The sequence below is a fragment of the Echiichthys vipera genome (genome assembly GCF_963691815.1).
Source record: "Echiichthys vipera genome assembly, chromosome: 17".
NCBI lineage: Eukaryota > Metazoa > Chordata > Actinopteri > Perciformes > Trachinidae > Echiichthys > Echiichthys vipera.
The window spans coordinates 22,824,790-22,953,346 of record NC_139842.1 but is presented as its reverse complement, the minus strand read 5'-3'; the positions used below and the strand labels follow the sequence as shown (position 1 = coordinate 22,953,346).

The 128,557-nt window shown below is 42.7% G+C and overlaps 4 protein-coding genes across 7 annotated transcripts; 3 read left to right on the top strand and 1 right to left on the bottom strand.

Annotated features, from left to right (window-relative positions):
- Positions 1-19,297: 19,297 nt before the first annotated feature.
- On the top strand, positions 19,298-19,644 carry pde6hb (phosphodiesterase 6H, cGMP-specific, cone, gamma, paralog b; the record flags this gene model as incomplete). The annotated part of the gene is made up of 2 exons (XM_083930734.1): positions 19,298-19,440; positions 19,527-19,644. The coding sequence occupies 2 exons, from the start codon at positions 19,298-19,300 to the stop codon at positions 19,642-19,644; spliced, it is 261 nt and encodes an 86-aa protein (XP_083786860.1).
- A 3,237-nt stretch (positions 19,645-22,881) lies between these two features.
- On the top strand, positions 22,882-28,404 carry LOC310959420 (retinoic acid-induced protein 3). Its single transcript, XM_083930754.1, has 4 exons — positions 22,882-23,149; positions 23,986-25,190; positions 26,717-26,772; positions 26,958-28,404. The coding sequence occupies exons 2-4, from the start codon at positions 24,053-24,055 to the stop codon at positions 27,033-27,035; spliced, it is 1,272 nt and encodes a 423-aa protein (XP_083786880.1). The 5' UTR covers positions 22,882-23,149; positions 23,986-24,052; the 3' UTR covers positions 27,036-28,404.
- A 1,987-nt stretch (positions 28,405-30,391) lies between these two features.
- On the bottom strand, positions 30,392-80,549 carry LOC310959560 (RNA binding protein fox-1 homolog 2-like). 3 transcript variants are annotated; one of them, XM_083930945.1, is made up of 13 exons: positions 79,716-80,549; positions 68,283-68,333; positions 52,768-52,971; positions 52,159-52,332; positions 51,666-51,719; positions 51,314-51,406; positions 40,967-41,054; positions 39,405-39,461; positions 38,969-39,116; positions 37,806-37,848; positions 35,609-35,712; positions 33,277-33,352; positions 30,392-32,973 (listed from the first exon to the last, which is right to left on the bottom strand). In XM_083930945.1, exons 1-13 carry the CDS (start codon positions 79,959-79,961, stop codon positions 32,929-32,931), a joined length of 1,383 nt encoding a protein of 460 aa, XP_083787071.1. In that variant the 5' UTR covers positions 79,962-80,549; the 3' UTR covers positions 30,392-32,928. The 3 variants fall into 3 exon arrangements, with proteins under 3 accessions (XP_083787071.1, XP_083787072.1, XP_083787073.1); XM_083930946.1 differs by lacking the exon at positions 37,806-37,848 and adding an exon at positions 37,392-37,434; XM_083930947.1 differs by lacking the exons at positions 68,283-68,333; positions 79,716-80,549 and adding an exon at positions 63,207-63,558.
- A 6,977-nt stretch (positions 80,550-87,526) lies between these two features.
- cd9r (CD9 molecule related) lies at positions 87,527-100,785 on the top strand. 2 transcript variants are annotated; one of them, XM_083931163.1, is made up of 9 exons: positions 87,527-87,636; positions 87,889-87,994; positions 89,333-89,438; positions 89,552-89,649; positions 93,986-94,060; positions 94,177-94,281; positions 95,042-95,137; positions 95,382-95,465; positions 99,367-100,785. In XM_083931163.1, the coding sequence occupies exons 2-9, from the start codon at positions 87,929-87,931 to the stop codon at positions 99,454-99,456; spliced, it is 720 nt and encodes a 239-aa protein (XP_083787289.1). In that variant the 5' UTR covers positions 87,527-87,636; positions 87,889-87,928; the 3' UTR covers positions 99,457-100,785. The 2 variants fall into 2 exon arrangements, with proteins under 2 accessions (XP_083787289.1, XP_083787288.1); XM_083931162.1 differs by having other exon boundaries at positions 97,332-100,785.
- The last annotated feature ends 27,772 nt before the right edge of the window (positions 100,786-128,557 follow it).

Genomic DNA, 128,557 nt, shown 5'->3' with positions numbered 1-128,557 from the left:
CTAAAGCCCACATAATATTGTGCAAAGGATTAGAAGTCCACACTCTGAGAGCACTACCCACAAAACACATACTTTATTCATAGCTGACTCTGGTATGCATGAAGTGTGTGTGATGCTGAGCTGTGGTCAGATATACAGCAGTGTGAAACCATAGTAATCTGTCCTCTTTCACCCTCTCTGCCACAGTGACTGAAATCTAAAGTAGAGGTTTTCATCTGCAGGATGCTCTGCTGAGTGAGACTCATCTGCCCCCTGTAGGCGGAAAAGAGTGAGTACAGTACCAGTGGTCATGACATTGTGGAACAGAAATGCTGCAACAAACCCTACTGTTTGCACCATGGACTGCACTATGTAAAAAGCGTACACAATACATCGCAATCAAATATATTTAAAAAGATACAGCCCAAACGAGTGAGTTCACACTTTGCCACTCCTTTATTTTGATTTTTGGGCTTTTTTGTTCGTCCCTTTCACCTGCCTGTGGTCTAAGATCTGCTGACAATGCTGTAATCCTTCACTTAAAGCTTCATGTCCTGTGAACCCCTCTCCCCTCCACTCCTTCCTCTCCTCTCTTCTCCTCCACTCTCCTCTCCTTTCCTCTCCTCTCCTCTCCTCTCCTTTCCTCTCCTCTCCCCTCCTTCCTCTCCTCTCCTCTCCTCTCCTCTCTTCTCCTCCACTCTCCTCTCCTTTCCTCTCCTCTCCTCTCCTTTCCTCTCCTCTCCCCTCCTTCCTCTCCTCTCCTCTCCTCTCCTCTCTTCTCCTCCACTCTCCTCTCCTTTCCTCTCCTCTCCTCTCCTTTCCTCTCCTCTCTTCTCCTCCACTCTCCTCTCCTTTCCTCTCCCCTCCTTCCTCTCCTCTCCTCTCCTCTCCTCTCCTCTCCTCTCCTCTCCTGCCAAAACCAATGAAATACTCTGAAATGCCAAACATTTCCCTTAAAATAACACAGACACAAATGAGCATGAGAAGTTTACATTTTTGACATATTTTTGCTCCCCCACTCATTCTAAATCTACACATGAATGGGTATATTGATGCGAGCGATGCATATACTTCAGCCCCCACAGTTAGCTATATGAAAGCATCTCCTCATGAATCCTCTTTTGAGACCTTCTTTCCTTCGGAGTCTTTCCATGTCTCTGGACTTTTATGCTATTAAGCTCACTGAGAGCCTCACTGTTAACCTGTCCCTCTGGAGCTCTCCTGACCTCTCCCTGACTGCCTGGGAGCCGCCAGCCAAGACTAGTAATGAGATATTAGCCCTGACAGTGGTAACAGGGGAGAGGTGGAAAGTGCTATTCTCTTCTCTCTTCCCCACTTCTATCTCTCCTCTCCGAGCACCGTCTGAAGATTTACCTCCCTTCAACCATCCAGGGAGCTGTAGCATCCCTTCTTCATTCCCATCACTCTTTCTTGTTGTTCTCTCTGTCTCTCATAGCTCGCCTCTTCTTTCTCCCTGGTTTCCTGTGGGACGTCTTTGTCACACCATCTTTCGTTGCTGCTGTGTGTCTGCACATGCAGCAGTGTGAGTGGGTGAGGGACTAAAGTGAGAAGTCCACCTTGGCTCGACATGCCCACAGCTGGAATCTGAGCTCAGAGTTCACTGTTGTGTATATAGGAAACAAAATTATACCGTGGCAAAGCTGTGTCTGAGCCATTTAACCAACTATGCAACTGAATCTCCATAGACACATTGTTCGCAAATTCTTGCTGCTATTTTGATTTAAAAAAATTAAAATAAAAAAACTAACACTGCGTTTTTGAAGTTGTATTTTTCTGTTGGGTTCTTTTGTGTTTCTTTAGGGTCATTTTGCGTCTGTGGTTATTTTGTCTTTGTCTTGTCTGTTTTGTGTCTCTTTGTAGTTGTTTTGTGTGTCTTTGTTGCAATTGTGTGTCTCTTTGTAGTTGTTTTGTGTGTCATTGTTGTAATTTTGTGTGTCTTTGTTGTAATTTTGTGTCTCTTTGTAGTTGTTGTGTGTGTCTTTGTTGTAATTTTGTGTGTATCTTTGTAGTTGTTTTGTGTGTCTTTGTTGTAATTTTGTGTCTCTTTGTAGTGGTTTTGTGTCTATTTGTTGCAATTTTGTGTCTCTTTGTAGTTCTTTTGTGTCTTTGTTGTCATTTTGTGTCTATTTGTTATAATTGTGTTTCTCTTGGTCATTTTTTGTTTCTCTTTGTAGTTTTTGGATTCTCTTTGTAGTTGTTTTGTTTGTCTGTTGTAATTTTTTTGTCTCTTTGTAGTTGCTTTGTGTCTTTGTTGTCATTTTGTGTCTATTTGTTATAATTTTGTTTCTCTGTAGTTGTTTTGTGTCATTGTTGTCATTTTGTGTCTATTTGTTATAATTTTGTTTCTCTTTGAAGTTTTTGTTTCTCTTTGTAGTTGTTTTGTGTCTCTTTGTATTTGTTTTGTGTGTCTGTTATAATTTGGTTTCTCTTTGCAGTTGTTTTGTGTCTCTTTCTAGTTGTTTTGTGTGACTTTCAGTGATATTTTGCAGGTGAAGCAGACCTCACAAGTTCGATAAAAGGCAAGATCTTCAGAAGGTGATGAAGAAAGATTCTGTGACTCCGAAACTCCCACAGATCCACACATACACTCCTCTGTTTAAATATTATACTACATACTATAGGACATTGTACAAAAGGTTATTTGAAACCGTCAAAGAAAGACTGGAGGTTCTATTTTCATAAAGCAGTGCTATTCTGCTGTTCTGATTAAAATGATTAATTTTACTGTATTTAAATACAACTGTATTGTAGCATTAGCATGCTGTGCAGCTGTAACATTAAAAAAGAACAGAGACTCAGACTCTTCATATCAAGCCTTGGGTTTCTACTAGGGAGAGCTTTTCTCTGAGTTAGAGAGACTCCATTAAGTGTCCAAGAGTGCTTTACGAGGTCACAGGGGTTGGTTTGCTGTTTTAAAATGCCTTGCACGGTGTCGGTTTTATTATCTCACAGCCTCTCACAACATATAGGATATATAATGTGTATTCCTTGGCTTCCCGGGTTTTAATGACTGCCTAAAAGCTGCAATCACAGCATTGCATTGTAATAGACTCTGTTAACTATTAATGAGTACATTACTACACTGTGGGCTGGGAATGGGATGTTTAGTTAGCTAAGGGCGTATCCTGCCTTGTACACACATGGGGCTGAATAATGAAGTTGAACAGATTGTGAATTTATGGGCTGCGACGAACAACATAAACATATAAATTAGCATTAATCTTATTCGATAACAGAATATCAAATGTTTCGTCAAAACAGGCACAGTGAGACATCCAAACTTGTGTGTGTGTGTGTGTGTGTGTGTGTGTGTGTGTGTGTGTGTGTGTGTGTGTGTGTGTGTGTGTGTGTGTGTGTGTGTGTGTGTGTGTGTGTGTGTGTGTGTGTGTGTGTGTGTGTGTGTGTGTGTGTGTGTGTGTGTGTGTGTGTGTGTGTGTGTGTGAGTCTGTGAATATGTATTTGTGACACCCTGCATTGAAATATGTGTTTTCCATGCTGAACACTAGCTCAGACAGATGTTCCTATTAAAAACCTTCATGATGTTTATAGCAGTAAGAAAAAAAAGTAATTAGTGCATTTATTGTTAAAGTTAAACATAAAAGGCATTGAAGGCTTAGTGATGAAACAGACCGGAACATGCAGCTTACTCATTAATTTTTTCCTATCTTTTTTTAATGCAATAAATATGTGGCTGCTAGGGGAAAAAAACATTCATAAATACGCTTCTCCTTTTCATGTACCATTCCTTTTCATTTGAATCCAGAAACCAATGCAGCATTTATCAGGTCTGCAGGCAAACGCAGGAAACGTGCACAATGTACAATTAAAGGGAACAGAGACGCAGAGAGCTATAAGCCTGCAACATAACTGTGTGACACCGCAGAATGTAAAATCACATCCCATCAACTCAAAGGACTCATTTCCCCCTGGCGTGCAAAGCCTGAGAGGGATGCCTCTGAGCACTTGCTACACTCAATAGCCTTTTGCTGACTTATTTCTCTTCAATTCAACCTGCTTTCTTTAAGCTTTTATTGCTCCTCTTTGCATTCAGACTAAATCCATTCTCTATCTGTTCTGACCTTTTGCTCCGACCCTTTTTTCCCCACTGGTTGCCTCGTGGCTTTTGTAGCGGTATAATGGGTTGATTTGCAGATGTGTGTGATGTGCAGGGATCTAATTACAGTGTTCATTCCCCTGATGTGTTACTCATGCCAACAAAGAGAGGCCATTAATCCCTGAACATGTTCTTCATACTTCTCCCCCCCGAGAATATTGCGTACATAAAATCATGTTGTGTGCATGTGAGCTTGGTGGAAGCATACACAATAGCGTGTCGCATGTGTGCGTGCACGTTAGCGTAGGTATATTTCTGTCGTGCTCCCTCAGCCTTTTAGCTGGTTATGAATGCTGTTTCCATCACTTTGGAGCCTGTGTGAGTGTCATCCACCTCCTCTATCCTGTCCTGTGTCATGACAACGTCAGCCTCTCTGAAGTGATATCCAATTAGTCTCTAAGAGAACGCTCACTGCTCCAATCTAATAAACGTCCTGCCTTAATACAGATGGAAGCCTTAAAACCCAGATTACAGCCTCGCTCAATCTACCCGCCCCTCTGCTTTCAAACCACTATTCACTCTTTTGACCTCCTGTCTGTCTGAACCTCTCTCTGTTGCTCTACTTCCACTCTGAGCGGTTGGCTCGACTACTATCACAATATCAGGTTTATTCTCAGTGATTACCTCTCTTATCTCTGAACACATTTTCGTCCCTTTTGAGTCTCACACCTCATGCGTGTGATGCTCAGCATTTTGTGTGACTGGGTTTTTATGTTTCTCACTGCAGTGACAGTCCGCCTTGCCTTCAGGGAGTAATCAGTTCAAATGTAAGTAATGAGGCAAGCAGATGAAATATCATTCATGTGTGATGGGGTAAAGTAATGAAAAATGCATAGGAGGGTGGAAGCTTTTGAGGAAGCCAGATGAAACAGGCTTTACTCGTATATAACAATGATTTGGATGTTTGCTAAGCTGTGTTGTTGAGCCTGTATAACTGTTTACAATCTGGTATACTTGAAAAGAGCCCTCCATCATTTAGCATCTGACATTTTAAAAGGGAACAAAATCGAGAACAACAGCAGAACCAGAGCTTTTGATCTATTCTTCATACATACCTCTTTCTTATCAAAACCCTCATTACTCACAATGCAATTCGAGTGGTGCCAGTTCGCTCAGGGATACAGGTGTGTTAAGAGAGGCAGCTAATGAAGCCCGGAGCCTCCAGCAGAGATGAGGAGCCGCAACAGAGGTCCGCTTAACCCACTTGTGAGAACTCCTCAGTCGCAGATTTGTTCCACTTTCAAACATGTATTCTTCAGCTGAGTCAGGGGATGCTTCAGGACATTTCTCAGATTTCATGTAGGAGCCACGGCTTTCAACATCTTTTTCACATATGTGTCATTATGGAGATTTCTGGACTTCTTAGTGTGCATCTTCGTATGACAGCCATGTATGTTATCTGGACTGGGGGCTTTATAAATGCACTCATTCAGAAATATAGGCCTATTCAATTGGAAATGTACTATAAAAACTCTACCATATTTTAGTTATCTTGTCTATCATTTCCTGTCTATTTTTTCTTTTTTAGATTTTTTCTTTTCCAGTTTTCAACCCTTTCAGGAAATAGGGTGAGAGAAAGAGGGGGAGACATGCAGCAAAGGGCTGCAGGTCGGAGTCAAACCAGCAGCCGCTGCTGCAGGGCCCTTCAGCCTCTTCATATGGGGGCGACTGCTCTAACCACTGTTCCACTGGCCACCCCTTGTCTATTATGTCTGATTCATCTAACATCAGAGCCAAGGTCACGTCAGCACCCGTTTCCTCTGCTGTGCCCCCTTCACTGTGCTCAATTTCACACAATAACATTCTTTCTTTAAATAATTTCCCCCCTGGAATTGTTAGAGCATTTCTGATTCTTTCCTCTCACCAAGATTGAAACCAATCCTCCTTCATGTCACATCTCGCATCGGTCCGGCCTGCACATACAGGAAATCTTTACATCTTTCTACAAACAGTCACTGATGCAACACTGTACAACCAGTGATGTGAAGAAATACTCTTTTTGTCCTTGCTTTCATTTCTCATTCATATAACATCAAAGCCAAGGTTGGGGCTCAACACATATTATTCAGCATATACTGTGCAACGTGAATCTGAAATTTCTCCTGTTTTATATTCTGACTTTGCAATAATGGCTGCAGGATAGAGAAGTCGTCCACTGCCTGCTTTTCTTTGCTTTTGTACAATGTTTTTATTTCTGCCTCAGATTAAATATGGCATATTAATAATTGCACACCCACATACTTGCTTCTGAACATGTAGCTCACAGCTCGCCTCAGTCTGTGAGGTGAAACATAACAGGATTTTATGGCAGAGGGGCCCTCGCTGTGACTCTTCTGTGAAAAGTTCTGCGTTTCTGCAGCGTAATCTCAATTTCTAGAGGCTCCCCGGGGAGTTTCAAAAGAAAAGGGGGCTGGTTAGCTCACTTAAAAAGTCTTGCTATAGGTTCAATGCATGGGCAAATCAAAAGGTAAGATTGATTTATTCCACAAGTGGATAGGAGTGCATCTAATTCTTAAAGGAATAATTCACGTCAGCCTCCATGCTGAGTAAAGAATCCTCGTTTGCATAAAGTTGAGGTCTAGGCGACTTTATGCAAATCAGGGGCATCCAGTGTGACACGTCGCTTTTTAGAACTTCTAAAAATAAAATCAGTTAAACAGATTCAGCCACTACATGGTTTGTTTCTGACAGAGGCACATTTCAGTGAACTATTTTCTAGGGCTGCCCCTGACCAAGGAATTTCATGGTATGCGTCGATTAGCCAACTACTCCCCGGCCACTTTATTAGGCACACCTGCTGCTTAAGAAAGTGTCAGTGTGGTCTTCTGCTGCTGTTCCCTCTCTGTAGAAAGTAGGTGGTGTTGTGTGTTCACAGATGTTGGAACCAGTGGAGATTTGAGTTCCTTTTGCCTTTCTGTCAGCTCCAACCAGTCTGGCCATTCTCCTCTGACCTCTGGCTAAAACAAGGCATCTGTGCTCACAGAACTGCTGCTCACTGGATCTTTTCTCTTTTTGGGTCCATTCTCTGTAAACCCTAGAGATGGTTGTATATATATACTGTATACATATACTGTATATCGCCCCCATGTATAGCCTCAGCGACTGAATAACATATTTCAACATAATTAATAACCATTATTTTACGCACAGCCGCTCGCTAGAAGTCTGCCGCCTGTTAATGACACCACCATCATGTTTATGGTGGGAGGTCATGTTCGTCATGGATGAGCGATGGGCAAAGTTTTTCTTGTAAAGTTTGCATGTGACCTTCTTGAGGTCATCCTTGTTCTTTACAAAGCGTTCCCATATTTTAGTTTCCAAACAAGCCGCCATATTGGTTTGGATTAAATCCAAGTTAAAGCATGATCTTTTTGAGGGTGAAGTATTCCTAAGGTTTCTTACATATTCTTACATACATTTGTGTGTTAACATGACACAATATCACACAAACACAACAGCAGAAATTCTCACTCGGATAAATAACTTTATAATATTTTTTAGATATTATTTCACTGACAGAAATGATAAAAGCATAAAAATGAGAAACGCAATTTTCACCAAGTATATACGCACTGCAAAGGAGGAAGACAAGACTTAAACAGTTCCTGAAAATGTTTTGAGAAATGCCTCATGACGACAAAGGGCATAAGCCTATGAAATGAGATTCAGGTCAATCTGCCCTCAGGAGAAATCTTCCAATTAGTTTAGCACACTAGCTTCTTAAAGCCTTACATAACGCTGACACACAAAGGAAAATTCCCAGCATCCCTGGGAAGATACAAAACCAGAAGTAGATATTTGCGTTAATAAAATGAAAAGGACCAGCCATATATTTATGACTGCAATGAAAATGTGTCTATTTTTTGAAACCTTATAAAATCAGGGAACACCAGTGTGTCCTTTAAATGCTCATTCAACCGCAGAGTTACACAAAGAAAGTGCAACGCTTTTGAAAGGAAACATTACGTTTATGAAAATTCCTATTAATCAAATTGAAAATGAATATATTTACCTCAGGCAAATCCATATATGAAATAAATGTGCTGGTTGCCATGCAAGTAAAAGATTTAGGCTCAAACTGAAGGGATTTTGCACTTCAAAGCTCAAAGAAGCGTGGCAGATAGGAAATGGAAATGCATAATGTGTTTGCATGAATGAGAAAAATCATTAGTCCCATTTGAAGTGAATATCTCTCAGCCCTGCCGTGGAATTTCAATCAAGAGGGAGAGGAGAGGCCCGTGAATACTGACAGAACTGGAATTAAAATGACTTAAAGCTAAATACAAAGCAGTGTTATGATTTGAATATTTACTATTAATTTAACAACGTTACATTTACAAAGTAGCTCCTTTTTAATCAAGAGGTATTAAAGAGGTGGCAGATGACGCATATCTGGAGGATAATCGGTACACGATACAACAATATCAAAGAATAGAGAAACCACTACTGCATCAAGACCATAACATAGGAAAAACATCACAGATCTGGTGGATCAAACAGAATAAGAAACTTCACAGGAGTAGAGTTTAACACGAGATTGAACAGAGTGATAGTGACATTTGAGTCTGGAGGATGACACAGTTAACCCGTCCGTCAGAGGAGGCGGGCACAGCGGTGTCTCATGAGGGAGGAGTCTGAAAGCTTTGTTACTGACATCACTTTGACCATTAAAGAGCAAAGAGTATGCAAGTAACTATGCACTTTACCTTATTTGCTTGTGTAGTGTCACTCAGCACAATGATTCCCAACCACGAGGTGGTTGCTAACCTGCTGTTACCAGGAGCAGAGCTGACCCAACCCGTGCAATATTAGCAGTAGCTCAGGGCATCCTAGAAAATATTTTTTAAGTACAAAAAAGTTGTTGTTAAATAAATTAAAATAAATCAAAGAAAAACATTAAATATGAAATACATAGGCTGGTTTACTGTTTTTGTTCTTATTGAAATGTTTATATTTTGCCTGTTAGTAGAAGTTCTGCCCTTTTCGTGGGCAATTGTATGTTAACGTGAAGGCTAAATGGTTTAAGTTGTAAGTTAAATTAAAAGTAATATGACTGGGTGAAATAAAGCTAAAAGTAGTATTGGATAAAGGGATGAAATACTGTTTTAGCTGAAAGTAATAGATAACTGGTTGAAATAAAGCAAAAGTAGTATTGGTTAAAGGGATGAAATACTGTTTAAGTCATAGATAACTGGTTTAAATACATGACTGACGATCTGCCAAAGCAGAGAGATCGTAGTATCGTCTGTAGGGCACATTCTATCTACTGCTTTTCTATGCTCTTGTACACATGCATCAGGGGTTTTTTCCTCAGCCAAATCACACTATTGACTAGTCCGCTTCATGCACCGCCCTGATGACACGCCGATTGACCAATCATAGCGGACTACAGGCAGCGAAGAGGATTTCTCATCCCTACCCTGTGCTATTCAGAGAGTAGAAGAAGAAAACACAAAAGAAATACCGTGTCCTAACAGCACTCGAGCGTCACACTATTGCATCGCATCGAAGCTCTCTCACCACACTTATTTACAGGATGTGTGGAACAAGCTGTAAAATATGTTTTTAAAATAACAGGTGTATGTCCCGTGCAACTGCGTCTCCTAATGTGTTTAACAAGGAGCCGGCGCCATCACTTCACAGAGGCCGCCTTCTGCCCAAACCTGCCCCACACACACAGTCACACAAGGTTTGCACACTGGATGGTAACACAACAAACCTTTTCAACCACCTAAAGAGACAGCATCCTAAACAGTCTGCTAAGAGTGAAGGCGAGGAGACGGGACACACCGCAGCAAGCAGAGGCAACAGGTAGCTTTTTGTTAATGTCCATTGGACTCGACACACCAATTAAAATCTGTTCAGAAAGGTTCTTTGGCCTCAGTGCTCCGTTATATTTTCTCTTTTTGGGCTATGTTTTTACAGAGGGAAAGGATTTGATTGCACTGATCAGTAACAGTAAACAAAAATAGTTTAAAAAATCAATGTAAGAGCAGACTCCGACCTGCGGCCCTTTGCTGCCTTTGTCCCTCTCTCTCTCTCACCTCATTTCCTGTCTGTCCTATCTAATAAAGGCTTGAAAAACTAGCCCTAACCCCTAGTTGAAGGGCTACTCGAGTTCGTCTGACAGGGCTGTAGGGCGTATACGTCTGAAAAAGAAATAGCTTGTGTTCCACTGACTGTAGTACTGTAAGTCCATCCATCAATCCATCTTCAACCGCTTGTCCCTTTCGGGGTCACGAAGGGCTGGAGCCGATCCTAGCTGACATCGGGCGTGAGGCGGGGTCCACCCTGGACAGGACTCCAGTCTATCACAGGGCACATAGAGACGAACAGAGACAGACAACCATTCACACCTACGGGCAATTTAGAGTCATCAATGAACCTAACACATGCATGTCTTTGGACTGTGGGAGGAAGCCGGAGAACCCGGATAGAACCAACGCAGACACAGGGAGAACATCCCTCTCGCTGTGAGGTGAGTGCTAACCACCACACTACCATGCCAGTACTGTAAGTCAGAGGTCAATAATGCTTTCAGTGCCCCGTCAGCCATGTGTTCAAATGGGATTAGGGAGTATCCTGTGTTAAAGTAGGCTGTCTGTGATCTGCTGTACATTGCTCTTTAAACATGCTCTAAAACTGTCATGGCCCACCACCAGCTGACCTCCACCAGCAAGCCAGTCAGTCTGAGCTCTTTGCCCTCATTCATATGGGGCAGATTGGTTGGGGCATTTATGGCATGTTGGGATACATGTGGTTCTTGTACAAGACTATTATTAGTCTAGGTGCTACGTTATGCACACATTTTTCAACAGTCAGCCCATGAAGGCTTGAAAGGCTCCATAATACACTTCTCTGGTGAATTTTCTCCAATACGGCTAAATACATGCAGAAATATGAATCATTAAGACCCCCCCCCCCCCCCCCCCCCCCACACACACACACACACACACACACACACACACACACGCATTACACACTGTAGATAGGGCATTATTTAGCCAAAAAGCTGCTGGGAATACAGCTTAGGTTTCACCCTTAGAAGGTGTAGAGAGGATCAAAGCACAATGAAAGGTTGACTGAGTAAATGTAGGCTGGTGTCTCTTCCCTAATACCCTAAATTATCTCTTTAAAAAAAGACTTTAATCAGTTTGTGCTACTGGTCACGTTTTCCTGTTTTTGTAGAGATGGCTGAGAATTTAAACATATACTTTTTTCTTGGACAGAAAGCATGAGTTCAGAATCTAAGACCAAAGTGAGACTAGAGACTGTGGTTCACTCCTGTCTAGACCCTTTTTGATTTTTTCTCTTTTTTTTTAAGTACACTCAAATGCCGAGAATAGTCACTCATGCTCTCTTTGAGCTTTCTGCGGAGTGGGAAGCAAACCTCCATACATCCAACAGATCATATGTACTGTATACCTGCACTGTATATGGTGCTCCTCAAACCAGAGAGCCACGATGTTAAAAGAGTATGGTTTCCTTTGAACACACACACACACACACACACACACACACACACACACACACACACACACACACACACACACACACACACACACACACACACACACACACACGCGCACACCACACAGGAATCCAGGGGCTTCATGAAAGAACAGATTTGTCAGTTGAAGTCATACTTAGCCGATGTTGGACAAGCTGTAAAATGCTGCCTGTGAAGCTGAGCATGTCACATACACAGTGGCCTTACAGTACTGAACACACTTTTCACAGGGTTGTCTGCAGGTAACAAAGGACACAAACAGACAGAAAACGAAAGCTACCCCACATTTCAGTGAATGTTGCCTCTGAATCTATAATTGCAAAATCACACAAAAAAACGACTTGTCAGGGTTCCAGTAAAGGTAAGGTCACACATGCGTGAATGCAGGTGAGTGACCATCGCCTACCGAGACGATACTGACACGGATAGACACAGCAACAATCAGCTACTCATCCATCTTGGCTCACTTGGAAAACTACAGCAAAGTAGGGTTAACCACGCACTCTGCTCTGCTATTTGTCGAGGCTGCAACTTTCACCAAATTTGAACTCCACGCTAATTTGCTTTGCCATTAGAAGCAAATATTTTTCCATCTCTTGGTGGAATGTGAATGGGAGGTTGATCATTGTTTGAATCTAAATCACTGCCAATCGGCATCCTTTGAGGAGCTACTGGCAGCTACTGGCATGGTTTAGGTGTGTCACAACATGGAGAGGTGACTGTTGGTTCAAAACAACAATGGAGGTTCCTAAAGAGGGTAGCGTAGATGCTGCAATAGCATCAGTTATATCACAACATGGGGGGTATTTCTCTTTCTACATTAAAAGAAGATTAAAGACTGGCACAGAAGGCCATTCTTAACAGAAAATATGTTTTTGCTCTTCGCTTGACTGACTTTGGCAGGAGTTCGATAGACAAATGGTTCGTCCAATCACCTGCTAGGTATTTTCTGAAAGTGCCTGTTCTTTCAGAAGAGTTTCCAAGGATGGCATCTCAGATGGTTCTGTGTAACAAACAAACGGGCGTGTCAGGTTAGTAAAATGGGGAAACCAGCTGACTGTCCCATATGAGGAATAGAAAAGTACTCCTCAAACTCTCACATTTCCAGCATTCCTTGCTTTGACTTAGACCAAGACTTTTAAGTCTGACTGGAGTCCAAAAATATCAATGAATTTGTTGGTGATGTTTGCCCTTACTATTCCTTACTGGCCAACTCGTGTTATGGACAATATTCTCCCAGAGCTCTTGTTCAAGTTCACTGTTCAGGTACATTTGCCATATTATCCTCAGACTCTCAGTCTTACCATACAGAGCATTGGCTGCCATTGTATAAAATACAGGAGATGATTGCTTTGCCAATTAGATCCCAAATTGGGTCTAAGGGTGCACTCACTTGGCCCAGTTGATCCTTGCCATGCCGAACCTTTGTTGTCCCTCCTCCCCTTTTCCCCGCTGACCAGGCCTGACCTGCACTCACACACCTTCAAAAGACCCAGACCACAGCATGACTGATTCTTGATTATATGTCATCACGTCGTAATACCACACACACGTATTGACGTCATCAGAATGCATCACTTTGTTTTTTAAAAGGGGTTCCGTAGACATCGGAGTTAATGTGCATTTTGTCCAACTGCTTTTGAATATTTTCATCTGAGGCATCAGACCAGGGTGAACCCTTCGCCAGGAGCGCCTTCTATGCTTGTGTTCTTTCATGTGTAATCGTGCTGTGCCGAAACTCACCTCTCTTACCTTGGCCACGGCTGGGATGCCTAGGCACGGCGCTGTTGCACCCACACTGGTCAAATGAACTAGACTTTAGCCGTGAATAGTGCATTGGCACCGTATGAATGCTAAGCCTGAGTATGCCCTAATCCTTAGTGTCCAGTGCTTTTTCTCAAATCTGAGTCCATAGTTAATCCGATTAGTAACCTAAGTATTGTATGCAGACAGAAGGAATGGCTGCATATTGACCTACTGACACATTGACCAACACTGTACTGTTGCTGTACAGTTCAGTCTAGTTCATTGTTATTACTGAGGAGTATTTTGTTAAATCTCTGCCTGCAGGTTAGAGAGGCCACAGGTAAGCGCGCTTAGGTTAGCTAACTGTACTTACAGCAGCATTTCTGAAAAGTGTCCAAAAACATTCTTGGCTTACTAGCAAGTAGATCTGTGATGTGATTACGTTGAATAAACAGGCCTGGTGCTCACTGTGGTTCCTGACCTATAACACTGATAATCCAAAGTTCACATTACATAGTGCAGAACAGTCTGTGTCCTTAATGAGGCCAGATCCGTCCTATCTCCAGCCTACATGCTGTTAAAGAGGCTAAGCCATCGTCCTGCATTTCTTTTGGACCAGGTTGCTCTCAAAACCTCAGCAGATCAATGTGCAGCATGTGATCGATCCCAATCCCAAATCAATATATGAAGTGATACATAATCACAAAATAAATGTAGGTTTTCATCCTAAAAGGGTATTCACCTTTGTAAAAAACTTGCTTTCCTTGTTATTTTAAAAACCCAGATAACTCTAATCACCATTTTGTGCTTTTATTTTCAACTGAGTTAATCAGCCGGCGAGATATATGACTTCATAGATATTTAATAACTGTGGTTAGTAATGAAAGCTGTTAAAGGAATACTTCACCCTCAAAATGTCAATTTGTATATCAGTTACTTAGAGTGTTGCTTTGAATTTTTGGAGAAAACTCAGTTCATCAGTTGATCAGTAACATCAGTTCACAAACTCTGCAGTTTAATCCAAGCCTCATTTATTGAGTCGTATGCTCATTACTTCCCAAACATGCGTTTTCACTATACTACTACTATACAACACCCCTTCATACACAGCCCCCCCCTAAGTACGCCTGCGAAATGTTGTCAGACAGTGGCAGTAGAGTAGCGTGTCTTGTAAATAGTCTGGTTTTAACAAAACTGAATGTGTTTGAGAAGTACTGAGCATACAACTGGATAAACAAGATTATTATGCACACATTGTGTGAATGTTTGGTTTGATAAAGTTTTGCAGTTGTTAAAGGCATCTAGACTTTTTTCAGTTTTTTGATTTCTCTTTCACCGAGGCACGCAACAGAAACAAAGTAACACTTTATAATACAGCCCACGATTCATAATGCAATGCTACATACACTTCACAAACCAGAACATATAAATACTTACTGGTTCCTACTGGTACTTAAATGTAGCTACAGCCGAACAAGGGAGTAACAATTGGTACATTTAGCAGAAATGTGAAATGACTTACACTGTAATTATTTAAGTATTTATTAGATATCTACCAAGCCCCAAACACAGTGACTTCAAACAGGAAGTGCCAAAAACTGCAGTTCTTAGAGTGTCCACTAGGGGCATGTTTCATAATAAAGCAGTTTCTCATTGACCCCCATGTTAAACAGGCCGTTTTCACAGCATCATTAAACTTATTTAAGGCCTGGTACAAAAAAACATTCTAGTCTGTAGGTTTAGGTCATATCTCCATGACAACACTGAGGGGGGTGAATTTCTTTGTACCAGGCTAGTTTTTATTTTATTGGAGTTTAAAATGTATGAATAATTAGGGGTGCGGCGTCTTGAGTGACGGCTCGTCCCTGCCCCTCACTTCACCTCTGAGGTATACGTCAGCCTTTTGGACGTATCCCCCTCCCTCCAACGTCCCTCCAAGAATGCGACTCCTGTAGCCGAGGATGATTGGATTTAGTTCAGCGAACCGACCTCGACGGAGAGGCTACAGGGTATTTTAGAGGAAAAAAGAAATGACCTGTTTAACAGTTATGTGATGTGCTACCGTAAAGGTGATATACTGGAAGTAAAAGTTATGACAATAATGCTTTCTGCAGGCAAACTACATCCACCTTCCAGGGATTCATGTCTTCAGTGAAGTCACCACACTCTCTCTCTCTACTCAGAGTACTACAGAGGAATAGCAGGGGATGGGTTGTATGATGAGGTTTTAGTGGTGGTCTTAAGGATTAAAGACGTGAGCTTTTGACCGGAGGCCTGCAGTTCAATCCCCATGTCCTACAGGATAAATCTGTAAAACTGGGAAATAAGTCATTTCTTCTCTCCTTTAAAACATCCTATTAAAGAACCCAGTCCTTAGAAATACTAACAGTGTAACTCATTTTTTATTTATTATAAAATACTCTGTATAAACAGGCCGACTAAAATACTAACCATATAAGTCATTTTCTAATTTCGAAAGCTAAAAATCATAATCATTACTCCCCTGTTCCACTGAACCTACATTTAAGTACCAGTAGGAACCATTCGTTATATGTGCTGATTCATATGACAATATTACACTGTAGGTGTTTGATAATTACACGATGAGTCACAGGCTATATTATGAAGTGTTAACAAGTTTTCCTCATGAATTCAAGACAGCAGTCAGTGAGTAACTGATATACAAACAGTCATTTTGAGGGTGAACTATTCATTTAAAGCTGTAGTTGTAATAATGAGCACAACCTACGCTCTCACCCTTTGGATAGCATTTCATGAAAATAATTGCTAGACAAAATGCTAATGTTACTCTAACTGTAACAGATACAGTTATGGCAATGTTAGTAGTCCTAAAGACTTTGGTGATCTTCTAACGTTTTGATGAGCAAATGTTAGCATGCTAACACACCAAACAAACATCAGCATGTTAGCATTGCCATTGTGACGGGAGCATACCTATGATCTCTCGGTCCTATGTTCCCCGCTTAGTATGTGACCGGGGAACATAGGACCCTTTTTCTTTTTCTTTTTTTAAAAAAAAGGACCGATGTTCCTCACTTTTCACAGAAAGGGTCTGTTATTTTTTTCCACATCAGTGCCGAATTCTCCGGCAAATAGGTTTAGGTAGACCGTAACACTACCCCCGGCTTAACCGTTACCTTTAGCCGTACCAAAATGCTGAATCAAATTTGTGAAGGCAGAGGCTTATGTGATCGGGGAACATAGAACCATTTTGGGGAAGAAAGCGGGGAACATCGGACCCGGGGAACATAGGGATGACCCCATTGTGACCATGTTAGCTTGCTGGGGTTAGCATTTATCTCAAAGCACCGTTGTGCCTAAGTACACCTTATTTAAATCATAAATAGGTCATAGAGTGTGGTCTATACCTAGTCTGTAAAGTGTCCTGAGATAACTTTTGTTATGATTTGGCACTATAATACAATTTAATTGAATTGAATACACCCTCACAGAGCCGCTAGACTTGTCATGTACCATGTAAAGCATGCTTGTAGATGGATGTGATGATGTCACCTTGGCTTCGTCTCCCTTGAAAACATGGAATATATCTAAAAAAAAGTAGCGTCTATATGAGATAAGGATTTAAGATTGAATGCAAAGAGAGAGAGAAGGTAAATGAATTAATTTAAGAAAAAGAAAAGAATGAAACAAGGAACAAAGGCAGCTGAGGCCTTATGTGTGGAGCTTCCCCTCTGCCTGGATGGTTGGATCATTTGAAGAACTTGGATTTAAATGTCTGCTGACATAATTTCCCATCAGCGCTCCGTGGGTGTGTCATGGCTTTTTCTCAGTTCTTGTCCCGGTTCCAAACAAGCCAATCTGTGCTCCTCCCTTTAGATTAACATTTTCCTCTCACAAGGGCCAAATCACTAAGAGAAAACACTCTATCATTATTTCACACCAGTTGCGAGACACATTGTAATATTATGCTACATCTCCAATAAAACCCATTTAATTTGACCTCTCCTTAAATACTGGAAATACGGGTCTCGGAATAGTGTCAGTTACCTCATCTGAGAAGAAGTGACTTGTTTAAAGGTGTTTCTTCAGGACAAAACTCATGTCCAGTGTTTGATTTTGCACTAACGTGAATGGTGTTCATCAGTTTAATCACTACTGCTGGCCCCACCCACATTGGCTTCAGCTCAACTACATGCTGTGAAGCTCCGACACAAATAAGCATACAATTATCTCTAAATTGTAAGAAATATTTCAAAATAATAACAACACTTTCACATGTAGAGATGTCAAGCACTTAAAATGTTCACTATCAAACATGCAACTTCTATTACTATTAGAAAGACGGAGCTACTTGTATTGAGCTTTTTTTTTTAACAAGAAACTGTATTTGTACATATTACAAGTGCACTGTAATAAAAGTTTGGTCACTGTTCACATCCCGCACGTGAAAACAGCATCTCACATGGACCTGCAACACGACTGGCGGGTCGTCTCCTCACAGTAAAGCTGAATGCAGGCGTGCTGAGGTTTAAAGGGATAAGCCTGATAAGATCCTTTCAGATTGATCTTTGACATTGTCTGCTCCGCCTCCCTTCCACGGCAGGTAGGTAGGGCAGCGGCTGGTGGGATGATGGCAACAAGGACAATTAGGTTAGTCAGTGAGGGGAGGAGGGGATTAGAGAGAGGAATATATAAAAGCATGACACGGACAACACTTCACAAATTCAAGAAGATCAAAGAAGAACTCTGTGAGCAGAGCTCGGCTGTGGCCTCTTGGGATATCTGTGATAACAGGTGAGAACTAATGACATGTTTAACTTTAATGGTTCAGCTTTTGTAATGATCACATGGTAATAGTGAAGAATTCAGGTGAGGAAGACTATGTGTGATGATAAGGATGGCTTTAATGCAGATACACATTTGTGCATTGCTAGCTAAATCTGTAGAATGATACAAGAAAACGGTAAGAAGTTTGAACACGGGTGAAGAGAAGAGCAATGACTGAAAATTATTTTCTACTTGTGCTAGCAAAGGGGCACTCTGCTGCACTTTAAATGGATTAAGAGGTGGATAAAGAAAAGTACAAGTAAAGATGTAGTCAAAAAGAAATGCAATGATAAAAAAACAAAAAAGACTCAAGGCATGAGTAGAAACTCAAAGGGGAGAGCAGGTTTGTGTGTGTTTTCTCAAGAGCATTGACTTAAGGGGCAACAATGACAGCAACAGATGGCTGATAACACGTGGGGCGGCTCCGGCGCAGTTTCCTAGAGCTCTTTACTGTCAGAGTAGGGCAACAGTCTGCTCAGGGGAGCCTTTGGAACACTCTCCACAGGCAATCAAGATGCTGTTGCTGATGCAGGTGGTGCATATGTTTGAGCTATATAATGTGCCAAAGAGGGGGGTTTTCCACATCTGTGAAATTGCCTTAAGTCAGGGGAAGGCGGGGTGAAAACTGGAGCTCAGGCTGGATACAGCTTAAGATCAGGTCAGAGATTAAACCAAGAGAGACAGACAGGGATGTTTTATTCGAGAGATTGGCAGGTCAGAGAACAACACTATGACACGTTTTAATCCACTGATGACGTGGTTGGAACAGTTCCTCATTTGGTAGTCAGTATCTTAAGGTTTAATATCTAAAGTACGTACCAACATCAGCAGTCAAAGAGCCAAACTCAAAGTCCGAGTTCCCATTGCACATGACATCCCCGTTGTTCTAGAAGGGCAATTAGTCTGCTGCGGATCAGAGTGGGATTAGAGCTAATCTGGCTGTTTAAACTAATCTGCATAATCTCCACTGATTGGCATTGAAACCCGGGAAGGAAACAGGATTAACAGAGGGCAGCAGAGGATAAAAGAGGAGAAGGCGGACGAAAATGAAACTGCGATCTCTGTGTGATGACACTTTTCCAAAACTGTCTTCCGTCTTTTAGAGGCCCTTAGCAGAAATGAACGCCGCCCCCCCTGCAGGAAGCGCCCTGGCTCCTACTGGAGGAGCTGGCCCCACCACACCCAAGAAGGGACCACCCAAGTTCAAGCAGAGGCAGGCCCGTACATTCAAGAGCAAGGCCCCAAAGCCAGGCCAGAAGGGGTAAGAGAACATTTCCATCTATGCAGATGTATTAAATGTAAACAGTCAGATCAAGGCCACTGACCAATTGGTTTTCTCTCCTCCAGCTTTGGTGACGATATCCCCGGCATGGAGGGTCTTGGCACAGACATCACAGTGGTGTGCCCATGGGAAGCCTTTGGCGACATGGAGCTCAGCGACTTGGCCAAATACGGCATCATCTAAACCTGCTGCCTCCTGCCTTCCTTGCCTGCCTGTACCTCTCCTCTGTCTAATCCTCTCCACCCTGCCCCCCCCTCCCCCAGTCTGGTACACCATGATAAGGTTGCTAGCAAACCCCCTTATACCCTCTCGTCTATCTACCTCATGCTTCACTCCACTAAGTGGATGGAAAGCATAATAATGTTGTTCTTTTTATATTATTATATGATACTGTTTATATAGTATATATACTTGAAATGAGAAGACGAGAAAAAGAACTCCACATACCTTTCTCCCTTTCCCCTGCATCCCTGCATTCGGACTCCCCTCTCCCCCTCCACCACTCCTACCCCACGGCAATGGACGCAAGCAAAACACTAGTTATTACTAGCTTGTATTTGCTTCTAGCTGTCTATTAAAATGTAAATATTTTGCTCTCAGCGTTGAACTTTTTGACCTTGTCTTCCATCCTACCTTTTGTATTTCCTCCCACTTTTATTTTGCTTTGTATTTTCTATGCCTTGTGCACAAGGTCACTGTAAACACCAAGGAGAGTGTGCAATATAATGCTGCAATGGTGAGAACTACAATGTTCTTTCTCGTGGTCACGGAGGATGAACTCCCTTTATCCCATCTCTCTCTCTCCTTGCTGCTATCTGAACCCACGTCCCTCCTTAGAGAAAACTAAGGCATATACATGTTTTGTGTCACATGCACGATACCAACTGAACTGTCCTGATAGCTGCATTAAAATGTGTATATTTTAACTACTCATGTTGTCCATCCTTTTTTTCTGGGATACCTTATAAAAGATGAAAAAAGCATGGCAGGCGTGACATTAATCAAAGGGAAACAATGACTTGATATCAATATTTACGCCCTTGGATGAGAAACAAAATGACAGTCCAACATTTCCCAGCAGTCTTCTATCATGATGATATTTCCTTTGTTGTCTTAACCACAATGTCGTCTGAGTACATCTAATAATAATTACCGCTCATTTAAGACTTCCTGACATCAACACACTCCCACAAGGTTCTTTGTTGGAAGGGGAAAAGGAATCACGGTATTAACAAGAAACTGGTTTCTTTCTCATAAATTATACATGCTAATCTGCTTGAATGAAATATGAATCCAACTCTGACATCAACCCTCTAACAATATTGAATATTAATTTAAAAATATATTATATAATAGATTGTACCATGGTCTGGGTGAATACTTGATTCGGATTGCCTGCAGGGTGCCCATTACAAAGTGTTCATAATAACAGTAACAAGGTCTATCATTGAAAATCTTGATATTGATTTGGGGGACAGTGCCATGGCTGGATAGTTTATCTTGTTGATTAACATATAGCCTAGTAGAAATTGTATTAACTGTTTGTCAACCATACGCAATATTATTGACTTTGAATCTTGCTAGCATAACCGTAACGCTAGCTTGCTGGCTCATAGATAGGGTGTGAATGGGTGAATGTCACAAATAGTGTGAAAGCATCGTAAGTTAGTCAGAAGGCTAGAAAGGCGCTATATAAGTACAAGTCCATTTACCATTTAGCATAAACCCCCCGACTGGAGCCCATCCCAGCTGACATCGGGCGTGAGGTGGGGTCCACCCTGGACAGGACGCCAGTCTATCACAGGACACATAGAGACGAACAGAGACAGACAACCATTCACACCTACGGACAACCATTCACACCTACGGACAATTTATGACCCTAACACCTGCACGTCTTTGGACTGTGGGAGGAAACCGGAGAACCCGGAGAAAACCCACGCAGACACGGGGAGAACATGCAAACTCCACACAGAAGGGCCCCAGTCGGGATTTGAACCAGCAACCCTCTTGCTGTGAGGTGACAGTGCTAACCACCACGTTGGTCATGAACCAAAGTAATCAACAAATGGGAAATTTGACCTGATGATAGCGCTATATCACGGATGTCAAACATTCAGTCCTAGGGCTAGAACCGACCCGCCAAAGGGTCAAATCCGGCAAACTGGGTGATTTTGCAAAGTTTGAAAATAGCAGAGAAGTCATTCATTTCTTTTTTTTTCATTCATTTCTTCCTACTCGTCCACTTGGGTCACACTGTCCTAATAAGAGTAGAAGGCCCTATGGATACGCAATTATAAATCCCACATACTTAACGGTGAAAAAGGTATTACAAAACCCCAAAAAGTGGACACAAAGTTTCAGGTGTTCTAAGAAAAATGAACCAATAGATCCAACCTGTCAAGAATGCAGTTGAAAACCGAGTCATATTGTTGAAATTGCTCTTGTTTTTCTACAGCTTTTCCCAGAAACTTGGGTTGCTATGGTTTGACTATCAAAGTGATGACATGCTATCAGCACGGAGTAACTGAGAATCCACACAAATTCATTTTTTCCATTTCCACAGTGACAGGGAACTGCGTGGGGTACTTAAAATAAATTACGTCATACTTGAATTCCTGTGGTACTAGCACACACATCAGGAACACACACACACACACACACACACACACACACACACACACACACACACACACACACACACACACACACACACACACACACACACACACACACACACACACACACACACACACACACACACACACACACACACACACACACACACACACACACACACACACACACACACACACACACATTCTGCTCCTGCAGCAAACATGCTTTTTTTTTAAAAAAAAGATGAAGCTGTGTTATGCACCACCACAGTGACTTTACAGTTGAAGAGTGACTTAAGATTCAACCGAACACACCCTATACACTCTGCTTGTACAGACATGAGTGGAGGTGTTACGTATGGGCTTGTAAAAGACAACAGTCAATAGCCCTTTCTATTCGTAATGTCCCTGGGGCAAACTCACCAATCTCAAATGTTGTTGCTGTGATTTACCAGTAACTAAGGTGACGGTCGGTCCTGTTCTGTATGCTGGGGTGAGACTGGGGTGCGTCAGTTGAACTCTCACCTGAACTCCCTGACAAAAACGAGCTTCTCACCTCCTCTGAGCGCGGATGAATATCTCACACTTCATGTGGTCAACACACTCTCCACATAAAGTCCACGTGTTATCTGGAAAAGGGATGCAAATTCTTATGGCGAATGGATTCATTACTAGGGTGGAGTGAACTCTCCCTCTCTGTGGGTGTTTGTGTGTATCATCACCTCCAGGTGTGTGTGAGCCCCACCTAAAGTCTGAGGGAGGAGCACACAGAGAGACAGGAGGGGTCTGAAAGAAAGTATGAGTTAGGGTGCAGGTTTCTCTGCTTTTACCCAACTTGTTGATGCAAGGTGAAAACAATCTGCGGCTTCAGACCTCAAGGGCCCTGTCGCCTCACACTCTTCCTGGTCTTGTGCGCTTCCTGTTACCTTGGGCTGGCAGAGATATGGGAACATCATAAGGATAGGAGGCACATTAATCAGCTGTTTATTGCAACATTTCTTTTTACTTTAAATCAAGACGCCTGGAGTGGGATTTAAAAGTGTTTACTCTCACATCCCAACGGATAAAAGGTAAGTCCCACTGTTTTGTTTGGTTTGGTCCTGCTTTGGAGATATGACTGTCAGGTGCAGCGTTAATATTTTAAATCAACCATGCATTTATCTATTTTCTTTATGATATTGAATACATTTCGGGAATTTATATGCATTCTTTAATCAGTTTTGTATAACAACATCTATTATAATTGGCTAATAATCCCCATCAAATGTCATCAACAGGCTGATCAAAACCTTCATGCCCTTATATTAAGATGAAATAATCTCCTGAAGCTGTGTGACTTCCAGCCATTGTTTTCTAAATCCCCCCCCCCACTGTTGACCTCCTGACCGCTTATACAAATGAAGGCCAGCGTCAGGGCAGAGTTGAGGGCCTGGGTCGTATTTATCGAGTGATAATTCCACTAAAGGTCATCTTTAGTTCTCTGAAGCTGAAACAAAGGCTCTGTTAAAGGCTGGAGGAAGTGGCAAGCGCCTATCAGAAGTGAATATCTCTCACCTCCAATCTGTGCTGCACATTAACCTAAGCGGATGCAGCAGAATCTAGTTACCTTTCATGTGTGCTGCTCTGTCCCGGCCTCACCTTATTGTTGCAGCTGTTTTCTCCCTCCCTTCTTAGCTCTGGCGAACACACTCCTCAGCCTTGTCCTGGCATGTTTACGCACTCCCTCCTCCTGCTCTCTTCACTCTCGCTGTCAAACCTCTCTCCACCTTTTTCTTTTCCACACTGTGACCCCGTGTTATCCTGTCTTTCTTTCTCATCCTGCTTGTTTTGCACTGTCAGTCAACGTGCTGTTAACGTGCTTAAGGAAACTCGTACCTCGATCTGATGTTGTTGTATTTTGTTTCAGGAGAAAAGATTTTCTATATCAAAGGACACTTAAAAGGAAGGACTGAATCCCCAAGTGGATTACTAAAATGAATATGGCCTTTTTATCGGAGAAGCACAAATCCCTTTTCCCCCTCCTCCTCCTCCTATATGTCCCTCTCACCTGTCTATGCCAGTCGTCCAACAGCAGCTCAGTCAATGCCACAACCAACACCCCAACCACTTCCTCTCCTTCCTCAAATGATACGTCCCTGAAGGGTGTGCCAGGCTGTGGCAGACGACTGAACCCCATCTACAGGTACCTGTGTGACCGCCGGGCAGCGTGGGGTATTGTACTGGAGACCCTGGCCTCTTCAGGCTTCCTGTTCAGCATGACTCTCCTCCTCTGCCTGCTGCTCTGGTCCCTGTGGATCTGTATTTCGTCAAGGAACCAGCGCAACAGCATCGGAGGCACGGTGGCCTGCATGTCCATGTTCTTGTTGGCCACAGCTGGGATCTTTGCCATCACCTTCTCCTTTATCATCCGCCTCACCCCTCAGACCTGCCCCACCAGGATCTTCCTCTTCAGCGTGCTCTTCTCTCTGGCCTTCTCCTGCCTGCTGGCTCACTGCCTGGCTCTGCTGGGGTTTGCAGCAGCCCGGGGCTGGGGGGAGCCCGCCCTGGCTCTTGGGCTCTTCACCGTGCAGGTTATCATCTCTACCCAGTGGCTGATCATAGTGTTGGTCCGGGACAGGAAACCTTGCGAGTATAGCCCGCAGGAATTTGTCATGCTGCAGATCTACGTGCTGTGCCTGCTGGCTATCAGCTTGATCCTCTCCCTGCACTTCCTTCACCGCACCTGCTTCACATACAGCTACACTTACACAGGGGCCGTCCGCCAGCAGAGCCAAGCACAGGCCACGCTGCTCTGCCTCACACTGCTGCTCTCCGCCTGCATCTGGGTGGTGTGGATCACTATGCTCATCAGGGGAAACCCTGAAGTGGGCCGCCGGCCACAATGGGATGACCCCGTGCTTGGCATCGCCTTGGTGGCAAATGGCTGGGTGTTACTGATGGGGCATGGGTTGTCCCAAATCGCCTTCTTCTGCAGAGGGGAGGCCAAGTCCAAGGATATCCCTCTGAGCTTTGCAGGCTGGACCAGCCCCAGCGCTGATATCCCAGGACTGGCCAGCCCCAAGGAAGGGAAAGAGAACGGAAGCTTTGAGACTGACAGTGTGAACAGAAGAGGTGAGAAGCCATCCTAGTTAGACAAACTTGGGGTCTACCTACACTTACTATTAGTACGTTGCCCAAGCATGATAAACGGTTAAAGTCATTTGAATAGTGTGAGTGCCTATGCAAGGCACGCTTCCCAGCCCCGGCCCGGTTGAAAGGGTTGGTCTACGGCACGGCACAACGAGCAGGAGCACAAGCTTAAAATGCGCTCCTGATGACTATTTATATGCAAATGATTCTCATGACAGACCTAAACTAAAATGCAGCCGAAAGGGTTGGCGGTGGTCTGAAGCAGAGGTGGAGTGTTTAACTGCAGAGTTGGTCAGATGAAAATATTCAAATGCAGTTGGACAAAATGCACAAAAACTCTGAGGAGTCTAGGGGTCTACGGAACCCCTTTTCAGAAAACAAAGCAATGCAATGACGTCAACCGATGTGTGTGTTGTATAACAACATGATGACGCATGAGCAAGGAGCAATCATGCCGTGGCATGAATCAACCGGGCCAAATATGAGTACACCTTAGTGGTGATCAGCTGACAGGTTTTGATACCGGGGCGTGCAGAAATATTGAAGCTGCAACTAGCAAATATTTTCTTTATTCATTCTCAGTTCATTTTGATTTGGTCTATAAAATGTCCAAAAATAGGGGATGATGAGAAAATGAGATAATAAGCACCGGTCAAAAACTAATTATATTTGATTTAGTACCAGAGGACAATGAAAATCAGTAAATATTCACATGGAACCAGAGCACAACTAACCAATCTTAAACATTACTTAAACACTTGATTGACTAATTATTTTAGCTCCATAGGAATAATAATAATAATAATGGAATAAATAATTAAATCAGTCGTTTTAGTTGTAAATAGGCCGACCAGCACCCTGATAGGAGTAGAACCTGACTTGTAGCAGTTCTTGTAGAGTAAATGACTTTAAAGAGAGACCACGCTATTAAGCCTGATTTTTTCTTACCTTTTGCAACAAGTGACTACTGTAGAATTATGTTGTGTAATAAAACGGAAACACAACTAAGTTTTATAAAGTTAGCAAACAGACTCAAATGTCGGTTAGGCATGCACGGAAATATCTGTCCTAAGTTTGCTCGCGTTAGCTAACATTAGCCGCCATAAGCTAGCTAGGCTGTGGCAGCAAACCTTCTTTATTAAATACAACACAGCTTTTTTTTTTTTACAACTTATTAATTCAAATTTGAATTTAAGGGGGAAATGTGTTATTTCTTCGGTTTCAGACTCCACATTGGGTACAAATAACAGAATGTGGAAATCTATTTGTATTCTGCTAGTAAAGAAAACTGAAAACTGAAAGCAGCAGAGTCCGGCCAGCAAGCTCAGATCCACTGAAAGACATCATTAATGCTGAATTATGACCACACGCTAGAACGATTATGGATCTGACGTCCAACATTTTAAAACAAATGTGGCTATCAGTCGCCCAGCTCTCACTGTGGGCCTTTATGATGAACAGTATATAATGAAGCGATAATGAGCTAACTGTGTCATGTGTCCCTTCAGGCAGGAGGACAGGGCAGTCGCTGCGATCACCCTACGAGTCTGGATTCGCTGTGACAGTGAGTAATAAACCATTAGGATTAACGTTTGGACTTCACATACTCTGCAATTAAGCACCGTGACCTTTGGCTACTGACGGCAATTATAGCTAAGTTACACTGTAGGGTTGATGAAAGCACAGTTTATCATGGGTGTTAACTGCACCGACGCGATCCATGTTTGATTCTATGTTTCTGTGTTTCAGGACATCGACCCTGAAAAAGATTACACCATTCCTCGCCCGCAGACCACCAACTACCTGGAACCATATGATGAATATTGATTAAAGTCATTTATCAAATCTGGTTCTCTCACACACACACACACACACACACACACACACACACACACACACACACACACACACACACACACACACACACACACACACACACACACACACACACACACACACACACACACACACACACACACACACACACACACACACACACACACACACACACACACACACACACACACACACAAGCCAAAACTGAGGGTGACCTGACTCATGCACTTATCTGTACTTGATAAAAAAATGTTTTATGTTTCATTTTCATGCAAATGTAAATGTAAATACTTTCGTTTTGTGTTTTGTGAAATGTTGTTTCGAATGTGCCTGTAGGATGTAAAATCCTCTTTTCACAAAAGGAGAGCCTCCGCAGAGTGACTCGTGGAGGCTGGAAGGGTTCAGATAGTCCAGCTTTCTTTTGGCGGGAAATCCACATCACAAATGCTTAGTAGAAGAGAGTCTTTATGATGGTGTGTGTGTGTGTTGTAGCTCTGAAGGTATATACTAGCCCTGAGGTAATGGAGGAGGCATGAAACTGCCACTCTGAAGGTGCCAAACCGCTGAGCGGAGCAAAGGCATGTGTGAAAGGCAGAGAGGAAGGATGAAAGGGGAAGAGGAGAGGAAAGGAAATTAGATGAGACAAGCCAGGAGGAGGATAGGACAGGAGACCTGACACCACCGCGGGAAGCTCATGCCATCACTGGTTAGCATCTTCACATTTAAAGTTACATTAGTCACTTGGTTCTGTTGGTGCCGCTGCACCAAAACAATGGACGTGCTCTGTGTGCATATGATACAAGGTTTATAAGGTACGCCTCTTTCCAGCAGAAGATAGGGGAGAGCGGGGTGGTTTGAGCCTGTGGGGGAGGTTCAGCCACCCATCGTTTCTAGGCAATCACAATGCTGGACATGTGACCACACATTTGCCTCACCCTGTGATGAAGAGGCCCATAGAATAAGTGGTGAGGAAATTTAAATGAATAACAATTTCTTTGCCATCCAAAGGGATTTCATTAATATCCATGCAGTCCTGATTCTTGTTTCTTAAGTTCAAAAAGATGTCTCACACACGTTTGTGCTTCAGGAAGTCACATGAGGCTTGACTGCTGGAAGATAGAAGTTTATTAAAAAAAAAAAAAAAAATGTATGTAGAGATTTAAGAGACATCACTGTCATGCCGTCACTTTAAAGACGCCCCGGGTAAGAACTTGGCTCCACTCACCCCGCTCTCCCCCACTCTCATGACTTTCTACACATCCTGGTGTAATCAATAAAAGGCTCATCGATAAAAAAAGGTGTTTGTCCTATTCTCAAATATTTGCTTCTCCCACTCAAAATCTGCACACCAGGTACTCTCTCTTAACCAGAGTCAGGGCCGTGCCTGCAGCAAACTGGAGGCTCAACAACAGTGAGCAGGGGTGTGGATCCACACCGGAGCCACCAGGGGGCAGTGTGTAGGCGTACCAAGAAAAAGACTACACAAGTGACTGCAAAACTGCCACTGAAAGTATAATGCTATATTAAATAATATTATACAATATACCTCTTGTTTATGATATCATTTACACAATAAAGAATATAAAACGTGATTTAGATCCAACCACAATAACATTTCCAGGTAGATTCTATGATAGTCTATTCACTGTTTTCCTCCCATAGTGGCCTGTAGTGACGTCCACCCACAAAGGTCAATTCCTCACTTCAGTAGATGCTATCTTCACACACAACCCCCTCTTATCAGACAGCCTTCAATCTATTCTTCCAATTAGCCCAGCTTCAATTACTCAGAGAGAGCATGCCATCAAATTGGCAATTGGCCCCTTGTGCATTGGAGCAATTAGCAGGGATATGAGGTTTCCCGCCACATTCAACCCATTTACGGCCATTAAGTCCAGATGCAATTAAAGATTGTTCCAGATTGTTCCTTCCTTTGGCAGCAATGAAAACGTTGGAGGTGGCGGAAGAGCTTAATGCGCAGTAGAATTTGGTCAATGCAACCAGTCTTGCGGTGTAAATCACTGAGGCTTCTATCAATCCCCTGACTGACACTGGCTGTTTGGGAGGAAAGTTTGTGCACAGTGCGAGAAATGATTCCTGGTTGGCCTCTAATCAAGCTTGCAGCATTCCTCTCACCTCTGAGACCAGGTCTAATCAGAAACAACTTTATCTCCTGTGGGTGTCTCTTTAAAGCACCCTCTCTCCTGATTGGATAACCTCGTTCTAGCCAAACGCTGGAAAGAAAATGATAAGCCTTACACAATTGTGGGAAGGAAATACCATAATGGTTACCAGCTGCAGGGTCAAGACACATATCTGGCAGTGTGCTCTATGACCTTGTGGGAATCATTATAGGAGTGTGTTGGTGTAAACCCAAGAAAAGCCCAGGTAATAAGCATTCACAGACCAGTCTAAAAACCAAACAGTTTATTTATTATATACATTCAATAATAATGAAGAGAATAAACAGAAGGCAGACACAAGGATGGCAAAATAAAACACTGTGAGAAAATACATGTCACTTATTGAAAAATAAAACTTGGATAAATGAGCCTTTCGGAGCATGTGACATTAAAAAAAAAAATCCACATGCAATTCAAACTCATCGATGAAACCCCTGTACAAAAACACTCCCACTGGGTTGACTCGAGCGCAGCGCAGGGGAGTCGGGCTCAGCGGCTGAGGAGAGCCCGCGCGTCTGTTCCGGCGCGCCTCTACATCGCGCCTCTGCAGCCTTCCACATAAGATTGACTCCAATTGGAAGGGGCAAAAACGAGCCTAGGCGACCATTACACCGCCTCTACGTGAGCTCGCTGCCGACTGGACGAGTGAGGTGGACGCGTTGCTAAATGAGCGTCTCTGTGGGCAGGTTCGTGACGGTGCTCTCTGTGTGGCAGCTGCTGTCAGATCACCAGCCTCGGCTCTGCGCGGAGATCTTAAAGCAGAATTATCATTGCGTGGCCCTGCGTTGTTGAGGTTATCATTTGGGGAGTTTTATTTTCATTATAAAGGAGAACCACGGGGGTCCAGACGTACCCGATTAAACTTTACGCATCTGATATGGCTGGTGATCACCACGGCGACCACAGAGGCGCAGAGCACCGATAACCCGGACTACTGAAGCGGACAGGATCAGCACCCGTAAAGTGACTGCGGGCCCCTTGCTTCTCCCCTGAACACTCTCCCATCACATAACATCCACGTTCTTTCCTGCTCCTGCTCTGTAAACACCCCCGCCCTCCTCCAGATCGTCCTCCTCCAGCACTAGGATTTGAATTCATGCACAAATGAAAATTATTCTCTGACTGACCGACCCCCCCCCCCCCCCCCCCCTCCTCTCTCGCAAAAGCATGCATAGCAACACTTCTGATAATACTTGTAAGGAATAAGAAGAAGAAGAAAAAAAAGAGGTAACGCGCGTCAAAAATACTCATTGGACCTACTGCACACGGTTTTCACAATCATACAAAAACAACATTGCCCCTCCTCGGTTCAGCTTCACCCTGAGCGCACTGTGCCCCCTGGAAAAAGAAAGAAAGAAGAAAGGACAGCAGGTGACGTTGTTATTCTGTCAGCTAATGATTAATGGCTCAGCTTGTCACCGTCACAGCCGCGGTGTCCCTCCGCTAACCACCCACACATTGTTTCATTGTTCAAAAGGTGGCCACTGCTGGGCCGCGGGGCGCTCCTGACACCGTGTGGACGCGTCCCTCCATTTGCTTCGCCGGTAATTTGGCCCTAATGGCAAAAGCAATTCAAAACATCCTCGGTCTCTCTACGTGTCCCTCATGACTCCATCTGCTCTGATTTCCCTCGTCTGCAGCGACAACTCTGCATCGACAGCGCGTCTCACGTGTTAACTAAAAAAAAAAAAAAACAGTGAATGAGTTTGTCGACTGAATTCAATTCAACCGGGGTGTTTTTGTGTTTGTGGGTTGAGTTTCCCCAAACTGCTGCAACCTTTGAAATGTGCTCTGTGTGTCTCTGACATTTCCAAGGGTGCCGTTTCAGCACTGTACTGAAAATACAGCTTCAACCCACAGATTTTTAAAAAAAATATATATGTATATAACAAAGGCAAAAAACAACAACCACAAAACTAAGAAATACATCAGGACCAAAAATGTGCTTTCTTCAGAAAATCTTTGGAACCAAAAAGGCAAATAATAGCAATAAGGACACAGTGAGAGTATATGGAGATGGGAAACAAACAGGACAGAGGCTCGCTCTCTTAACTGTCTGCCACTTGTTTTACGATGCCTTCGCAAGAGGACTTAGTGAAGGATTTAAAATGACCTGGAAATGTAGTGTACCCTCACGCTAAAAATGATGAATATAAATACAAAACGGATAAATTCTCATTACTTCAAGGCTCCGTTACGTGACTGAGATCTCTTTGTTTCAGATATATTCTAATCTGGGCCGTTCTGTTGGGATCTACTGCTCGTAGGCCGAAATATCTCAGTGGGCCAGGAGGGATTCCCATTTGGCTGACTGGCAGATGATTAGCTTCCTGTGTGGGTGTTCCCAGCTTCAAATCTGCTAGATCTAGTTCATTTGTGTTTGATGGAGTTCTTTGTCCGCCGCATCGCTGCTGCAGCTGGAACGCCTGATGGTTTATGAGACAGAAAGTAATGGGCCCAGTCCTTTTTTGGAAGAAGTACTACGAGCAGCTCGAGGATGAGCCTTAGAGGGGAGGTGCGCTGAATTCTCAAAATGGACATCCATACAGGGTCAGTTCAAAGCGATACCACGTCCTATCTTAGTGTTGCAGTTACAGTAATAAATGGAATATGTGTGGACCAGCAATAAGGACAAAGGGATGGCTCTGTCGCTGGAGACAGTTTCAACGCATCCACATTATACACCGTGACAATTCAATGCCACTTCTTATCAATGGCAGCGAGACTTAATATATATATATGAAAGAGAAACTGAGGTGATGCAGAAAAAAAGTCACTTGTTTTTTTTCCCTTGTCATTGTCACACCTTTTTGAAATTCTTTTCATTTTTTTTTAACATTAGCTTTTTGTATTTTTTTTCTTTTAAATTCAGGTAAAGTAGTGAAATGTCGGAAAATGACAAGAAAAAAAAAGAGTTTTTCCCCATGCTGTGTTTGTCGTTACCAGGACAACAGTGGTCTCTGTCACATGCTCACAATTCCCTCCGGCTGAATGTCGGGTGTCCCGGCTTTACAAAATAACAACAGTAATTTCTACATCATTGTACTAAGCAGTCCGAGTTTCATTATCATACCACGATGCTAAACCAGAGGGATGTCTCTGCTGTACAGGGCTGTAGCTTCACCTTAATGTAGTGTTTGAAAACACAAGTACCTTTTAGAGTAATGCTGTGCTGTGGCATTAGTCTGTGCAGCTCAACACTAAAGGAAAATGTAGAGGAAACCGTATACTTGGTGTTCAGTGTAAGTGTGTCTATATACTGTAGGTCTGATTAGGTCTTACAGGGCAGTGGATATACTGACAGTTCAGAGGCGTATAGGAAAAAAAGGTGTGCAGGATCACACGGGAACGGCAGTCTCTCTCCTTCCCAGGTCCCATAGTGTTTTAAAAACCGTCCCGTAGTTCAGTGTCGCAGGCTCCAGCTTTTTATGTGGGAGACAGACACCCGTGGCAGTTTTGACATTGTTTCCGTGTCAGCGACGGACAGAAGAGTGCAGAAACAGAGTCTGAGTTGATGATGTGGCAAATGACCTCTCTCTCACCACAAAAAAAAGAAAAAAAGAAAAAAGGAAAGAAAAACAAAACAGATGAGTTGTCACTATTGTCCGCCTGCAGAAAAATGGAGGGGAGCTGCTGCCAAACAAAGAGCTTGAAAAAGGGTTTTGGAGCGATGTGAAATTCCTTGGGTGTGATTTGTGGTTTTAGTAAGGAGCGAACCTACTGTATCCTGCCCGGTATAAACTGGCCTGAAAGAGACACAAAGGACAACACAGTCAATGGATATGAAGTTACAACTATATACCACTGTGAAATAATGTGTTTATATATATAAATGTGTGTACACTTATACTACAAATACAAAAATGATTCATTTACTGGGACTGCACGTGTTGATGTATTCATTTATGCTATGGTGGAGCCAAAGACAAGCTTAACATCTTTGAATTCCATTTCCCTCTCAATAAAGAGAGTGCTGTGTATCTTTAAATATTCAGCTCATGTATGATCCGCGCTGGTTGTTTTCTAGTTGAGTGTGTCAGTTTTCTCACCATGGCTCCCACTCCGTAAGCAGCAGCAGCTGGAGTTAAAGCGTGGTAGGGATCTGTAGTGTACACCCGGCCATAACTAGCAAGAAAAACACAACATACAAGTTGTCAGACATTTGAGTTAAAAGAAATAAAATTATTAAAGACGTACCCTGTGGACTTTCTGACAATATAGTGCTCTGGGGTATTTTGTTTGTTCACAGGCATCATGTGCACGAAAATGCACATGCACTGTAAAGTAGAATATTTCCCACTGAATTGTGTTGTAGTAGAAGTATAAAGTAGCATGAAAAGAAAATACTTGAGTAAAAAACAAGAGCCTCGAACTTGTGCTTCAGTACAGTATTTCAGAAGCATTTGTGTTAATATACAGTGATATAATACAATTACCTTCTATGCTTCAAATTATACTGAGACATTTTAGACCATACTGTACAGCCCGACTGCAAGGCCAGCTTTTTGTCAATTCACAGAGAACCAAGCAAAGGTGGTGTAATGCTGCCTCAGTGTGTGATTTCACAAAGAAACACAGGCACTGCAGAGGCAAAAGAGGCATCTCTGTCTAGTGTAAGTGAGCCAATCTGCACCGTTAGAGGTAGATTATAGCAGCACAACTGTCAGTAGAGAGAAGGACAGGACGGACTGCAGCTCTGAGATATACAGGAGAATTGCATCCACCTATGTGAAGGTTTATAACCTGCAATTAGATCAATATACAACATTGCTATTGTGTGTGTTATTATTAACTTTGGCTACTTTGAACACTGCTTTGTCACTTATTGACCCTCCTGTGGCTCAACTTGCACATCCCTACTGCGTGTCATTTCGCCCTGCCGGCTTTCACACAGATGTCGGCTTAATGCTGTCACTACTCTGTGACTACGTCTGCTGTCGGCTCAGAGGCGCATCAGATCTGCCCTGAATGAGGCAGGTCTAGCTCTCCCGAAACGTCCCTAATTTGCATGTGAGCCGCTGAGGAGGCTGTTCGACTGAGGAGAAAGAGGCCCAATCGGAGAGCAGGGCCTCTTTTGTCCCCTAAGATATACCAGATTGCTGATTGGATGTAGCTCGCAGGTAAGTGACGTGTGGTCGTACCGACGCCACAACAACACAGCGAAGTAGAGTAGACATGAACGTCAACGAACACTTTTACAGCTACTCGGATCTTTAAGGCGGAGGGTTTTCTTTCATGTTGCTTGTACATAAGTTGACGTTGTGAATCATACGGCCATTCTGTATTTCTCACTTAGAGGAAGAGCAGGCTCCACTGTATCACTGATCAGCAGCGATCGAAACCCATTCAGAGTGATACGTCACCTTCGGAGTCTCGTAAATCCCTCCGGGCCTTTTTTTTGTAATGGAAACACGCAGAGTGAACGGCCTTTTGAGAGAACATAGACTGAAACTCTTCGGGCAGCCACTCTACAGGGCTAATGGAAACACGCCTAATGACTTCGTCCACTGAGCTGTCTGTCACACTCTTTACCAGATGTCCGCTCTGATGCAGTTTTGTTGTTTGCCAAACTTAAAGAAGGCAAAGAAGAAGTGTAGCCATTTTTTTTTATGTTCAGGAGTTTGACTGTGGGCAGAGGTCTCTATGGCCTGGAAACACTAGTGTGGGCACAAGATGTCACAAGAAAATTCTCAAGACTGTGTGTGTGTGTGTGTGTGTGTGTGTGTGTGTGTGTGTGTGTACTGTGATTGACTGACATCTTCTTGAGTCTCCTATTAGCTTTGTTTCACTCGTTAAGGCGATACCTTTCCCATTCTTATTAGGTAGATGGAGATTTGTGAACTTATAAATTACAATCAAAGCTCCGCCCATCTCTACCCACAGCCAGAATAACTGAGAAGCCTTAAAGAAAATACTGTTCTTAGTTAAATCTCAGAGTTAATATGTTTTCATACATTCAATTTATTACGAATGCGTTGACATTCAGTTTCATTCATTTAGCCGTCTCAGGATGTTGCCATTCAGGTAAACACTGCATCCAATCTTCTCCTAACGTACGAGATTACATTTCATGGTTACATTCCTGCTGGCTTTCACTCCTATCTCATCCATTTGCGTTATTGAACATAAATGTCCTTATAATTCTTTTGCCATTATTATTGTTCTGTTTTCAAAGAACCATCAAATAATATTTGAACCCTAGGGCTTTGGATTCCTCTTCAGATGATCCTCAGCCAATCAGTCCTGCTAAAACCACTGCTCCACCTCTGCACTCAAACTGATTTCTGACTCTACAGACCATCTTTACAGTCTGCATCTCAGCAGTGTGTGTGCGTGTGTGCGTGTGTGCGTGTGTGCATGTTTGTCCTGGGTTGACCTCACCTGTCACTGTAAGCAGCAGCTGCGGCAGTTGCTCCGGTTACGGCCGCAGGCTGGGCGTAGCGATAGGCGGCGGCAGCAGCGGCAGCAGCAGCAGGGTAGCCTCCCTAGAGACACACACAACAGAACTAAGTCATATGTCTGAGGAGGAACACACCTGGGCTAAGGTGTGTAAATGAGTGAGTGAGACTGGTGTGTATGTGAGTGTCTGTTTCTCTGCGTGTGTGCGCGTGCATACAGAAACAGAATATACTGACTTTTCATTCTCAGAAATATTATAGTATATATATATATATGCAAATATTTGTGATACCTTGCAAAATGTGTCTCTGCTTGAATAAATTCCGTATATATTAAACATTGTATTTTTACTTTATGTGATATTTCTTGCGCAATTCAAAAGAAAATGTAGCATACAAATGATATGTTTTAGCAATACTTTCTATAGCCTTGTCAGCAAAAAAGAAATGTTCCTTACATATAATGGAAGTATGCCCAAACCTGTTTATCATATATATACATTGTGAAATACAGTATGTGGTTGTGTCAGTATATTGCATTTCTTTAAAGGCGGAGTTGGTGTGGTGTTGGATGTGCTTTATCAGTGAGACAGAGAGAGGAAATTGGACTGTCGAGGTTGAGTTAGATTGTATTATTGCCACTACGGGAGAGGGGGAGGTGAAACAGTGGAAGACAAAATGTTCACACAGTTGGGGTCATATAGAAAGCTCATTGTCTCGTACGGACAGAAGGTTCAAGTAATGATGGTCAAGAGAACGCCAACAGTTTAAGGACACATAAGGAGTCAGGCGTTCTAGTGGAGACATACTTGTGACAAAAACGGCATTTGTTATTGTTATTATTTGTGTTCTTTCACATTCAGGAGACAGATGAAAAGAGAGGAGGGTGGGAAAAAAAAGTCTCACACACAAACACACCCACAAAAGCCTGCGCTGACTAACGATCATCTCCTCACACAGAGTGCATGCATGACCCAAATTAAAGCTCAAACCTATTAAAAAAAAAAGCACAACACCACTGCATTTGGACCTGATCAGAACAGAGCACGTCAAAAGCACGACAGATGCCTGCAGAACACAGGCGGAGGGGCCGGACAGATAAACGGGGTTATTAGGGAGAGAGAGCAAGGCTTTCTGGGTGAGTGGAGGGGAAGGAGGAGCACATGGAGCAGTAGAAGACTATGTCTGCATGCAGCTGATCAGCACATGCTTCGGTAATCATCCTGGGAAGGGACCGGTTGCTTAATTCAGGAAGAGACCATGTTCTTTCAACTTGAAGGATTTCAGGGTGACATTAACTGGACCCATGCTGCAAAGTGCTCCAGTCTTATAAAGGAATGATGCAAGAAACCTTTAGTTAAGTATAAACCAGAATGGTTGCATCCAATTTGTATTTTCCTGTTTTTGTGCTTGCGAAATGAAAGTTATTGTTATTCTTTTGCACAACAGAATAAAGAGTTTCTCCAAAAGTAGCCGACCAGACAAAAGAGACCAGGTTCTCTTTTGAACAAACTAGCAGGAATACACACAATACTATTTAGTAGTTTAGTAAACGAGCAAAGAAAGGCCTTCCCCGCAGTCAAAAAGAGTGCACAATTGAGTGAGTTAGTAGAAAAATAAAGACAATTTCAAAGCAGTGGTAATTTTGTTTGAAACAACTAAAAGACAACATGTTCCAGATCGTATCAGAAGATGATTCATAAGATCAGAGGAGGTAGTACAGTAAAACAATGCACACTGTGGGTTTGGTGTTGAGTTGACCCTACCTGAGGCAATCTGGGACTAAGGACTGAGTCCTGAAACACTAGTCTATAGAGAGAACAGAAACAACTGTTGTCAACCTGGATACACACACACACGCTCTTGTTCATACGCTCAGACAATCGCACACTGACGCACACCGCTGCATCCGCCCACAGAGCAGCCTTTATTGTGATGTTTGACACCCTCTATCCTGGCATTTAGATTTCACGGCTATTTTTAAAATCAGTGCAACCTATTTCGACCCAAGCTGTGCTCAAATTGCATAACAAGGGAAGTACACTTATATGCAGGCAGCTCTGTGCAGCGCATGACTGGACGCACATGCAGAATCACCCCCAGAGGAAACAAAAAGAGCAGGAGAAAGCTGTGACGGGAGGGATAGAGAGGGTGTCTTGGCGGGAGGTGAGTTTACTTACATATAAGTCTGCAGCTCCGTAAAACCCATCCTGATACACCACACTGAGAGAAGAAGAAGATGGAGATGGGAGAGAGGGGGGAGAGAAGCGGGAGGGCACAGTGGGGATGGTGTAGTGGAGGGGGTGCATACGGAGTGGTGCACAGTCCCATAACCAGGGTGGATGAAGGTCACAACACAGCAAAAACATAAGATGGAACAAGGAGAGAGGGATGGAGGGAGAGAGAGACAGAGAGAGAGAGGGAGAGGGAGAGGGAGAGAGAGTGAGAGTGAGAGAGAGAGAGAGAGAGAGAGTGTAATTATTTCACACCCATGCAGCATGCAGAGGAAATACAACTTCCATTTAAGCTCCACAACTGAACCCAAAAACATTAAACAACAGACTCATGGGGCTAATAGATTAAGTTCACTGAACTGAACTGAGACCATAAAGTGCTATTGTTCCCCAGTTACAAGAAAATCAAGGCAGTAGCTGTTGCTTTGAATGGATCTTTTTATGATGTCAGTAAGGTGTCGTTTCAGTGGAGCAGATATGGAGAGGGTATTTCCTGCAGCCCCTTTTCATATTGTTTAGCTTCATTTATATCATCCAAGATCATCATAAGCAGCCGCAAGGCCATTAACAGATAAACCCTTCTTTGATCTAAATATTGTAGCGGTCACAACCCCATTAGCCAACCATCACAGCACAGCAACGACATGCACAGTGCACAGACTGAAAACAGATCACAGTACACGTGAATAATTTGTAGCAAATCTGTGAGCAGGGTGACTGCCTCTGCATAATGAATGCATGTGGTTTGTGTGTCTATGCAAATCTGCTGATGGTGGTATCTGCGAGTTTATTCAAATGATCCTTGAATGGTGCAATCCCATCATGTGTGTCTTACTATACTGAAGAGCTTATGAACTGACTGACAATGTGCCATTTGGACTGCTGAAGAGGGTGGATAATGTGTGAGCATGAGACGCGTATGAGCACAGCTGTATTAAACAGAGAGCTGGTCAAACAGGATCTGGAGAGCAATTCTAAAAATAAATATCCATGAGGTGTTGCTCTATAGCTTTATAGACAGTACACAAAATGATGGATTTTGATGTTTTTACAGCTACAAAGTACGTTTCGTCCACAACTGTCGTTTATGAGCGGTGCGTCTTTCTTACCCAGGGTAGGTAGGTATGGCAGGCTGAGGCACGGCAGCCCGCACAGCACTGTAGACGGGCCGGCCGCGGCCCCTGAGGTGGGCACCGCGGAACGCTGCTGCTGCTGTAGTGGCTGCTGCTGCTGCTGAAGGGTAGGGGAACCCTGGGACTGAAGGAGGAGGAAGGGGTAAGGAAGGAAGTGGAGAAAAGGAAAGAAAGGTGTAACGATGCAGGCAGGAAATAACCAGGATGAGTTCAGATGAAAAGAAAGAGCAAAGAGAGAAAGGGAATAATCCAACTACAGCCTTTAGGGCTTGATCTCAATAAAAGTGTCAGTGAGGAGAAATAGGCAAGCAGTGCATAAATATAAATTCAAGACTGGAATGTGATTAAAATGTAAAGTAGGCTGTAGAGACAGATTGTAGTGTGTGTGTAAGGGAGATGGAGAGAGCCTTACCTGCGTAGATCTCTGGTCCGTACACGGCCCCCATCATAGGACTCAATTTCCACCCCGCTGACAATCACACAGAGAAGAAGGAGCACTACATTAATACAGGCAGTTCATAAAGAGCAAAGGATCCTATATTGTATACCCTGCTAGACAACACATTTTATACACACATTTCACCACACCATTAGCACCGTCATTCACAGTTATTCACCTATATTGTAGCCGTTCATAATTCACTATGTACTTTAATACCAGTTTAATCACAGTGACACAAAAGGAGAAATGGGTCAACAGTGGAACACCACAGAGCAGCGTTCTGTTCTGTTGAGGTTGCCCTACACTCTGCACTAGCCGCTGGATTCAGCTCTGGCTGCTCTGCCTGTTGGGGGCCTGTGTGTTGTCTCACAAACAGATGGTACAAATGAGCGAGGCCATGACGGAGGAACAGGGGGCATGCTGGACAACCTGAGCACATAGATCAGGTCAACGTTGGCAATACTTTATTTTAACCCCTTTATTAAGAATTCAAAAGCATTATATGTACATTCAATTCACTTTTTATAACACACTATAATAGTTTTAAGCATCTTCTTGGGCGATATATGTATATGTTGTACTGTATACCATATACCAATATATACTGTATGAAAAGGTTCTCTGTAAAATGTTCAGAAAACCTCTGTTGTTAGCGACACCGGTGGCAGTGAAGTGAACCGCAGTCAGCATCTTGATGCTTGTGCTCGCACATCGCAAGTGTGAGCGACTACTGGCCAAAACTGTGAGACTGACCGTGATCGATTGGAATTATGTTGATAGAATTCTGTTAAATTAAGTACGATAATATTTTGAATATTAATAGCTTGTGGGTTTCAAACGTCGCTATATTACCTGAAATTGATTGCTTTGTAACGTTAGCTTATAAGGTCATGTGCAAGCGGAAAGCCAGCCAGACCCGTCCTGGGAGTCTGTATGAATTAGCTGACATGGGTCATTTGTTGATGTTAGCAGACTCCATTTCTAAGCTAATGTTAGCTAATGCATCTCACTGTTGGCTGTGGGCGAGCTTAAGAGAGGTAAGGGACCTGGGAGAGTGCAAAACACCAAATCCTTCTGATTTTCCTGGGAAATTCTTCCTGTTCTTTAAATAGAAATCAATCCAAAGGCTTTTTAGGCAACCAACAAAGACTGGGAAGGTCTTATTTTTTAGGACCCTTTTGCCCATTGGCTTTCAAAAAAATTATGAATTCATGTGAAAAACTTACACACAGAACCGGTAAATGTTTTGTATTATCCTTAGAAATGCTAAAAAGGGGAAAGTAAAGTCTTACCGTACCTCTATTTCTCAACTGACATCATGGCTGGTAGGAGGGGGTGAAAATAATAAAACTAAAATAAACAAAATGAAATTGGTTTGCTGGGGGCTGCAGAGCCTCCAGGGACAGGGACACTGTGGCTGGACTGTGTATTTAACGTTGCCTACATCTGCCTCTCCCTGTGTGTACCTATGCTGTTTGCATTATTAGGCGGGCCAAGCTTTATTGTTCATGTGTGTGCAGTGTGCTTGTTACCATAAGGCAGTGTGCTGAGAGCCTCTCCGTTAGGGTAGGGGCTGACCATTTTCTTGTTGGTCATCACCCTGGCCGTGGCATTATTGACCTGCGAATCGAAGAGCAAACGGTCAAAGACACAGGAAACTCAAGTTCAAACTCAAATGCAGATCACATCATGTACACTGGAGATCAAAACTGATTTATTCTGAAATACCATTTTTTTATTGTTCAGATTTTTATGGAATATCCGCTGTGGCTATACTGCTAGCATGTTTTATTTTAGACAACCAAGGCACTTCAACAAAAACCTTTATCTGTGGGGTTCAGATCTGGAGTCTGACACTTCCTCCTGGCCAGTCCAGAGTCCAGATCTAAACCCCATAGAGAATCTCTGGAAAATCCTTGGTGACAAAGTCATGTGTAATAAACCCAGTCCAGTTAGTGAAGTGTGGAAGAGACTGAGTCAGAATTGACGCAGATCAAACCAGAGCAGTGTGAGAAACTAGTGATGTCCTGTGGGCGCAGATGTGCTGAAGCCATTCAAAGCTGTGGCCTCTACACTTCCTGTTCATTTTTGAATCCTAGAGAAGAAAACACTGTTGAAATCATCTCTTCTGACACAATAGTTACTGTTCTCTAATTTAGATCACTGCTTTTTCACAAAATAAAGGTTTTTGTTGAAGTGCCTTGGTTATTTAAAAAACATGCTAGTACAACAATGGGATAGACACAGAGGATATTCTGTCAAATCCTAAACAATACAAATAACAGTTTAAGAATGAATCAAGTATAAATAACTTGTTCTCTAATGTATGTGCTTTGTTTGATTTTTTTTATTTAACATATCTGGTGTTATGTGTTGGTATTGTTCTTGCCTCCATTATTTGTTTTATTTCCATAAGTTGACAATGTCCTCTGTTTACAGATACTGTTACTGGGTAATTTTAATTGAATACTGATCATTTGGACTTCTGGCCCATTTACTAGTTTAGATGTTCCTTCCGCCTACAGGATTGTTTTTTGGGCATGACCTTGTTTTTATTGTGAAAATGCACACTTTACAATGGAAAAAGCGCTCTGAAGGTTAACTGTTGGTCTACCAACAAAATGGATGTGACAGTGCAGCAACATGCTCTCAAGGGATTGTTTCCTGGTAAAAACACACAAAAAAACTCATTTTTGCCTGCATGTGCAAGAAATAATGGAAAATATGTAATATGAATGGATCAACTGGCTAAGATGCAAAAGTCACTTGTGTTTAGTTTCACCAGTGTGATCAATGTTAACGAATTTAACTCCTGACGTGGCTGCTAACTCTTTCAGGCTTCCTCCACACTACTATGTTTTCATTCTAAAAAAGCGTTTCAAATCGAATGCTGTTTTAGGGGCTCAGTAGTGTGGATGCGAGGCTCATAGACGTAGCATAAGAGATGCTCGTTGAAAAAAACAAAAACATAGTAGTGTGGATGTAGCCTCATTGTTCCATGTTTGTGTGTAACAGAGGGTAGGGGCGGTAAGGGGGATTTTTAGTCATCATGCAATTAAAAGCGAGTTGCCCAGTAGAGATTTGGTGACTCATTGTGGAGAGATATAAGGGCTGCCATGGGCGACATTGGTTATGTTGCAGCTGTGACTGCACATAAAGGGGGGAGGGGGCACAGCAAAAGAAACAGAGCTGTACTTTCTTTTGGCATGCACGGGCAAAGGTATTGTGGATTCTTTTTTAGGTGTGAGTGCATGTTCTGCGCATGGTGGCTGACATTTCAGTTTAATGCTTAGGCTTTCAATCCAAGATGGCTGATAATCTCCTCTCCGAGCTTCAAAGGCTCACACTCCGATCCCTTGATCTAGTCTCATCTTCCTTTGATGGGTTTTAAGAGAAGGAGATTGTAGCTCTCTGTAACGACCTGTACTGTCCCAGTGTGATGTCGAAGCTCACATCTGACTGTGTGGTGAGCTAAAGATTAATGACCTTTTTGGCTCGATGAGGGGAGAGTGTGTGAGACAAAGAAGGAGAGAAAGAGTGACTGAGGAATGAGAGTGCTTGTGTGTGCATGCACACCGCACTCCCATTAAGGAGACCATTAAGTCGACTGTCATTTGCTTTGCATCCCTCAGTGAGTCATGTGCTTTCTCTGCAGAGCTTCATTCTAATGGAAATGAGGTTTGCCTCATTTTTCCCTCATTTCAAATGACAAGGTCATTGGCAAATGATTCAATTAGCCTAGCCTGGCTAGCTATCTGACGCAACATGGTGTCAGAGTAGAGACATTCTGAAATATAAATGGAGTTAATGAATCAAATTATTTTGTGTGGCGGTGAAATTTTATCCGGACTCCTGATATGTTTTAGGTCGACTAGTAACTGTTAAAAGGACCAGTGTGTAGGATTCAGGGGCATCCAATGGCAGAAATAGAAATCTAATATTCATAGGTATGTCTCATTACAATCAGCTTAAACTAACAAGTCTTAAAATGAGCCCTTCATATCCACAACCATGGAAATATTATAAGAACTGGATACTGGACACCAACACGACGTCTATTCAGTTCAATGAGAATTGCTCGCCTGGTGCATATTCCAAAAACGAGCACACATGAGCTGCAAACCTGAAATGATCTAAACGGTTTATGTGAGAGCGCAGATGTCAGAGTTTACCCTTCCAGCTTGTTTAATATCTGAGTGAGCCCATGTGGGAATAGAGCCACTCAGTCTCTGGTGTGTTCACGGAGAGGAAATGGGCGTGCTGATGAAGTTTCTATCACGCTGAGGCCAACATGGAAAGAAAACATGTCTCAGACGGCGAAGAAGCAGAGTGGTTTACACAAAGACTCCAACGCAAATGTCTAACTGGAGACGACGTGATTGGGAATTTCTGTCCGACCACTAGAGGTCACTAAATCCTACACACTGCTCCTTTAATGATAATTAAGTGTTTTGCTTTTATTAATGTTGGGTCTGTGTGTGTATTGCTCATATACCTGTGTTTGTGCAATCAGTGGAGTTGGGTAAAGGGTTGAGAGGAACACATGCAAATCAACAGAATATGGAGGGCAAATCTCAAAAGTGTTAATAATTAATAAAACATTCAGCCCTTCTCAGCCCTCTTTTGCCCTCCCAGTTCAGCCTAAACAATAGACCAGGACAAAATGAAGTCACATTTCATATGAAACCAAACTTGTGGGGTTTACATACCTAAAAAGAAATATTCAAAAATAAATACAAGGGAGAGAAAGAGGGGGTGCAAAACATTTTTTTGACAAAATTAATAATCATATAACACAGAAATTACACACAGCCAAATATGGGCACATGACCAAGAGTGAGTAACAAACCAAAAAAAGTAAAAATTCAGCCAATCAGCAAGCGTCGGATGCAGCATGGAGACCAATCAAAACAATCGCAGCACTCCCACATCGAACACATACGAGGAAAAGATGGGACAGAAGTTAAGAGGAAGGGATGCAGATGAGAAGAGACAGAGCCAGTCCATTTACAAAAAAAAAAAAAGGAGAACATAAAGATGGAGTGAAGAGAAAAAGAGAAAACAGGGAGAAAGTTTACATGAGAAACACAAAAAACAACTAATAACAATTACTGTTTTAAAAAAACATATATCCCAAGGTGCATCATTCAAATAAAAGCAATTAGATTTGGTGACCATTCTCCTGCAAATCTCATTTTATGTGGTGGGTTGAGAAACAGAGCACCAAAGGATGGAGGGAACAGAGAGACAGAGAGGAGAGGGAGGGAGTGTGTGTGTGAGAGAGAACAAGAGAGAAAGAGAGAGAAAGAGAGAGAGAGAGAGAGAGAGCAATCCTCATTCCCAAAAAAGTAGAGAAATCAAATAAACATGAGACACTATGCCAGGCATTAGAACTGTGTCACAAATTAAGACCAGTACACTACAACTACTACTACTACTAATACACAGACAATCCACTACAAGAAAACCAAACCAAAAAGAGGAAAACAAAATGGCAGCATAATAGAGACCCAAAACACAGTACGGTAAACCCCATATCGGTTTTGAAATGCATATGGTTACACAACACTGCAAACACTGATTTGATAAGGGACCACATCTGAAGCAGCATGGTTTCTAAGAGCCTGTGTCCACATAGTGTATTTTTCTGAGTGCCGGCATCTTTTTTCAATCGTTCCTAATGAGGGGAGCGCAAACACGCCCACCTAGAGAAAGGGCACTGGACCCAGCGCTTTTTTGTGTGACGGCTCCAAGCGTTTAAAACGTTTTTTTTTTCAGAAAATCGCCGGTGCTATCATTGTACCACTTTTTATGGAAGCAGATCGGCCGCACACTGAATCCTGTTAGGGAGTGTTGTGATTTTATCATCGTTGCAAGCTTGTTGTTAGCTGTGTAGCTGCATAGCTAACTTAAAGCATTGGGATGAAGCGCTCCCCAGTGTGTCTTTCTGACAGAGAAAAATGCTACATGCACACAGGCCCTACATAGATTTGGATTTTTTACATTAATTAGAAAAAGAAACAGTTCCATTTGGATTTTTAATGGTACTCTAAAAGAAGACTTATTCTGCAAGTCTAGGTATATTCTTTTTGAAAGTCTCTGTCTCTGTCGGCAGCCAAGACGAGAGCACTGTGGCATTCTTTAACTGTCTGGTGCGGTGTTCCAGGATGCTGGCTCACCACATGTTGAACGTTTCAACGTGAACTCAAAGCCCGGAAAACCCCAGCCCTTTACTTAGGATGTCTTAACTCACATTTTTCAAAATCTACACTGAGTCCGTTTGGCTGTTAGTTAGCAACTATGCACTGAGCTAAAAGCAGGCAGGTCGATAAGATAAAGAAATTCAAAACCAGAGTGGCGTTATTTACCCAGCAGCTCGGGGTTCTGCATTCACTAAAAGCAATTGTAAGCAGCAACAGGGAGCAAAGCTTTATATCATTTCTGTTGATTTTTTTATTATTATTAATCAAGAAAATGAAAACTATACACATTGAGTCCCCATGAAGAATTAATCAGATGGATTGTGGATAGCCGTGTCATTGCATAGAGGAGGGTGATTACATTCGGTCATTCCCAGTGAGGTGTTAATAACATGGTGGGGAACGGGCATGTGGAGGAACTATTACTGCTGGAAGATCCAATCTGTTGAAAGATGCTGTGTCTGTCTGGCTGTGTGCCTGTGATACTGTGTTGTGCACTGTAAAATTACATAACAGCAATAGCTTTCTAGGGCATTACACTGCGTGGGCTTATCACAGTAACATCAGTTGATAAATAGAAAAGACTAATATTGTAACTCATTTATACTGTACATACGACTATCAAATGCCCGTTTCAGGGGGTGGGGTGGGAAGGGGATCAGTTCAGTGATAGATGTTTGTACACAACTTACCGTTGCCGTAGAAACAGCGAGTGGTTACCGTGGAGACTGACAACAACACACAGAAGTCGTCAGGGAAACAGAAAAAATATAATAAATAAAGGAACAAATAATCCTAGTAACAAAAGAAACCTAAATGCCCCCCTCCTCCTCCACCTCCTCAACCCATGTGAAATAAAAACCTGATAGCAGCAGTGTTACAGCTCAGAACAGAATATAGGAGACAGAAGAAAGAGGAAGAAAAGGGAGAGAGGATGCTAGCTCTCCATTCTTAACGGAGCTCAGAGCATCTGCACGATCAGACCAGTCACAGGAAGGTATTTGGAGCTCCCGAGCAGTGATTCCCAACCAGGGATACCCCAGGGGGTACTTCCCCTGTTGCCAGGGGGTACCTGTAAAAGCTAGTCGAGCAGCTGAACTCATTTGAAAAATTTAAAATTATGATTTAATTATCAGGTAGAAAATCTGAACACTTCATGTTGAGTGCATGAAAACTAGCAAGTACAGAAATGTAAACAAGTAGCTAAAAGTAATGACTAAATGGTAGAAATATATGTATAAAATTAATTACTTAACAGTTGAAATATTTAGCTAAAGGCAACAGATAAATGGTTAAAATAGCTAGTTACAAGTAATGGATAAATGGTTAAAATAGTTAGCTAAAGGTAACAAATAAACAGTTGGAATAGAGCTTCAGTCCAAGTCAAACCGAACCTTAATGTTGACTCAACTGTATGAAACTATTAACAGCATCCCCTTTTATATACAGTACAAACGACCAACAAGGTTGGGAACCACTGCTCTACAGAGAAAAGAAGAATGCAAATATGGGGCAACCTTGCCTTAACCCCAAAAACTAGCCTACTGAGTGAGGGGGGTAGATACATGTGCACGCAGCCCTTCATAAGAGCAGAATAGTTAAAAGGATGGTTTAACGCTGTCTGGGTCCATTACTATCAAAGGGACAAGCGGGCATATTTTAGTTAGATTTAGCAAGAAATGACTCACTCTTGTGTGGTAAGGTTAGGCCACAAGAGAAGAGCGCGTTTGGAAATTGGTCATGGGTATAGTGGCCGTAATTTTCAGTTTTTAGCAGTCACCACAAAATAACATACTGAAGGTTGTTCGATAGTCAAACTATAAGAATAAGACAGCAAATTGAAAACAAAATAGAGGACAATAAATGTAAACTGAATAAGTCAGACAGAGATGATGGCAAAAAAGAGGGTTAAAGTTAGAAAAACAGACAAGATTGCTTTCAAATTAAACACAAAAGGACAGAGAGACAAACTTGACTGGCAACAAGACAGTGAAGTGATAAGGAAAAGAGAGAGTGGAGCCGACACAAAGAGGGTTGGAAAGGGCAAAGTGCAAACTCTCTTTCCCCTTTTCTTTCAACCTTTTCCACATTTTCACTCATGTACAAAGCAAACACACAGGGATACTCACAAAGTTCATTCATTAATCGCTTCAAATCATGCAGTAACAGACAGCTCCGGTAACAAAACAGGACTGGTCAAATCCAAAGCCGGGGGCGAGAGTCATCTACGACACTGGGACACAAGGAGCTGGAAAGCCTTCACCTCAGGGCCATCACCCATCTAACGACTCGCAATCTTACCAATTCAAACAATCGAAATAATGCTTCTGAATACAATCATCCGGAAGGTTCAGAATGTTTATGGAAATGACTGATTTAAGGCCCAGGCCAAAGTGAGCTGAAGGCCAATTGTGTCCCATTGAGAAGTGTGTGGTGGCAGCATTGGTCAGTGAGAATGTGCATGGTCAGGCATGCAGAACCGCAGGCACAACTTCTTCTCATCCTCTTCACTGCACACATCCATGCACTGATGATGACACTCTTAGATTCAATAGACTCAATAGACCCCCCCCCCCGTTGCATGCAGAGCGGCACCACTTGTGACACACACACACCTCAGCTATTCTGCTCCGTTGTGTTCAAATGTCTGACTAAAACTCTGCGCTGCGGAGGAGCAGTCACTTCCCGTAACACTCAAGCCACATAGATCAACCACAAACACACAACCTTAGAGCAGGAGTTAGGGAGTCTACAGGGTTTAGTACGGTCTCTGAGCCCAGCCAAGTGCCATCTCCTCTGTGGCCGTGTGTATACTGCCTGCAACCAATGATGTTTACGAACTGCTGCACTGCGTCCTTGCTTTAGCCCTCTCACACTGTAGTTCGCACTGTGGATTAATGTAAGCAAGCAGACCCGAAAGCTACCTGGAAAGCCGGCGTAAAACAAGGTAAAGCTTTGCCGTCTTCAACCAGCTGATTAGAGCTGTTGGTCACACAGAATTGGACTATTTTGTATTTCATTAAGTTTATGTTGCATAAACTTAATGATTTCCAGACCGAGGTTTGCGTCTGCGCAAATGGGACCATGCAGGGACCCTGATGCACTTCCTGTACAGCCAGTAATTGCAGCATAAGAATGAAATATGTGACTAAATGGTTTTGGCTCTATCATTAGCTGTGGAGGGTGTCCTAGATTCCTAGGGTCAAAATAACACAAGTCAGTGACAGCCAAAAAGTTACTGCCTGAGGCAGAGAGATGTTATGAGTGAGACCTGCTTAAACGTTAGAGAATACGCACAATCACAGAGACAGCCATGAGTGGGATGGAGATGCACTGAGGTGTGTATGTTCCTGAGTGCATACTACAACACACACTGTTAAACCTATATATAGGCCTAGAGTCTATATATAGAATGAATGGTGAAGAGATGGGATCACAGAGAAGCAGGTAGAGACAAAGTGAATTGTAGTTGGGCCACTTACATGGATACATTGGAAGCACACAGGAAACTGACTTCTTCAAAGCGCAGAGTTTTATTCCAGACAAAAAGAAGTACAGTATATCTTTAAGCACAACAATTCTCTTTCTGTTTCATATAGGCTACACACATGCACGCTTTGGGGCAGCTAAGCTATGAGAATAAGTCCTAACCGACTCCCATTGGCATGCATAAAGAACAAGAAATGTCAGCAGCACTCAACTTAGGTTCAGCATAACTTTATACATCATTCGCTCAAAGCTTACTCTGAAAACTAAGAATTCAGCTACTCAGCCTTTTTTCAGTGAGTGGAGCGAGACTAAAGAGGCACCCAGGTGCAACTGATTCATGCCAACTGAACAAGTAAGTTAACAGTTCCATCACCAAAACTAATTCAACAAATAGCTGTACAGAATAAACATGCAAGAAAAAAAAACATCCAGCTGTCTGCAGGACTGCCTCAGTTACACTACATATTTCCATTCGAAAATACCAACCATGCAGCCTACATCAACTAAACTCATGCCAGTGGATAGCAGTGAACCACAGTCACACACAATAATAGTTATGTGTTTATGTATAACCATGGTATACAGTAGGCCTATATTTCAGAGTCTCTGAATTATCACACAATATAGTATATTCTTCTGCCATCTTCATCTTTAAAAACCTAATTCAACAAACTCTGAAATGGTATGACCAATTAAAGCGTAAAAGAGTATCGCAGCGACACCTGCAAGAAAGGAGAACTGCCAGATGGCATTGCTTCAAATAGAAATGTCTGGCCCTTTCTCCTCAGTTGAAAGAATGTATGAACACAAATACACGATTTGACTGCGTCAGCCTTTGGTCTCCTCAAGCCCATGCACCATAAACAGACAGAAAGAGACACACTCCATAGACTCCTGTTGCTGGCCCACCATGCAGCTGATACATGACTCTCTACAGCCCAACACCACTACTGGAGTACAACAGAGTACATGCAGAGAGACAACTGAAAACAAGCTGCTCTTTGATACAATACAAGTGACTGATATCATGCAAAACGTGGGGAGAAAAACAGAGTCAGGTTATAGCAATGCCAAGGACAACACAGGTTGTTGACTGAACACAAATGCGAGACTGATGCAGAGTAAATTGGCTCCATCAGTATCCATTCAGCTTGCTGATTGACTGAAGGTGGAGGTGGTGGAGGGAGCATGTTGTACCAGTGGACGCTGGTGGCTTTCTTTCATTCTCGACCACACCGCAGCAGAACTGAGAGTACAGAACTATAAAAGGGTCCAGCCAGCCTCATCCATCATGCAGGAACTGACTCGCACACACCCACAGCCACACCCACACACCCCACAAGGAAATCACCACAGTAAGCCCATGCAGAAATCCTGGCTTACAGTGACGCGGGTCAAAGATCCAATATGGACAACTAGCTGATTGAAGTGAAAATAAAGGAGAAAAACTGCTTTGAAAAACTCACATGCTTCAGTTAAAGAATAAAAAAAAACAATTAAATAATTAATACAATCAAAATAAATAACTGGAACACACACAGACTTTACATTCATAAAAACTCAAGTGCACAGATCTTTGGTAAGAATCCAGATTTCCATAAAGTGAACATGCGTCAGTGTTGCTGTGATTACCAGCATGCTGCTGTTGCACCAGGAGCCATAAGCCTGTCTCAACCACTTAGCCACAGCACCGGGAGAGGGGAACACAGAAGGATTTCTACACTAGGGAAGAAAATAACAGCATCTGACAGCAATCTGCCATGCATTATCCTTTCACTGCGTTCCTCTCGTGCCCTCCGGTGCCAGCTACACAAAGGTTATTCCAATGTTGCGGAAGAAGTTGTAACATCAGTGTGGCTACGAGTTGCGCATCAGTGGGGAAAAAAAAGGTGAGGAGGCAACAGCTTAATATGAAGGAAAAAAAATGCTGCAGAGGAAAAGTACCCAGCATGCCTTATGTTGTCTTCTTGCACCCCCCCAATCATTCCCACCACAAAAACAAAACGAAAAGAAGAAACAAGCCTTTTGAAATGTACATATTGCAAAGGACCAGGTAGTGGGATACCAGTGGGCTACATCAGAGCATATCACTAAAGGGAGGATGGGAGCTAGCTAGCAGTCAGTGATCAAGCAAGTACAGAGACAAGAGAAGGAGAGAGAGCAAGAGAGAGAGAGAGAGAGAGAAATTACCTCAATCTTCCGACCCTCCACCAATGTGCCGTGAAGCTTTTCCCTGGCTTTCTCTGCGTCTGCGCTGGTCTCAAATGTCACAAAGCCAAAACCCTGTGGTACACGGCAGAGGTTAATGAGGTTGGTGGGGGGTGAGGGGCACATCATAAAGGGATTGTGGAGAGGTCAATCTGTGAATCTTTAGACCTCAGGGTGCACTCTGACTCTCTCTTTAAGAGAAAATTGGAGTTTCATAAAGATCCCCGACGTGGCGTGCTGATATACCACGTCACAAAGTGTCACATTTAGAAAGAACGAGCATGCAAGGTGGGAATTACTGCTACAGAGAATAAAAGGTCATCTGTACACTCACCTTTGAACCCCTCTCATTGAAAATAATCTCTACATCCAGAATCTTCCCATATTGCTGCAAATACAGTTGAGGGAAGAAATGAGTAAACATATATGAGCAAAGAAGGCAGTCAATGACATGTTTGAGTGGTCTCAGGATCCTCACACCTCAGTCCTTTAGGACAGCATCACTGCAATGTCAATGGCTTCTAACATTGTGTGAATTACAACTGCTTAGCACTAGGTGTCACTATTACACAAAAGACAACTTCCCACATTTCAGTGTTTCCTTCTACCCCTTTACCTTGAACTCTGCTCTGTCCCCTTTTTCCCCTCACTCTGCACAACAGTCTATTCCCCCTCAAGCACCAAGAGAACACCCATGTGTGTCTTTCCCCTGTGGTAGTTCGACTCTTTGGTCTCTCCCTAAACCCCACTCGTGGAGGACCTGTGGTGTCTAGACTGATTTATTGACCACGTTAAAAATGAGGCCTACAACATTCCCAGCTTCTTACCCCAAACATCTGCCTGAGGTCAGGGTCCCGGAAGCGGAAGGGGATGTTTGAAACGTGAAGGCGTTTCGGGGTCCCTTTGGCCTCTGAGGGGTCTCCCACAGAGCCTCCTCCTCCTGAGCCTCCTGAGCCGCACTGTACACCGGCCTCTCCCTGGGACGCCTCCTCGGTCTTTCCCTGTGGCGGAGGGGGGGTAGAGGTGATCCAATGTTTTTTGGTCATTGTTTTAGCAAAGCAGCAGAGTTTATTTGTACATGATGCAGAAAGCTATTTGAGTAGTCTTGATATCATCAGGAAATACACATTATAATCTCAACTGCATCTTAAAAGGAAATATGATTATCATGTCAGCTGTGTTTGTAGCTCTTTAAGGCTTTACTTGCCTTGACTTAAATGCTAATGTCACAATGACAATGCTAACATGTTTATGTTTAGCAGTTGCAATGTTTACCATATACAGCCTCTTAATTTAACTTGTGAGCAACTGATTAGCAGTAACCACATGGTTTTGATCTGATGATGGCACGATATGAGAGGTAAAGAGGTCACCAAAGTTATTGCAATTAGACAGATAAGTAAACTGCTGCTTGGCTTTATGAAGACGGTGCTTACGTTGTTGTTGATGGTGGCGGTAGTGGTGGTAGCTCCATTAGCACCAGCCCCTACCTCTGCTGTGCCTTGGCCCCCAGCACCAAACATGGCCCCAGGGCCAAACTCTGTCCCTGGTAGCCCGTTTTGAGGAGGGGGTGGAGGGGGAAACGCTGAAAAGGGTGGGGCCACCAGTCCCTCCTGTCCTCCTGTCGAATCCTGAGAGCCCTGTGGGAGCGGGGAAGAGGAAGGGAGGGGGAGGAGGGGGGAAAAGAGAGACGGAAACAACTTAACATATGTACTCCGTGTGCAGTGCTTGTAGCGTCCTGATGAAAGCAGAATGAGGGGCTTAAAATCCTGCCTATTTCTCTTTCTCTCCCTCAGTCACTCCACCATTCCCTCCCTGTTATCCCCCCTCTACCTCCATATCTCTGACAGGCATGAGTTTTCAGTCAACCGACCATGAAATATTTACAGCAAACACATCTATTATTGAGAGAGAGAAAATTCGATACACGGTTTGACATACAAAGATGCTTATGGGATGGATGGACACGGAAGGAGATGAACACTAACAGTGCCATGTTAACTGTGACATGTTTACAGCTACCGCTTTATTGTGAGAATACGTGTTCTTGTATTTTGGGATTTCTTTCCGGGGCCATCTATAATTCAGATATGAATTTAGATAACTGTGTACCAGCTGGGAGTTCAGCCTCAGGATCTTTTCCTCTGCACTGTTACAACTGTATCAGCAGCAGGATCATATATAGATTCTTTATAGCTGCTGCACTGCTCCAATGCACACACACCTTATCTTTGCTTTGTGTGTGTGTGGTGACTCTGCAGTGTTGCTTGCTTCAATCCTTTCACATACTCAAGGGCATCTTGGACTAAGTTTCACCAAATACTTTTACGGAAAAAAAGTCAAAGAAAGGAGACACAGTGGACGGACAGGGATATACACAGAATGAGGTGTAAAACAGAGAAGGCTAAAAAAAAAAAAAAGACTAATGGGTTTGGGGTGAAGGCTGCTCCTTCCACACCAGGCCAGGCAGCATGACACACAGCATCCAACACCATTAACCACTGGTCTGGTCTCTGCCGTGGGCTGGATCTGGGCTGGGTGATGCCTAGAGACTCTCTGTCTCCAGACAGCCTTTTTAATTAGAGTAACTAAGATGCCGCAAAGCAAACAAGCCCTCTCCCTTTCTCTAATCCTATAGCATGACTGATCGCTGTTCTTCTTCAGTATGCCGCATTGGCTGTAAACAGCCAGCTGAGGCTAAAAAGCCCATCTGCAAGACAGACAGCTTCTGGGGTCTGGCCCAAAAGATAGAGGAGGCATCAGAGTGCCGTACAATCCTAAAAGACGATGGAAAAATCAAAGAAAAACATCCACTGCCACTTTCATTGTGGTAAGGCTGAGTCTACAGAGAAAGATTCCGCAATAGCGCTGTAATGAAGGTCCGCCGCTACGCTGGCTTCGTTTATTCACACAGGACCAAGCAACGGTGGTGTGATGCCGCCCCAGTGTGTGATTCACATAGCAACCAGCATTCTGGAAGTAAGGAAGTGTCGGCATCTAGTGTGTGTGAGCCGGTCCACAACGTTGATCAACCACTCGAACCTGACCTGACCCACACACTGCCAAATTTATACATCTCTACTGAAAACATAACTGTCAGTAGAGAGGACAGAGACGGACTGAACGCTGTTGTGCCCGTGCGCATGTGTGTGTGTGTGTGAGAGAGAGGGAGCGAGAAAGAAAGAAAGAGACAGTGGACTATTGCAGACAATGTTTTCTGTAAGTTATTAATAATTTAGGATACTGGGAACACTGCTTTGTCACTTTTTGACCCTCCTGTGGATCGACTCGCAAATGATTACTAGCTGTCCCATTTACACAGATGTCGGTTTGGTGTTGTTCCGTTCTATATCCACTCTGTGACTACATCTGCTGCCGGCTCAGATCTGTCCCCCCCATTCTTTCTCCGTCCCTTTCACACAGACGGCGGGTCGATATAAAAGGCACAACAGCCCTGCAACAAACAGGCTGCGTGAAAGGGGTTTAGGTTAGGGGAGAATGTGTGAAAGCTGATTGTGTTTGGCATCTGCTGTGGTTTCTGCCACCTATTGATATTAAACCTGTTCAAAAAGGCGATAAAATTCATTGGTTAGGCCTCATCCTACTGGGGCTCATAAATATCAAAGCATGTACATGTTAGGGCATGTGAGCTCATAAACATGCAGTAGCCTGTATTTAGCCACTAAAGGGTGTGTCCTATAGGCATATCCTAGCCCAGGGCTGAGTCACACACACACACTCCAAAAATGCTGGGCAGAGGAAAGAGGAGAAAGTAACAAAATTAGAGAAAAGGTTGAGAGCAGAAGAAGGTTAAAGACCTTATCATGTATGAACAAGAGTGCTCATCGAGGTTTTAATCCCCTATGGTATGGTGTTGCCTCCAGTTAACATACCCATTCACACACACACACTTATGCATGAATGATCAGAGAAATAAAAGAATACAAGCATTATTGCAGACACATGGACACAGAAAGGCACACACACACACCAAGACTGTTTCTATACAGTATGTGCCTAGAGGACAGACTCGTAATGTCAATTTATCTTTCCCTCCCTTACACACACACACGGGCTTCACCGTATATCTGCTGTATCTAAGCGCGCGCGCGCACACACACACACACACACACACACACACACACACACACACACACACACACACACACACACACACACACACACACACACACACACACACACACACACACACACACACACACACACACACACACACACACACACACACACACACACACACACACACACACACACACACACACACACACACACACACACACACACCATTGTTTGCGCCCTCTCTCCACAAAAATGATCTGAAGATGTTCTCTCTGTCATTTTACCTCTGTAGAAAAATTTGTTCACAATTAAATTTGTAATTGTTAAATGTAGACAATTAAGTAATGGGGAATTGTTGAAATGCAAATGTTGCCGTGAGGACTTGAACACTGTACCGATGTGCATTACCACCATGACATTTTTGGGGGGACTGTGTTTTTAGGTTTATGCTGTTCAAAAGCAGAACAGTTATTTTCTTTTCATCCCTACAAATGAACCTAGAAGGATCTGATATAGCCACAAAGTGCAGGCTATTACACTGCACAGTCTAACAGTGCACTTTGTGAGTCAAACAAGCTTTTAAAAGCAACACAAATGATCTAAAAACACTGAAATGTGACTCCTTATTGTGTTTTGAGGAGAGTTATGAAAGTTTGGTGTGACAGATTGCTAATCTAAAGTTAACTCACACACTAACACTACGGAGCAACATTCAGTCAAACCTATGAAAAGAGTTGCTTTTTGAATGCTTTTCTATTTCAAATGACATTGATCTTAAACTGGTGAGGCAAGTGAATATTTTTCATAGGTATAGTAATACATTGTTTTCAAATATTAACCAGTAGCTCTCTACACCGCTGATTCTAATAATCTGCTCGTTATCCAGCCTTTGACAAGCTTTACCCGCTGGATAACGAGCAGATTAGAATCAGGTGTGTGAGAGTGGAGAGATAAAACACTTTCAGGTTCAGGGCCTTAGCTCTCCAGGAGCAGGGTTGGAGTCTAGTGCCCTAAAGCTAACTTCCGAAATGATTTTTTCAAAAGTTTTTAAAATTATATTTACTTGTTTTTCTTTATGAGAAAAAAATTAATTGAACATGTTTTAAATGTTTTTTAACGCTCACCGTAGTCTCTCAAATGAGAATCAAGGAGAGCTGGTCTCTTGAGGAAAATGTGTGATTTGTGAAACTGGGCTATATTAACAAATTTGCCTTGACTGGTTAGCGACTGGGTCTCCCTGAACTGGCATATTTCATTAACAGAGATGCCATATCATAAACACTGAGCATCATGTGCTTTTCAGAAACTGCTTTAAGGCACCAGAGAAGCTGCTCATGGTGCATAAAAGCAACTTTGTTTATTCTATCGTATGCTTCCTAGCTTTAAAAAGCAGAGCCATGCCTGAGCCAACTGGACTAGATGTCAGAACACAAGCTCCCACATGATTAGTCATGTGAAAAGGGCATTTTAAGGGGTTCTAATATTCACAATCCTACTGCGGGAGTTTAAAGAACACTGGTACATGTTGTGGCCATGTGTTATTTTCATCTTCTGTTATTTAAGCTTTGCTTGAGCGAACAATGAAGTGGATGAAATGATGAACTAATAACCAGGCGGAGAAATGGAAGCCGTCAGAGGATTAAGAGTGGAGGACAGTACCCCCTTAAGTCTACACAGGCATTCCTGATCCACTGACTGAGGAGCAGCAATGCCCTACATGGCAGCATCATATAGTCCAAAGGAGAGGGGGAGAAAGGAAAAATGAAATAATGGAAAAAGATGCAGGGGGTTTAACTGGAGGGGGAAGGGGAAATAATGACACGCTCTATTAATGTCCTAGCTTTCCGTACTGAATTTTGACATTTTAAGATGAGATGCAGAATTGGATGAATCAGTTTAAACAAAATCGGCTTCGTATTAAAACGACATGAAAAGCGATCTGAGCAAAGTTGAAAACAGATCAAGTATCGACTGAAATGTTTTTCTGATATTATAAATAAGAAAAAAGGACCATCTGGAGGAGGAACTATTCATCCGTACGGCTTCACTCTCACCGTATGCATGCACACACACACACACACACACACACACACACGCAGCGGTTGTGTTACCTGAGACACCATATGTTTTTCCATACACGGAGAGGACGAGGGGGAGGAGAGGCCTTTTCACGCAAACCTTTCAAGCGTGCTTCTATGTCTGTCTGCTGACTTCAGCCTCTAATCACCCGAGTGAAGTGCACACCAGCCACAGAAACACTGAATGAATAGCCAAGTGGCGATGCTACTGAAACTCATCAATCATGCAAATTCACAGTCATTTGTCTATTGGAAATATGTAGTACCACAGAAATACTCTTTACAGCTTCTTCTCCCGCTGCAATCCGTCTCTATTCCGTTTCTGTGGTTGGAGAACTAAGTATGCCTGCGTTCAACACTCCCCCCCCCTCTCTTTTTCCCCTTCCCTCATTCTTGCCTGCCACGCTTGATGAAAGCCAGAGGGGGATTTTTTTTCCCCTCCCGTTTAAAACCACCGACACCCGCCCCTCAAGTCACTCAGAGCTCCTACTGCACTGTGAGGTCCATCAAAGTGTAGGCCACAGCCCATCTCCTTATACGGTTGCCTTCGTGCACAAGCTCCTGCCTCTCCTTCCTGACTGTGGGCCAATCAGATGACACAAAGGCTGTTCTTTAGAGATACATCACTAGATCAGTGGGTCAGAACCTCAGGACACATAAATGGTTATTCAGCAAGAAAAATGACCTAACAGACAACTTTATGTTACAGCTCTCCGTATGTCGTAGTCAATGATGAAACACAGGGGAGCCTAAGTGTCATCATGTAACAACGGGGGTCTCATCCGCATTAAAAGTACAGACTGGATGCCGTCTATCAGTGTCAGCGACTCTGTGGCTGTGCTGAGATCTGTGACACACAGCTCGTCAGTTTTTGACAGTTCAGATCATCATCACCGTCACTGTCACCATCATTATCATAATCACACTGACAGCGCTTTCTCAAACACTCTGACTCACCTTGGGCAGGGCAATATGACCTAAAAATAAAAATTCCTATGCACAAGACTTTTTTTTCTCTTTCTTGTGACAAATCACAACAGACCGAAACATATGCAGAAATTCAATCACTCGAAAAGGAAACAAATAACAGGCTGGGTTTTCAGCAGCGACGTGGCTTGCTTGTGCGATAACGGAATAACAAAAGAACAGCGAGTCTGTCACCCTTTTTCTGGCTCTACCAGACAGCTATAGATAAAAGAGCAACAGGGCAGGGACAGAGCGGGAGATCCTCAACCATGCCAGATGTTTTGGGGAACTTTGTGTCATAATTGACTCTAACAGTGAGTGGAAATGGAAATACTGTGCTGCAGCAGCTGTCTTTTGGTTTAATCACAGGCCTTCTTTTTTAAGGATTTTGTTATTCTATAGTTTTGACATTAAAAAAAATGAATATCCAAATCCAAGAATTGAAAAACTGAAAACCTGCCCAACAAATGAATATCAGAATAGTGGAATAGTTGGGTCCAGCCCTATTTGATAATCAACTTATTGCTTTAGTTCTTTTTCAAGCCAAAATGCCAAGTTGATTGACTGTCTAAAGCTGGACTGTAGCTCTGATTACTACCTGCTGTTGAAACATGTTATGTCAAATGTCATAAGAAAACAGTATGATGAAGATAAGGCCTTCTGTGGGTAACGGGGCGGGACTAGATAAGCTTTGTATGATTTAAACTAAGATAATGTGTGAAGATGACTGATCTGACTGACATGCCCGAAATAAACAGATAAACTTACAAACAGCTGTTGGAGAACCCACACCGCAGGTAAATATCCCTGACTGGATGCAGACAACCCTCAGATAAAACATGATGAAGTGTATGCAATGTTTCTACTAACTGAGGAAAAAGACAAGCTCAGCCCAAACACACTTAACCTGCCTCTAGTTCTCAGCCTGACCTCGTCCGCAGACATGATGTTTCACGTATCGGAGGTATGGTTACCTCTGTCGCACTAATGTGCTCACTTTTTTCCAGATCGCTCACGCCTCATCACACACATTTACACTTAAGGAATTTACCCGACCAGACTTGAGTGATTGGATATGATTGCAGCAGCAAAACCCTGCATAGCTAATTCTGAGTAGATGCAGCGAGATTGGGATTTTTTTACACCGCTGTCACGACTTCTGCAGGAGAAGCTTAAATTGAAAAAGAAAGCCAGCGGCGCTGACTTGCTGCTGCAGTGTCAGCTCGGGTACAGTGTGTGCAGAGGTACAGCGTTACAGTGCTGCTTGTCATGCAGGAGTAAGAGATACTGCATACATTTAGGGCTCCACTGCACCACGTCTGTGCATCGCATCGCTTGCAATGTGCCAATGTGTGTTCTCTGTGTGTGTATATGTACGTTGGCTTTGGTGTGAGGTAACAAAGTGTTTTCACACCTTAGCCCACTACGTACAGCCTTGGGCAGTGGCAGTAAGAGGAGTATTAGTGTTGGACAATATCATCATGGCTGTAAAGACACAGGGAGAACAGTTAACCCTGAGGTGCGGTAGCATCACACAGTGCATTAGGTCACCAATACGGAGGAGTCTGCACTTTGGTTTAGTGTTTAATCTGTGGTAATGTGTTTCTGTGACATGGGTATTCTCTGTCACTTTCTAACATGAGAGTTTCTACACAAAGAAACACCCAAAGGATCATTATAAAGAATAAAGCTTGATAAATATACTGATGGTTAAACTGGGTGCAGTTTGTGTTGTTTTACACGACACTTACAGCAAAACATAGGTAAGTGTCAATTTGTTGTAAGAGTGCAGCTGTACAACTCTGTCCATTTTCTCATGTGCGTGCAGATCAATTCTCACAAACAGACGTACACACAGAACCCTGAAGATAACGCAGACTTGGGTGTGGATCGCTTGCAAATTCCTTGAAGGCCTGTTGTCATACGCTGGCTAACCAAGCGGTCTTGTGGAGGTAATAAGGGAGGTGGAAAAGTAAGGCAGCCTAAATGCTCAGATGCCACTCGCTGCCTTGTAAACCACTTAGTGTAACAGCGGCTAGGCTTGACACCCTTCCTCGGAGGCTCAGCGCTAAGCAGGTGGGTTATGGGGATGATGCAACACCTCTGGAAATCTGGTCTCGCGTTGCAAGATTTATCTGCACAGTCCTGTGTCAGGCTGGAGAAAAGTCTGGCTGCAGGAGATCACCTTCTGGGATATGGAAAAAATGCTTTGGCTTGTTTGTACTTCTTTAAACCAATCACCAATCTTCTTGGGTGATGCAAAAGTCTGATGCATTGACGGTGTCCTTGCAAAATAACGACAAACACAAATAGAGGAAATAATAGAATAGGAAGGAGAATGTCCGCTTAAATTGTCGACCAATCGCAGGCTTTATCCCAACCGTCTGCATCTGATGAGTCACACTACTTAAAATGTACAAATTTGTGGATAAATGCGAGTGCAATGGATGAGCACACATGTTTTCAGACAACTAGGAACATGTTTTTTTGAACTGTGAAATGAAGAAGTGTGATTTTGCAGGCTCCTTATGGAACCATGGCCCCACTGTCACAAGATCATACCCTGTCTGAACAGCTCAACCTTTTTTCAAATATACACTATATATATATATATATATATATATATATATATATATATATATATATGTAGAATGAGTCAAGATGGCTAATGTAGCCAACTATAAACTATGTTACTTTTCAATTACAATAACCTTTTGTGCACATTGTAATAAGTTGAAGTGCATGATGGAGATGCACATCTTGCAAAAAACTAAATTTAGATAAATTCCATCCGATATATCCACCGGCTCTAAATTTGAGGTAGTGTAAGGTGAGCTGTCCTGGAACAAAGTCACACTGAGGCCTGGTTCAGTCCTGGCAATAAGACCAGTACAGGTACAAGCACAGGTGTGAAAGCACCCAAGATGCATGGAGGACACATTGAGATCCGATATGCAAATGTGTCGTGGGCCATATTGAAGGAATCGCCTACAACTGATGTCCTCTGTGGAAGCTGACTTTGATCATGATGCTCAAATTCTGAAAAGCCCATAGAAATATACAATAAGTGTGTCAACCACTTGGGCAATTTGGTTTTCCTTGAATAAGCCAAGGAATAGACCCACCCTGTATTGTTTTGATTTCTTCTTCTTTTCATTTCCAGCAGACTAGGTACATTGCTGTCTCCCGTCGGTTGAAAACAACAAAGCATTTGGTCTTAGCGAACAGAAATAATGTATGTGTTTACAGCGCGGGGGGAGGTGAGATCCGATCACAAGTGGTCACTCAACACCCATGTGGAGACGCATTCTAATGAAAGGTGTAAACAGATGTACTTTGAGCTGTTCACTTGCCAAGTCTGAACTGGGGCTATGGATTTAACAGAAACTCTTACCCACACTGTAAATGACAGTATAGACATGTGTCACCCAAAATAGAGGACAGCACCTTAAAGGTTCACAGGGGACATTGTGAGTGGTGGTGTGTCACCTTTAAAGTGCATTCCCACATGGCACTAACGCTCCCACCCCTTTAAGCCCTTCTAGTTACTACCACCATCGTCCATTTGGCGTCATTGTCTTTGAAGAGGAATAATGTGTTTAGTTTACAGCTGCCTTAGCCTGCAGGGGAGGGAAAAAACAGTAAGTGTCCACACCTGTGTTGTAATTCTGTGTTTTAGCTGTGATGTTGGATGTGCAGGTTGTGTGTCAACACTGAAGTCCTGAAGTGAAGGAATCAAACGGAGGTAGCGGGTGTGTCTGTTACCAAACGACAGGGCTGTCGCTGTGTATTCATTAATAGTAACTATGTGTGTCTGAGGCTCCATAGAAAGGGGGGTGGGGTATGGGTAGTAAAGTACTCCTAACAACAACTGGTGTATGTGTGTGCGCAAAAACAACTGTGCCTTGGCACCTGTCTCTCTCAATCCAGAGACGGATGGAGTTTAAACTGCATGGACAGCTTGGATGACAACGTTGAAGCGCTTGACAAAATCTCTATGCGCATGACGTGACATGACACACACACATACATATGAAATATAACATGACACTGTGTCGCAGTCGGCATGGCGAGAGCATGCGATGCCAGCTGTACATGCACGCCAGGCGATCGTGCAGCGGTTGCTACCCCATGTGTGCATGTTTCTCCAAACATCACCCTCCTTAAGGCCCAAAGGAACCAAAGGAACCCAAGACCAGAGAGCAGGACATGCTAGAACAGAGCCAGAGAACAGCTCTGATCCTCGGGCTGTCTCTAAGCTAAAGTAGCACAGACACGCCCACCATACGCTAAGGGCAACCTAGCATACATCAACTGTATAAACAGTGTATGCTGCAGTGTTAGCAACTGTTTTAATATAGTCACACAAATGATATCATTCAGCAGCAACTCGACTGATGCCTCTGTAGATTGTCTCCACTCCAGTGACACAAAGACAAAGTGTTTCTGTATAACTACAGAGTAGTAATAATCCATTTCCATGATTTCTTCCAAAATAATTAAAAACACTTGAGAGCAAAGGGTTAATAAGTGAAAGGAGCAGGGCTGCAGGGACAAGCCCTGATGCACTGCCAAATATCTGACAAAGGCCTCACCTGGGCCAAGACACAGCAAACCAAAAACAGGTCATAGCACTATTAACCGTTTCAACAAGCCAAACTCAACAACTGCACAAAATCATTAATACTCTCTTGTTTCGTCTAGTTCTCATCTTGCAGTTCCCAACATTTGCACAAAGAAAGCAAACTTACCGGCAGCATTGCTTGGTAGTACAGCCCCATCATTGTCCGATCTAGAGGAACAACTGCTGACCAGCTCTCCACTTTCCGTTCCTACTCCTCTCCCCTTCCCTGTGTGTCTCTACTTCTCCTCCTGTTCCTCCTCTCCTCTGTCTGTGCTCTAAGACCATGAGCTGACGATGGCTTCAGTCCACGTCTGTCTCACACATTTAAATTCTCCCTCGTTCACTCCCTCTTCCTCCTCCTTCCCTTCGCCTGTGTCGCTTCTTCAACTTCTCCAGCACGCAAGCCTCGTCTCCTGTCACTCTCTGCCTCGCTTTTCTTCGTTCCCCCCGGCCCTGCTGCTCTGATCCCCCTCGGGCCTTCTCTGTCTCTCTCCTCCTGACAGCCTGAGTCTCTTCTCTTTGCTCTGCGTCTGTCATTCAAACACTCGCGTTACATGTCCCGCTGCTCCCCCTCGCTTCCTCTTGTTCCCGCCCCTCTTTTAAAACTTTCCCTCCCTCCCGGCCTCAGTCCCTCCTATCCATCAAAGCATCCATCCTTCCATGTAGCCATCTAACCCTGTTTCTAGATGAAGTCAGAAAGCAGTTGTTTCCGTCTCCTCAAACCCCCTGGAGAGAGTAAAAGGAACAGGAAGGAAGGAGAAGCAGTCTTCTATCCACGCACTGGCTGCCTGAGAGTACAGAACACGAATGCGACCCCCACTGCATTGCAGCTTTTTTGTGTGATGATTTATTTATTGCGTGGCAGCCCTGTCAGCTCCAAAAAAGCAGCGGTAGGTAGGCCAGTCGGTAGACAGATAGGTAGCTAGCTGCGTGGGTAGGCTCCTAGATCACCATCTCTCTGCTGTAGCTGCCTTCATCACACAGAACTGAGGGAGCACCAGCCCAGATTCCAGAATCTAAAACCTCAACCTGCACATGAATCTGTATTTCGCTGCATTGCGCCTTTTTCTTTTGGCTCGGGCTCAGCCACCACTGTATTGTTAGGAGGCGCATAATTTGCAGAGATGAGAGTGCAGTTCCTTGCACCGCATTTTCATACGGGAGGGACAGAACCCTGCAGGAAAAAAAGCCATGATGCCAAGCTTTCAGACGTCTGCTGAGGCTGGCTAGAACTGGGTCCAGAAGGATGGAGGGAGGGTAAGAGAAGTGATTGGAGGTGTTGGGGGGAAAAGGGGCAAAAAATAAATAAATCTGGAGCCAGGCTTGAGTGGGGGGCAGGGACAGAGGGGCAGTGGATGCGAGCGAGAGATAACGGGATAGAGGGATAAATGGATAAAGGGCTGGGTGAAAAAAGAGCCTGGGATGACAGGATTAGGGCTGTAAGTGAGGAGGATGAGAGGATGAATAGGGGATGATCAGAGGATTAGGTACACAAACTGAACACTGTGATAAACACAAGCAGTCACACACAAACACATGCACATAATGTACACAGGGATGTGCCGTGATCATATTCATGCTGGTGCACTTTGGCTGTCACACAGACGCACACGGACGCAAACAATGGATTATATCCACCACACACTCATTTTCTAATTCAAACACAGCATCTATGGATAAACCAAAGTTCACGCTCAACTTTTTTATAGGATATACAGGAGAATTGCATCCACCTATGTGAAGGTTTATGACTTGCAATTAGATCAAAATACAGGATTGCTAAAAAAAGAAAATAAAAAACGCTCAGGGTGTAATCTCTACAACCTGTTTTAAGTGTGTGTGTGTGTGTGTGTGTGTGTGTGTGTGTGTGTGTGTGTGTGTGTGTGTGTGTGTGTGTGTGTGTGTGGTTAACCCTGATCATTTCTGTGACCTAAACAAAAGGAGAATGACATGTATGGTCCCACGGGTCAATATAGCCATGCTACACAAACACAGGCGCACACACAAACATACACGTACATGCACTCACACACTATTTACCCCTCACAGTGTGCAGCAGGGACCCACAGGAGCCTACAGGCAGTTCAAACATGCATGCATTACACCAGGCAGCAACATTACCAAGACAAATGTACTGCAGCCATGAACAAGCCAATCCTGCTAAGCAAGGCTAGCTCAAATTTGCATGAGAACCAGGAGATAGTGTGAAGGAGTATCCTAATATGTGGGCTCAAGGGCAGAATACATTAGCAGGGATGACTGATCATTTATTAAACAAATGCAGCAGTGTGCATTTACTTTGAATTTAATGAGAAGGGGAGTTCAGATGTACTGCGTATCACAAGTGTTCTCTGTCCAGGGGTTTGTCTGACAAGCAGATGAACCAAGGCTGGGCCCAGACTGGAGTATGAGGGCCCATCCACACGGAGACACGTTTTGCTGTAACCGCACAACTTTTGTATCGTTTTGGCCGACTATCCACACAGAGCCGCCGTTATTGGAGCCTGAAAACAGTATTTTCTGAAATTGGGTGCTGGAGTGGATATACTCTGTTCTGTCTTGCGTTGTAGTCTGGACGTCGAGGCAGCATACTTTCTGGCACCCCTACTGAGTGTCTGCGGAGTGCTGCTGCGTGAGAGAAGAGAGGGGGAGAGACGGACCTCAGCGGCCTTGTTGGATTACTCTGAGCGGCACACATGGGAATGAATTAGGTTTATCATATATTTCTCCCCTTTGCCCTGATGGTCTGAATAAGTCGCTCAAGGCAGCACCCGCTGCTCGTTGAGGACAGTCGCTGCAGACTGATACCTGCGTTCACGTCAGAGTCTCCAAATCACTGCAAAAGTCTCCAATTACACCAGAAACAGTCACTAGATCTGTCTCCAGTTGCTTTTGATTAAAAAAAAGTGGAAGATTCTGTCGTGTGGGTTGTTTTACCTCTACCTCATCCTCTCTATGCTTTTTTCACCTGCGATCTCACTCACAATCTTTATTTCTTGCTGTCAGATCAACAACAAAACACTCGACACAAGGGAAGGGAAATTAAATTGAAACCTGAAAGCCAGTTTCTGACAGAGTCCTCTTTAAGTGTCACTCTCATACTCTGAGAGCTGTATTCCCAAGAAAGGAGAAAGCGGGGATTGCGTGCAAAGGAAGAAAAAAAAAAAAAAAAAAAGCAAACATAAGAAGAGATGAGGCCTGTGAGAATCTCCCATGTTGTGATTTGGGGAGGGAGGCTGGGACGAACAGGCACACAGACCAACACTCCCCTCCTGTGGCACTGCCAGAGAGCTACACATCCCTAATATCAACCACACACACACAAAGAGAGACTAAGACGCATGCATGCCAGCTCTCAGATATAGAGGCCTTTCTCACTCTCGCGCGCGCGCACACACACACACACACACACACACAGCTCAATGTGCTCTGCTGCTTGGAGGTAGATAAGGAAAATAGTCGGCTGCCCTGACGCTACGCTGCACACATAAGACACTCATTACTGAGAGCAATATGCATGGAGAGACACTTAGAATGGGAAAAAGACAGACAGGCGGAGAGGGGATAGAGGCATAAAAAGAGAGAGAAAGTGTGAGAGGATAGAAATTGTATTGTGAAACAGTGCTGCAAACAGGAACATCTCTCTTTCCGAGGGTCAAGCCTTCAGAAGAGAAGCTCAATCACTACCAGTTTTCCTTTCATCAATTCTTCCAAGAGCCATCGTTTCTACACTACCACAGGCGGCGGCAGAGGAAAAATAAAAGAGCCCTGTCTCGATAATGATGTTACAGCGTTAGGCCCAGTTTGGACCCAAGATGAATGACGAGACGAGTCTGTAGCATTCTCAGTTCTGCCAGTTAACACCGACGCGACTGGACGAGACGGTGTATCATCTCTATAGCAATGACTCTCTGTACTTCCTTTCAAACCTTTTGACTTTTTTTGGAGCTGGAAATATAAGCATCTTAAAAGATGAATGAGTAGATTGACAGTGAAATACTTGCTGCAGCTGCATTTCTAGTAGTAATGAAATGGCAAAAGTAATGTTGTATTTTTCTGATTCACTGCTTTGTAGGGATGGGAAGTGGTAAGATACCAATGCGGTTATCCATTCTGCTTATAGGTCCGATTCTTTACCAATTCCTGATCAATTTTCTTGGTAGCAAAGTCCGCTGGTCAAGTCAGCTGGTCAAAATAGCAGAGTTTCAGTTGTGGTGGAGTAAGCTAGAGCGTAAACAAATAGAGGGAGCGCCGTTATCAGGAACAAAGCAAAAGGGATGGGAATCGCAAACCGATTCCTGTTGAGAACTGGTTACAAATTGGAATCAAAACTGGAATCGTATGCCTCCAAGCTTTTGTCGGTGCTGGCATATTTTTCTGTAAGTTGCACTGCTTTATGGAAAATGGGAACAGGTAAAATTTTATTGATGCTAATGCCGTTATCCATTCCGCTTGAAGGTCCGATTCTTTACCAATTCCTGATCAATTTTCATGGTTAAAAAAAGTCGGTGCTTTTGGTATTATAACACCACACTTTGGACCGTTTCTTCCTCTCCACTGTGACTCCTTTATGCAAGTTTCCAGCTGCAAAAACGCATGACTTTTTAGCGCCATTGTTCTGCAAAGTGCAACTTTTCGAAAAATATGCCAGCACTGACAAAAGCTTGGAGGCATAATTCCAGTTTTGATTCCAATTTGTAACCGGTTCTCAACAGAAATCGGTTTGCGATTCCCATCCCCTTTGCTTTGTTCCTGATAACGGCACCCCCTCTCTTTATTTACTCTCTAGCTTGCTCCACCACATCTGAAACTCTGCTATTTTGACCAGCTGACAGTTTGTAACTGACTTCACCACCAGATTTGGCTACAAGCAGATCAGAGCCAGTTTGAGGGTGGAAGCTAGCATATGTATGCTATACTGTATACAAACAATGTTACTTTTGTTCCAAATTTCTGAGGAGCCAGACCAACTATGCAACTATCATTTTTCTGTTTCATTCTTGTTTTAAAATTCACAATGACAAATGTACAATGATACAACAGTGGATATCTTCTTTTACATCCCAAGAGAAAAAAAACATTTGATTCATGGTGTTCAAAGGGGGCTGGATGGCTGAAAACTTGCATGTCTCAAGCATTCGCTGTTACATTATTTTATGATTTATTTTTACAGAGGTTTTGTAAGCTGTCACTGATCTCTTACCTGACTGTGAGATGGGTATCCATGGAAACCAGGGTTTAAAGGCTCATTGTTCTGCAAGAGACAACAGGAGGGAAGAGAGAGCTGTAAGGGCTTTTGAAAAATGAGTGGATGCAGCATGACAGTCAAAAACTTTTACATTTCAGGTGAAATTAATAAAAATGTCTGTAGTATATAAAGCAAGAGGGATTATTGTCACAACTTGTCTCTAATCTAAAAGCACAACTCGCTATTTTAAAAACCTCAAAAGATTACTTTATATATATATATATATATATAAAGCACTGTAGTAATGTTTTGAGGTTGTTTTTAAAATAAATTATTCTCAGTAACAGAACAGAGGTCAAACAAGGAGAGAAAACACTTCACAGAAGAAAAAAGACTGAGGCGTGAGTGATTAAGTTAACAGTAAACCACAGTCTGTGCGGATGCCGTGACTGGTGAACCACACTATTTCGCTAACCAATCAAAATCCACTAGCAGAGGGTGAGTCCCCCCATCCCTCATCGACCCTGCCCCAGAAACCAGTGTTGTGGTTAATTGCTCAGTAATTACTTTTAATTAGATTATTTCTGTCTCTCTCTCTCTCTTTTCTCCCAAACTATTAATTTCTGCTCCGTGCCACAGCCATTGTTTGCTACAGAGCTAGGTAAGGAGGAGGAGGAGGCAAAAGAAAAGACAAAGAGGGGGAGCAGGACTGGAGGAGGACTGGAACAATGGTGAAAGTTAACCAAACGATGATATTTTGACAGCATAGAAGAGAGATGACACCGGCGCAGTCTAGCCTGCTGGCATGCCTTGCAGAGAAAACATGACCGCCTAGTGAGACTCATGTCTCTGCTCTCCTTGAGGCTTGAGTCTCACAAGAAGAAGGGAGGGGAGGAGGAGAAGACGTCTTAGGGGGGGTGAAAGAAAGAAATGTGTGTGTGTGTGTGTGTGTGTGTGTGTGTGTGTGTGTGTCTGTGTGTGTGTGTCTGTGTGTGTGTGTGTTGGGGGATGAAGAGGTAGTCCCATAGAACTGCTGATGTTTTCATTACATTTAATCTGCAGGACCGGCTAGCAGAAAAAATGTTTCAAATCCATGCGCTGCCCCTCGGCCTGAATGCACTCATCCATTTAGCGAACGAAGGGCAGATTTGGCTTCTGAGGAGTGTCAACAAAGTTAACCTCCTGGCCCTGACCCCGAGCTGCCTCTTGTGGGAATCACTTCCTGATACCATTCATCCAGCCAATCAAGGGCAAGTGTCAGAGAGACAGAGACAGAGGGCCACGGTGACAGCAGAATGACACGGACAAGCCATCAAAGCTCATGCAGTGCCACTCTTTGAGAGACTAGGACACAGAGACGGGTTAGCTAAGACCAAAAACATATGTGGTGATGACGTATGGAGGACCGAAGGAGTGTCTAGACTAGATGGAAGCCGACAGGGAATGAGAGGTTAAAAAAAAGGGCCCAGATGTAAAGAAAAGACAAGAATGAAAAAGAAATATTTTTTCTTTTGATGCAGTAAACTCTGACTGTGTGTATTTGTGTCCAGACTTGGGGGGGCTGTCCTCCCTTTCCCCTGTCTGAAACAGCCTTTTCTTTGTCTCCACTCTCCACTTCCTGTTTCATCTGGAACCAATTTCCCCCTCGTGCCTCGTCCCCAGGGGGAATGCTCTCCTTGGTGCGCCGCAATTACAGGGGAATGGACAGGCTTATATTCAGCAAAATACTGACTGAGTAAGGAGGTGCTGGTGCTCACCGCGGCACAGATGGAAAGGCAGTATAAGGAAGCTGTTCACGAATCTCAAGTCTTTAAAGCCTTGGGCAATGTCAAGGGGAATGAGAAAACTCTTCCTATTCTATATAAAAAAAAGATGCATGTTGGAGTTACCAACAGCGGACTGCATTTCAAATAGGACTAGTTTCAGTGCACCAAAAAGTGGAGCTGTTTATATTCATTCGGAGGCGCTGGCTCACCAAAGCAGCTGAGGAAATGTGATCATTTAACCCAAATACTCAGAAATACACACAATTACTGTTGAGAAGCAGTGTTTTTATCCCGTTTGCAGTCAAAACAAGGGTGAAGGCACTGCGCTAGCTACAGAAACTAAAATGTCAGTGAAATCTAAACCAAAATTATAACTAACCATCAAATTATAGAGTCACTGTCGGACAGAATGGAAAGAAGAAACAGAACGAGGAGGAGGAGTTTACACAGAAGAGCAGGAGAAAGGAGAGTAGGGTCGAGTTTAGCAACATCTGGAATCAATCTGTCTGCGAGAGCGGAGGGAGGGAAGGAGGGAGCAGGGTGGATGGATGGGGGTAGGACAGAAGAGAAAGAAAGAAGAAAAGAAAGAACATAATGAAAATAAGGGCAGACACACACAGGAGGTGGAGGAATGTGGGGAATAAGACGGTCAAAGCCAAGAAAGGGGAGAGAAATATAAAGCGGTGAAACATTTGCGAAATGGAGACAATGAGTCATAAGTGAGGAATGCCATGTGATTTATATTTTCTTAAGGGGTGGGGGAAGGGTTTGGGGGTCTGAACTTGATACCTAGTTTTCAGAGACTCCTGTTTACTCAGTAAAAACACACACATACACACTCCCCCTGCCTCATGGCATTGCTTTTAAGTCTATTACATGCCTTCGTGTCTTGAAAAGTACACAAAAGGCACCCTCATTGATGCCAGCCATACTTTTCTGAAATAAATAAATGAAAAAGGAACAGGACATGCTGCACTAAGCCCGTCGGGGTTGAAAGCTGGGCTTTCGTATTGCACTTTTGCAAGTTTCCATTAAGTTAATTCCATACAGTTTGTGAGCGAGGAGGAGCCTTTGAAGGCGCCGGCTGGCTAACTGTGAGGGCTTCAGATTGCACTGGCAGGGATCAGCAAAAGCACAGAAAACCAGTCACACACATAAACTCTCTCTCACTCTCTCTGTGTCTCTCCGTCTCTCCCTCTCGACTCCACGGAGGGCAAAACTAAAGGGCGTCTCTCTTGTTTATTTTCGCTCGGTCTCCAACTTGCTATTTTAGGTTAAGGAAAAAAGTTGTGGAGTAGATGGAGCAAAGGGGTTGGAGCAGGGGAAGAAAAAGGAGCAGCAGTGGTGGTGAAGGAAGTAAAAATGACATGAGGTCAACAGATGGCGAGGGGGGGGGGGTCGAGGGAGGAGGGGAGCAGGGTAATTAAGGGGGGCTGCTGCAGGCATCCACTGGACCCTAGCCTAACAGCCTAAGGAGGTGGACTGTGCCGAGGTTTGGCTTTATTATCGTCGCAATCATATCACCAAATCCCACCTGCTACCATCAACACGTCACGACACTTTTGACAAAAAAATAAAAAACACCCCTCACCCCCAAAGAAGTTGTGCTGGAGATCTGATGACTTAACAGCCTCACTATCATCACAAGATCGGAGACATGGAAAAACAAATCGTTCAGGACATTCTTCGCCCCAATATCACAAGCAACCGCAAAACTCTATTAAGTCAACAAATCACAAGTGAGTGGGGGCAAAATGAACGCTGTTTGAGAGGATCAAACAGAGCCACTGTTAAATGCAGAAAAAAGAAGTAGAAGAAATTAACTGAACAGGCCCAAGGGCACAGGACAGACAGTGATGGATGTGATTTGTCAATGCAATATGCTCCGAAAAGGTATCAAAGCCAAAGGATGAGGTCGAAAATGCGGGGACACAAAGGCAGACAAAGACAACCGAAAGGGAGGGAAGATGAATAGCGTGCAGTTTTGCCGCTCAGGCCCAAGGCTTATTTCTTCAGACCGTTTACACACCGAAGATGGCCCACAGAAAGGGAAAGCTGCAGCTACCCGTTTTGTCTTTTTCATTATAGTGTATGCAATTTTCTAAAAGAGTAGGGGTGTTAGAGCGCCTCTGATGTGAACACGATTCGTGGTAGCTTTCCCAGTCCGACAGTGACAAAACACGTGGCTGCAGGGTATTTGCCTGGTGGATTTATTGATGACGGTCCCCTCTCCGCCTGCTAATTACAACAGATGACCTGGAGTTAAGAAATAGGCAGGTGCTGATGTGTGGGCCCACGTGGATACATAACTACATAGGAGTGCCTGCAGAAGCAGACGTTCACCTTTGCTTGTGCACACTGCATTGTTTTTTCATAAAGTTCCTCAAAGAATTGATATTGTGACTTGCAAGGTTTACGGCAATAAAGCTTCTTAGTGCTCGTACTCAGCACTGGCTAATTCATTTAACGCTTTCAGATAGCACTTCAGATACTTTTAGTCATGTGTCCTTTGTGCTGTATTTGCTTTACTTCATTTTAAAACATGAACAGCTGTCTGTCAGTCAATTATCTGTCTGTCTAAAACTATTGAATGCCATTTAAGTCAATATTGGACTAATTAATTTCCTCATAAAATACATAAATATGGCTATGAAATAAATAAATAAATACACAAATAAATGTAAAATATAGATTTGTAATAGTCAAAAAAACAGGTTTTTTTTTTAAAGTTTAGTTTTTCAAATAACTGCTTTAATTTATTTCAGGAGACATTAATTTCCTATAGCCCCTTTTATTTTCCAGCTCTTTTTATTTCCATCTGTTATACTCAAATTTTTGGGGCGTGGTTATCCCACAGTTTCATAACAAAGCAATAGCACAGGAATTAGCTAAGAGGTAGCTAGCCCACCCAATGGTCCCTCCTCCCCGTTAATGCCATCAGAAGATGACTTCTCAGGAATGTTTGCTGATCCGGTGGGGAGTCAGAGCGTTCTTGGATTAGACCTGCCTGTGGGACGCCAGCCAGCCGATTATTGTCTTTTTGTGGTCTGATAAACAGTAAATTCATCAAATTCAATGCCCCATATGGCTATTTTACAAGCTACTGGAGATGCTTTGGTGACGGATCTATATCCATGGTGGAAGCAGAGCGCTTCACACACACACTGGCCCAGATATGCACCTGATTAAAACACTGTCATTGTTAAAGTACAGGTACTTTTTTTTTAACGGTAGGGTATTGAAATAACTTTCTTCTAGTGTCCGTATACTATTCGACACTAGTCCGTCCTCTTTTGCCCTGTCACTTTCACCGATATGCTGCACAGGCTGTTCATTGTTTCCTGTCAGATACAATTATTTCAGTTTGTCATGGCCAAGCCTGTAGTGCACCACAGCAGTGCATTATGTGTCAGGGCCTAACAACGGAAACTAGAACACACATCTACACTGGAGATCAATATTTATTCGGCGTAGGACTGAGGAAAGACTGAACCCAAAGTGTGTGAAGAATCAGTTACATTTGGAGCAGGAAGTTTCATGGTTTGTGGATATTTTCTGCAGCAGGAGTTGAGTCTCTTGTACAGCTTGTACAGCTTGTTCAGGGTGAATGCAAATGTTTATGTGAGCGTCCTTCTGCGACATGCAAAAACTTCACTGCAACTGTCTCCCAATCAGCTGCAATTTTCATGCAGGACAATTTCCCCTGTCACACTGTAAAGCAGGTGAAGCAGTTCCTTGAAGCTAAGAAAACTGAAACAATGAAATGGTCAGACCAGAGTCCAGATCTAAACCTCATAGAGAATCTCTGGAAAATCCTTGGTGACACAGTAATGTCTAATAAACCCACTCCAGTTAGTGAAGTGTGGAAGAGAGTGAGTCAGAATGGACCAAGATCAAAGCAGAGCAGTGTGAGAAACTAGTGATGTCCTGTGGGTGCTGATGTGCTGAAGTCATTCAAAGCTGTGGCCTCTACACTTCCTGTTCATTTTTGAATCCTAGAGAAGAAAGCATTGTTGAAATCTTCACTTCTGACACAATGAACACTGTTCTCTCATTTTGATGACTGTTTTTTTCACTAAATAAAGGTTTTTGTTGAAGTGCCTTGGTTATTTAAAAAAAAAAAAAACATGCAAGTACAGCAGTGGGATAGACACAGAGAATATTCTATCAAATTATGAACATTAAAAAACCAACATTATTTCAGAATAAATCAAGTATTTATAACTTGTCCTCCAAATTTCATCTCCAGTGTATAGGAAATTTCCATTTCATGCTCTAACAGATCATCATTAGTATACTCATTTAATATTGTGTCACATCAGTACTCCGCATCAACTGATCCTCTTAATTAAGTACTTGGTTCTGCATCCAGGTAAGTTTCACATGGAAATTTTCATTATTCATGACACAGTGGCAGCGGTGACGACACTGTGGCGGTGCATCACAGATGACCCCATGTAAGGGAAACACTGAATTGAATGGGAGGAGATGGGAGCGCATGTGACAGTTTGGGGGCAGCCTTGGGGAGAAGGCATGTAGGGTGGGGGAGTGGTGACATGATGACCATAAAGGGAGAGTTAACATGCGAGTGTCATGTTAAGGAGCTTAAACCAGGGTGCTTTGCGAGAGTACAGCGAGAGAACAAGAGAGAGAGGTCTTGGTTCTTTTTTTTATATATATATATAAATCTTGCCTTTCATTACTTTACATCGATCTGATTCTTCCTTTACACTTTGGCTGTTGCACAATAAAGCCCGGTGAATGAAACTGAACACACACATACATAGAAAGAAGAAAAGTGAGAGAAAATGTGTGTTGGGCAACTTTGTGTGGGGAATTTTTAGCTTATCGTTGCCAGTTCAAAAGTCAAGGGTGAGCGCTGTGCTGCGGCTCAAAGTTTAACAGCAATCATTAAACAGCAGCAGAGGGCATAACGTGAGACTAGGTAGGATTGTGTACCACCCTCTCTTATGAATATTAGCACACATTAGTGCGGGCTGTGGCCCTCCGTTATACTGCTCCCCTTCTGTGGATTTTCATTATTTTCTGTGAATAATTCAGGCGGCTGACTTCTGAAGGACACTTAGACTGTCCTGCTACAGTTACACATGGGCGCCCAGGAACATGCAGGTTACAACTGTAACTATGCAACCACTGGCCTTATCAGCAACTACGAGTAAAGGCAGCAATAGCTTTTGATCTTGATATTTTGCAGTCAAGGATTAGGAGCACAAAGCAGTGATACTATACATTATTTTAAAACGTATAAATCTGTAACAATGCAAAAAAAGAATAAATGCACAACAAAAAGACTAAACTGATGTGTTCTGATGTAGTTTATCCGACTGATAAAAGCCACTTCCACCTCTATAAAGCTCTATCACACTACGGTTTGTTGGGTTTACTTAATAAATGATTGTAGTAATAATTAAATTATAAAGAGAATGTCTGTATGTATATAGTAATTAAAATGTTCTGAGAGACAACCAGACTTCTGCGCCTCCTCTTGGCTCTGGAAAATCTAGCCCGTGACGGGAGACTTTGGCCAATCACAGGTCGTTTCAGAGAGAAAGAGAGAGAGTTGGCTCAGGACAGAGAGGAACAGCTGCAGGAAGAGGTCTCACTCTCATTCAAATTAATAATAACTGAAAACCATTTCAAAGTTTGAGTGCATTCTTCAAACAGCACCAAAATAAAAAATCAAGACATCTCCAGATGAGTATCCTTTGATGCCTGTTTTTTAAGGCAAGTGGTCGGGAGGGGACCGCTGGCAGCGATACATTTTCATTAGTGACCAATATGACACACTGAATCCATTTTTACATACGAACCCCAGGCACAGAGTTCCTACACCTTTTCCAAATCCAAATTAAGGCACTTTTCAAGCATTTCAAGGTGCAGTTTTATGCAACATTAGAGAACAAATTATTAATACTTGATTAATTCTGCAATACTGTTATTCTGTATTAATCATATTTTGATAGAATATCCACTGTGGCTATTCAACCGCTGTACTAACATGTTTTTTTTTAATAACCAGGGAAACTAAAAACCTTTATTTTGTGAAAAAAACAGTGATCGAAATTGGAGAACAGTAACAACAGTAACCTGTTTTTTTTCCACATGATAAAGGTTTTGTTAAAAGGGCCATGGTTATTTATAAAAACATGCTAGTACAGCAGTGGTATAGCCACAGCTGATATTCTATCAAATTCTGATCAGTAAAAAATAACAGTATTTTAGATGAATCAAGTACTAATAATCTGTTTTCTAATTTTGATCGCCACTGTAATTGTATACAGTACATACAGTTTCTTCAGTACACTAAGTGCACTTGTTCATCACAATAAATCTGATGTTATTGTGCTATAAACAACCAAAATGATGGTTCTTGACAGCTTTCTACAGAAGGAAGACAATTTTAAGGAAACCAACGTTGCATAAATCGATTCATGGATTTCCAGCACCAATGCGAACCCTGCAGACAGTGTCAGGAGAATCCGATTTCAGAGTTTCTCTTTCACACATGTAGCACACAACCAAAGATTCTCCGTGTCAGACGTGTTTTCACCTACTGTAGATACTCAAGGGGTGGCGCCTTGGTAGAACATGCAGAAAGGATGACATGATGCAGTTTACACTGCGCCAATGGAGCCGGTTTCTAATTTTCCCATAAACGACAGAGTTTCTTACTGTTTTTAGAAGTTGTATGATGATATTGGTAACCGCCCTTACTGATAGAAGTTCCCACATGATAGAAACATCATTAACATGCCTATTCACACTTACATACACAGGAGAATGAGCGGTTCTATTCACATAAGGACTCAGAGATTAAACTGTCTTTGTACCATGGAGCTGGGAGGGTAAACTCTGTTCGATGCTCTGCCCGACATTTGCATTCTCACATACAGTTCCTCCGGCTAATGTCTAGATTAATTTAGGTTTGCAGTGCTTGTTTGAAAGGGGTTTAAATTTCTGATTGGGTTCCTGGGCAGACAAAAAAGTTTAGTGTCCTTCAGAAACAAGCAACACCCGATGTATTGAAAGCTGCTTGTGGAGAGCCTTTTAAAAACAAAACTGGACTACTGGTAATAACCTCTCAGTGATCTGTCCGTTCAAATCAACCCACCCCTTGCCCGGCCCCCTCCCTTTGCTCTGGCCCGTTAAAGCGATCAGTCTGGTTAATGCCCTCTCCTAAATGAGCTTTGATCTTGTTAGTGTGACACAAAGCCTCTTTACTGCCAACGATAGGACAAATCGGCTCTCCGAAACAGAGAGAGACTGGCCCGGGAGAGAGTTATAAACTGTACTCCCGCTGCATCTGAGTGGACCACAGCACTGCCTCAAGGAGAAGTGTCAATACTACAGAGAGAGGGATGAAAATATAAATGAAAAGAGATAACAGGGACGGGACGAGAAGGAGACCAGGATGAAAACGAGATAAAAAACAGAGGTGGAGCCAGTGGGAAAACAGTGATAAATGTTGCATATATTTGAGTGATGGGAGATGGACAGAGAAAGGGAAAGATAATCAAAGATGGCAGGGGGGAGAGCAGCAGAGAGGATGAGTGGAGGGGGGGAGAGGGTGGGGGTAGCACGCTGAAAGCCTGTGAACCAGGAGTCAATTAGCAATCTGGAAATATGCTTGGGGGAGAAATCAGAGGACAGCTAGAGGGGAGCGGGTGGGGGGGGGGGGGTGTCTGCAGTTTGTATGAGGCAGAGTGGGGGGAGGAGAGCAGGAGTAACAAAAGGGAGAAGAGGCGGCACTCTCATTTATTATTACAGTCCTGATTTACAGTCAGCCTGGAAGGTCAGCGCTCCGCTACCTCCGGCGCTCAATGGGAATACTATGGTAATTGTTGGGTGCATTACTTATAGGAGCGTCCACTGAACTCCTCTTCCTCATCCTGGGCATGCACGCAGCCACAGCGAGAGACCGCCATGCAACTACCATGACTGCACAGCCCTCAATGTCATTTTCTTTTTTTTATTCACCCTTAGCATAAAATGTTGTTCGACCATCCAACATTCAGAGCCGGTCCTCCTGCTTATCTCTCCCCCCAACTGATAGTGTGTCATTCCTGCCATCCATCACGTTCCTCTCATCCTTTATCATGCTCCCTGGTGGATGCAAACTAATGGCTCCGATTTCCTTTCTGTCCCCTCTCTCCTTGCTTCCATCCTTTATCCCTCCCACATTTATCCGTCAAGGCCACATCCGTCCGAGTCGCCTTTCTCTCCTCGAATACACCCGAATATTGCGTCCATTCAAACCCTGCTCTTTATTGCTCTTTGTCCTCCACCTCCTTGCCCCCCCTATATTCCTGTGTGTATCACTTTCCATCCATCAACTCACCCCACCTCCCCATCTCTGCTCTTCTCCCTCCTATTTCCAGCCTGACCCCCCAGTGCCCAGCGATCGATACAACTGATGGGCAGCGAGAATCCTCCCAATGCCACGCTGCTCATTGTCACATCATCTTTGCCGGCGGGCTTTAACCTTTCCCCATCATCAGCATCCATCCTCTGTGAAGCTCGCTGAGCATCAAAGCATTACGAGGGCCCTATTTGTCACTGTGGCAGGTCAGCCGCACAGCCAATTAAAGTATTTTACCAGTTCCCCTGGATTCAATTACCTGCAGATGACCTCAAACTCCGTCTGCCTGCCCTTCGACTACTGTTAGTGCTGTTTCACCGGATTAAAACACCAGACGTCAGCTAAAATTTTCCCTTGTGCTGCTGGATTATGGACACTTCAAAGCATGTGTGGGTGTAAGAATAAAGTGTAGTGCATGTGTTTGAGAGAGAGAGAGAAATAAACAGTAATAGATCCAGAGAGAGCGAGCGTCAGAGGTGCACCCCGTGCCTTGGCTGGTTTACTGTAATATACACAGATTAGCCCGGCAGAGGCAGGAATGGTTGCCGATGCTGTCTCAGCAGTCGAGTCATGAAAGCAGGGAAGACCTGTGTTAAGGAGGGCCCCCTTGAGCCCCCTTGCTTCTTCAGCCGACACCAAAAGGCTCTGTTCTTTGTCTGTCGCTGTAGTGACCCCTCCCCCAATCCATGTCTGCCTCTCTATTTTAACACCTAGCGACAATCAGGGGGGGGAGAGAAACATGGAGCACAAATGGCACATGCGGTGTGTTTCAGGATTTGATGCCATGACTCACTTTAAATCATCATCACAGCTCTGACTGATTTCATCAATGTATATCACAAAAAAATACAGTGTGAGACAGCACCGGGCTACTTTCTGGAAGACAGGCATGACGGATGGGTCTGATCTTTGCTGTGCTGCTGCCTGTCATAGCAATGGAGCCTGTATCATATTACCTTTGTCTGGCTCAGTCATGCTCCCTTCACTGAGCAGCTCCAGGAGCACAGCCACAGCATTTCAAGCAAGCAGCAAGGCAGATTTCTACTATCACTACACCTTTTTGGTTGGACTTCAAGGGTTTTCCATTTGCTGCAATGATGCATGATTACGTTGTAGATGAGAAAAGGGGGGCCTGTCATAACATTATCACGAGTCCCTGCTGATGCTTGGGAACAAAAGCTTTTACTGAGGAGGGAGAAAGGAGAGGGCAGATGATACTTTGTCACAGTGCTGCACACATGAAGCTCAGACGGAAACCAAACAGTTACAGATATAATGTACTTGTTAGAATCGCATTCATACCTGTCCAATGTCAACAACGCTCCCGGTGCCGTCTATCCTTGGTCTTTTGCACTCCGCTCCGGCTAAGTCAGTCAGGGCAGCGGCTGTTTGAGCGTCGGGCTCCGGGTCCCCTCGCTTCATCGCTCGGACAGCTGCTGGGCCCCCGGCCGCGTTTGCAAGAGGTCCGGCTGCTGTATCGATGTCTCTCTCCATTATTCCCCGACTAACGGGTAGCATTATAGATGCAACGTCGGTCGACATTAACATTGGACGGCAGACAGTCACCGGTCAAAAGTCTGTTTTTACCTTTTCCCTTTGAATTGTCCACAGCTCGATATTCACAATGGATCTGGCTTCTCCCAAAAAAAGCGTACACGGATAATACTGAACCGGTTTACATCAATTTGGGCAGCTGGGACTGTTTATTGTCTTAACTTGGCGTCAGCTATTCGAGACAGAACATTATGAGTGTGCCCGGATTGTGGGCAAAGCACGTTCAGCACAGCCTTTTCCCCCAAACAAAGTAAAACGACGCCGAACAGAGAGTGACCTATTTTAATAAAGATCACGCGTCTGACTCTTGGATGCCTGACAAGCTAATTAGCCAGCTAACATTAGCTAGCCTGCTAGCATTACATTCCGCTAGCTCTCTTTATAAATGTGGCTCGGGAGAGAGCACACTCGCGCTGCCAATAATAGAAAATGTTGGAAATTAGCTTCGCGTAATACTTTTCCTTGTGCGGGGCCGGGCAGTCCTCTATCCTCTCGCCTCTCAGTGTGTGTTTTTTTGCCTTAAAGCCCTCCGTTAGTCCTACCAGCCTTCCCTTGGTTCCAGTCCCGTCTTATCACACCGTCCCTTCCCTCGCCGTGCTCTGCTCTGGATGTGTCTTGGCGTGCGGACTTGGCTGACGACGAACACGGTTTCCTCTGGTCTGAGTCCCAGTTGGTGTGACTCGTAGTGTGGAGGGAGCCCGGGTGCGCTGATCCGCGGTCAGATTTGTCTACGGACACGGGGAGCAGAGAGAGAGCGGTGAGGTGAGGTGGGCTGGTCTGAGGTCTGCGTTTCCTCCGTCTCCTTCTTCTTTTCCCGACTTCCCACCACCACCACCAGAGCTCCCCCTCCCCTTTGAGCCTCACGTATTTCAGTGTTAAGCTGAATAAGAATGGGAGTGATGCCGCTATTTGGCTGCTTATAGCACTACCAGAAGACTTGATATTCAATATTTCAGAACAATGAATTGTATATTAAAATAAAAACAAGTTAAATAATAAGGTTTATAAAACGACGGCTACATTTTTACCCAAGAAGATTTATTTCTCGTAGCCTAAAGGTATGTATGGTATATTTTACATACATAAGCAGAGGACTATGCTTACCTATTTTATTATTGTTATTTATGTTTTTACATCCACCCATCATAACACGATATGTTATTGCGTCCTTACACTCTCAGATTTGGAAATGATTGTATGTAATTGTATGAAGAGTGTGAATGATTCAATTGTCCAAGACGTCTTTGAACATGTTATACCATAATGTATTATAAATTCGATTTATAGTTCGTGGGTTTCGTTTTGAGCACGGCCAAGAAAACAAAATTAACTCACAACTAAGAGGAGAAAAAAAAACTAAAGGGAAATAAGTGAACACTGGATCAAGATGAATCAAAAAAGAGCAGCTACCTCCTGCAGTCTCCGAGTTTGATTATTTTGAGGGAATGAAATACAGTCCAGTCGTGTTTTCTGATCTTTTTGCGCCCCCTGGTGGGTCTGACAGGACAGAGCATCTGAAGGGAAGGCCATTTCCATCTTGGAAGAGGAGAAATCACTACCCTCTGGTGAAAGAGTTGTACTATAATTTATACAAAAGCAACACTAATCATATACGGCTGCTGTTGTGCAGAAAGGTTTATAGTGGCAAGGCTGCAATAACTGAAAGACGGGGGGATTCATCAAAGAGAGAAGTACTGTGTGTTGCTGTCACACACACACACACACACACATACACACACAGACACACGCACACGCACACACACAGACACACGCACGCACGCACACACTTATGTTAAAAAATCTGCACTGACTCCTCACTTCACCTGCCTGCCTCAGAACAGATGATTGTTGTCACTTTGTGTGTAGGATGTGTGTGTTTGTGTGTGCATGTGCAGCTGAGTGTAGTGCATTGTGTGCTTTTTTTCTCTTCCTCTGAGTCACTCACTCTATCAACCTCTGTCTTTCTCCCACTACCTGTCCCCCTGCCACCCACTGAACCTGCAATGATGGACGGCAGTGGGGTCATATCACTCCAAGCGGCCGTTTCACTTACGGAGGCTGTGACAAGCCATTACTCTCTTTTATACATCAACGCCCCTCATGGGTCATGAAAGATATTGGTTGTGAAAAATACACTGTGGTATCTGTAGGAACATCTGTATTTTAGTGGTGCTGTGAATTTCTTCTGCAGTTCCTTTCGTCTTGCCGTTACAGCAGAGCCGGTCCTGACCTTCCTGTGGCCCTAAGCAAAATTCTGCTAAGTTCTCTGACCCAGAAGCCATGTAAACCATTTGCCATTGCCACACAGTAGAGAGGTGTGTATCAGCTATGACACTTTCCAAATCCCTGTGTACTCCCTGTGTACCCACATGGACATTCACTCCCCTCAACCAGTCCCTGAGTGATTGAATGAGGCTGTCTGCCGCAGCAGTGGACTGCAGCTCTGCTCCCTGCTACATTTATAGAATGTAATACATATTTTCCTTAATGATGTATTATTCCACCTAACGCATCCGCTGTTGAATCATTCAATTCAATTCAATTCAATTTTATTTATAGTGCCAAATCATAACAAAAGTTATCTCAGGACACTTTACAGAGTAGGTAAAGACCACACTCTATGACTTATTTATGATTTACATAGACCCAACAATTCCCCCGTAGAGTACGGTGGCAACGAAAACCTTCCCTAAAAATGTTATTTTATGAACCCAACAATCCAATCGACGGATTAACTTCAGTGCCCGCAGACATAACTGCAATCCGTGCAACATTAGCACACAGACACCCCAGTCCTTCAAAACAGTTTGCTCCGTCTGTCGTCTAAGAATAAATTGATCTGTACAGAACAGAAGGAGGTATAAACAAGCAACATTAATATAATAGAACGTTTTCAATAGAATGTTTAGATAAGTGAATATTATCACCAACATATTGCCATGAGATTACAGCCATGAAGATATGTCTGGCTAGGGGCGTAAAGTGGGTGGATGCAGTTGACCCTTGCCTACTCTCTAACAATCTACTTCCGGCACCCTGCTCTGCTCACACCAATCTCTGATCTTAACCTTTGTTTTGATCTCAACACACCTGTAATGTTCCGCAACTGTATCTTGGACAGTTGCGATACTATTGTGGTGACAAAGTCTGGCTGCAGTCAGAGAGACAGACAGAAATATAAACACCTAAGTACTCAAAACTGCCTCTTTCCATGATAACACACACACACACGCACGCACACACACACACACACACACACACACACACACACACACACACACACACACACACACACACACACAAAAGGTGAAAACATTATCAACGTGTCGCAACTGGTAAATACACTGAGCTTTTGCTCTGCTGGCAGTAATTAGTCCTGTCCTACCAGGCTTATATAATGAACTTTGTCTGTATAAGGTATATGGTAGCATATGTTATTTAGTCAGTCAGAAAGTCAAACAAAATCTGATTTTGACTTCTAAAATGAGAGGATTTACTGTTTTTTTTAATTATAGATGTCTGTAAACCTATTATCTTTGGGTTTTGGAACCTTCCCTCGATTTTATAGACACATGATTGATCAAGGAAGTATATGGTGGATTGATCGATAATGAAAATGATAATAAATTGCAGCATTAGCAACACTATTGTGCATGATAGATGAAGCCACACTCGCACTATTTTGCAGATTTTAAAGGCGAATGAGTGTTTTGGCATTCACTTCTTTGCTGTGAAGTGACTGACTGGCCTGCACTTTGTCAGCCATACTGTAAATATTCATTTTTGATATTTATTTTTGATATTTCATATATATACATATATAAAGTATATGTATAGTTATATATATTTAGTTTCTGTTTTTTCTATATTTTTCTTATATATGCTCTCTATAATATTTGTTGTTATAATATATATATATATATATATATATATATATATATATATATATAATAATTTCCCCCCGGGATGATTAAAGTATTTCTCATTCTGATTCCCATACAGTACATCTTGGAAAGATTTGCGCAGATCACTGCTTCACATTTTAAATAATCAGCACATGGTGTTTTATCATGGCTGATGGTGTCACTGTGGGTTTGCACAGTCCTGTTTATGTGTAAAGTCTGAGTTTTCTGAGAACTTTCATATCACATTTATAAAGTGTGTGTTTACTGGACAAAAACATTGCTTAAAAAAAACACCTTACATCTTTAACTACTTACACCTACAGACGCATAACTGAATTGCTTAAAATACGAGTTAAATTTTCTACCAGTTTTATTTTTATTTTTTTTTTAAACAAAAAGCTTTTATGCTCCTTAAATTTCATGGAGCCTTGTAGCACCCTATTATGTAATAAGTTCCTGAAAATGTAGTAACGCCTGCAAATGTAATAACATTTTCAATTAACTCGATCAAAGATGTCAGAAACCCCAATAATGTAATAACTTCACCAATAATGTAATAAAATATCCTGACTGATATTGTAATAACCTTTTTACCGATAATGTAGTACCTTATTACATTACTGGGAATTTATTACATTTTCATGAGGGTCTTTTTTCAAAAGTCATAATGTAATTGTTGGGTCTCTGTAAATCATAAATAAGTCATAGAGTGTGGTCTTTACCTAGTTTGTAAAGTGTTCTGAGATAACTTTTGTTATGATTTGTCTCTATAAATAAAATTGAATTGAATTGAATTAATACCTGACAGATAATGTAATCTAAATGTTCATTTGCAGCCCAGAGTTCTTAATGTTGCGTTTTAAGAACATAAGAACGTTATTTCCACTGGATTTGAAACAACAGAATGACGATTGGGTTAAACTGCAAACCTTGAGGACCATCCAACCATATGCACATGTGCCAATACTCAGGGACATCCAACTACATCCTGGTCCTACTGAATGGGTGATGGTCTCCCCTTCTTTGGAGACCAGAAATTCAACTCGGATACAAGCTTCTAAGCGGGTAACTCTTCCCTACACATACCTCTTTTCCAACAAAGTACTTCCTCATGAAAACAACCACAAAACAACTTTCAGTAACACTTCATCTGAAGAGAGCATACATTAGCATTTTGCAATTTCTCAGCTTGGGATCAATAAAGTATTTCTATTCTAGTATTTCTATTCTATTCTATAACACACACATACATGACACCGGACACTGACATAGGCCTATATATCACTGATAAATGGTTATTATATCATGTATAAATAAAGGTTAAACAAAAGTGTTAGCATCGAAATGACAAAACAACCGACATGGTTAAGCCTGTGAATGTTCTCATTTGTCCAGGTCGTCGTTATCCCCAAAGCAATTTCAGTCAAAAGCAGCTGGACTTGGTTATTTGTCTAGGAAGCGTTTCACCTCTCATCCAAGAGGCTTCATCAGTTCATTTACGCATCTGACCAAGCTGAGACTGGACCAGGACTAGGACCAGGACCAGGACCAGGACCAGGACTAGGACCAGGACCAGGACCAGGACCAGGACCAGGACCAGGACCAGGACCAGGCTGGGACTGGACCAGGACCAGGACCAGGGCCAGCCTGGGACTGGTCCAACTAACTGGTGTTGAGATCCAGGTATTAAACCTCTCACAAGGCCAATGATGTCACTGGAACCCTTTGTGCTCCAAGTGCCAACAGCCGTCGTTAGAGCGGCAGTCGTTGGTGGGAAGTTGGTTTGGACTTAGTGCTCTATTGAGTCTTAACAACAGTCGTTGGAGTCACAGGAGGATTTTTGTGAACAGTTGTTCTTGGAGGTTAGAGTGTTGAATCTCCTGGGAAGGGATGAAAGGGCAGCATTGTAACTTGGAGATAAGTGGTGTCTCAGACCTCCTCCTCTGTTTAGCGATGGTTTCTCTACTTTTACATAGATGGCTTCTTTTACTCCTCTTTCAAACCATCTGTCCTCTCCGTCCAGGATTTGGACATTGTTGTCATCGAAGGAGTGGGCTCTCTCCTTGAGATGGAAGTGGACAGCAGAGTCCAGGCCTGAGGAGTTAGCCCTCCTGCTGACATGGTTATTTTTCAAACTCCTTTTTAAGGTTTATACACAGCTTCTGAAGTTGTTTGTTATTTTTTAGTGGTGAAAGTGATTGTTTGTCCATTTAAATGCTGTTTTATTGACTTTTTGTTTGTACTTAAAAGTTGTTTTGTGGTTGTTTTCATGAGGAAGTACTTTGTTGGAAAAGAGGTATGTGTAGGGAAGAGTTACCCGCTTAGAAGCTTGTATCCGAGTTGGATTTCTGGTCCCCAAAGAAGGGGAGACCATCACCCATTCAGTAGGACCAGGATGTAGTTGGATGTCCCTGAGTATTGGCACATGTGCATATGGTTGGATGGTCCTCAAGGTTTGCAGTTTAACCCAATCATCATTCTGTTGTTTCAAATCCAGTGGAAATAACGTTCTTATGTTCTTAAAACGCAACATGAAGAACTCTGGGCTGCAAATGAACATTTAGATTACATTATCTGTCAGGTATTAATTCAATTCAATTCAATTTTATTTATAGAGACAAATCATAACAAAAGTTATCTCAGAACACTTTACAGACTAGGTAAAGACCACACTCTATGACTTATTTATGATTTACAGAGACCCAACAATTACATTATGACTTTTGAAAAAAGACCCTCATGAAAATGTAATAAATTCCCAGTAATGTAATAAGGTACTACATTATCGGTAAAAAGGTTATTACAATATCAGTCAGGATATTTGATTACATTATTGGTGAAGTTATTGCATTATTGGGGTTTCTGACATCTTTGATCAAGTTAAGTGAAAATTTTATTATATTTTCCGACGTTACTACATTTTCAGGAACTTATTACATTATAGGGTGCTATGAGGCTTTTAAGTAGGCTCAGGACACATAGTTGGAACACATTTCCTGTTGTTTTTTGGTAAATTATGTTCACTGCCCCCCCCCCCCCCCCCCCATGAACCACGACCTCTCTCTCTCTCCCCTCTCTCTCTCTCTGCGTCTCTCTTTCTCTCTCTGTCTCTCTCCTTTTTACAAACATGTTTCAAACACACACAAGCGTTGTCTGCATTGCAAGGGTGCAAGACATCCTGTTGAATCGTGTACGTGGTTTATTGTGTGTGTGTTTGTGTGTGTGTGTGCGTGTGGTGTGTGTGTGCTAGAGAGAGGGGGAGGGAAAGATGGCATAACACATTTCCTGTCCTTTGTTTCCTTTCTTTTGTCTTAGTGGGGTTTTCATTAGAATAAAACGATGAAAAACAGCCTATACTCCTTTGATACATTTTGTGCAAGATGAAGAACCCTTGAAGAATTCTGTTTCAACCTCCACCTATCGATGAATGCCTTTGACATTAGTGCCACACTGGATCAGTAAAGAAACCACCAAAGGCATTGCATTCACAGCTGCTCCGTTTGCTGACATTCTGTAGGTCTCATTTCCTAAAGTTTCATTTTTCCTCACATGTTGTCCTGAACCCGCCCCCTCTGTCCGCCGCCTGCTCATTGGTCTTACCTCGTGTCAGTCACGCCTCTCAGCCAATCAAAGGTGACATGACGCACAGGGTGCCTGTTAAAAGAGCACGCAGGAACACTTGGGAAACATTGAGAGCGTGTAACCTGTGTTTGTTTTCTTCCCGCTAACTGCTCCAAGCCTCGAGAGCTACTTAAACGAAACAGGTATTGCTTTTATTTACTGCTAATGTAATGTCGTGTAGCACGGCTGCCATGTTACATGTAAAAGAAATAGCGCTGTTAAGATGTTTAAACGGATAACTAACTGCTTTTTATGACATTTATGTGTAAAATATAACCCCAAAAGCTCGCAGTATGTGTGTACTTGTGTATTTTGAATATAACGTTAGCGTGCCAGGGGACGGGCCCGCGGGAGTGATGAGGTAATTGGGTTACACTGTAACTACACCTTTACAGACACCACAAGCGCACGCAGCAAACCGAGTTCCTGCTCACCATGGCACTGGACGGATGTGGCCTCGTCTGCAAATACACCCTGTTCATTTTCAACCTCGTCTTTGCGGTAAGTCTGTCGAGGGTATTGCGTAGTTAGAATTAGGTTTGATTCATTTTTAATATTTTCCCCATATTTGACTATATTGTGTGTTTTTTTTGGCAAAAAAACCCCAAATAGTTGCGTGTGTGCGTGCGCGTGCGTTTAGTTCGACTTCGGGCCCTAACAAACGTCGTTAGTTCTGTTCAGTTCAGTTGGCTCCCATTAGGTTTCGTTTCTGCTGAATGCCCCACCTCAGGTTAGAGTTGCTTTCACTCCTTGAAACACACCTACCTGCTAAGGTCGTCGGAACTTACATACCTCTAAATCGAGGCTATCATAAATCAGATCAGATGAAACATGCTACATGTGTACAGGTTGCCAATGAAACAGTGTCACAAGTACTTGCCCTGGTATGAAAATATGTATTGAGTATTTTTGTAATGCTGGTATTGTGTCAAACACCTCTTCTCTGTTGTAACAGTCAACACGGTGAATGGGAAAACCTAAAGAGAGATGACACCTGCTCATACATACCCTTTCCCACAGTTTTTTTCCTGGCTTCATATGCTGTCATGTCAACTGTTTCAGTAGGACCGGGTCATAATTCATTATGATCATTTATCGTCTTTCAATGGAGTCAGATGGTGATGAAATCATATTTAGAGATATACAATTACATCGTTCAAATAGATAATAAGCACATGCTGCCTCAAAATCCTCTATTTATTTCTCGATAATTTCACTTTCAGTTTGTTCATTTGGCAGTACATTTTAAAATAACATACTCATTAATTTGTCATGTATTCAGTTCACACAGGACTATTCAAAAACAGGCTTTACCATATGGTCATTTCATATCGACTATTTGTTTAGGAAATTGCCAGGAAACATGCCACATCATGATATATATGTTATCCGGAAATGAGACAACCTATATTGAGATAGAAGATTTTGGACATATTGCTGGGCTCTCTGTTTCATTGTATTTTGGTTGTTTTGCAGAGGTCATCCCTGTGTTCCCTGGGTCCCATGTTTCCAGAGCAGGGAACCCGGTCACGATCAAAGTGGGGAACGTAGGACCCAGGGAACATAGATACGCTCCTGTACGCTCCAGGAGTTCGCCTAGCTGTCCCACATTTGGTTTCATTCTGCACTCTGTTCTCTTGAATCATCTTTTTGTGTGGCACATCGCTCACCTATACGCCACCTGTTCTTTTACACAGAGAATAAAACTCATTTTCGGTTGTCCTCCCAAAATATCACCTCTGACTCAACCATGTGCAACGTTACAGATTTGAAGAAGTGAAAGTGAAGTAACTAGGAAAGTAGCTGTGGTTTTATTGGTTATTTCTGTGGTTTTGGCAGGTGGTGGGGTTTGCCTTTTTGGGTCTCGGGCTGTGGCTGAGGTTCAGCGACAGCACCAGAGCCATCTTCGAAGTAGAGGCCCTCAACTCAAGTGCCTTTGTTATGGGTCAGTACGTACTGTATGTTACACACATTTGTGTTATTTGTCCAAAATAGATACATGAAGATATTTTGCCTCTGAAACGTGTTTAATCACAGACCGTGTGCCTTTTTTATCAGCTGTGACTGTCCTGATAGCTCTGGGGTCAGTGATGCTCATCGTGGTGGCGTTTGGAGACTACGGTGCCTGCAATGAGAAAAGATGTGCGCTGCAAGTGGTGAGCCATCTTCACACATGAACTTTCTTGTGGTTTTCTTACAATAGTTTGTCATTCACAATGGACAAACTCATCTGGAGAGTACAAAACTAATCTTTGAGTTAAAATATTTCAGCTGCTCTTCAGTTTTGATTGTGGAAGATTTGATAAAAATTATCGTCAAAGTGATTTAAAAAGGTCTATTATATATATCTTTGTATATCGTTTCTATAGCCGTATCGGAAAACCAACAGCTGAAATGCAATACGGCAATATTTGCATCATTTGGACAATGCTTTTTCATTTTAAGCACAATTTCTTAATAGAATGAGACAATATAGGCGGCCCGTGGCCTAGTAGCTAGAGCAGGCGCCCCATAATTAAGTAATAATTAATAATTAAGTCACTGCTCTGCTCAGCCTGCCTCCTCACCAGTGTCCGATAGTCAAAGATTTATTAGTACACCTGTAAGGCTGTAACATGTAGCAGTGATTCACAGGCGCTTAAGCAGCCCTGTCATATTTCAGAGCAGCGCTAGAGACTGAAACACGAAACCTGACCGAACGCTGACAGACTGTACAGACTGCACAACAAAACATATGAAACAGAATGTCTATTCTTGTCTTTTAGAATCAATAACCTGGGGGGAAAAGGCTACTACTATTTGTTTAAGTTTGGACAGAAAACACACTAATCGATTGAGCTAACAGGTCACATACAGTTTTTTCATATGATTAGCAAGCAAACCATACCTAACTGAGCTGGGGCTCTTTGAGAAGACTAGTGAACTGCTTTCTTTAAGAGCGTGATCACACTGTCCTTTTGGCCGCGGCCAAAACCGGTTTTTCAGCTAAAGTCTAGTACCTTTAAGTAGTGTGAGCGCACCCGCTCCGCGCTCAACTGGGGCCAGCTGGGCCGCCACGGCCCGCTTGAAAGAGGTGGGCTTTAGCGGAGCCGTTTACACATGTACGAGCACGAGCGTGCGCACGTGCACGCGCACGCGCACGAGCCCTACGGCAGTAGCGTTATGTCCGCCTGTTCGGACATGTAAATAGAAGGACGGACCATGCGCGGACATTTAACAACAACAACAATGGTGGGGAAAGGTTCACGTTGGTGTGGTGCGGAGGTGGAGTGTTTACTGCAGATTTGGTCGATGAAAAGATTCAAAAACAGTCGACAAGACGCACAAAAACTCCGAGGTCTATGGAAAGATTTGTAAACAAAGCCACACACGCGATCAATGCGTGTGACGTGTTACGGCTTGAAGGCGTATGGACAGCAAGAAGCATTGGCCGTGGCCCAGGTAGTGTGAGTACAAACGGGGCTGGGGCGCGGGGGGGAGAGGGAGGGGGGACAAGTACCCTAAAGTCCGGGTCTCGGTCCGGGAGGATAGTGTGAGCGCGCCCTTAGAGACAGAAGTCTATTTTTCATTCAAGGCCAGTGTTCAGAGTTGTCTAGTAGATAAGACCAGCTGCACATTTGAACACACATGTCTGATAGATTTGTGTTGCCTGCTGGAGTTCTTTGTAGCTCACTTATTTTCTTATGCAACTTCAATTAATGCTTATACTGTCAATCAGTCCCTCTCTAAGATTATTCCGCACTGGTTTTCATTCACTCTCCTTTCTGCAAATGACAAGATTTATGCTCTTTTATGTGTAAAGACTGAGTCTGGTGTGCAGCGTTAGATCCACAACAATGTGAATATAATAAAAGATCACGTAGTTGGCTTAAAGTAGGTTGCAAAACAAATGATTAATGCTCAGTGTTTTTCTGATGATTTCCTGTTTAATGGTATTTTCCAGTTGTATCTCATAGTCTCATCTCAGTGTCTTTGTTGGAAGGTTTAGTGGCATTCCTAAACTGTTACATAGCCCAAGGGTGGGAGGCTGAGAGCTTGTGTGCTGTTGGAGGACACAGGCTGTGACACAGTTAGGGTTGGGTGCCCAACTTTGATACTTTTAGCGTGATCACACTATCCTTTTGGCCGCGGCCAAAACCGGTTTTTCAGCTAAAGTCTAGTACCTTCAAGTAGTGTGAGCGCACCCGCTCCGCGCTCAACTGGGGCCAGCTGGGCCGCCACGGCCCGCTTGAAAGAGGTGGGCTTTAGCGGAGCTGTTCGCACATGTACGAGCACGAGCGTGCGCACGTGTACGAGCACGAGCACGAGCCCTACGGCAGTAGCGTTATGTCCGCCTGTTCGGACATGTAAATAGAAGGACGGACCATGCGCGGACATTTAACAACAACAACAATGGCGGTGAAAGGTTCACGTTGGTGTGATGCGGAGGTGGAGTGTTTACTGCAGATTTGGTCGGATGAAAATATTCAAAAACAGTCGACAAGACGCACAAAAACTCAGAGGTCTGTGGAAAGATTTGTAAACAAAGCCACACACGCGATCAATGCGTGTGACGTGTTACGGCTTGATGGCGTATGGACAGCAAGAAGCATTGGCCGAGGCCCAGGCAGTGTGAGTACAAACGGGGCTGGGGCGCGAGGGGGAGAGGGAGGGGGGACAAGTACCCTAAAGTCCGGGTCTCGGTCCGGGAGGACAGTGTGAGTCCGCCCAGACTTAGCATTCGTACCGTGCCCAAGCACAATTTACAGTTAAAGGCTAATTCTTTCATTTCTTTTGTAAAACATGATTGCACATGTACGAGCACGGACACTGAGGACAGTCCCGAGACTACTTAAACACGACTGTTTTGTTGATTTGGTTGGATAAAAATATTCAAAAACTTCAAAAAATCTCAGGGGGGGGCGCGTATAAACAAGAAGCAATCGTGCTGCGGCCCCGGAACTGTTGTATTGTGGTTGCAGGCGGGGGGGCTGGGACAATCAAGATAAAGCAAGGCACAGATCATCGGGGCCAAGTGTGAGTGGCATCCCAAGGCACCGACCAAAAGGCCTCCAAATGCCTTGTCATTCAACACCAAATTTCCATACCTAAGGAGTAGATCTCATTAGCATCAGAGTGCCAATACGCATGCTTGTTCTCACAATGCTGGCGATTGGCTGTCTAAGGGCGCGCTCACACTATCCTCCCGGACCGAGACCCGGACTTTAGGGTACTTGTCCCCCCTCCCTCTCCCCCCCGCGCCCCAGCCCCGTTTGTACTCACACTACCAGGGCCTCGGCCAATGCTTCTTGCTGTCCATACGCCTTCAAGCCGTAACACGTCACACGCATTGATCGCGTGTGTGGCTTTGTTTACAAATCTTTCCATAGACCTCGGAGTTTTTGTGCGTCTTGTCGACTGTTTTTGAATATTTTCATCTGACCAATTCTGCAGTAAACACTCCACCTCCGCACCACACCAACGTGAACCTTTCCCCACCATTGTTGTTGTTGTTAAATGTCCGCGCATGGTCCGTCCTTCTATTTACATGTCCGAACAGGCGGACATAACGCTACTGCCGTAGGGCTCGTGCACGTGCACGTGCGCACGCTCGTGCTCGTACATGTGCGAACAGCTCCGCTAAAGCCCACCTCTTTCAAGCGGGCCGTGGCGGCCCAGCTGGCCCCAGTTGAGCGCGGAGCGGGTGCGCTCACACTACTTAAAGGTACTAGACTTTAGCTGAAAAACCGGTTTTGGCCGCGGCCAAAAGGATAGTGTGATCACGCTCTAATATAATGTTACACGTTGTAGAGGCACCTAGTAAAAAAAAAACTGTTAAGTGGTGTGTGTCGTGCTCGAGAGAGTTGGCTACAGTGTGGGTCACATAGGTGTAAAGCAGCTGAAAAATCAATTTAAAGATTTGTAACATAATGTTTAATATTTTAATGGACTTAATTAAATGGGTATTTAAAAAAGGTCAGGAACCAGTATAAAAGTCAAGGTATCAGCATTGAACATATTTCAGTGATACTAAGGCCTAGACACATTTGAAAACTTTGATTTTCAACATATGAATGTAATGCAGCAAAGACATTTGCACAACAACAAATTGCAACACTTAATTTCAAATTTTGAATACAAAGCTGTAGGCAACAAGTAAGAACTGAACTTTTATGACTCATTAATGACACAGCCTTTATGAAGTCTATCGGCCAAGACCGAAATGCTCAAAATCCTGTTTGTGAGTTTATGGCCTCAGTGGTCAGTGAAAGTCAAATATTACCTCAGGTTTTTGGAAGATAAACATTCATTATAGACGCTTTATGAAAGGGGTAATAATACTTTATATATATTTTCATGTTCCGTAGCACTTTCTACTGGATAAAAAAAAACTGTAGCATTCATATTAGTTGGAGAAAATGGTGGACCAATTATTATGCTGTGGACCAGTTTATTAACCTGTACATTTAGGATGTTCTAATCAGCTTTGTTTACCTGTCCTTCTCATTTCAGTTCTCGGTCCTTCTGTTCATTCTGGCATTGGCTGAAGTTGCTGTTGGAGTGACTGCTTACTCCAACAGGGATTCGGTAAGAGGCACATGGAAAAGGAGCGGAGGAACACAACAATAGGATGAAAAATAGTGAAAGGATACATCAGTATATATCCTATATTCATGATAATTTTGTGTGTGTTTTATATTAAGGTTGGATTAAGCATTGTGGAGTTCTACAGTAGCCTGTATGCTCTCTATGTGAAAAGCGGTGGAGACCCAGTCATCGGTGTCACTCTCACATTCATCCATGAGACAGTAAGCACTAACTCTTATTTCGTTCCTTCCTTCCAATTTCATATAAACTTGTGTACTGAAATCCTCCTTCCTATTTTTGATACGGAACCTGACAGTGTGCAATATTAAATAGGTAGAAATGGCATTATGAAACGGATAATCATGTGAATACATTTAGTTTTTTGTTAAATTAGTGGTTTTATCTCATTATTATGAAATGCTATTTCAGCATTTGTGCGGATAATAATTGAATTTATTGGAAACTTGCCCTGTTTTGATTACATTTTGATATTTTTCCCATGTCATGTTTTATTTCATATATCACATTATCTTTCATTGTGGTGTCTCTCTCTAAGGAACATCCTTCGAGTTAAAGCTAATGTGTCTGTGTACTGTGTTTATTGACAGCAGCAGCTGGATAGTTGAGTCAGAGTTTGACATTGTTGTTGCTCCAGCTAACAGTAGCTACCAGGAGCTAACTGGTGCTAACTGGAGCTAACTGGCTTAATGTGGTAACAGTTTTGGAGTTTGCTAATTGAAGAGGCTGGAGGTGTGTGGTTAGTTACAGCACCACCAAAGTAAAAAAAAAATCATATTATGTAAACTTTTGAAATAACGTAATGTAATGAAATCAAAATAATAGAATCATATTAGAAGGAGAATGATGAATCATTCCTCAAATAACTTACATTTAAAGGATTTATGCATTTATTCATATGACAACATAATGTTAGATTCTCATTCATTTCTCACAATCTCTCTTCATCTCCCTCCTCTTTAGCTTCACTGCTGTGGGTTGACCGGGGTCCCGCTGGTAGAGTTGGCTAAAAAGACCTGTCCCAAACCAGATGGGGTGTGGGAGCACCTCGTGATGCCTGTAAGTTAGTCCCAAGAAACAAAGCTGGTCTAATACTGATGGTATAGGTGTTAAGTTTTGTATGGTTTCGAGTTAATCTTTGAGTTATTACTCATCTGTGGTCACTTAGGACACTAGTACGATGTAGGGTGATGCGTTTTTCCCCTTTCTTGTTCCTACCAGAGTAACATGAGCAGCTGTATTGTGTAGACTCAGGGTTAGCTACAGTACAGAGGGTTTCAGTTCCTCCTGTCTCTTCCTGCAGAATTGTCCCGGCATCATCGTAAGTGTCTTTGACAGCAAAGCATCACTCGTCATGGGCATCTTTGTTGGAACTGGAGCTCTTTTGGTAAGTAAAAGTGTCACATGCTGCACATTTATACACTTGGAAATAATGTTAATGCTCGGCTGAAATAGTGAATGACAATTATTTTACAAAATGGCTTACCAAACAAAATAATAAGAATCCTATGTTGTTTGTACATTAACTTAATACCTTTCATCATGAAGTGCAATAAAATGCAAGTGAGAGAATAGATGCACTGTAGATGAATGTGAATTGAACAGCCAGTCAGCAGCCAGATACAGAGCATTAGCTTTGTTGTGCTTTGATTGGCTCATAGTTAAAGCAGGTTCAGTGGCCTGCAGGAACAAAGGCTGGTTATCCTTAAGTACATATCTGGAGGAGACGTCTGAGCCCACAGTCAAACATTTCATACCAGTGGCTTATGATTTGTTTGTTTTTTTTATAATAAAAATCTTTAAGTTTATTTTAAATATTACAAAAGAGTTGAAAAAGCATTGCTCTCTACATAACATGATTCCTAATGTGATTATTTCTACACCAAGAATAATAGCTAGAACTATATAGTATTAAAAATCATTCTAACACAAGTGGATGGCGTCCACAACACAACATAACGACAAATACAGTGGTAAACAAAATCTTTTGGATTTCTTTCAGAGGGATTTGATAACCTTATGTTTAGGTTCATAAAATGTATCTGAATTCATGAATATGTGACATATTACGACTAGAGCCATGATAGCTGCTTTGTGAGACTGAAAGCACAGCTGTAAATGTTAATGTTAATATTGCCACAGTGACAGTGTTCACATTAGGCCCCAATGGAATTGGCTTTATAACTAAATGATTTAATCGTGCAACTCTTCCAGTCTTTCCAAATGTTATCGGACCGACAGGATCAAATTCTGATCGTGAAACCAGTCATTTTGCAGGGATTTTGACCCTCAAAACTACTTATTAACTGATTTACAGACGTCTCTTTTGCCATATAACATGGGAAAGGTTTTTCGTGTCGAATGGCATCGTGTTACAGTTGGGATTCCACTGGTTGGCCACTACGAATATTTGGGAATTTTTTATACGTGGCAGTTCAATTGTTTTGGCTTCATGTGCCAATTAGCAACTTTCATAAGCTCAACCTCTAATGCTGTATCCAGCAGTTCTCTTCACACATTCATGGTTGAGCCAGTATAATATTTGTACAGTTTGTCTTAGTTTAGCCTGTTAGCATGCTAATATTTGCTAATTAGTATTAGAATTAGAATTTATTTAATTAATTAGAATTTAACCTCTATTGACTTTGAATATCTGTAGATGGACGACAATCCATCCGATATTTGTCAAGACATTTCACTTAAGTTGTTATAGGTAACCACGACAACCATCGAGTTGTTGCTTGTTAACATGTTAAAATTGGGAACACGGTAAACATTAGCATATACCGATGTGCCTTAAGTACAGTCTCCAATAGATTCTTAGTCTTGTTAAAAGTGAAACCATATTCTAGGCCGTCCTCACCACAGGTCTTCCTGTTTACTGTTAATCTCTAAGAACCAAAAACATTGAGCCTTATTCATACTGTACTGTACTCATACATTGCATACAACACAGTACATAATGTAAAACTAGCCAGCGTGAAATTAACTTCAAAGTCAAAACACAGTGATTATGGTACAGATTGACGGGAACAAGGAGGAAAACTGAGATGGCTATCTCATGGAAAAAACAGCTCACTTCATTCTCTTGCCTTTGGCAGGTTTAATTTTGTCTTTTGCTCTTGCTGTGCCTAAAGTAAATGTCCATGTTCTAATCACTCTGCACCCCTCTCTGTCTCAATCCATACTCCTCCCTGTCTTGCTTTAACATTTTTTTCTTTCATTTCATTCTCCCGATCATTGGTTCCCAAAGAGCATAGCTATGATCTGCAGCTCAACCCTCAGTAGAAAGATCCATCAGTCCGAATCTTCTCCTCAGTACATCATCCTGGGTCACTCCACTTCTGTCCTGGCTAACCCCCAACCATCTCAGGGTGCTTTAGTGTCCACCTCCTACCCCTACCCTGACCAGGATGACCCAATCATCTTCACCCCTCTTTCTACGGTCAACATCCCTGTGGCTCAGTCTTAGTGTGCTCCTGTTGGTTTTCACTCTCACTGCCATGCCTTTTTGATTTTATTCCACAACGCTCTGGCATAGAAAATACACATTTATGTCTTGAATCATTCTCTTTTCCCTGCATGGTGTCTGCTCCCTTTAAAGGAAAAATCCACCCTAGAAGACCTAAAGCACAGGTAACAACATCTAGTAGAGCTGTTCTGTTAGTTAGGGAATGACAGTGGCCATATTGTAAAAGAGCAATGGCTTCTTATTAAGATAATCATTTTGCACACATTTTCATCATGTTTTACTACAGCCGTTTTCACATATGAACCACAGACAATATCAGGAGACTCCGGTCCAGGCATAGAGTTTCTCCTTCACACATGCAGCACACAACAGGAGATTCTCTCACTAAGGGCATACTCACACCGTCCTCCCGGGCCGCGACCCGGGCTTTAGGGTACTTGTCCCCCCTCCCTCTCCCCCGCGCCCCAGCCCCGTTTGTACTCACACTGCCAGGGCCGGCCCATTCTTCTTGCTGTCCATATGTCATCACGCCGTAACACGTCACACGCATTGATCGCGTGTGTGGCTTTGTTTACAAATCTTTCCACAGACCTCTGAGTTTTTGTGCGTCTTGTCGACTGTTTTTGAATATTTTCATCCGACCAAATCTGCAGTAAACACTCCACCTCCGCATCACACCAACGTGAACCTTTCACCGCCATTGTTGTTGTTGTTGTTAAATGTCCGCGCATGGTCCGTCCTTCTATTTACATGTCCGAACAGGCGGACATAACGCTACTGCCGTAGGGCTCGTGCTCGCACACGTGCGCACGCTCGTGCTCGTACACGTGCGCATGCTCGTACATGTGCAAACGGCTCCGCTAAAGCCCACCTCTTTCAATCGGGCTGTGGACGGCCCGCTGGCCGCAGTTGTGCGCGGAGCGGGTGCACTCACACTGCTTCAAGGTACTAGGCTTTAGCTGAAAAAACGGTTTTGGCCCCGGCCAGAAGGACAGTGTGAGTAGGCCCTAAGTGGAAATACGTACGCGATTTGAGTACAGGAGGCAGGGCATACCAACAGAAGTTCACGATCTTGTCGTCTTTCCAGTGTAAAATGGGGTCTTTGTGCAAATCATCTGCCTTCTAAATCTGAGGATCGTTTTCTTCCAAATTGTTGGTCAGTGTGATAGAAACATCATCAAACATGCCCATTCACTCTCTGTGAATACACCAGAGAATGAACAGCTGTACTGGTCTTTGCACTAGGGAGCTGGCAGGTTAAACTCCATTTGTCAAGACCTGCGGATTCGGACAGTTGCGTTCTCACATACAGCTCTGTTGGGTCATGTCGAGATCATTTCAGGTCTAGACATTGTGCATTGTCTCCACCATTAACGTTTCCCCCATTAGCTGGAAAAAGATCCAGAAAGCCTTGCTGTCCAACCAGGGAAACAAGCTGCTTTGGGATTTTTTTAAATTTTGCAGCGATGCAGAGACGTATCCCCCCAACAAGTCATTTCAAAGTTAGTTTAAAGAAAAAATACAATCTGTATATTTTCATTTAAAAAATAAATATCCAGGGTTGGATTTTTCTTTAATGTCTTCTACTTCATGTGACATCTGCCTTTTTTTTTATTTCTATTAATTCTACACAAGCTTCTCTTTGTGTCTTTGCATGCAAATTGGTAGCCTGGGTTGTTACCACTTTAACACTAAATCATTCTGTGGCTGGTTTAATCTTGGGGGTGATAAGGCGCAGAAGGCAGGCTGGTCACCGCACAGCTCTTTGTCCCATCCCTGTTCTTTACTTCCCCTCCTCCTTGTGTCTGCATGACAGATTATTGCCCTGGTCTGCGCCATTGTCCTCCTGAAACAGACCAAGAGACAAGAGCAGCAGATCAGTGCGTACTATTCCACCGTGTACTAACGAGGATTAGGTCATCACCCCAGACCCTCCTCTGCCTCATCGACGGAGACCATCGCTGGAATTCAAATTAAACCAGCAAATAAATGTTTACAGAGTTTTCTGTGCATGTGAACTACTGATCCCACTAGTTTTAATATTGTTAAGTGTATTACTACATCCTAAAACATTACACAGTGTTGATAATTTGACACACTGTGAGCAGAAGAAACAAATACCTGCTTTGTTTAGAACCGTAGACGACCATCTATCATGTTATATTGTGAGTTTTTTATAATCATGCAGTAAGTCTTGGTGAAATGGTTGTTGCTTATAATTGGCTATTATTCATATAGCTAGAAACTATCACAGCCAGACAGCGAGAGCATTCCAGCTTGACGGGCCTCTATATCATTGTGGGCACACGATAAGCAATCTGAGGATAGGAACATTACGTACATGTAATAATAATACGCTCCGTTAGGAAGAGAACAGAGGACTTTGTTTTAATGAAACATCCACATGACTGTTGCATGTCTTCGCAGTTATTTTAATAAGCAATGTTGACACTGCTGCGCAAGTTTAGGCTTTTGTCCGTTGCTTCATGTGGAAGAGAAATACTGAGCCAGTGGCAAATTTTATTGCAATTAATAATGTTTATGTAAAAAATGCAAAAGGGATGTTTTTTTTCTCCTTTCCTTCTTATCCATTTAAACTATTTCAAGATTTTATTTAAGGATTAGTCAAATGTCACTGTTAAAGCCTTGAAATGTATGAATATATGTTTATGCTCTAGAGGTGGAATGGTATACGGTACACAAGTTAATCATCCTTTGCCATAGTTATTCAGATAGAATGCAATTTTTGCATTTGTAACTGTATACAGAGGGCCACAGGATTGGTCCAAAATAAAGTCAAAGTCGTTCTTGAGAGTGAGGGAATTATTTTGCAGGCTTTCCTCAGTCGTGCATTGTTTGATACTGTTTGAGTCTGACAGTATAAACAAGTCAAGTGGCATGCTTTAGAGTCTGACAGTATAAACGAGTCAAGTGGCATGCTTTAGAGCTGTGACGCATTTAAGTGCTGCCTTCCTGTAAATGCTGGTTTGATACAGAGAGGAACACCATGCCATTAATAACATTATAGTTCAACTTTTTCATTTCCTTATATTCCTGCCAAAATGTTCTGTGACCAACTAGAAGCACACCAGGTGTCCTGTTACAGCTAAATTGCTTGTGTGTTGCTTGTTTCCTTTCTCTGCACTCAGTGATACTATCTGTTTCATTGCACTATATTGTTTGTATATTCACAAGTTTTAAATAAATATTCCATAGAGGGCTTTCAGCAACTTCACTGAGACTTCAGCATCTGTTATTTCCATAAACAAAACAAGTGTGCAGTTGTGTAAAAGTGTTTATTTCATTCCTCACACATCACCAGTGGGACCTACAAAGAGAAAAAAGGAAGTTAAATGTAATGTGTAAACCTTCTAGACCGACTTGAGAGGCCAAAGCTGATAAATCACATTTCACCCATGTTGTCGGGTTTTCACCCATTTCATTTTTCCTGTTCTTATTGCCTCATTTGTTGTGTATTTGTGGGACATTGTGTTAATAGCTTTTAGCAGGGCATGCTTCTATAAGGCTCTTTGGAATTATGCAATTCAAAGTGATATATAATTACTTAATTGGGTAATGGATTCCTTTTGAATGTACTTAGTGTATTGTGGCGACATAATTTTCCTTCCCCATCTGTATATCTTTTGTGCAGAAAATGCCCAGTGAGTCACACATTAATGGTTGGTCCTGGCTATTTGTAGAGGTGTTTTTTTCCTGGTAAGTAAGACCTTTGAGTATGGGACCCACGAGTTGTCAAAATAGAATTCATTTATTTCGTCTTAAAGTCTGTGTAAAGCAATGACAAAAGTGAGCACTGAGTTAGTCACACCTCTGCTGTATGTGTTATTAACCACCCAGACAAATATGAATAAAAGCTCAGCAGCACTGGGGGTTAACTGTCAGTGATGTGAAAAATGGAGGCTTCAACCAGCTGCAGAAAGTAAAACTGGCACTTGGGCATTTAAACTATAGTTCTACTGTATAAGTGACACTTAAGCATTTTGACAGTGAGCTAATTTCCATTCCATAATACCCATGACGTGTTAGCATTGAGCTAACGCCTGTACCCACTTTTGCCTTCATAAATGCTCAGTTTTTCGACTCTGCAGCTTGTAAAAATGTAGGAATGGGTTCTTTTCCCCCCTTGGTAGTACATCCCATCACACAGAAGTCATTTTCCCTGATTTTTGCTACTAGACAGAATTGCTAAGGAGGCCCCTCCACATAATACAAAGTCAATGAAGAGCGGTACATTATTCCCCCTTTAGGGCCGCACCAAAAATCCTAAACTCAATAAACTATAAACAAAACAAAAAACGTTAAATGCTCCAACTCTGTAATACATGTACTGTGTTTTGAAACAAATCTCTGAATTGACTTTACACAGACTTTAATATATACAAGTACCATGTAAGTGTCCTAATAAGAGAACCGGACCACTCTCCTGGGTGTTTCCACCATGTTAAACTTACTGTGGATGCAGCCTACTGTGCAGTCACCATCTGCAGCAGAGCATACTTCTGTTAAGCACAAAAAGAAGATCTGAGGGAAGGAAAAAGAAAACGGGATCATTTGAATGGTTTTTACTTCATTCTCACATCTCTTCTCTAGGGGCCCTGGAAACTGTACTCATCAAACCACTTCAAGAGAAAAAGAGAAATCTAGACATGTTTCTAATGGACAATTATGGACCATATAAAACCCTCCATGTCTAAGTAAGATCACTGAAAAAGCTGTTTTTCAACAACTTCACAATTTCTTGTCACCAAGCAACTGCTTTGATGTCTTGCTGTCAGGTTTCCTACCACACCACACCACAGCACAGCACAGACTGCTCTTGTTAAGGTCTTAAATTACATCCACATTAATACAGACTATGGAAAAACGTCTGTCTTAGTATAACTGGATCTCAGCGCTGCATTTAACACGGACTGGAAACCTGACCTGGAGTTTCTGGAATAAGTACTATTTCTACTTAACTTTAAAAAAATAAAAAGTATCTCTCAAAAATGTAGCACTTGAAGCAGTCTTTGCTCTTTTAGTGAATTTGTATGTACTTGGATGATTATTGCACTTTTTGTGTTGGTATCTTCATGGTTGAATGCACCTATTATAAGTAGTTTGGATAAAAGCCTCAGCTTAATGCATGTAATGCATTTAAACAGGGACTACTTTATATCTATAGGTAATTGCGTATTTAAGTGGACAAATAGGACATGGGGAGTTCCCCAAGGCTCCATTGTGGGGCCTCTTCTCTTTAACAGACCTACAGGCTTCCACAGGCTCAGACTATGGAAGCTCATCATAAGTTACCAAATTATGCAGGCAACACCATAGATTAACATAACCATATAGCCAGGGGACTGTGGTCCAATACAAAACCTGCAAATAGTGCATCGAACAAATCCACGATTCAATCAAACAAAGACAAAACTGAGGTAGTTGTTTTTGGAGCCGCAGAGGAACAATTATAAAAGTCAGCGCTCTGCTTCAATTTGCAATGTTAAAAACCATGGATTGACAGCTGCGATCGACTCGCTTCACACTTCTTTACAGTGGGAGGAAGTGGAGCGACGCCTCACCTATACTTCTACTCAATCTATGTTCAGAAGGCAACTGATCCAGACCTCAACACATCACACCACTCCAATTCTATGGCCTTTACATTGGCTTCTTGTCTGTCAAAGAACTGATTTCAAAATATGACTGTTGGTTTATAAAGCATACGTGGTTTAGGGCCCAAATACATTATTGATCTTCTGCTACATTATGAACCACCCTGATCTCTCAGGTCATCTGCTGCAGGTCTGCTCTCTGTCCCCGGAGTCAGAACTTCAGCAGTGTTCAGTTTTTATGCACCACATATCTGAAACAAACACCCACAACACTGCAGGTTCACTCTAACGCTCAACTCCTAATTCAAGTCTGATTGGAGTTGCATTTGATTAAATCAAATCATTATTTATTTATTTTACTGCACTGTTGCCTTTATTATTACATTTTATACTTAGCTTATTTTTTATTGCATTACCTTTAATGTTTGGGTAAAACACTAATTGCTTTGTTGCTAAAAAATGAACAAAAATAAAATGTCCATGTTCAATACATTTGCCTTGCCTGACATATTCACACGTAGCCACCAATTCCCTTCAAAGACAATAGATGATTACTTGTATGAGCATGTTTTCTAAGAGGGAGGTACCTCTGGGTCCTCCAGGTTAGAGTATCCTCCTTCAGCCATGAAGGAGGGACTTTCTGAGGGCAGAGACAGGAAGCCAGAGATTTCGATCCTCCGGATGTGGTGGGGTTCAGAGCGTAGGGAAGGAAGTAGCTGTGTATCACCCCGGTTAGGGCAGCTGAACAACGCACAGTGGAAAAAGCAGTTACAACTGAAAATCTCTACAGAAGAAACAAGACGCAGATCACTTGCATCTAATAATACAATATGCTGGACGAAATAAAATGTAAAAGCTGTGATAATTTTGACCTTGCAGTGGCTCTAGAGAAGATATTTAAATAAAAGCAGTATGAACAGATTTGCCGTGTCATTTTGATGGTCATCTGCCACTGTCCTGCATGTTTTAGGTTTTAAAAACCTGTGACAAGCTTCAGCTGCTTGATAACGAGCACATCATTAGATTCAGGTGTGTGAGAGCAGAGAGAAACCTAAAACATGCAGGACAGTGGCCCTCCAGGAGCAGGGTTGGGCAGCCCTGCTCCAGAACATCAGGGTTAATTCTCAAAAGACTACTAAAAGGTTGAATATGGCAAATGAGCAGAAGAGCGCCATCTAGTGTCTCAAGATCGTATCCGCAACAATAAAAAATAATCCCAGCACTCAGGTTGCCAGGTTCGTTGCCGAGTGTGTGAAGCAATCAGCCTGCCCCATGTCAAGTGATGAATCATACAGGGAAATGACTAATTAATTAATTAATTACAACAGTACTTAACGTTAGCCAGTCTTCAACTGGAAGTCTTTCTTTGAGTGGTTGATTAGCTAGCTAGCTTTCAACCTTAAAATGATTCCTTGTTTCTGTAGCCTGATGGGTGTGAGCGGAGCAGTAGCTTCCACAGCAGTGACAGTGTGGCTGAAGGCAGAGGGAGAGACTGAGGTTTGCACGAAGATGGCTGTCAGGCAGTGGTGTGCTGACAATGAATAGAGAGATGGGTAAACTGACAAATACACAGTTGAACCACCTTGTTTCCCTTCACCAGCTTACTGTAGCTAACTTATGGCTGAACAACAGACAACCCGCAATGCCGGCTGCTATTGGCTGGTACAATGGAAACAGAGCGTGACAAAGTCATTGCCTGAATTAATATTTTAAAATCTTTTTGACAGGTTTGACAAATTATATTTTTTTATGGAAAAGCCATACTTTCATTCTGTACCCCTCAAAAAACCCTGTGGATGTTTTTTTTTTTTTTAAATATAGCTTTCAATAAAGATTCTACATGTTCAACCTTTAATGTTCACAGTATACTTTTGTTTTGTTTTTGAGATTTGTAAAATTCTAACTTGACAATGATGACTGAATGAAAACAGGGGCTTCCATATTCTAATCAACTCTTGAAGCTTAGTTGTCAGTGTAGACAATAGATGTTAAAAATCTGGTTTATGCTCCTTACACCCAGAGTCTGCAAGATCATGCCATTATCACATCGGTACTGTGTGATAAGGGGATTAGACACATTACTGGAGGTTTTATGTAGGGATAAGATGCTACATATCTGATCTGACCGTTGTGCCTATAAAGCTACATTCAGGGAGAATCAGACTTACTTTAAATACAAAGTTAAAATGCACATTGGTTTTTGACTACTTGCTATAATCTTTTCATGGGATTATATCGAATCATTCTGCTTAAGTCTAAATCAGCCAATACGGTTCCGTTTATATCTCTTTACAACATACCCATCATAAACCAGCATCCAGCTGGTGTATGGAGCATGAGTGTAAGCCAGACAGGAGTGAATCAGCAGCACCAGGTCAGGCTCTGGAGGGTCCAGCAGGTTCACCTCCACATAAACTGGTCTGCCTCGCACGAGGCTGAGAGGCAGGTGGGCCTCTGGGTGGAAGCTGGTGAAGGACTCATCTAGGCAGAAAATAATACTGTAGCATTCAGAAATGCAGTCTGTGGCTCAGACGTCAACTTGCTGACTTTGAAAGGTGAAAACAGCCAGAAGAATAATTTACTATTTAAAGAGAATACAGAGAAGACAATCACCTGTGGCAATTCTCAGCTGCACACTGACTGTGTCTGGTGTAGACTGAATGGGAGGAGGTGGAGGAGGTTGATCCACTACGTGGAGCCTCACTTCACCTGGAAAACCTGGGGAGGAAGTGCATTCCACCAACAACCTGGGGATCAACACAGGCAGCTGACAAATGCAAAACAGTGGGCCATGGAATCAAATCTAACAGAGGATGAAGAGAGTACCAACATCCCATACTATAATGAGCATCTTTGACACATTGTTTCATGTGTCTGCGTGTTACATCATGTTTAATTTGAGAAGATTTTAATCATTTATCCATTAATGTCACATCTTTGGAGGTGGAGATGTGTCTGTATCTGGTGGTTTGGGAGCAGCTGCTTCAAATGATGGCAACTGTGTTTCCTGACTGATGACAGCACAGCAAGCAACATACTGTACATATCTACAGCTCTAGGGGCATATTCACAAAACATCTTAAGGCTAAGAGTGGGTCCTAACTTGCTGATTTAGGAGTAACTCTTTAAATAAGGGGCGTTTCACTCCTAATTCTAAGACTTCACAAAGCATTTTAGTGCTAAAAGTAGTTCCTAAATCTATACAAACAGTGTCTTAGGAGTGATCTCGACGACTCCTTAGAGTAAATGATGAAGAACCTGACATGGCTGCTGCAGTCAACATTTTGGAGAGACTAAATAATAGTGAGCTTCTAAAAAGGTATGGCCTTAATGGAGATGGCGTTATAAGCGTGGTAGAGTTGGTCAGGAATGCCATCACATCACCAACCAATAAGAACAACCAGTATCACTGCAGATTAAACTTGTTTAAACTCTTCAATATCTGGCCATGGGAAAAATGCAGCTGTGCAGCTCAGACGTTCTTGGCGTCTCTCAGCTGTCGGTCAGGAGGATTTTGCTCCAGAAGATAAATGTCCTATCCTGACCCCACATAGTGCTGCAGTTCATTCTATTCCCCACTAAAGTGTTTCTATCATAAATTCACTCTTAGGGACTCATTCCCTCTCAGACATTCCCTGTGGGCAAAGAAGGGATGAACATGATGTCATCCACAGCAACAAGGTCAACCCGCCCTCTAGTCTTATCTCAGGAGTCCCTCCCACTCCTTAGTGAAAGTTGGTCTCAGAGGCATTGGGAACATGTTTGAAGAAATTAACTAAGAACTAATAGTGCTCCTTAGGAGTACTATTAGTTCTTAGCTCAAATGTTTTGTGAATACAGCCCATGTAATCTAATTACTTTAGTAAAATGTCTATAGGTAGTTGACACTGTCATAAGCACGTATTGGAATCAAGGCCAGAGCATTGATTCCAAACACACAAAAAAGCCAATATACAGAAGCATGCTTTCTGCTTTTGACTGACTGCATTAATATTTACTGAATGCACCAGCAGACTCTGGGGATTATGTTTAGAGGTGTATATGTTGGCCAAGGAACTGGTTCTAGTGGAGAAATAGAACAAATGTGACCTAAAGCAATGGAATAAACTGCATAAAAACAGTAATATGAATTTACACCTCACAGCAGAGAAAAAAAAGCCAGCCTGTTACAGACACTCACAAATTATCAATAATGTTTGGACTCCTACAGCTCAGGGCTAGCTGCTTGTACAGTGTTTGCAATGCAAATGTTTGCAATGCAAATGTTTGATTGCATAGCTGAATGAGAGAACAAAAAAACAGGTCCAACTACTTTGGCCCAGGATGCCATTTCAACAGTACTGCCATACCTGACAGGAGCGCTCTCATGCACAGAACTGTGGTCTTGATGTGAGTGGATACCATGGGCTTCCAACGGATGGACCACTGTCTGTCCAAACGCCTTACAAGGACATGATATTGGGAAAAAAAACAAGTGAACAAGGGATCAGAGGTGACTTTCCATCACACGATTTAGTCACATCGAAGCTGAATAACTTTCCCAAAGCACCGTTGGTCTCTACATTAGGTGGGCATACATAGAAGTGTTCCTTACACATTTGTTTTCTCCACAGAAATCCAGGGGGACAGTGTAGATGTCAGGGTCAGAGGTCAGCTGCTGCAGTGTGCAGGACACAATGCTGAGGTCAGAGGGATGAGCAGGGGGGGGCATTGAGGGCTCCACCACAGAGTCAGGCACCGCAAACATTAAATGCTGTCCAGTTGTACAGTCTGTTGGCACAAACGCATACACAGAAGTCATTCCAGGACTGTTCGGATTTATCTTTAAACACACACAAAAAAATTATTCGTCTACGATTGAATTTTTAGGCATGATTTTGATCCTCATTTCTACATTTAGGTGGTTTAGGCAAAGGCTTCTAGCCTGAAAGCCTACCTATCAATCATCCAATGTACATTGCATCTGGAAAGTATTCACAGCACTTCACTTTTTACACATTTTGTTATGTTACAGCCTTATTCCAAAATGGATTCAATTCAGATTTTTCTCAAAAATTCTACAAACAATACCTGATAATGATGGTGTGAAAGGAGTTTGTTTAAAATCTTTGCAAATTTAAAAAAAAAAAATGTAAAAAATAAATAAATCACATGAACATAAGTATACACAGGCTTTACTCAATATTTTTTTGAAGCACCTTCGGCACATATAACAGCCTCAAGTGTTTTTGAGTATGATGCTACAAGCTTGGCACAGCTATTTTTGAGCTCTCAAGCTCCATCAGGTTGGATGGGGACCCCCCCAGAGCAATTTCGGTCAAAAGGGGGAGCGTCGGTGCACAGCAATTTTCAGGTCTCTCCAGAGATATTCAATAGGGTTAAAGTGAGGGCTCTGGCTGGGCCACCCGTAGACACTCCTTTGCTATCTTGGCTGTGTGCTTAGGGTCGTCTGTTGGAAGATGAACCTTCGCCCCAGTCTGAGGTCCAGGACACTCTGGAGTAGGTCATCAAGGATGTCCCTGTTCATTGCTGCATTCATATTTCCCCCAATCCCGACTAGTCTCCCAGTTCCTGTCCCTGGAAAAAAAAAAAACCTACAGCATGATGCTGCCACCCACATGCTTCACTGTAGGGATGGTAATGGCCAGGTGATAAGCGGTGCCTGGTTTCCTTCAGACTTGGCATTCAGGCCCAAGAGTTCAATCTTTGATTCATCAGAGCAGAGACATTTTTTTCTAATGGTCAGAAAGCCCTTTAGGTGCCTTTTGGCCAACTCAATATGTGCCGTCATATGACTTTTACTGAAAGACGCTTCCCTCTGGCCACTCTACCATACATGCCTAATTGGTGGAGTAGAAACATCAAGGAATATCAGTGGAAACAGGATGCCCAATTTCCAAGAGTTCTATTTTGAGTGTCATTGCAAAGGCCGTGAATACATATGCATATTTGATTTTGTTTTTTGTTTTTCTTAAAAGCAAAGATTTCAAACAAACGTCTTTCACATTGTCATTATGTGGTATTGTTTGTAGAGTTGTGAGGAAAACAATAATTTAATCATTTTGAACAACATTATAACAAAATGCGGAAAGTGAAGCGCTGAGAATATTTTCTGGATGCAATGTAGTTTGTTTGGCAATTCCTTTTTGTGTGTTAACAGGATCTGTTTTGGGAGAGACCCACCTTTCACAGCGTATGAGCAGCAGCCCAAAGATACGCTGCAGTCAAAATCTGACACAGGGCCAAGGCCGCAGGGCGAGGCAGAGGGAGTGGACGGGCTGCCCTTGAGTTGATCTGAGCGCAGAGAGTAAACAAAGAGAGGAGAGCCGGTTATAATTGAATGGAACTATTCAGCAGCATGAGAGATGACATTCATAAATTCAGAACTCTTTTTCCATAGAGGTGTCTAGTTACAGCCAGGCCGAGAAGCTAGACCTTTAGCCTGTAAGGACTGAATAACATGTTGCCGCCTTGTGGTGATCTGAGATCAAGACAAAAACACTATAAGCTACATCTCAAAAATACAGAAACTTATAGGAGTCACAGGATTTTATAACTGCTGGAATTTCTGTCACCTCTCATTTCACTGCTCAGCCTCTCTTCTGTTTCATCTCCACTAGGATGCCCTAAAGGATCATATGGATGTTGCTCTGTCATATAATGAGAACTGAGGCTATGTGAGGGGCTGTGCTGTGGCTGAGGGTTGCTGGGATACCCTGCATGAACCCGCCAATCCGTCCCGCTGTAGTGAGAGTCTGAGAGAAGCTGAGATTCAGATTTTGATGCACTTTCAGAGTGCAAACTGCCTGCAGGATGTAGTTCCTGGTTGTGTACGGACACTTCAGGCCGATAGTAGAGGTGGTAATAATAGAAGTAGTAAGGATGTATGAGGGCATTGTGAAAATCAAACACTGATTTTGTGGGTGGAGTAGCGGTTTGATGTTTGGGATAGGACAGAAGCTGTGGTGGGGAGGAAGATGCTTGAAGGAGTGGGTCCAAAGCTTCTTTGGATGATGTTGGAGAGAAATGATTGTGTCCATAATGCATGTGATAGTAGTGATAATAAGGGTGGTAGTAGTAGTAGTACGGGTGAGGAAGAAGATTCTGGTTGGGTGATGGAGTGGGGAAAGGGCGTTGTTCAGGAGGAGGAACTGCAATGGTGTCTAGTCCAGAAGGGTGAGATCGGAGGAGGGGAGACTGGACTGCAGGAGTCACAAGAACAGAGTGTCTCGTTCTGTCATCCAGCTCTGCCTTTTCATCATTATCATCATCTTCTTCTTCTTCAGGCAAAAGTGGATGTTTGATTCCTTCAGGGCTATTGTTTTGAAAGTCAATCATTTTATCAGAGTTTGGCTGGTCTGCATGAGGATTTAAGTTATATGTGTCATGAACTTGTGACGAGTGAGGAAGAGGATAAACAAAGGTGTTTGACTTTAGGTCTTGATCATCGGACAAATTTGTTTTTGCAGCGGTGTCTGGATTGAGAGGAGCCAATCTTCTGGCCTGGACAGTAGCAATATGTGGCAAGTTATAAAAGTAGTGGTGTGGATAGGGCTGTGGAGGGGGCTGTGTATACGGTGCAGAGATTTTGGGAGGACTTGTTGGAAGGATGGAAGGATGAGAGGCAGCCTCAGGCACAGGCTGAAGGAACTGGTGTGAGTCAACTCTGCGGAGAGCCTCAGACTGCTGCACGCTCGGGGGCAACACAGGATAGTCATGGTTATGAGGATTAATTAAAGACAGTTCTCCTGGAGCCTCATGATCGGGATCAGGGTCTTGAGGTGGGCCAGGAAGGGGGATTTTAGGGTGATGGTAGTAGTGATAGTACGGATTGAAGGCATGGTTGGGGGGCTGTAGAGGAGGTGGTTCTGTTTCTGAGGCTGAATGTGAGGAGGGAGCATGTGCAGCACTATGTTTCCCAGAGACACCTAAGACAGGAGTCTCTTGCCTCTGTTGCAGGTCTGGATAAACCCGGCTTGAATCCTCTGCATCATCTGTAGATGACAGAGAACTGTGGACGCCGACATGTTTATAAGAGACCGTTTCAGGAATCTGGTGGTGGTAGTGGTCAAATGGCGGTGGACCAGATGTAGAGTCAGGAGTCAAAGATGAAGGAGTAAAAGGGTTATATGCATCGTGTCCATCAGGTCTGAGCTTCTTGTGGCGATATGTAGGGTGGGGATAGTAAGGCGGGGCCAGGTAGAAAGGTGGAGCCCATGGAAAAGGCTCCAGGGATTCTAGCATACGCTCCATTGGCCCTCTGGTTAGATGATGAGGGCTGTTGTGGGTCAGTTGGAGTTCTTCAGGGGGAGAGACAGGACAGGCCAGGGTGAACATCTTCTCTCCCATCTGAAGAGAAATTGTGTATTCTCCTTCCTGGAAAAAAGATGAGAGATTTCATGTGTGAGACTGTATAGAAATAACCATGTTTAAGACTGTGTATCAAATGTATGAACTCAGTGTTTAGACAGGCTGCAAACTCACAAGCATTTACTGTATATTCAGTAGAAAGGATATATTCAGTGCCAATATGGTGCAAGGAAGTAAACAATCTCCATATTTAGTAATTCACGTGAAGAATGGTATGACTTCTAAAAAGAGGGCCCTGGTTGAGACAATGTTTTTTTTTATGATTTCTCTCATTTTGGCTTAATGCTTTGACTCCTAGTCCTTTACCCCTGATGCTAGGTCAACTTCCTTTATAAATAGATGTTGCTATATGATAACTGAAAGGTTCTGTGGCATTTTTAAATACCAGTTATTAGAGCTGGAATGATAAATTGATTAATCTATTAGTCACCAAAGTTGGGCAAGCTAGTCTTCCTGGGGTCCACTACAACAAAAAATCAAAACCATCACTTAACAATGATAATCTTAAAGCAGTAAAACATTGTAGACATTTTTATAAAAACGTCATCAGAAAATATTAATAGGTTATTACAGCGTTACATTCATTATTATATTCATACAGTAAGTACACAAATTTAAATAGTGCATTTTCAGATGGTACTCCAAAGCTACATTGTTATGCAGTTGACATCTATTCAGTGGGCAATTATTGCAAAGATTGATGGCACGATAAACGTTAAAATAAACTGTTCTCTTTTAAGCATTTGAGTCTGGGCGTGGCAACATCACTTGGTCGTGAACCTGATCACACCTGGAATGTGGTTACATTAACAAATGGTTTGAGAAGAAAAGACTGTTTCTGAAAAATGTATTTAAAAATGCCCAGTCAACACTTAAGGTAGTGTTTGTTCTTACGGGGCAATGTAATACTAACCTGGCAGCGCTGTACTGGCCATTTTATAATTTCTTTAGTTGACCTTTAGATGTAGAAAACCATACAGACACAGGTGATATAAAATTAGCCATCTGTCACACGATGTGAACACAGACAAAGACATCTCCTGATCATGGAGATGCCACAACCCATCTTCTTTACTATGGTATCAATATGTTCTGCCCATGAGAGCTGACTATTATTATGCCCAGTAATTTTACTCTACCTGTTCTATAGGCCTGTGAATGTTCTTATTTGTCCAGATCATCGTTATCCCCAAAGCAATTTCAGTCAAAAGCAACTGGACTGGGTTATTTGTCTGGGAAGACGTTTCACCTGTGTATAAAGAGGACTGAGCAGTTTAGCTGTGAGGATGGAAACTGATGTAGAGAGTGGTATATGTAATTGATGCATGGATGGATTAAATGAATATAGAGTGTATTGCAGTAAGAGTCCATAAACATTGTTTCTTCTACTCCTTTTCGGACATGGTAACTAACAAAACAAAAATAGCAACGTCTCCATAGGAGTTTCTTTTCTTGTATTTCTATTGAATTTTATTCATCAACTGATGGATTTATTAAATGTATGAGGTTTAATTTGCTCTTTAAGCTATAAGTTGTAGTTCATTACTTCCTCCATCGACACATTAAAGATTTTTAGTGACTGGTGATATTGTGCTTCACCAGTCATATAGTTTTGGCACTACCCTTTACTTGGAAATATTTGCGAAATAAGTCGTTTGTATTGATCATATTATTCAACTCCCTACCAATATTAGGATACATGTAATATTAGAGACAAAAAACACTTTTGTGCTCCAACTCATATTGAAAATGTAATATTAGTGTCTCATGAATAGTGACTTTGCTGAATCTAACCTTTACTGTGATGCCACACGAAATGAATGGAGCAGTGATGACAATCTCTGCATCTTGTCTTTCCAAAGTGTAGCCACACTGCTCAGCTAACACCACCAAAGGGGTCCATTCTCCTCTCACTGTAGTAAAACAGGGGGAAAAGATGCGGATATATTTTTTAAAGTCTGGAAAACCACAGAGAGGTAGGAATCATTCAAATGAACTGAGAGAAAACAAAAGTGAAATGTAGTTTTTTGTGTTTACCATTTACCCTCAGATCCTCTGTATCGTAGAGTCCCTGCACTCTGACAGTCATACCGTACGGGGAGCAGCAGAGGGACGGAGGGCCCACAGCATCCAGCTGGATCTGAGAATCTGGGCAGGACATCTTGACTGGAGTCCCTCTCCACACCAGGGGCAACACATAACTGTCATCCTGAACGCATGTTTTAAAACAACACTCGCTCAGACTTTTACTGCTGTTGGGTAAAACATTTCACGTGTACTGGAGAAGACACGTCTATCATTAAGAAACAAAGGTAAATTATTCCATTTTATCATACTTCCCACAACTTTGACCCTCAAAACTAGCAGAGAACTTGAGCCAGTACCAGCTACCTAGTGTATGTATTTTATAATAAATTAGTATGTGCATTGGTATCTGATTTATAAAATATATTGTCTGGATCCCATACCTCCTGTGTGACATGGCAGGCATCATACTGAGCCATCAGACTGAGGTCTCTCCATGTGGTCTGAACCAAGTAGCCACAATGTGGCGACAGCTGGGACAGGGGTACAGATGAGTCATTCACTGAGACACAAACAGACAACAGAACAAAACGTAAGCTCACTCTAATCACAAAGGAAAAGGGAAAATAGAGTCATGTCTACACCCTAATATACTGTTTAGATTATGTCCAAATCCAAACTCAAGCCATGTATAGCAATATCTCTATCGAAGACATGAAGATGGAGTATTTGTTAACGGAGAAGCTGTAGCCTCACCTCGGTCCAGCTGTAGTTGTACAGCTCGTCTCCTCCTGACAGTGAGGGTCATGGTGTCGTCTCCACACTCCACCACAGGCTGCAGCCTCTGCCAGCTCTCCTCTGAGGCGCTGGGCCGCTGACCTCTGATCCTCTCCTGGCCTCCCTGAGCCTGGACTGGTAAACAAAAACAAACCACCTCAGAGTTCACAGACAATACTGTGTTAATGTCTGTATTTCTGTAGAAGACGAGGCAATGATCTAGTCTCCCAGTAAAGAAAGAACTAACTGCAACTTTAATTTCAGATTCAATAAAAGAACACGCAAGGATGTTGTGTTGAAATGTTCTACCTTGATAACATTTTTTTGTAAAAGGGGCTCCATTTCATACCCTTTAATGGAGGCTTGACATTAAAAATATATGAAACCCCTGTAGTAGTTTAGATCAATAAAGCGGTAATGCTTACAGCTACATTCTAATGCCATACCGTCAGCTGTTAATACTAACATCGCAGGCTAATAGATGTAGGTCATCCAACACATTAAAGCCTTGCGGAGAAAAAGACAACATTCCGAAAATCACCCCAAGCATCATTTTGTGGATTATATGTTCTGTAAAAAGATTTGACATTAAAAATATATGAAACCCTGTAGTAGCTAACATAATGTGTATAGATCAATAAAGCGGTAATGCCGACAACTACATTCTAATGCCATACTGTCAGCTGTTAATACTAACATCACAGGCTAATAGATGTAGGTCATCCAACACATTAAGGCCTTGCTGAGAATAAGACAACATTCCAAAAATCACCCCAACCATCATGTTGTGGATTATATGTTCTGTAAAAAGATTTTTCTATTGGGCCAAACTGGAAAACATAGACACCGATACTGATATCTCGGTGATAGGCTAATATTGGCTGATAATATGAGCCGAGCGATATAAAGTATATTGGTCTAGCTCCAACAAGCAGATGTTTTGATAAATGATGATAGACATACAGAATTCAAATGACTGGGATATTTCTTTAAAAACCAGCAAATATTGGAATCAAAAGAAATGAATTAGCAGGTACGTTTGCAAAAGCAACCACGAAAGATTAAAGTCAGAGAAATGTATTGTATAGGAACAAGCAGTAAGGAGAAGACCGTAATATCCAGCAGTGTTGGAAAGTAACTAGTTAGGCTCATAGCTGGATTATGGACCGGGCCAGTGGGGCCTCCATGCCCCAGGCCCAAGTGGTGGCCAAAAACCACCAGGGCCCTCAGCATACAGCTCAAGCAGTCCACAAGGTCCATGGGTGATTATAGCATGAGCTAACCACTAGGGCCTCCCAGACCCCTCATCGCTAACAATGTGAGGGCTTCCGGGCCCCTTGGTGTTTAAAACGTGAGCTAACCACAACTGCCCCCAGACCCCTCTGGGAAAGCTGATCACTAGGGTCCCTTGGTCCTTCAATGCTTACAGTGTGAAGGTCACTGGGTCTCTCCATACTTGAAGCATGAGCTGACCACATAAGGCCCACTGTGGTTATAATGTGACCAGTAGGGCCCCCAGTTCCCTTTGTTCATACTTTGAGCATAACACCATTGGTACATTCTGTAACGTGCAAGCTTAAAACTAGAGGTGCACCGATCCAGTTTTTTCCTGATCCAATCCGATAGCTGTGCTGAGCGTATTGGCCGATACACGATACCGGGCTGATACTACTGTAGTGAAGTCATCAGGCTTGACAAACATTTAGCCTTGTTTAAAGGTGACAAATAAACACAAATGTGAGGCGCACAGTGGTGCGGTGGTTAGAATACAGGCTGGGGACCTTCTGTGTGGAGTCTGCATGTTCTCTTAGGGCGCACTCACACTGTCGTTCTGTCCCGGGCCAAAACCGTTTTTTCAGCTAAAGCCTAGTACGTTTAAGCAGTGTCAGTGCACCCGCTTGCACATGTAGCACGAGCAAGAGCCCTACGGCAGTAGCATTATGTGCGCCTGTTCGGACATAGAAATTAGAAGGACGGACCATGCGCGGACATTTAACAACAACAACAATGGCGGTGAAAGGTTCACGTTGGTGTGGTGCGGAGGTGGAGTGTTTACTGCAGAATTGGTCGGATGAAAAGATTCAAAAACAGTCGACAAGACGCACAAAAACTCAGAGGTCTGTGGAAAGATTTGTAAACAAAGCCACACACATGCGATAAATGCGTGTGACGTGTTACAGCGTGATGGCGTATGGACAGCAAGAAGCATTGGCCGAGGCCCTGGTAGTGTGAGTACAAACGGGGCTGGGGCGCGGGGGGGAGAGGGAGGGGGGACAAGTACCCTAAAGCCTGGGTCGTAGTGCGGAAGAACAGTGTGAGTGCGCCCTCAGTGTCTGCGTGGGTTTTCTCCGGGTTCTCCGGCTTCCTCCCACAGACCAAAGACATGCAGGTGTTAGGTTAAATGATGACTCCAAATCGCCCGTAGATGTGAGTGTGAGTGGTTGTCTGTCTCAGTCTTTCTCCGTTTGTCCCTGCGAGGCCCGATGTCATCTGGGATCGGCTCCAGCCCCCCCTTCGACTCCAATAGGGAAAAGCTGTTGAAGATGGACGGATGGATTCATCGCTGTAACTGTATTGCTGTGTATGATATTAATAAAAAAGAAATGACTGGATCGGAATGCTGGATCAGCCTCATTCGGTCGATATCTGATCCAGCTAATTAGTCCGATCCAGGTATCGGATCGGTGCATCTCTACTTAAAACAAGAGTCTCAGAGTGTACAGTGCTGACTGACTGGTTGGCATGCTGCAATATTCTCACTTGATACAATATTCACCAACAAGTCAGTTAGCTAACTTCAAGCTTCCCTTTATTTTAGGCCTCCTCCCAGCTGGACGTGCCTGGAACACCTCCCTAGGGAGGCGCCCAGGGTTCATCCTTACTAGATGCCCGAACCACCTCAACTGGCTCCTTTCAACGCTAAGGAGCAGCGGCTCTACTCTGAGTTCCTCACGGATGGCTGAACTTCTCCCCCTCTCTCTAAGGGATTCAGATATTCAGATTGATTATACAAAATATGACCAGCCAATTAAATGACATAAATACATTGAACTAATCAACACTATATAAATAAATGCATCCCCACTTTAACCAGCTGCAACATTAAAGTGATTTGCACATTAATCTATCAATTATAATAAACTTTATAATACAGGCAACGTTATTCTACTTCTTCTTTTGGTATGCCTAGGGGCCTACTTTAAGTAGGCTATATTGATAATATATTCTGGAGACCACTGTTTTCAGAAGATGAATCTTATCCATTTTGTTCCATTACCACAGACAGAACAGAACAAACTGTTGGAGAGGATCAATGTTTGTTTTTTCAAATTCTTGGTAATAATTTGTTCTATTAGTGTCCACAGCTATCTTTTAGAGCCCCAATCCACACTACAGCCACCAGCTAGTGTTGGAAAGAAAACACAGCCTGCTATTTTAACCGCCAAAAACACCACGCAGAAGAGGGGCTCACCTGAGACAGCAGAATCGGACTGGTAGCCCACATTGGGGTTTGTTTCAAGTTGACCGGTAATATAAAACTTCCCGGGGACGACATGCTCAACGCTCCCTTTGCTACAGTCTTCATTTGGAGGTTTGAGTGAAGGATACAGCCGCTCCCACTCGCCTCGCTTCTGTTTGTTACGGCTTTTGACGCTTCTGTCGGTTAAAGGGGGCGCCATTTTGGGTTTCAGCGTCTGTTCGGGCCCTCCAGAGGTTCCGGTCCTTGTCCCGTCCCTGTTGTCGAAGTTGTTAAAGTACGGGAAACGTCTCGACTCCTGTCCCGACCTTGAGCCGAAGTGTAGTCGCTGTCCGCCCCCTCGGTGAGCGGGGCGAGCGGGGCCTCCTGTCGTTAACACGCCGCTTCTGTCATTGTGAGGAGCCAACTGGGAGGAATAAACCGTGGGCTCGCACCGGCCCGCTGAAGGTAAAGTTATTGTTATGATGGTGTTAATGACAAGGACACCCAAGCAGTATCCATTTAGTTTCAAATGCATTTCTAATAAGAGTTTCTCTCTACGCACCAAAACACTGGGACAGAGGGAACACCGGGAGTGTTTTTGTAGCCTTCCTTCCTGTCAGCACACCTGCTCACTGATTGACCTTAATGAGCCGGGTGACACGGGCTCAGGGGATTAGTAATACAGCTGCACATTTCAAATGTGTTAACTTTCTTTTAGTTTTGGATGTTTCAAATTATAAGTGGTGGAAAGTACTGGACTTTGGAGTATTAACGTTGTTTACTACTTTATAGCCTACTTCTACTCCGCTGCAAAGGGAAACATCACAGTTTTACCCCACTACATGTATCTGGTAGATTTAATATACGGGTTTACATTAAAAATGACACACAGTGCACTGTTAAAGATTAAACCAGTGGTCCCAAACCTTTTTGGTTTGTGACTCCTCACAAAAAAGCACTGTCTGCTCAGGCCCCCTTGTCTTATTGCTGATGGATTTATTGGAATGCTCTGAGACATTTGTAGTGTCCCTGCTAAACAAAGAAGTCAATTTTCCTATAAGCATGAACGCATCACCGCTGAGGCCGACCTCAGCATTTCACACTTCACTCGACACACCCAGAGAACACCAAAGCCTATACTTGAATTTCATTTATGGATTTTAGTTCAGCATTTAATGCTGTGCAACTCTACCTGATTTTAGAGAACATGCAAGATGTGAGGGTTAACCCCCCCCCCCCCCCCCCCCACACACACACACACACACATTAAATACAAACAAAAATACAACAACAAAAAACAGGAAGGCCAGTGTGCAGGGTCAAAACAAACGACCAGGTTCAGGGTCCACAGGCACATTAACTCCTGTGATCCTGGTTAAAGTGGAGCTGATATTCTGCCAAAAAGGCCTAACTTTCATAGTTAGGCCTGTTAGATTTGAATTAATGTAATTTTTCTGGGGTAAGGATTAATTGATGGAAGATATTATAATTTTTTCATTTTCATTACCCTTTATTTAACCAGGGATATTCCCATTGAGCTTTTCCAAGGCCAAGACAGCAGCATAAACATACAAGTTTCACATTTAAAATCAAAACAACACACAACATGATAAATCCACAAAATAAAACAGCATTAGAAATAAAAAAAAAGCAGATCCGTGCTCAGAGACAGAACATGTGCAAATTGTGTTTAAAAAGTCCTTAATCCTAAACTTTATTGTGCACTGTTGACTGCAGGAAAGTACACCCTGATAATTACATGTAAAATATGCTGACGACGTTGTGCTTTGGAGCCTCCTCCACAAGGACATGGACACTTCTGTGTACCACAGTGAGTTAGTTATACATACATAAGTACATCTTCATTCTAAACATCACCAAAACACAGGAGGTGGTCTTTGACCTGAGGCAAGTGACTGACCATGAGGCGGTGGTAATCAAACGCAGACAATCATTCGGGTGTCCATGCACAAACACTTAGACAACCTTCTTTGCAGGAAAACACACATCGATAACCCGTGCAACCGACTGCAGCAGAGACTTTACTTTCTAAGGCCATTGAGGCTGTATGGAGTGAACAGCCACATCATGCTGATGACCTGCCAGACAATCCTAAAGAGCATCATTAGATATGGAATTACTTCATGGTTACCACAAAAAGCAAGCTTGCCAGCATGCACAAAACGGTCATGAAGGGAAAGAAGACTATAAGCCCATACGTCAGGAAACAAGCAACAAGAGTCATCGCAGACTCTCAACAACCCCTCGTTTCTGAATATGAGCAGCTGCAATCATGAAGAAGATTGTGTGTGCCAAAGTGCAAATCAAACCGCTTGGAACTATCGTTTTTTTCCAACCTCCATCGAGCAGCTTAACTCGACTGCTAAATCTAAGTGCAATGAGTATTGTGCAATAGCGTGATGTGCAAGAAACACACAAGCCCTTCGCAATTTCATTTGCACAGGTTCTTTTTATTCTATGCTGCCATGTTGTCCCTGTCAAATGTCTCATGCTGTTTTGAGATGTTTTATGTCGCTCTGTCATGTTTTATGTTAAGTAACAAACTGTAGCACTGTGCCCAGCACTGTACTAATTTCCCTTTGGGGACAATAATTAAAAAAAAAAAGCAAAATGTCCAAAAAAAATGTATATATATTTGTTTCTTCCCCCTTGGATTTAGTTTGTGACAACAGTAAAATGTTATATGCTTTAAAACATCAGTATTAACAATCTCATAATGTAAAACATTAGATTATCAGTCTCAGGGGACATTTTTCTGCACAATTAGGACTTTTACTAAAGTTTTGAAACACATGTCTACTCTGAGTATGGCCTTAAAAACTTTTAACACAATCTACTTCTGTGTCCACTAGAGGGCGGTACTACATTGCACCAGGCTGCATCTGTAGTGAATCCTTTCACTAATAAAAGCATGTAGACTACACACACACACACACACACACACACATACACATACACACTATTCAATGAGTATTCTTCTTGAAAAAACTTTTTCCATCTGTTTAATACTATGGACGGCAGCAAATTGTTACTTTTTTTTTTTTTTAAATAATCAAAAAAGACATTTAGACACGCATTTATTCAAATACATATCTGCCCTTCTGACAGATCTCATGTCAGCCTGACATTGAGGTATTCTGACCTTTGCCCTCTTTTTAAATAGTCGCCTCTGTTTTGTCAAACTGAACTGAATCATTTGATTGAAAAAAAGTCATATTATAGGTCACATAGGAAGATGAGTTTACCACCTAACTCCTCCATATCATTTAATAAAAAACACAGATATTGTCTGTGAACTACTGTATGTAAGCAAACCCCCAAGAAACTAGAGCATTCTTAGTTTGCTGCCAGCTCCACCATCTGACAGTCAGTGACTCTGCCAAGCCGGGATCAGTCATCACATTGTGGTCATGATGTTATCGACTGAGGGCAGACTGGTGATGTTCTCACAGTTTATCGCTTTTCAGGGCTGTCTTTCCACCTCAACACTAGGTCAGAAGAGAGCGGTGAGGGATTAGATAAACCCGCAGCCACACAGTTTGATCCTTCACAACCACACAATTTAAGTGATTCAAACAGCTAAAGCCTACTTCATAAAGAGGATCCGAGGCCGTGTGTGTGCGTGTGTGTGTCAATGAAGTGGGGGGAGGGAGGGGGTGATCAGTTGATGATGGGCGCGGCAGTGAGATGACTCATATTTGGAGTTGCCTAGCTACAGCCAGGAGTTGTTTTCTTTAGACTAGCAAGAGTACAGTGTGTATGTCTGGATTTCATTGAGAGAGCGAGGCTTTGTGGGGGCGACATAAACGCAGGGGTGGCACTGAGCAGGAAACAGGAGGAGCAAAAATGTTCCCAAAAGAGGAGAAGAAATCACGTGAGGAGAAACTAGAGTTAAATGTAGTAATGTCAGCGAGGGAGGGAAAAGAAAAAGAGTGAGGTCTACAGAAAGAGCTCTCAGGGTGAGGAAGTGATTCAAGAATGAAAACCTCTGGCCAGTAACCATGGAAACAGGTCGGCTCGACTAAATATGAGGAATTCTTTTTTTATTGTATGTAAACGGTGGCTGAGGCACCACAACTGACACACACAGTGTTTGCCCCCACTGGAAGCTGTACCGCAGCCTTCCAAAAGTTCAGTGGCTCACATCTACAATATCCACCATGTCGGGTTCATAATAGACTCCTGAAGCTGCTCCTGACTGATTCTCATTCAAACCACAGGCAGGCAGCCAATAGGGCACATGCAAATGCATGGAAGAAACTCTCTTAGCTACATGTTTAGCATATTCTTTGATGTCCTAATTTGATTTTGATTGCCTTCACTTAAAGTTTACCTCGGTCTGTCTACCTCATACATGGGGGTCTGCCCTGTGCGAAAACTGTAGGGTCTCTTCTCTTGTCTGATTACAAAAGTTTACCCCCAGGACAAACAGAAATGTAGAGGTTTAACTAAATGTACAGTATAGGCATTAAAAAACATTCATTGTAAGGAGCTGTATCAAAAACAGGATATTGTTTTTATAATAATAATAATACTCTGTCGATATCTTGTCATATATATATTAATACAAATAAAATTAGTGCAAAGGAATACATATTGAATGGGTAATGTAAGTGTTTCTTTATATACATGGGTTGTTATGTACAGTAAATGCATGTATACATCTCTATATACAGGGTGAAGGATTTGCAATTTTTTTGACAATGATGTACATGTTAAAGAACAAGGTCTATTTTAAACTGTAAATATATCATTTTTAATTTAAAAGTAAGAGGATGTTTTGGAGTCACAGGGTTATCTTCATTTGAATATTCATCGTCGTGATGGCCTGGTGTTGACAGGTTGGCTCTGTAGACCTGCTCCTTTGAGGGAACACTCGACAATAGAGACTCCAGGGATCGAACAAACCGATCGGACCGAACAACCCGCTCCAGACTGTGACCAGGAAAATCACATGTGTATAATGTGATCTTCAGATAAGGTATTTATACCAAACACATGCAAGATTACATTTTATTGGTGGGATGTCTATTTTTTTTTAATCTGGTCCAAATCTTACCCTTTCATGATCCTTGCTTGTGATTATTTTGCAGATAAACCTTTAGTAACACCTGCCCCCACAAAACAAAGTAATGACAACGAGCCATTCTTTTGAATGGTTCCTGGAAAGAAACAGCTCCCTTTTAAAGAGCCGTCCAAGCTGGTCCAAGCCTCTTACTACTACAACACCGTAGTGCCGTGTTCCCCGTTGTTTGAACAAAAGTTTCTAAATAACAACATAAGGGTAATTTTACTTTCTTTCTCATTGTTGAAAAAGATGTCTAAGTGACGAAAGAGGTGATCATAATTGTTCACATGTTCGGCCGTTGTGTCTGCTTTGTTTCAACGGAGCGTTTGGACCCGGAAATGTATTTTGAAAGGGTGTTACGTCAGACTTAACAGCCGGATAGTGATGTTTAGAGACCTGTGTCACCTGCAATATGTACACTGTGTTGTATGATTTGGCTAAGTGGAATCATGTTTAATTAAAATAGGAGTGGACCATGTATTGAACCCTGTGGAACTCCAAATGAAATGTAATAGGTATTTAAAACAGGCATATCAATACTTACAAAAGACTGTGGCTCATTATTATCCTCCTTACGGCAAGAGGTTTCTGGGTTTTTCTGTTTGGTATATTGCACGTAGGTGTGAATGTGAGCGTAAATTGTTATCAACCCTGTGATGGTCTGGCCCAATGTTAGCTGAGATCAGCTCCAGCCCCCCGCGACCCTGGCCAAGATGAATCTGCACTTCTCCCCACCCAGTGGTTAGCATTGTCATGCTGTATGCTGCCTGCCTTTATTTCCTAACTGATATACTTAGGCCTTCAAACGCACTAAATAGAGTTATTGTCGGGTAGAAGGCCACAGCAGGACACACACTTGGAAGGTGACCATTACTGTAAAATGAAACTGATGATCACCTCACTTCTGAGAGAAGGACAGTGGACTCTCTCTCTCTCTCTCTCTCTCTCTCTCTCTCTCTCTCTCTCTCTCTCTCTCTCTCTCTCTCTCTCTCTGTTTTTTTTTGCTCTGTTATTTCTCCAGTGCATGTGGCAATGTGTCACTCTCATAGAAGATGCTGAGTTTGCAGTATGTATAAACAATAAGCATGTGTTCTTTTGTCTTCAGAAACTGGGGCCATGTGTCACTTCTTCGGAGATAGATAGGATGTGTACATGTATGAAGGTGTGAGTGTGAGAATGCGTGTTTGAGATGAGGGCGATAGTAAACTTTTCCTCCTAGTCAACAGCCTGGGGTGAGGGTAGAGTTACAACACAAGACACTACTGACAGTAGCCCTTGTGTTTGCTCTGCCTTACTCATGAGAATACTCACATCCAAAGTCTTTAAAATTACCTGTGCAAATCCTATATACACTCGGGCTGTTTTTACAATAGGAGTTTAGCAATGTCAGGGCAGGGTGGGAGATTGTGCAAGACAGAGAAGGAATGAGCAGAGTGAGACAGTCGACCATAGACAGAGAGCTTAACTATTGTGTAAAGCAGCAGTGACTTGGCTGTGGCCCTGTCTCACTCGCCTGGCATGTAGGCACCACTCTGCTGGCTTTGTTTTACACAGTCGTGTTGAAATAGTCCCTCAGTGAGACTCATCACAAACACCTAATCAAGGGATTTTGATATTTCTCAACAAAAAAACAATCTGTTTAGCTACAGGCCTATTTAAGTTTATTCTTTTTTCAGGACAGTTTAAGTTGTCGAAGAAATGAATGTCTAACATTGGCAACTTTACAAACAACCAGTGATTAAAAATGCAAGAGTCAGTGCCACAGCCTTAGAGGAGTGCATGCTGAGGATGTCGGCGAACTTACAGCAATTGTGTCCTGACAGGCCATGATTCATTTTTCACAATGCAGAATGTCACAGTGTATTTCAGTCACGGACTAATTTTTGAATAGCAGCCCTGCATTCAGCTCTTTTATGACCCCACAGTGTGTTGTAAACTTAAACTAATAGAACCACCCTGAACCAGCAAACCCTGAGAAAGTATTTAAAGGAATCCGCATTAATACTTGTGCACACAACACTTAGCAGATTAGACAATATACCAAGTGATCCTTTATGACTCTGGTTTTTCCAGTACTGATCGGCAATGGCAGCACGACAAAGAGCTGATTGTTGAGCAAGCCACCCCATTGGTCTTCTTCAGTAATCACACAGGCATGTGATTTGTCAACTTGTGTTTGGATATTTAAAAACGTGTTGTGGCTAAGCTCCTGCCCCGCCTCCTGATAGATACAGTAGATAGTTGCCTTGTCAAACATTGGCTCAAGTTTTTACTCTGAAAAATGATAGCAGGCTGATGCATGACTCATGGCATTTCCTCACCACAAAATACACCAAGTACTGAAAAAAGGCCTGTTTCTCGCATAACTCGAGTGGCCAAAAGTCATTTCTACTCCACAGGCATTTGTATTGGCTTCACTCAGTAACTCTCAAGCTCTGTGGAACGGGCACGAGGGAGTGCCGTATCACACTGCATGGTACAATACAAACCTTGGCTTACCTCACCTGCAAGGTTGGGTCGACACGCCCAGAGCAGAATCAGGTCCAACCACATTTTCCTTTCTCACTTCTCTCTTTTTCTCAGTTAGTGTTTCATGTCACCCTACGCTCTATATCATCCTGTCTCACAAGCAGTTGTAGTTGAAGATGTATCAGTTTAAAAAAAAATTAATAATAATCTAAAGTAGGGCTATGCGATACGGCGAATATATATTGTCATACATACAAATATTTGTTATATATATATTTCTAAGTCTTTTTATTGCAATGTCAAAAAAAGCATCGACCGTAATAGCATTACAACAACATTTAGGTAATTTGGACAACACTTAATGCTCTAATCCTTGCACATTGTGTTCATTTTGCACTGAAGTTCTTTAAAAGATGAGAAAATACTGAGTTCTTTTCATTTGTCAATTAATTAATTGAATTAATACAAAAGTACAAAAATAGACTTCACCATGTAGTTATACAGAATATGTATTAGTATTACCAGAAAACATGATATATTGTACTATATCATTATCGTGATATAAAAAGGATCTACATCGGGATAGAACATTGGGGCCATATCGCCCGCCCTAATCTAAAGTCAAATTGTACATGCATGGAGTTAAGGTGGAGCTCTGGTGTTTTTTGGCAAGGTGTAGCAGATTTTGACTAGATTAGAACAGCAATATCCCAAACCTGAATTGCAAAATTGCAATGGACTGACATTCTTTCCCACAGGGATTTGGGTGGGGTGCTTGGGGCGTTAAATAGTGTACGATCAAGGTGCGGTGTCTGAAATTCACACTGTTGAATGTGAATGGATGATCACTCATTCAGCATGTCAAATAGTAACATATACGTATATCTACTGTTGGTCCCATGGAGTGTGATAGTGATGTCATGGAAACCGTTGATGTGCATAAGCCGCAGAAACCTAAAGTGTTACCATGGCGTGGATCATTTAGTTCAACATTTCAGCACTGGCTATGTTTAACATTCCAGCTTTCTGAGTCCCTCCGTCTACATATGAAAAAAGTTATTTTCCATGACAACCGCATTAAAATACACAGCATTCATCTTAGCTCTCACAAAAGGAGAAGAGCCTTGGTGTCATTCCTTAGAAAGAGATCAGACAACTCTGTGTGTGTGTGTGTGTGTGTGTGTGTGTGTGTGTGTGTGTGTGTGTGTGTGTGTGTGTGTGTGTGTGTGTGTGTGTGTGTGTGTGTGTGTGTGTGTGTGTGTGTGTGTGTGTGTGTGTGTGTGTGTGTGTGTGTGTGTGTGTGTGTGTGTGTGTGTGTGTGTGTGTGTGTGTGTGTGTGTGTGTGCAACGTCATGAACGTACAAGTAGCCTTGATATAAACCCAAGCGGGCCCTGCTGCCTTGGTCACTATTGGCAGGTAAATGATTTCTGGAGCCTGTTATTATCCTGCTGGCTCACACCTGAGGCTGAGGCAGCCTGACCAGATGCTCTGCTGAGCCTTTGACTCACACTTCTGTCGGTGTACCTGCATATGTTTATACTCACCAGAGGCAAACAAGTGTGACCTCACTCACCCTGAGTATTTTTGTCTGTCTCTTTCTATCTTATCTATCATATCTGACTTTCTTAACTGATTTTTGGCAGTTTACTCACTTTTATATTATCATATCTACATCCTTATTTAACTGTCTTCTCTCCTTAATTAGATTTTGAATGTCACTTTAAATATTGCAGCATTTTGGGATGCACTGATTCTGCAATCCTTGACGGATAGCGATGTTCAAAATAATGCTGATGCCAGTGTTTCTTTGTTGTTGTTTATTTTGTTTTGGGGTTATTTATTGCTCCTTTGTGTCATGGGAACAAAGAAATCCTCATGAAAAAGTTTTAAAGTCATTCAGCCCCTCATTGCATTATTTTGACTCAAGAATCTTACACCCCCCCCCCTTTAATATTGCCTAACTTTCACATGCTGTTGTTTTTTATTTTTATATCTGCTTTATAAGCCCTTTTAACCCGTCAACACAACATTTAGCCAGTGTAAAATTGATGCAACACAGCAAAAAAACATTGACCACTGCATTCAGTGAATGTCATTTTATTTGCAGATTGCAGTCAACAAGGAAATATAATAAAAAATAAAGGTGATCAGCCAATGGCTTGGTGCATCCCTAGTATTTTAGTAATTCAAATGTTTCAGCTGCAAGTTTTCAGCAGTGAGCAACCAGGCATTTTCTTAACAAAATGTAGCTTTTCTAGTTTTTCAGGTCCTGCAGAATGCTAACCGAAAATATAGTTATTTATGGTCTCTACAACACACGTCCCCACCCCCTAACAACAGTTTTGATAAAAAATATATAGTTAACAGCTGTTTTATCTGTGTATTCACTCTGTTGTGTAGTGAATTAGTTTTCAAAATACTTTCATTTTCATGTAAGAACCTACTCGTTGGCCAAGTTCTCTTGGTGTGTGGGTGTTTTACCTTGCATGTCTGTCTGATACTTTATTGGGGACTTTTTTAATTATTAGATAGTGAGGAGGCTCTGGTATTTGCACTGTGTGAGTGATTTGACACAGGAGCCATGATTTGTCCTAAAGAGCTCTTTGACAAACAAGCCAATGTCATTATGTGATGTGCTTTTAGATGAAGTCTCAGTGTTGTTAAAAGATTCTCCTTCAAACTAAACTAAGCGCATGTGATGTGTTGAAGAAGCAGATGAGTTTGACTCACTGGAATCATTTGGAACTATGAAACAATAATGGTGAGTAATATTTAATGAACTTGCAGCAGTGTGAAAAGTCTCCAACAGCTCCAGCCCCCCTTCTAAATTCCTCTCTCATTGCCTTCACGTCTTCCTCTCTCCATTCTTACTCCCTCCCTCCTCTTCCTCCCTCCGTCTCTCTCACTCAAGCCATGACTTGCACTCATTTGCCCCAACCTCCTTCTCCCTCACAACCAACAACATTCCTTCATCCTGAAACTCCTTCCTTTGTAACAAAAGCGGGAAAAGAAGGAGGGCGGCGATCAGAAAGAAACATTATACTTTAGGGTTGTGCGTGTCTGTGTTTACGCGAGTCTGACTGTTTGTTTATACAGCGACAACGATGGGATTGCGATTAGGTTGGGCTGCAGTCTGTCGCCATGGCAGCATACAGAGAATCCTTGTCAATAATGTGAAATGTTATGGGAGTTCCCCCCTCA

Bases quoted from the DNA above. Each gene is read 5' to 3' on its own strand.
- LOC310959420 (XM_083930754.1), top strand. From the start codon at position 24,053: ATGAATATGGCCTTTTTATCGGAGAAGCACAAATCCCTTTTCCCCCTC. The intron at 25,191-26,716 runs GTGAGAAGCCAT...GTGTCCCTTCAG, and splicing joins TGACAGTGTGAACAGAAGAG to GCAGGAGGACAGGGCAGTCG. The intron at 26,773-26,957 runs GTGAGTAATAAA...TCTGTGTTTCAG, and splicing joins AGTCTGGATTCGCTGTGACA to GACATCGACCCTGAAAAAGA.
- LOC310959560 (XM_083930945.1), bottom strand. From the start codon at position 79,961: ATGTTAATGTCGACCGACGTTGCATCTATAATGCTACCCGTTAGTCGG. The intron at 52,333-52,767 runs GTAAGCACCGTC...CCTCCGCCACAG, and splicing joins CCGCCACCATCAACAACAAC to GGAAAGACCGAGGAGGCGTC. The intron at 37,849-38,968 runs GTAAGAAAGACG...TTCTTCTCTCAG, and splicing joins GCCATACCTACCTACCCTGG to TGTGGTGTATCAGGATGGGT.
- cd9r (XM_083931162.1), top strand. From the start codon at position 87,929: ATGGCACTGGACGGATGTGGCCTCGTCTGCAAATACACCCTGTTCATT. The intron at 89,439-89,551 runs GTCAGTACGTAC...CTTTTTTATCAG, and splicing joins CTCAAGTGCCTTTGTTATGG to CTGTGACTGTCCTGATAGCT. The intron at 95,138-95,381 runs GTAAGTTAGTCC...CTCTTCCTGCAG, and splicing joins GGGAGCACCTCGTGATGCCT to AATTGTCCCGGCATCATCGT.